Below are 140,264 nucleotides of genomic sequence, written 5' to 3'. Positions count from 1 at the left end.
ATTTGATATCAACCTTCATTTTTTGTCTTCGGTGTCGTGTGCAACTAAAACAATATTCAAATGTTTAAATCTCTATCTTTCAAATAATTCATATAAAAATAAAATTCTATTATTACGATATAAGCTTTTAAATTAAACGAATACCTCGGTGTAAGGAGGACACAAATACTTTGATGGATTTCGAGCCCTCGGTCTATCGGGTGTAACTTCTTTGCCATCAAAACCATAAGCATCATAATAATTTACATTTCCCATCATTATTAAATCATCTTCCTCCGATACCTAAATTAATAAGCAATAATCTCTAATTAAAAAATGTTTCAATCTATTAAAAAATTAAATAAATGTAAGTATAACAATCTCTTTAGCTTCATTATAATCATTTACATCAAACACATCATCATCAAATTTGTTCCTACTACAACCCGCATTCTCATTCCTCTCCTCCAACCCCTACATTATATATAATAACCTTGTCATCTTCAATATCACCAAAAACATTTTTATTTGTATTATTTTTATTCATCCTTTCACCTTCTACAACCTACATTTTCAACTATAAAATATGAAAAAAAAATTTCAAATATGTTAATAAATTTAAAAAAATGTAGCGTATAACTAACCGATTGATCAAAATTTGTTTGGAATACTGCAGGCTCCTCAAAACTGATGTTATTCCATAGATCTTCATTATTCATTTCTTCAATAAACACCTCAGTAGGTTCTCGGTTCATAAACACCTGTTGTTCTATTGCATGTAGCCGTTTCAACACCTACTTTAAGCTGGGTTTCCCACTACGCCCACCTCTACTGTGAGAGCGACCACTAGACGACATACTAGACGAAGATTCGTCTTGTCTCCTAAAATGGTCCCGTACTTGGGATGGAACTGATTTCCGTCACCATATACATATTCTTGAAATGGGTTGATGACATATTCTTGAAATGACATATAATAACAAGATGTCATCTCATCATCACTCGGTGACATTTTATTTCTTGGTCGTTGTCCCTCCTAAAAAATTGAACATATTAAAAATGCATATAAAAGTATAATAATTTATTTTATTAAAAATAATTTTTTTGTAAACCTATATCTTTGAAAAAAATATTGTTCACATCAACCCATTTCAATTTTTTTGTGTCACTCCATCGTTTCATCCGAGGCATGTCTCTATTTTTTCTCAATACAAATCCACATGCTCGAACAGCCAGAAGCATCTCATATATCCATATCTACAATTTTTACAATTATAGTAATAAAAGTTAATATTAAAATAACTAACATAACAATAAAAGCATTTAAATATAAATATTTTTTTATACCCTAAATGGAGCCGTAAATCCTGAGACGGAGTATTTTAAAGTTTGACGACGCTCACGCACTGATAAATATTTATTTATCTTGTTCCACGTATCCTCAAGGTCCTCATAGGTAAAATCCCACAAATAGCTACCCCAAGCAAAACTAACAAAACAAAAAAAAATATTAGTTATAATATACATTCACATTAATAATATGAAACTTTCAAACAAAAAATACTTGTTCCATACATCCAAATTCCCAGCAAAAAAAAAAAAAAAAAAAAAAACCAATCTTGTGGCACATGACCATTTATTTCTTTTCCCAAAAAACCTTCATACAAAACCATAAGCATCATAATAATTTACATTTCCCATCATTATTAAATCATCTTCCTCCGATACCTAAATTAATAAGCAATAATCTCTAATTAAAAAATGTTTCAATCTATTAAAAAATTAAATAAATGTAAGTATAACAATCTCTTTAGCTTCATTATAATCATTTACATCAAACACATCATCATCAAATTTGTTCCTACTACAACCCGCATTCTCATTCCTCTCCTCCAACCCCTACATTATATATAATAACCTTGTCATCTTCAATATCACCAAAAACATTTTTATTTGTATTATTTTTATTCATCCTTTCACCTTCTACAACCTACATTTTCAACTATAAAATATGAAAAAAAAATTTCAAATATGTTAATAAATTTAAAAAAATGTAGCGTATAACTAACCGATTGATCAAAATTTGTTTGGAATACTGCAGGCTCCTCAAAACTGATGTTATTCCATAGATCTTCATTATTCATTTCTTCAATAAACACCTCAGTAGGTTCTCGGTTCATAAACACCTGTTGTTCTATTGCATGTAGCCGTTTCAACACCTACTTTAAGCTGGGTTTCCCACTACGCCCACCTCTACTGTGAGAGCGACCACTAGACGACATACTAGACGAAGATTCGTCTTGTCTCCTAAAATGGTCCCGTACTTGGGATGGAACTGATTTCCGTCACCATATACATATTCTTGAAATGGGTTGATGACATATTCTTGAAATGACATATAATAACAAGATGTCATCTCATCATCACTCGGTGACATTTTATTTCTTGGTCGTTGTCCCTCCTAAAAAATTGAACATATTAAAAATGCATATAAAAGTATAATAATTTATTTTATTAAAAATAATTTTTTTGTAAACCTATATCTTTGAAAAAAATATTGTTCACATCAACCCATTTCAATTTTTTTGTGTCACTCCATCGTTTCATCCGAGGCATGTTTCTATTTTTTCTCAATACAAATCCACATGCTCGAACAGCCAGAAGCATCTCATATATCCATATCTACAATTTTTACAATTATAGTAATAAAAGTTAATATTAAAATAACTAACATAACAATAAAAGCATTTAAATATAAATATTTTTTTATACCCTAAATGGAGCCGTAAATCCTGAGACGGAGTATTTTAAAGTTTGACGACGCTCACGCACTGATAAATATTTATTTATCTTGTTCCACGTATCCTCAAGGTCCTCATAGGTAAAATCCCACAAATAGCTACCCCAAGCAAAACTAACAAAACAAAAAAAAATATTAGTTATAATATACATTCACATTAATAATATGAAACTTTCAAACAAAAAATACTTGTTCCATACATCCAAATTCCCAGCAAAAAAAAAAAAAAAAAAAAAAACCAATCTTGTGGCACATGACCATTTATTTCTTTTCCCAAAAAACCTTCATACAAAACCATAAGCATCATAATAATTTACATTTCCCATCATTATTAAATCATCTTCCTCCGATACCTAAATTAATAAGCAATAATCTCTAATTAAAAAATGTTTCAATCTATTAAAAAATTAAATAAATGTAAGTATAACAATCTCTTTAGCTTCATTATAATCATTTACATCAAACACATCATCATCAAATTTGTTCCTACTACAACCCGCATTCTCATTCCTCTCCTCCAACCCCTACATTATATATAATAACCTTGTCATCTTCAATATCACCAAAAACATTTTTATTTGTATTATTTTTATTCATCCTTTCACCTTCTACAACCTACATTTTCAACTATAAAATATGAAAAAAAAATTTCAAATATGTTAATAAATTTAAAAAAATGTAGCGTATAACTAACCGATTGATCAAAATTTGTTTGGAATACTGCAGGCTCCTCAAAACTGATGTTATTCCATAGATCTTCATTATTCATTTCTTCAATAAACACCTCAGTAGGTTCTCGGTTCATAAACACCTGTTGTTCTATTGCATGTAGCCGTTTCAACACCTACTTTAAGCTGGGTTTCCCACTACGCCCACCTCTACTGTGAGAGCGACCACTAGACGACATACTAGACGAAGATTCGTCTTGTCTCCTAAAATGGTCCCGTACTTGGGATGGAACTGATTTCCGTCACCATATACATATTCTTGAAATGGGTTGATGACATATTCTTGAAATGACATATAATAACAAGATGTCATCTCATCATCACTCGGTGACATTTTATTTCTTGGTCGTTGTCCCTCCTAAAAAATTGAACATATTAAAAATGCATATAAAAGTATAATAATTTATTTTATTAAAAATAATTTTTTTGTAAACCTATATCTTTGAAAAAAATATTGTTCACATCAACCCATTTCAATTTTTTTGTGTCACTCCATCGTTTCATCCGAGGCATGTCTCTATTTTTTCTCAATACAAATCCACATGCTCGAACAGCCAGAAGCATCTCATATATCCATATCTACAATTTTTACAATTATAGTAATAAAAGTTAATATTAAAATAACTAACATAACAATAAAAGCATTTAAATATAAATATTTTTTTATACCCTAAATGGAGCCGTAAATCCTGAGACGGAGTATTTTAAAGTTTGACGACGCTCACGCACTGATAAATATTTATTTATCTTGTTCCACGTATCCTCAAGGTCCTCATAGGTAAAATCCCACAAATAGCTACCCCAAGCAAAACTAACAAAACAAAAAAAAATATTAGTTATAATATACATTCACATTAATAATATGAAACTTTCAAACAAAAAATACTTGTTCCATACATCCAAATTCCCAGCAAAAAAAAAAAAAAAAAAAAACCAATCTTGTGGCACATGACCATTTATTTCTTTTCCCAAAAAACCTTCATACAAAACCATAAGCATCATAATAATTTACATTTCCCATCATTATTAAATCATCTTCCTCCGATACCTAAATTAATAAGCAATAATCTCTAATTAAAAAATGTTTCAATCTATTAAAAAATTAAATAAATGTAAGTATAACAATCTCTTTAGCTTCATTATAATCATTTACATCAAACACATCATCATCAAATTTGTTCCTACTACAACCCGCATTCTCATTCCTCTCCTCCAACCCCTACATTATATATAATAACCTTGTCATCTTCAATATCACCAAAAACATTTTTATTTGTATTATTTTTATTCATCCTTTCACCTTCTACAACCTACATTTTCAACTATAAAATATGAAAAAAAAATTTCAAATATGTTAATAAATTTAAAAAAATTTAGCGTATAACTAACCGATTGATCAAAATTTGTTTGGAATACTGCAGGCTCCTCAAAACTGATGTTATTCCATAGATCTTCATTATTCATTTCTTCAATAAACACCTCAGTAGGTTCTCGGTTCATAAACACCTGTTGTTCTATTGCATGTAGCCGTTTCAACACCTACTTTAAGCTGGGTTTCCCACTACGCCCACCTCTACTGTGAGAGCGACCACTAGACGACATACTAGACGAAGATTCGTCTTGTCTCCTAAAATGGTCCCGTACTTGGGATGGAACTGATTTCCGTCACCATATACATATTCTTGAAATGGGTTGATGACATATTCTTGAAATGACATATAATAACAAGATGTCATCTCATCATCACTCGGTGACATTTTATTTCTTGGTCGTTGTCCCTCCTAAAAAATTGAACATATTAAAAATGCATATAAAAGTATAATAATTTATTTTATTAAAAATAATTTTTTTGTAAACCTATATCTTTGAAAAAAATATTGTTCACATAAACCCATTTCAATTTTTTTGTGTCACTCCATCGTTTCATCCGAGGCATGTCTCTATTTTTTCTCAATACAAATCCACATGCTCGAACAGCCAGAAGCATCTCATATATCCATATCTACAATTTTTACAATTATAGTAATAAAAGTTAATATTAAAATAACTAACATAACAATAAAAGCATTTAAATATAAATATTTTTTTATACCCTAAATGGAGCCGTAAATCCTGAGACGGAGTATTTTAAAGTTTGACGACGCTCACGCACTGATAAATATTTATTTATCTTGTTCCACGTATCCTCAAGGTCCTCATAGGTAAAATCCCACAAATAGCTACCCCAAGCAAAACTAACAAAACAAAAAAAAATATTAGTTATAATATACATTCACATTAATAATATGAAACTTTCAAACAAAAAATACTTGTTCCATACATCCAAATTCCCAGCAAAAAAAAAAAAAAAAAAAAAAAACCAATCTTGTGGCACATGACCATTTATTTCTTTTCCCAAAAAACCTTCATACAAAACCATAAGCATCATAATAATTTACATTTCCCATCATTATTAAATCATCTTCCTCCGATACCTAAATTAATAAGCAATAATCTCTAATTAAAAAATGTTTCAATCTATTAAAAAATTAAATAAATGTAAGTATAACAATCTCTTTAGCTTCATTATAATCATTTACATCAAACACATCATCATCAAATTTGTTCCTACTACAACCCGCATTCTCATTCCTCTCCTCCAACCCCTACATTATATATAATAACCTTGTCATCTTCAATATCACCAAAAACATTTTTATTTGTATTATTTTTATTCATCCTTTCACCTTCTACAACCTACATTTTCAACTATAAAATATGAAAAAAAAATTTCAAATATGTTAATAAATTTAAAAAAATGTAGCGTATAACTAACCGATTGATCAAAATTTGTTTGGAATACTGCAGGCTCCTCAAAACTGATGTTATTCCATAGATCTTCATTATTCATTTCTTCAATAAACACCTCAGTAGGTTCTCGGTTCATAAACACCTGTTGTTCTATTGCATGTAGCCGTTTCAACACCTACTTTAAGCTGGGTTTCCCACTACGCCCACCTCTACTGTGAGAGCGACCACTAGACGACATACTAGACGAAGATTCGTCTTGTCTCCTAAAATGGTCCCGTACTTGGGATGGAACTGATTTCCGTCACCATATACATATTCTTGAAATGGGTTGATGACATATTCTTGAAATGACATATAATAACAAGATGTCATCTCATCATCACTCGGTGACATTTTATTTCTTGGTCGTTGTCCCTCCTAAAAAATTGAACATATTAAAAATGCATATAAAAGTATAATAATTTATTTTATTAAAAATAATTTTTTTGTAAACCTATATCTTTGAAAAAAATATTGTTCACATCAACCCATTTCAATTTTTTTGTGTCACTCCATCGTTTCATCCGAGGCATGTCTCTATTTTTTCTCAATACAAATCCACATGCTCGAACAGCCAGAAGCATCTCATATATCCATATCTACAATTTTTACAATTATAGTAATAAAAGTTAATATTAAAATAACTAACATAACAATAAAAGCATTTAAATATAAATATTTTTTTATACCCTAAATGGAGCCGTAAATCCTGAGACGGAGTATTTTAAAGTTTGACGACGCTCACGCACTGATAAATATTTATTTATCTTGTTCCACGTATCCTCAAGGTCCTCATAGGTAAAATCCCACAAATAGCTACCCCAAGCAAAACTAACAAAACAAAAAAAAATATTAGTTATAATATACATTCACATTAATAATATGAAACTTTCAAACAAAAAATACTTGTTCCATACATCCAAATTCCCAGCAAAAAAAAAAAAAAAAAAAAAAAACCAATCTTGTGGCACATGACCATTTATTTCTTTTCCCAAAAAACCTTCATACAAAACCATAAGCATCATAATAATTTACATTTCCCATCATTATTAAATCATCTTCCTCCGATACCTAAATTAATAAGCAATAATCTCTAATTAAAAAATGTTTCAATCTATTAAAAAATTAAATAAATGTAAGTATAACAATCTCTTTAGCTTCATTATAATCATTTACATCAAACACATCATCATCAAATTTGTTCCTACTACAACCCGCATTCTCATTCCTCTCCTCCAACCCCTACATTATATATAATAACCTTGTCATCTTCAATATCACCAAAAACATTTTTATTTGTATTATTTTTATTCATCCTTTCACCTTCTACAACCTACATTTTCAACTATAAAATATGAAAAAAAAATTTCAAATATGTTAATAAATTTAAAAAAATGTAGCGTATAACTAACCGATTGATCAAAATTTGTTTGGAATACTGCAGGCTCCTCAAAACTGATGTTATTCCATAGATCTTCATTATTCATTTCTTCAATAAACACCTCAGTAGGTTCTCGGTTCATAAACACCTGTTGTTCTATTGCATGTAGCCGTTTCAACACCTACTTTAAGCTGGGTTTCCCACTACGCCCACCTCTACTGTGAGAGCGACCACTAGACGACATACTAGACGAAGATTCGTCTTGTCTCCTAAAATGGTCCCGTACTTGGGATGGAACTGATTTCCGTCACCATATACATATTCTTGAAATGGGTTGATGACATATTCTTGAAATGACATATAATAACAAGATGTCATCTCATCATCACTCGGTGACATTTTATTTCTTGGTCGTTGTCCCTCCTAAAAAATTGAACATATTAAAAATGCATATAAAAGTATAATAATTTATTTTATTAAAAATAATTTTTTTGTAAACCTATATCTTTGAAAAAAATATTGTTCACATCAACCCATTTCAATTTTTTTGTGTCACTCCATCGTTTCATCCGAGGCATGTCTCTATTTTTTCTCAATACAAATCCACATGCTCGAACAGCCAGAAGCATCTCATATATCCATATCTACAATTTTTACAATTATAGTAATAAAAGTTAATATTAAAATAACTAACATAACAATAAAAGCATTTAAATATAAATATTTTTTTATACCCTAAATGGAGCCGTAAATCCTGAGACGGAGTATTTTAAAGTTTGACGACGCTCACGCACTGATAAATATTTATTTATCTTGTTCCACGTATCCTCAAGGTCCTCATAGGTAAAATCCCACAAATAGCTACCCCAAGCAAAACTAACAAAACAAAAAAAAATATTAGTTATAATATACATTCACATTAATAATATGAAACTTTCAAACAAAAAATACTTGTTCCATACATCCAAATTCCCAGCAAAAAAAAAAAAAAAAAAAAAACCAATCTTGTGGCACATGACCATTTATTTCTTTTCCCAAAAAACCTTCATACAAAACCATAAGCATCATAATAATTTACATTTCCCATCATTATTAAATCATCTTCCTCCGATACCTAAATTAATAAGCAATAATCTCTAATTAAAAAATGTTTCAATCTATTAAAAAATTAAATAAATGTAAGTATAACAATCTCTTTAGCTTCATTATAATCATTTACATCAAACACATCATCATCAAATTTGTTCCTACTACAACCCGCATTCTCATTCCTCTCCTCCAACCCCTACATTATATATAATAACCTTGTCATCTTCAATATCACCAAAAACATTTTTATTTGTATTATTTTTATTCATCCTTTCACCTTCTACAACCTACATTTTCAACTATAAAATATGAAAAAAAAATTTCAAATATGTTAATAAATTTAAAAAAATGTAGCGTATAACTAACCGATTGATCAAAATTTGTTTGGAATACTGCAGGCTCCTCAAAACTGATGTTATTCCATAGATCTTCATTATTCATTTCTTCAATAAACACCTCGGTAGGTTCTCGGTTCATAAACACCTGTTGTTCTATTGCATGTAGCCGTTTCAACACCTACTTTAAGCTGGGTTTCCCACTACGCCCACCTCTACTGTGAGAGCGACCACTAGACGACATACTAGACGAAGATTCGTCTTGTCTCCTAAAATGGTCCCGTACTTGGGATGGAACTGATTTCCGTCACCATATACATATTCTTGAAATGGGTTGATGACATATTCTTGAAATGACATATAATAACAAGATGTCATCTCATCATCACTCGGTGACATTTTATTTCTTGGTCGTTGTCCCTCCTAAAAAATTGAACATATTAAAAATGCATATAAAAGTATAATAATTTATTTTATTAAAAATAATTTTTTTGTAAACCTATATCTTTGAAAAAAATATTGTTCACATCAACCCATTTCAATTTTTTTGTGTCACTCCATCGTTTCATCCGAGGCATGTCTCTATTTTTTCTCAATACAAATCCACATGCTCGAACAGCCAGAAGCATCTCATATATCCATATCTACAATTTTTACAATTATAGTAATAAAAGTTAATATTAAAATAACTAACATAACAATAAAAGCATTTAAATATAAATATTTTTTTATACCCTAAATGGAGCCGTAAATCCTGAGACGGAGTATTTTAAAGTTTGACGACGCTCACGCACTGATAAATATTTATTTATCTTGTTCCACGTATCCTCAAGGTCCTCATAGGTAAAATCCCACAAATAGCTACCCCAAGCAAAACTAACAAAACAAAAAAAAATATTAGTTATAATATACATTCACATTAATAATATGAAACTTTCAAACAAAAAATACTTGTTCCATACATCCAAATTCCCAGCAAAAAAAAAAAAAAAAAAAAAAACCAATCTTGTGGCACATGACCATTTATTTCTTTTCCCAAAAAACCTTCATACAAAACCATAAGCATCATAATAATTTACATTTCCCATCATTATTAAATCATCTTCCTCCGATACCTAAATTAATAAGCAATAATCTCTAATTAAAAAATGTTTCAATCTATTAAAAAATTAAATAAATGTAAGTATAACAATCTCTTTAGCTTCATTATAATCATTTACATCAAACACATCATCATCAAATTTGTTCCTACTACAACCCGCATTCTCATTCCTCTCCTCCAACCCCTACATTATATATAATAACCTTGTCATCTTCAATATCACCAAAAACATTTTTATTTGTATTATTTTTATTCATCCTTTCACCTTCTACAACCTACATTTTCAACTATAAAATATGAAAAAAAAATTTCAAATATGTTAATAAATTTAAAAAAATGTAGCGTATAACTAACCGATTGATCAAAATTTGTTTGGAATACTGCAGGCTCCTCAAAACTGATGTTATTCCATAGATCTTCATTATTCATTTCTTCAATAAACACCTCAGTAGGTTCTCGGTTCATAAACACCTGTTGTTCTATTGCATGTAGCCGTTTCAACACCTACTTTAAGCTGGGTTTCCCACTACGCCCACCTCTACTGTGAGAGCGACCACTAGACGACATACTAGACGAAGATTCGTCTTGTCTCCTAAAATGGTCCCGTACTTGGGATGGAACTGATTTCCGTCACCATATACATATTCTTGAAATGGGTTGATGACATATTCTTGAAATGACATATAATAACAAGATGTCATCTCATCATCACTCGGTGACATTTTATTTCTTGGTCGTTGTCCCTCCTAAAAAATTGAACATATTAAAAATGCATATAAAAGTATAATAATTTATTTTATTAAAAATAATTTTTTTGTAAACCTATATCTTTGAAAAAAATATTGTTCACATCAACCCATTTCAATTTTTTTGTGTCACTCCATCGTTTCATCCGAGGCATGTCTCTATTTTTTCTCAATACAAATCCACATGCTCGAACAGCCAGAAGCATCTCATATATCCATATCTACAATTTTTACAATTATAGTAATAAAAGTTAATATTAAAATAACTAACATAACAATAAAAGCATTTAAATATAAATATTTTTTTATACCCTAAATGGAGCCGTAAATCCTGAGACGGAGTATTTTAAAGTTTGACGACGCTCACGCACTGATAAATATTTATTTATCTTGTTCCACGTATCCTCAAGGTCCTCATAGGTAAAATCCCACAAATAGCTACCCCAAGCAAAACTAACAAAACAAAAAAAAATATTAGTTATAATATACATTCACATTAATAATATGAAACTTTCAAACAAAAAATACTTGTTCCATACATCCAAATTCCCAGCAAAAAAAAAAAAAAAAAAAAAACCAATCTTGTGGCACATGACCATTTATTTCTTTTCCCAAAAAACCTTCATACAAAACCATAAGCATCATAATAATTTACATTTCCCATCATTATTAAATCATCTTCCTCCGATACCTAAATTAATAAGCAATAATCTCTAATTAAAAAATGTTTCAATCTATTAAAAAATTAAATAAATGTAAGTATAACAATCTCTTTAGCTTCATTATAATCATTTACATCAAACACATCATCATCAAATTTGTTCCTACTACAACCCGCATTCTCATTCCTCTCCTCCAACCCCTACATTATATATAATAACCTTGTCATCTTCAATATCACCAAAAACATTTTTATTTGTATTATTTTTATTCATCCTTTCACCTTCTACAACCTACATTTTCAACTATAAAATATGAAAAAAAAATTTCAAATATGTTAATAAATTTAAAAAAATGTAGCGTATAACTAACCGATTGATCAAAATTTGTTTGGAATACTGCAGGCTCCTCAAAACTGATGTTATTCCATAGATCTTCATTATTCATTTCTTCAATAAACACCTCAGTAGGTTCTCGGTTCATAAACACCTGTTGTTCTATTGCATGTAGCCGTTTCAACACCTACTTTAAGCTGGGTTTCCCACTACGCCCACCTCTACTGTGAGAGCGACCACTAGACGACATACTAGACGAAGATTCGTCTTGTCTCCTAAAATGGTCCCGTACTTGGGATGGAACTGATTTCCGTCACCATATACATATTCTTGAAATGGGTTGATGACATATTCTTGAAATGACATATAATAACAAGATGTCATCTCATCATCACTCGGTGACATTTTATTTCTTGGTCGTTGTCCCTCCTAAAAAATTGAACATATTAAAAATGCATATAAAAGTATAATAATTTATTTTATTAAAAATAATTTTTTTGTAAACCTATATCTTTGAAAAAAATATTGTTCACATCAACCCATTTCAATTTTTTTGTGTCACTCCATCGTTTCATCCGAGGCATGTCTCTATTTTTTCTCAATACAAATCCACATGCTCGAACAGCCAGAAGCATCTCATATATCCATATCTACAATTTTTACAATTATAGTAATAAAAGTTAATATTAAAATAACTAACATAACAATAAAAGCATTTAAATATAAATATTTTTTTATACCCTAAATGGAGCCGTAAATCCTGAGACGGAGTATTTTAAAGTTTGACGACGCTCACGCACTGATAAATATTTATTTATCTTGTTCCACGTATCCTCAAGGTCCTCATAGGTAAAATCCCACAAATAGCTACCCCAAGCAAAACTAACAAAACAAAAAAAAATATTAGTTATAATATACATTCACATTAATAATATGAAACTTTCAAACAAAAAATACTTGTTCCATACATCCAAATTCCCAGCAAAAAAAAAAAAAAAAAAAAAAACCAATCTTGTGGCACATGACCATTTATTTCTTTTCCCAAAAAACCTTCATACAAAACCATAAGCATCATAATAATTTACATTTCCCATCATTATTAAATCATCTTCCTCCGATACCTAAATTAATAAGCAATAATCTCTAATTAAAAAATGTTTCAATCTATTAAAAAATTAAATAAATGTAAGTATAACAATCTCTTTAGCTTCATTATAATCATTTACATCAAACACATCATCATCAAATTTGTTCCTACTACAACCCGCATTCTCATTCCTCTCCTCCAACCCCTACATTATATATAATAACCTTGTCATCTTCAATATCACCAAAAACATTTTTATTTGTATTATTTTTATTCATCCTTTCACCTTCTACAACCTACATTTTCAACTATAAAATATGAAAAAAAAATTTCAAATATGTTAATAAATTTAAAAAAATGTAGCGTATAACTAACCGATTGATCAAAATTTGTTTGGAATACTGCAGGCTCCTCAAAACTGATGTTATTCCATAGATCTTCATTATTCATTTCTTCAATAAACACCTCAGTAGGTTCTCGGTTCATAAACACCTGTTGTTCTATTGCATGTAGCCGTTTCAACACCTACTTTAAGCTGGGTTTCCCACTACGCCCACCTCTACTGTGAGAGCGACCACTAGACGACATACTAGACGAAGATTCGTCTTGTCTCCTAAAATGGTCCCGTACTTGGGATGGAACTGATTTCCGTCACCATATACATATTCTTGAAATGGGTTGATGACATATTCTTGAAATGACATATAATAACAAGATGTCATCTCATCATCACTCGGTGACATTTTATTTCTTGGTCGTTGTCCCTCCTAAAAAATTGAACATATTAAAAATGCATATAAAAGTATAATAATTTATTTTATTAAAAATAATTTTTTTGTAAACCTATATCTTTGAAAAAAATATTGTTCACATCAACCCATTTCAATTTTTTTGTGTCACTCCATCGTTTCATCCGAGGCATGTCTCTATTTTTTCTCAATACAAATCCACATGCTCGAACAGCCAGAAGCATCTCATATATCCATATCTACAATTTTTACAATTATAGTAATAAAAGTTAATATTAAAATAACTAACATAACAATAAAAGCATTTAAATATAAATATTTTTTTATACCCTAAATGGAGCCGTAAATCCTGAGACGGAGTATTTTAAAGTTTGACGACGCTCACGCACTGATAAATATTTATTTATCTTGTTCCACGTATCCTCAAGGTCCTCATAGGTAAAATCCCACAAATAGCTACCCCAAGCAAAACTAACAAAACAAAAAAAAAAATATTAGTTATAATATACATTCACATTAATAATATGAAACTTTCAAACAAAAAATACTTGTTCCATACATCCAAATTCCCAGCAAAAAAAAAAAAAAAAAAACCAATCTTGTGGCACATGACCATTTATTTCTTTTCCCAAAAAACCTTCATACAAAATGTATATCAAACATACTCTAACTGCATCAGTATCGCCAACTTCTAAGAATGAATGATTTAAAATAAATCTTTTCAGGTCACCGATTTTCACCGAACTATTTGTATGGTTCGGAAATAAACGTTCATGCAATAAACATCTTTTTTTACTACTAACTATTTTTTCTGACACTTTTTGCCGATCATTTTAGGATACTCGCCAAAATTCAACCCGGTTATCAAACAAAACTCTTCCGGGCCATATACCACTTTCGTATCACCCACTCTAAAATATAACCATTTTATTCCATATGGAGATAAAACAGCGTCCAACCGTATCTGATGAAGAAACATCTTGTGGAACAGCAATCCATCCCCTTGTAAACGAGGGACGTCCAACAAGTAACCCAATACTGTTTGTCTAAAAATATCACGTTTGGCACCATCTAACACATTAAATACTTCCCATATGTTACACCCCGATTCTTTTAAGTTCACAATAGCGTTAACATTGAAATTATTAGAATCATGATGCACAAAAAACAATAACATATTAGAAAACTAAACAACTATTTCATTTTAAAATATCAGAATATTAAATGCAATAATAATCGAACATTCAAATTACAAACATAAACAATGCAAAAACCAACATTTAATCAATAATTTCTATATTTACGCTGAAAAACAATAACATACTATAATAAATTTTCAACTTAAACGACTACTATATACAATTTTTCAAGTTATACGACAATTATACAAACGATATTTAACTTTCAAATTAAATAAAATAACATATTCTAACCATACTATAACAATTTTTCAACTTAAACAACAAGTATATACAAATTTTCAAGTTAGACGACAAATATACAAACGACTATTGTAAACATTATTATAACCATTTTTCAAGTTATACTACCACTTATACGATAAGTATATACAATTTTTCAAGTTATACAACAACTATACAAACGACAAATAACATATTTTAACCATGCTATATCAATTTCTCAACTTAAACTACTAACCAAACATATTGTAAACATTATTGTAACACTTTCTTTAACTTTGAACTTAAAAAAAATAACATATTCTAACCATTTTACTAAATGTACAACTAACCAATGTACATTCTACGCAGTCTATACTTGTACATTCATACAACCACTAACAAAATAGCATTAAAACTTCAAGTTTACTAACAAATAATATTAAATCTATCAAATACAACAAAATTACCCAATCACAAACAATATAATTTCATTTTTTTACACTAACTAATACAATAAATAATAAAATAATAAAAACATATACTAAATAAATGTTAATTAAAACATAAAAAGAGTTAAAAGCTAAACATATTTTTGGGATTGTTGAAAAAATCGTCCATTTTCTTCAAGAAATCGTCACAAGGAATCGCCGAGAGATAGAGAGTTTTTCTATATTGAAGAGTGAAAAATGAAGGGAAAAAAACGGTTTTATAGTATTTTGTTCGGAAAAGCGCAGGTGGAACAGGCAAATCGCAGATGGATTATTCCATCTGGGAAGATACAAGTGCCTAAAGCACAACTGTGCTTTAGGCACCTGTACCTTCGCAGATGGAAGGGCAAAATCGCAGATGGGTCATTTCCATTTGCGATTTCAGTGGTTATAATTGCAATTTTTATTTTTTTGGCTAAATTTGTAAGGTAATTAGTGTATTTGGCTAATTTTGTAATTATCTCTTAAAATAATTAAAATTTTACATTCGGTTGAGCATGAGACAACGTAAGCATACAATGTTATTATTAAACAAATTAAAATTTTACATTTTACTAATTATCTGATACGTTAACTATTTCAAATATTAAAACGATATTATGAATTCAAAATTTTACCCTTAAAAAAATTAACAAATTCTAAAGATTGTCACTACAACGTTATTATTATACATACAATGTTATCATTAAAAAAATTAAACATTAAACATTAAAATAATTAAAATTTTACATTTGGTTGAGCATGATAAAACATAAGAATACAAAGTTATTATTAAACATATTAAAATTTTACATTTTACTAACTATCTGATACGTTAACTATTTCAGGACAACGATTATTGCATTGTCTATATGGTGGAATGTAAGCATTCAATCAAACATGATACAATGTTTTTCATCTGGTAGAGCGTGCTGATTTGTGCATATTCCATATCTAAGAAACATTAGCCATTGGATGACCCTTTTGTAAATCAACCTTAACATAATGAAAACGTTAAGGAGGGTGATATTTATAATTGGATGATTTGGGAAATCTTGTGGACCACTCCAAAGTGGGCAAGACGTTGAAGATTGAGCTTACTTAAGAAATAAACAATAACACCATACTTATTAGCAATTAGAATACCACTGTTAGGCATAATCATCCAATATTTTCGAATCGTGGGTGTTCCATAGAAATTCAACGCTTCATTAACAGTATTTACGTCATTTGCAAAAACCACTCTGTAATCATCAATGTGCATCAATAACTCTCCGTATTAGTCCGTCTGAATTTGATTCCAACAATCTTCACTATAACCAAGAGCAACAACTACTGCCCGAAATCCACAATGTCCATCTCCTTCCACATTTTGTATGTTTGACACATATGGTTGAAATTCATTTGAAATATCATCCATAAGTGTATGGTCGAAGTATGATCTTTGATACGTTGGTTCCTGGTTTAACATTAAAGATTCTCCAAACAAATACGTACTCTGCCTCTCCGGTTCCGGTTCCTGGTTGAACATTGAAGATTCTCCAAACGAATATATCAGTCATGTCTTCCACCATAGGACACTCATCTTTAGTTAACCGTTTTGTCGATGCATGACCCTCCATATACATTGCACGATCATGATTATGTTCACCATTTTTAACCATCAAGGTCCAATAATCATAAGTCTTATAATCATTTCCGACCAATTCAAAGGGACATTTTTTTGTCCCTTATTTATTCCAGATGTATTTGTACCTCTATAGACACAACTCTGATCACAAACTAAAATGATTTTTGAAACATAGTTTGCATTTGTTTCCACCTTTGATTTCTTTGTAATGACCACATATCCAAGAGTTCGTGCCACATTGTCAACCCACCCCTTCAAATTTTCATGAGTGCTAAACACCTAACAAATCAAATACATACCTGGCCAGTTTGAAAATTGTCTCCCCGTATTAATATACAGAACTATAAAAAATAAACAACCTGATTAGTTTTAAAATTCGCCATATGATTCAATTGTTGTAGATGTATTGATTTAGACAAAGATATGAGATATGAAAATTTTGAATGATTTCGGTCGATAGATCGATTGTATTATGTAACATCCTGATGTCAAGGTAATTTTTATTTCAACTCTGTGTTTGAATAATATTGCATCTCAGCCCTTGGCGTTGAAAAGGATTGCAAAATGTCCCATAGTGGCAATATGGTAATTTTGCCCAAGTGTAGTATGATTAGCGTATGTTTTGTACACTAAGCATACTAGGGCGCGCCCTAGTACGCTGGGCGTACATTTCGTACACGGGGTGTACGTAAGGAATGTCCAAACCCTAATTTTTAGGGTCTGGTCCATATTTAAACCCCCATTATAGCCTCATGTCTCATTCCTTCATCAGTCTCCCTCTGTGAAAATGATCCCAAGCAAACCCTAAGTGAGAATAGTGCATTTTGGTGACCTTTGAGTGTGTTTTTTTGTGTTCAAAAAGAGGAAGAAGGTGGTGGTGAACCTTAGAAGCTAGAAGCAAGCTTGGATATGGAAGTCTTGCATCATTCTACATCTCCAGAAGGTAAAAAGTTCCACCTTGATGATTAAGTTGCTAGATCTACCTTGCATGATGATAATATGAGTTTTTATCCACAAATATGGCCTTTCTTGTGTCTTTATAATGTTTGGGCAGTCCTTTTGGACGTATTTCCATGTCTTTAGTCATAAAAATATGATCTTGGCCCCTAAGATTCTTTCATGCAAGCCATTAAGAGCTTTAGTGGTTAAGATAAGTTAGGGTTTTGTTGTTGGTCTTGATTTAGATATGTAGAACCATAAAGTTGGAAACTTTATCGTTTGGGATGCCATTTGGGACTAAGACTGGGATTTAGACGTTGTGGCTTGGGGAATTAAGTCCTCAAAATGAAGTTGTTAAGTCATTGCATACTCTGGGCGTAACTTATCGAACATCGGGCGTACGCCTAAAGGAGCCCGATCTAGATCGCAAGTACGTGGCACGTACGAGCCAAGTACGCAGGGCGTACTTCATTTGGGTTGAATTTTCTTGACCCATTGACTTTGACTATGACTTTGACCAAGGTTGACCAAGTTTGACTTAAGGTTATTTTGGGTATTTTGAGCAATAGTTGAGTCTTGGTCTTTGTCTGTTTAATAGGTGACATGTAGAGCCAGTATGTGGAGTAGTTTACCGTTCAACTTTTCATCAAACTGTGAGGTGAGTTTTCCTCACTGTACTTTCGGGTCGAAGGCACCAAGACCGACCCATTGGATTGATATCCTGGTTTACCGTATGTTGCTATTGATGGGTTTTGAGCACAACATCAACCCTATGGTGTACATGCAAACCCTAAAGCTTTGGATCTAGTTTGTCTAATGAACATGCATTAATCATCCAAGGCTCGTAAACCCTAGATCTAGCATAGAATAATCGAATTAACATATGAATAGGGTTCAGATCTTACCTTTGATTGTTATGTTGCAATAACAATCACAAAACTTCTTGATCTTGACTTTTGAAAGCTTAGTGTCTCAAATGTTGCACCTCTAATGGAGTCACAAACACCATAAGCAACAAAGATAAAAAAAAGAGAGAGGAGGCACCAAAAAATGTCCAAGATACTCCAAGGAATGCTCAACCATGTTTTTGGGGCCTTAGGGGTTCCTTTTATAGTTAGGCTTCTAGGGTTATAAACTAGGAAATCCTAATCCAGTTCCTTAGGCCTTAAGCAGCCCAAAGGATCCTTGCAGTAGCCCCTTGGACGATTTCTATATGGACCTCAATATAGAATTCGTCCATGCTTCCTTTATGGATCCTAAGCCCAACTTTGTAACTGTCTTAGAATTACAATATCAATCCCCTTTATTTAATTAATCTCTTTTGACCATAAAATTAATTCTTGATCAATACTAATTAAACAATATGATTTCTCTTTTAATATATTATTCTTATAATATATTAATAAATCATAATTAATCCTCTTTCTCCTTAATTCATCCTATCAGTTGCTATGGTGAAGGCAAACCAAAAGGATCATGCTCATAATCGGGTCAAGTACATACCAAAATAGTTATGGGCTTAGACACCTAATCCAACAGTCGCCCACTTGGATAAGTCTAATAACTATTTGGCAGGTACGACTTTAGAACCTGATTAGAAATCGTAGCTTTCAAAAGCCGTTGTCAACTCTGATCTTATCAGTAACGCATTGTTTAGATAAGGGATCATATATTCCTCCGTTCTCAAGATAACGTATAGACACGAGACATGGATTTTAATCATTTTCTCTGTCTATATGTTGTTTCCCGATTTTCGTTTTATGACGACTAACTAATTGAACAAATCAAATCAGTCCAGGCTTGGCCAAGCGCTTTGGGGTGTCATCACTAAATCATCGAGGGGCCCACATATATCGCTTTTATCCAACTTTGGGTAAAAGGAACGGATAAACTTCGACTCAAATGCTCACTTGCACTTACTCATCAAATCACACATAACAATATGTTTTATAACACCAAGCTACTGGTGCGTTTACATAGTATCAATGCGCAACCGACATGTAAATTACAACTCACATGTCTTGGTTTCAAGAATATAAGATATTATCGTCTCACTAATCACCCGTGATAAAATCCATGAAGTGACTCAAGTGATCATGGGTTTAATCCAATACTCTAATCTTTATACAGGAGCACTCATGAATTCTGCAGCAAACTTGTGTTATATCTAAACAACTTTAGACAATCTACAGACAGATTCGTGACAGTCTTGCTTCATACCTACTTCCAACGTATGACCGACTGTGGATGTTTGAATAACCTAGTTATTTTGGAAGTCAAAACATGCGAAGTGAAACACAATAATAATACTTAATCCTATATGTCCCCCAAAACTTTTGAGTATAAATAAAAAAACCTTTTATTTAATCACCATATTGATTACTCATTATTCATTGTATAATGTTTTGGATAATAAACTTATCACTTGAATTATAACAATAGTTGTCGCATGCTCCAAGCATGCACACTATGTTTACCTATGGACCATACTATGTGAAATAGATCAATTGAAGACATTTCCAATGATGCTTATTTCATAATTCCTAATCCTCATCATTAGTGTAAGAATACCAAATTCTTACCACTATTAGAATATGTTATATGTTAGATTCTAACATTTTATGCAACGATCCTTTCGTAATGTCACAGCACCAAAGTCACCAAGACTCGGCCAATGAAATTACAAAGTACTCTATCGGAGATTTCTACAAGACAATTCCATAGATATGAAGTCTCACATTCAAAGTACATTCCTTTGAATATCCTTCTTGCATAAAAGTTTCTAATCTAGACATAGATTCTTGACGTCCAACTCTCATTATGGAAACACTTCCATATTTGCCATATGATGACTCATTATAAATAGAATTTTATCTATTCATAATAATGTCAACATGGTCCATCCAATACTATACTTCCAACTACGCACAAGCGACAAATCCTTAGCGAACCTCATATCATCATTTGATAGTTGTTTAATTATTTTAGTCATTTCCGGTTCTAGTCCTTTTTCCTCCTTAATGCCCTAGGAATTTGGAAAATTTAAAATGGTCAAATATTACAGCATATGCAATCGATCCTATACCCGAAGCGTATGGGACACGATTCACAATGAAAAACGTGATACTTTACCAGTTTCTTGCTATAATATTACTATATAAAGAATTCCCTTATGTTGAATCTTTTCAACATAACATTCATATATATATATATATATATATATATATATATATATATATATATATATATATATATATCTTTTGACTAAATTTGATTAAAATTTATCGATCTAAGCTTTTAGATTTGAAATGAAGTATAATATTTTCTCCCTTAATTATAGCAAAACAACCTTTCAACCTCTGCAACTTAGCAAAGTGAAATTTTGTTTTCTATAATTAATATTGTTAACTTGCAACACTTATTATAATAATCATGCTCCTACTAACATAATGATTATTTCCTTACCAGCATAACATTTATGCTCCCACTAGCTTTGACATGTATCCAGAAATTAGCTGAACTTCTAAAAAACAATACTTATTGAATTTCTTAACCAAAGTTCATATTTCGGATACGAGATGCTTTCATAAGCCTTTATCTAAGATTCTCAAACTCATACACCTTTCCTTAGATAGCTCACATGTGTGTCTAAACTAATTAAGAACTTATATCAATAAGGTCGCGTTTGATAGTTGCTGATTGAGAAAGTGCTGACTGAGAAAGGTCTGTCTGGATAAGAAATCCTGACTGAGTAAGAAACCATGTTGTTTGATTGTACATCTGACTGAATGTGCTGAGTAATAAGAAATGACCATTTTACCCTTTAAATGTAAATTACACACAAATCCTTTATAAATTCAAATAAAATAAAAGGAATCATTGTTTCTATAAAGACATAAATAAATTCATTGTTTTTTAACAATTCAAAAAACTCATGACCAAATTCACATTCATCAATCAATTTTAAAGGATTAATAATAAGCCATTAAAGGATTGATAGCAAGCCATAACACTTGGAGCAAAAACATCAAATATTAAAAGGAAAACAAATGAAAAACTATATGAATACAAGCATATATAATCTTAATAACATTCAACCATTGTCTTTTTCCATTATTATTCCAAAAGGACCATTCAATGATCACAGAACTTGGAAAAATCTTGCATTCCTTGAAATTGAAAAGAAAAAGACCAAATTGCCCTTTAGACAAAACTGTATAACTCCACCTCTTGTAAATAATAGATCCTCTCATCCATAAAAGCCTTCAAATTTATTCCCCTCTAACTTCATTATCCGAAAACTCCAACAGGTCAAAAAATAAACTAAAAGAGTTACAAAAAGATAATTCATCAGATCAACCATTATATTTTTCAATGGGAATTCCCTTTCTTAAACAATCTGTTATTTCACTAATTCTTAAACAATCATAATTACATTAAGTATAAGTACCTCATTAACACAAGTAATTATATTACTAAATACTAACAAATTCAAAAAGTGAGAGTAGTTTCTATACGTTGTTGGAGGCATAGGAATAGGAGGAGAACCCGAATTCAAGGGACCATAAGTTGAAATGATGCCCTGAGTGAATTCTAAAGAAGAATTTGATGCGAGAATGAAGCATAACACCAAATGATGCAAGTGTCTATGTGCGAGATTCGAGAGTCGATGATGCGAAAATCAAAACATTCAGAGAAATAATCACAAAAATCGGAACTATTACAGATGTAGAAATCGATGCTTGCTGGCTGACGATGGCAGAAATCAGAACTATTATGAGATGAGGAAGGAGAAATCGATGCTTACCTGTTGATGTGAGGAAGGAACTTCGATTGGTGTTTGCTGGTTGTGAGAGAAGAAAGGATTCGTTGAAATGGAGGCGTTGCGTTAGGGAAAGGGTACCAGGGGAAACTTTTCTCCTTTTCTTCGGTCATCCGAATTTCTATTCCTTTCCCGGTCAGACGCGTATTTCCGAATTAGGTGCATAAAAGTTGTTTATCAAACACGTTTAGCTGATCGAGTCAGCCAAAAAGATCTGAGCCGACTCGATCAGACGAATATCAAACGAGACCTAAGTCCCAAATGTTCAGACTAATCACCAAATCTCACAATTCAAACTATGAAGAGGGATGCCGTATTCATAATCGAATTTGAGAATGTGATTTTCACAATTTCTATCTCCTTAAAATCTCTCTTAGTGAAAGCGTTTCCTCACAATCATTTTCATGAAATGGAGAGAAACCTTATGACACTTAGATTTTATGGTGTATGTGTTTCTATCCATGTGAATTTGTCATAACCATAATTAGAATATCAGTTCCCTTTATTTAATTAATCTCTTTTGACCACAAAATTAATTCTAAATTAATTCTTGATCAATATTAATTAAACAATATGATTTCTCTTTTAATATATTATTCTTATAATATATTAATAAATCATAATTAATCCTCTTTCTCCTTAATTCATCCTATCAGTTGCTATGGTGAAGGCAACCCAAAAGGACCATGCTTATAATTGGGTCAAGTACATACCAAAATAGTTATGGGCTTAGACACCTAATCCAACAGCTATGTTATAGTGATCTGTTAGATATGTATCCTAGTTTACTAGGAAGTTGCTCCACGGTAGTGATCTGTAGATCTGCCTGTTTTCCTGTTGACTGATTGTATGTTTATCTGTTATGTATATTTCGACATATTGTGTTGGATTGAGGTTGTACTGCTTTGTGTTGTAGCCAACAAACCCGAGAAGATTCCATATATGGGTTGAGGGTCCGAGTGGCATGCCAGACTCATACTGAGGGCTCGAGAGCATTCTAAATACGAGTTGAGGGCCCGATTGGCATGTCAGACTCGTACTGAGGGCTCGAGGGTAGTCCAGTCCGATGACTGATTGGACCCGTTGTATATTGGCATTCCAGTTTGATGACTGATTGGGACAGGGGTTATCCAGGCCGATGGCTGTAGATTCGTGCATATTCCAATCTGATGACTGATTGGACCCAACATGCTTGTTTGTATATGATATGTGTATTGTGAGGTGGTACTTTGGGGGAAACTCACTAAGCGTTGGCTTACAGTTTTTGGTTATGGTTTCAGGTACTTCCGAGGATCGTGGGAAGGCGAAGGTGTGATCGTACACATCCTAATTTTATATTGTTGATCTTGGGAGACTCTGTTTTAAATAATATTTTTAAAACAATGATTTTGTAAACACTTTTATTAGTAAATGAGTTGATTTGAAAAGTTCAAATTGATTGTGATTTTTGAGATGTTATATATTATATTATACATAATAATAGAAGAAAACAAAACATCAAACATCAAATCAATTTCTTTATTATTAAAGATAAAGTTAAAGAAATATCAAATCAAATTAATTATAATTAGATTTGTTACCATAAGTTTGTAATCAATTTAATTTTGACCAGACTAATTAAAATTATTTAATATTTATTATACATATATTAAAAGTAGGCAATAACTCAAACGTTGAAGTACTCCTGTGTGCATGGATGAATAAAAAAATGACAATAAAAAAGGGGTACGTAGAATCAAATTGAAGAAAATAAAATTTCTTTTATTAAATTACTATAATTGTTATAAATTTAATTAAATAATAATAATAAAAGACAATAAAAAAATAGGTTAAAGATAACTAAAAAACAAAGGGGGGGGGGGTAGGAATTTCAAAAATAATGGGTGCATAAAACAACACCTTTTGTAATTATATGCTCAGTAGAAAACAAATCATATTGATGGTTAATCATGGCAATCCATCTGTATACTTATGAATAAAAGTTACCCATATATAACAATTATTGTTTCTCTTTCTACCCCTTAATTTATGTGTAGATAATTAATGCTAAAAGAATATCTTAGAAAATGGAAGAAAAAACTAAATAAGAACATATTTGTAAACAAATATATGCCTATGGGAAAATACATAATTTCCTGACTTTTTTTCTGCATAAAGGGTTTGACGCAAAAATTATAATACACAAATAAATAAAAGTACACTACATTTTTTTTTTTTTTGCAAATTCACGTTTTTATTTTTTTGAGTTTAATTTTCCGTCTCTGTTGGACCTTGCACTGCGTTCAACAGTATCTGCAATAGATCCTTTGCATGAAGATGCCGCATGTTTTGTGGTTCGTGACAGTTATATACTTTCATTTCCTTTTACAACATTATACTATGAGAATAATTAATATTTTATAATTGGACATTATATGATATTCATTTTTTAGGAAACATGTTCTTAACAACAAATATAGGATCTGAATATGTCGATGGAAGTGATTAACAATGCCCTATTTATATAGGGACAATTACAAACGGATCCCCAAATATAGAGGGGGTATAATAGGAAATAATATCAGAAAATATTGACAACAATACGACATTGAAATATATAAGATTCTAAAATATAATCAACTAATATTCCCTTGCAGTTTGAGCCAGAGAAGGACAACCGCTCAAACTCCGCTCAAACTGGATCGAAACTGCTGATATAAGAAATGAGGTAGCCCTTTTGTGAAGATGCCTACATATTGCAAGGAGGCAGGAATGTGAAGAACCAGAACATAGCCAAGACGAAACTTTTCTCGCACAAAGTGTATGTCTATCTCCATATGTTTGGTGCGTTGGTGTTGGATTGGATTCCGAGACACGTAGACAATAGATATATTATCGCAATAAATGACCGTTGCCTTGTGAAGGGGAACACAAAGCTCGATAAGGAGATTTTGTAACCAAGTGGTCTCATACACTGCATTAGCAACACCACGATATTCGGCCTCGACACTGGATGAGAGATAGTGGGCTGGCGCTTTGAAGACCAGGAAACAAGATTATTGCCAAGAAAAACACAGTATCCAGAAGTAGATCGTCGTGAGTCGGGACACCCGCCCCAATCAACATCGGAGTAGGCAGTTAGCGTGTTGGACGAAGATGCAACTATCTGTAGACCATAGTAAATCGTACCCTATATATAACAAAAAATCTTCTTCATGAACTGAAAATGTGGCTCACGTGGGGCATGCATGAAGAGGCAAACTTGTTGAACAGCATATGCAATGTCTGGTCGAGTAAAAGTCACAGGAGGGCACTGATAAGAGTGCTGTAGAGAGTTCCATCAGCAAGAGTTTCACAATCAGTAGCACCAGGTTTGGTGGACGTATCCACTGGTGTAGTGCATGGTTTACAAGAGTCCATAGCAGCTCGTTGAAGGATATCACGAGTATAAGAGGCTTGTGACAGAAAAAGACCATGTTCATCGCGAGTAGTCGTAATACCCAGAAAATGGTGAACTGGACCGATATCAGTCATAGCAAATTCCTGAGACAACGAAGTGATAATACTGTGGAGAACAGCAGGGTCAGAAGCAGTCAATATTATATCATCGACATATAGTAGTAAGTAAGCACGATGAATCACAAATACTACTTCTGAAACCCCGAAATGTGATAAATGAAGCAAAACGAGTATACCATGCACACGGGGCTTGCTTAAGCCCATACAAAGATTTTCGTAAATAACAAACATGGGATACAGTCTCATGGAGATCGCCATGGAGAAATACGTTTTTGACGTCTAACTGATGTATCGGCCATGCCTGCGAGACTAAGAACGATTCGTATAGTATCCGGTTTCACGACCAGACTAAACGTCTCTAAGCAGTCAATAAAAGTTACTTCACTCGAATTAGCATCATCTTTGCCCATGACAATGACAGAGAAGGGCTTTTGATGGATAACAGTGAAACAGATTAGACAAAGCCATAGCTTTGGATGAAAGGGTAGCCGCCGAGTTTAGGGTTTATGGCTCTGATACCAAAACAGCGAATATAGGATCTGAATCTGGCGATGGAATTGATTAACAATGCCCTATTTATATAGGGATAATTACAAACGGATCCCCAAATAAGGGGGTATAATAGGAAATAATATCAGAAAATATTGACAGCAATACAGCATTGAAATATATAAGATTCTAAAATATAATCGGCTAATAGTTCTTTGTTAAAAAAATTGAGCATTCTCAAACATCTTCAAACAGGTGGTGAGACAGTTTTAGAGCCCGATGTTGTAGAAGAGTCCTTGATCACTGGTATGGAAACCTTTTCTGTTAATTACAAGGTAATTAAACACACCTTTTGGTAAGCTATTTATGTTCAATGCTATTGCTACCTATCATATGATCGTTTTTACTGCATATAATTAAAAATAATGATATAGATTCTTAGATGTTTGATATCTCTAAGTTCTGGAAACTACAGTGAGTGATAAATTTACTAATACAATAACAAGTCATGATAATCAATAGGAATCATTGACTATGTAAGATAAATATAACAAAATAACACATTTTAGTGTGAAGGTTCCATGAATTTACTATTTTGCTATGTAATAAATAATTATATTTTTCTCAGGATTATCAAGCCATGGTGGCACAGCTTGAACATCAGTTTCGACTAGGAAGACTCTCAATACAAGGATTATGGTTCTATTGTCAGGTAATTTCGTTTCTTATAAACTTAATTTTGTTTGTTTATATATTTACAAACTATGATGAGTTTCTTCTTTTTTGGTTTCAAGATTAATATTAATTGCCTTTTAATATATTTACGGCCAATGATGGGATCAATGCAAGCATTATCAACAGTAATAAGGAAGGCATCAGCAAGTAATTTTGTGGGTTCTGCAGTTCTTAACCTTTTACAAAGTCAGGTAAGTATGTCAATAAAATAAACTAAAATATGTTATATGCTGTTTATTTATTTATTTATTTATATATATTTTAAATTTAAACAGGCCAAGATAATGGCTGGTAACTATTTGGTGAGATCATTGCTTGAGAAGATGATAGAATCTGCAAATTCTGCTTATCTTGGCATAATTGAAAGGTATATATAAAGTCACAACACCCAATAATATACTCCAAAAAGTACTATTTTACCCCTTTACCAATATAGAAAGTATGTTGCTAATTCTGCAATTTTCACATAACATACTCAATATTATTGTCCATATATTGGCAATATATTCAGGTGGGTGTATGAAGGAGTTATTGATGATCCTCATGATGAGTTCTTCATTGCTGAAAACAAATCTCTCCAAAAAGTACTATTTATTTTTACCTCTCCTATAAATTTTTCCAAAAAGTACAAACATGCTAAAAAGTACGATTTTACCCCTGGTGCTATAGGAGAGTCTGACCGAAGATTATGATGCTATGTATTGGAGACAAAGATACAGTCTGAAAGATGATATCCCTTCTATCCTTGCAAATTCAGCTGAACCCATTTTAACAACAGAGAAATCTTTGAATGTCATGAGAGAATGTGGCCACACTGTTCAGGTCTTGTTTCTTTTTTCTATATCTTTCAATTAATTACAATTTTCATCCCTTTGGTTTGTTGTTTCTTACAAGTATGGTCCAATAGTTTGGTTTTTAAACTTTTGGTCCTTAAAACGTTGTTTTGTCATGCTTTAGGGACTCAGAGTTTATAAAATCAAACTAGTGGACCATATTTGTAAAATTCAACAAACCACAGGGATGAAAAACATAAATTAACCATATTATTATTGGTATTTGAGGCTTTTATATGTACTTTATAGGTGCCTGCATTGGAGAATTCAAAATTGATGAACTTTGGGTCGAATGATCACTATCTTGAATGCATTAAATCTGCTTATGATTTTGCAAGTGGCGAATTACTAAATCTCACGAAGAAGATGAAGATAAGTGTGATGCAGAAAGGAGAAGAATAGAGATTGAAAATCCCAGCGTACCTTGCTCTATGTTTATTGACATAATATATAAGAAAAAGATACAAGGGTAAAAAAGGAAATACAATTACATGACTAAACTTAGGCCTTAATTACAGGGCCTAAAATGATTAGTGACGAGGCCTAATCAATCAAATTAAATTATGTGCAACAGAATATTTTCTTAATATATATATATATATATATATATATATATATATATATATATATATATATATGTTTACACCCCCCCCCCCCTCAAGTAAGACGCCCGTAAGGAAGATGCAACTTGACAGATAAGGCGTTGAACCTAGCTTTAGGCAGTCCCTTTGTGAACAAATCTGCTAACTGGTCATCCGTTGAAATGTAGTGTAGAAATAAAAATCCGCGAGTAACCAATTCCTGTATGAAATGATAGTCTATCTCAATATGGCGGGTGCGGGCATGGAAGACGGGATTACGTGCCATCTGTAATGCCGATAGATTGTCACAAAAGAGAGACGGAGGGCGAAGAAATATATTCAACTCACAAAACAAGTAGGAGAACCACCAGAGTTCTGCGGTAGTGGTTGCAAGAGCACGGTATTCAGCTTCACTGCTCGATCGTGAAATAGTTGATTGTTTCTTCGCGGTCCAAGACACAAGATTCGGACCAATATAAATGCAAGCACCTGTTGTGGACCTACGATCATTAGGGTCCCCAGCCCAATCAGAATCTGAGTAAGCTTGAATGTCAAACGTGTAAGAAGGGTAGAAAGACAACCCCTCTTGTATTGTCCCTTTAATGAACCTTAGTATGCGTTTAGCAGCCTGCAAATGAGAGGTGCGAGGTTGGTGCATGAACTGACATACTTGATTAACTGAAAATGCGATGTCTGGTCTAGTGAGTGTGAGATATTGTAGACCACCAACCATGCTACGATACTCGGTAGCATCTGAAAGAAGATCGCCCTCGTGTAATGAGAGCCGAGAATTAGGAGCACTAGGAGTAGTGGCCGGCTTGCAACCAGTCATGTTGAACCTTTCCAAAAGATCTAGAGCATATCTAGTTTGTCGTAGCTATAGAGTATGAGCATTACGGGTGGCCTCTATACCAAGGAAGTAGTGCAAGTCACCAAGACGACGACTGTCAAAAGTCTCACATATTGCATCAATCACGGTGGTCACCACAAAAGGAGATGATCCCGTGATAACTATGTCATCCACATAGACTAAAAGAATGGTAGTAGCCTCTTTAGTGTGTCTAAGGAAGAGAGATGAATCAGATTGGCTGTTAAAGAAACCCAAACGTAAAAGAAATTTATGAAGGCGTTGAAACCATGCCCGAGGACTTTGTTTGAGACCATAGAGTGCACGGTCTAGTTTACACACATGATTTGGAAAGGATTTGGAGACGAAACCCGGTGGTTGCTTCATATAAACATCTTCATGAAGTATGCCATTAAGAAAGGCATTTTGGACATCCAATTATTTGATATCCCACCTTTGAGCACGAGCTAATGAAAGAATAGTACGAATAGTTGATGGTTTGACCACCGGGCTGAATGTCTCTGCGTAATCAAGACCTTCCTGTTGGTTGAACCCTTGGGCCACCAATCTAGCTTTGTAGCGCTCAAGAAACCCATCTGATTTGCGTTTGACTTTAAATATTCATCTACTCCAACAACATTCATTTCTTGTTGATGTGGAACTAAGTGTCATGTCTTGTTTTTGTGTAGAGCTGTAATTTCTTCTTGCTTAAAAGTTCGAGGTTCATAAAACAAGTCATCAGATTTATTCGCTATGAGACCTTGAGGCAGAGAGTGTGGTGTTGTTAGCCGATAGATATCAGCAATAGATTTAACCTTGAGAATTGGATTTAAATTATCAGGACTTTTAGGAGATGGAGTGACAGATTCTGAAAGTACTTGGGTAGCAGGTGAAGAAGCATTAGGGGTAGTGGGTGAAGAAGGAAAAACCACAGGGGTGGATGGAGAAGAATCTACTATTTCTGGTGAAGAAATCACCTGGAGAGAAAATAGTTTGATCATTTGTTGCTACTAATTGAGGTTGAGGATGCACTGGATTTTTGATGGGTCTGATAGGAGTTTGTGGAGTATGTGCCGCCATTGGGCTTGGCGTGTTTGGTGGCTGCCCTACAGTTGATCCTTGTACCTCTCCAGAATTTATGGTAACGTTTGGTTGCAAGTAGACCTCTCCAAGATTTTGGTGTACAGCATGCTCATCAATTTTCTGTGGTGATTGCCCAAGTGAGGAACCTGAACCTGTAACATTATTCTTCAAGGGAAAATCCAATTCATCAAAAACAACATGTCAAGATATGTAAACTCGACCATTCTTTAAATCCAAACATCGATAACCTTTACGTGCATTATCATAACCAAGAAAAATACAGTGAATAGATTTTGGCATAAGTTTGTGAGAATTGTATGATTGAATGTAAGGGAAGCAAGAACAACCAAAAACTTTAAGAAAACGATAGTCAGGGTCACGTAATAGAAGGTTTTGATAGGGAGAAAGATAATTGAGTTGATGCATGGGCAGTTTGTTTATGAGGTACACAACAGTGTTAAAAGCTTCGAGCCAAAACTTAAAGGGTGTATTTGATTTTGACATAAGACATAGACCCATTTGAACGATATGTCTATGTTTTCGTTCTACGACGCCGTTTTGTTGCGGTGTGTGAGGACAAGTGAGCTGGTGTTTAATTCCACATTTGGACAAAAAAATTGTAAAAAGACGACTAGTGAATTCACCACCACCACCTGTTTGGACCGTTTTAACAGAATTAACTGCTGAAATTTTCCGAGATAGTTGATTTTCAATTTGAGTTTTGAATGTGGCAAAAACATTGGTAACATCAGATTTGTGAAATAATGGGAAAAGCCATACATAACGAGAGTAATCATAAACTATAGATAAAGAAAAACGATGACCATTCATGGAATAAACCGGGGAAGGTCCCCAAACATCAAGATGAAGTATGCCAAGAGGATGTAAAGCATTAAAATTTCTAGGAACAAATGCTAATTTAGACGATTTGCCCATAGGGCATGCATGGCAACACTGTTTCTCTGAAAATTTGCCATTTATTGGTAACTTAAACTTGCTGCAGAGTACTCTAAGAATATTAGGAGAAGGATGTCCTAAGCGATCATGCCAAGTAGCAGGGGTTGACCATTCGCCTAAGAGAGCAACCGGGCTGTGAGATGTGTTTGGATTAAACGACAGTTGATAAAGACCTCCAGAGATATTGCAAGAAAGAAGAGTCTCCGATGTATGAATGTCCTTAACACGAAAACCACAAGAGTCAAGTTCAAAGAAACAATTATTATCCTTACAGAATTAGCGAATGGATAATAAAGGTTTGTGCAACTTAGGAATACACAGTTGATTGTTCATTTGGAAAGATCGATTTTTATGATGAATAGAAAATTTTCCAACTCGAGAAATAGGCAAGCTTGTATCATTACCCAAGATCACTAAATTTTTACCTGTATATGATGAATGCTTAGTTAGGTTAGAGGAGTCTGATGTCATGTGTTTTGTTGCACCAGAGTCCAAGACATACGGTTCAGATTGTGAGAAATAAGCTGCATTTTTACGTTGTGCACACACTCTGGCATCATGTCCATATCGAAGACACAGTTGACATGTAGTATTTATTAATGTGAACGGATCATCTGATCCATTAAGCCCATCTAGATAGAGTTAATCATATTGTAAATATTTAATGCATAGTCAAATTGTATAGTCAATAGTTCCTATGACTTCTCCTGTAAATGTGGATGACCACAACAGTGTAATCAGCCTATATAAGGCGTGTATTTCATTCAGCAATATACAACTTAAAATCCTTAATTAAATACCTTTATATGGTATCAGAGCATCCAATAGCTCCTCTGAGCCCTAATCGATCCAAATCCCTTCCGCTCCGATAATCCACAATGCCAATCATCGAAGTCACAGCACAAACACACTTCCCAATTAAGCTCAATGCCACAAACTTCCCAGTATGGAGAAAGCAGGTTGTGGCCACTCTAATCGGCCTAGGTCTCAACAAGCATGTCAACGGTTCAGAAGAAGCACCAACCAAAACTCTCGCTAGTGATGTCACAAAAATCAATCCAGATTACAACCCTTGGTACCGCCAAGATCAGATTCTTCTTGGTGCTCTTCTTGGAAGCTGTACTGACACGATTCAGCCTATTGTTTCCTCCGCAGAAACATCTCGTCAAGCATTCAAAAGACTCAATGACAGCTACGCAAGTGTTTCTAGATCCCGTATTATATCTCTCAAATCATGCCTTGCCAATAACCCACGAGGCTCTCGACCGGTTGTTGAATTCCTCAATGAGATGAAGACTATTTCTGATGAGCTGGCCCTAGCTCAAAGCCCAATAGAAGAAGAAGACTTAATTGTTCATATATTGGGCCAACTCGGAGAAGATTATGCCCACATTATCGCTGCCCTAAAAATCAGAGATACATCCATTACGTTCCCTGATTTATTCGACAAACTTGTGGACCATGAAAGAACCCTTAAAGATACTCAACAACCATCGGTCATCACCACAGTCAACAATACCCAGACACAACAATCTCGATTCACTCCTAGACAGAACAATGATAATCGCTTCTTTAACAGGTCAAACAATGCCTCTGGTAACAGGTTCAATCGCTATCAAGGTTCTCCTAATGGTAACAATTTTTCTTCTCGAGGTAACAAGAACTTTACCTATTGCCAATATTGCAATATTCCAGGTCATGAAACAAAGGAATGCAGAAAGTTAGCACGGTTCCTAAAAGAGAAGAACATCACTATTTCTATGAATGCACCCTCTCCAACAGTCAACATGACTACTGCTGGCACTACAGCCCCAACGCCACCTTGGATGTTTGATTCAGGGGCCTCCCACCATGTGACATCCAACCCTGCATCGTTCCACACCTTATCGGAATACGGCAGACCTGATGAGATAGTGTTAGGAAATGGTACAAGTCTCTCTATCTCTCACACTGGTCAATCCTTCCTTCCCACCCAATCACGTCCTTTAAACTTACAAAATGTCCTATTCGTTCCTAAATTACGTAGTAATCTTGTGTCCATTGCTAAACTCTGTAAAACTAACCATGTTTCTGTTGAATTTTTTCCCAATCATTTTGTTGTTAAGGATCTACGCACGGGGGCGTGCCTAATGCGGGGGGTGAACGTCAATGATGTCTATTATGCAACTCTTCGATCTCTTCAAAGTCTTCCTCAAATAAACTCGGTCTCAGCTTCATCCGCTTCATCTGGATCGCTTCTTTCTTGGCATCACAAGCTTGGCCATCCCTCCATCAAAGTCCTCCAGCTACTTCTCAAAAGCGTGAAGTTAGAATCTCCACAAATATCCAATAGTTCTTTTCATTGTGATGCATGTTCAGTTAATAAAAGTCATAAGCAGCCATTTGGTAGCAATTCTTTCACTATCTCGAAACCATTAGAACTTGTTTATTCTGATGTTTGGGGTCCTGTTCAGAAATCAAATGATGGTTATGTCTATTATGTTATTTTTGTTGATTTTTACTCTAAATACACATGGCTCTACCCAATGAAAAAGAAACCAGATGTTTCCACTCTATTCCCTCAATTCAAGACTCTTGTTGAAAAATATCATAATACACCACTCATCTCTCTATTTACTGATAATGGGGGAGAATATATTGCTCTCACAAAATATCTCCAAGATCAAGGCATATCTCACTTCACTACTCCTCCCCACACTCCGGAACAAAATGGGGTGGCAGAAAGACGCCACCGTCATATTGTCAAGACTGGCCTTTCTCTTCTTCACCATGCTCAACTTCCCCTGACCTTTTGGTCTCATGCTTTCCAAACAACAATTTATCTAATAAATTGCTTACCTACTTCAATCCTTCACCACATATCTCCCTATGAAAAACTCTACAATAACTCACCCACCTACACTAAACTAAAACCTTTTGGCTGCTTGTGTTATCCATGCTTAAGACCCTATGCTGCCACTAAACTCCATCCCCGATCAGCCAAGTGTATCTTCTTAGGATACTCTCCATCCAAATCTGCCTTCAAGTGTTATGACCCATCAACCCATAAGCTTTACCATTCCAGACACGTAGAATTTATTGAATCAATCTTTCCGTATCACTCCACCTCACCCTCCCTGTTACCTAATGCTGATAACTTCCTCGCAGATAATATCACCATGCCTCTACCATACCAACATATCTCTCAGATTCTTCCCGATGAACCTCATGCCCCTGCTCCGGAAAACTCACCTACCAGCCCTATCGCTGCAACTCCATCCACTCCTACTGAACCACCTACAACCCCATCCCCTTCCCTGTCACCTCCCTCCCCGGAACCTCAACGTTTACCTACAATTAATCTCCGCACCAGCCCTTTTCCACCACCACGAAACAGAACCCGCAACCCCAAATACTTCAATAATAACCTCATTAACACCACCACTCTCCACCTTATTCCCACTACTATTGAACCTACCACCTACACACAAGCCTTAAAAGACTCCTATTAGCGCCATGCTATGGATAATGAATTCAATGCCCTTATACAGAACCAAACTTGGGAGCTTGTTCCAGCCACCTCCAACATACCAATTGGCTGCAAGTGGGTGTTCCGAATCAAACGCAAACCCGATGGTTCTATCGAAAAATACAAGGAAAGACTTGTGGCCAAAGGCTTCCTTCAACAATATGGAAAAGATTACTTTGACACCTTTAGCCCGATCACTAAACCCGTCACCATTCGTACTATACTATCCATTGCCTTATCCAACAACTGGCCACTACGACAACTTGATGTCAATAATGCCTTTCTTCAAGGCACTCTCCATGAGGAAGTCTATATGACCCAACCACCTGGCTATATTGATCCACAATTTCCAAAACACCTATGCAAACTCAAGAAATCCATCTATGGCCTTAAACAAGCACCTAAAGCCTGGTACAATGAGCTTACATCTTATCTGCTCACCTACGGTTTCAAAAAATCATCTGCCGATGCTCACTTTTTATCTATCACTCCAACAATATCATTTGCTACTTCCTACTTTACATGGATGACATTGTCCTTACTTGCAATAATTCAGCCTTTTTATCCTCCTTTATCACAGCTCTCAGCAATAAGTTCTCTCTCAAGGATCTAAGCATGCTTCATCATTTTCTTGGTGTTGAAGTTATTCCCACCAAATCTGGTTTGTTCCTCTCCCAACATCGTCATATCCAAGATGTTCTCACCTCATTTCACATGGAGGGTGCTAAAGATGTCACAACCCCTCTAAGAACTTCAGATCCCTTAACCCTTCTTGATTCAACTCCAACGGTTGATGCTACTCCTTATCGAAAACTCGTTGGATCTCTTCAATACCTCGCTTTCACCCGTCCAGACATCTCATTTTCTATCAACAAACTCTCCCAATTCATGCATGCTCCGCGTCAATCTCATTGGCAAGCTCTTAAACATCTACTTCGTTACCTCAAAGGTACCATCCACTATGGTCTTTTCCTAAACCGTAACTCTCCTATCACTCTCACATCCTTTTCGGATTCCGATTGGGGTGGAGTGCACGATGCAGGTCGCTCTACTACTGCCTATCTTCTTTATCTCGGATCTAATATTGTCTCCTGGCACTCTACCAGACAAAAATCCGTGTCCAGATCGTCAACTGAGGCAGCCTGTAAATGTGGATGACCACAACAGTGTAATCAGCCTATATAAGGCGTGTATTTCATTCAGCAATATACAACTTAAAATCCTTAATTAAATACCTTTATAGTATTGGGGTCAAAAAAATGACTCATATGGAAGGTGTAGGTAGAATTCCCATGCCAAAGGAATTTCCTCCTCTAGATAAACCTCTTGGACGACTGTTGCCACGACCACCTCTGTTATTCCGACTGTAATTATTACTCCACTGTGGATTGCTCCAATTGCTTCTGCCTTGATTTCCACCTCTACCTGTGTTATTATAACCACAACCTCGTCCACCCCTATTTCCATTGTTGTTGTTGTTGTTGTTGGAGCGAGGAGATGGGTTAGGTTGAGAGGGGGAGGTTTTGGTGGCAGCTAGGGCTGTAGATTGCTCAATTGGAACAACAAAATTTTGTTGTAACATCTCTTCTTTAAGAAGTAACTCTGTCAATTCATCAAGATTAAGGGATTGTATGACATGAGATGAAGCCGTCGAGGTGAGAAATTCTTTGAATTCGGCACCAAGTCCACCAAGAATACGGTGAATAAGTTCTGAGTCTTCAATTGGTTTTCCTGCTGCAGTGAGAGAGTCGGATATGGTTTTGGCTTGGAGAAGATAGTCTGATACAGATAGGTCTGTTGGTTTCTTGAGGTTGTGAAGACGATCTTGTAGCTTTTCAATTTGGATTGTGGATGTGGAGCCAAATCGTTTAGCCAAGACATTCCAAGCCGTCGGGGCTGTATCACAAGAGTTCAAGTAAGGTTGAATTGCTGGGGTAACGGTTCCTTTTATCCAACAGCAAATCAAATCTGTAGCTTTCTGCCATTTCATGATCGGGATTATTTTTTCCATCAGCAAGGGTTTTAGGAGGCAGGGTAGAATCAATTACAAACAACAATTGGTGAGCACGAAGAAGAGTTTTGAACAGAGTACTCCAGTTTACATAGTTGTCTTTGGTAAGATGAGTATGAGCCATGATAGCGTTAGGGTTAAAGAAGATTGGGAGAGTATATGATTTGGTCATCGAGGATGAACCAGAATCGGTAGTCATGGAAGATTCAGAGTCCATGGTTGTGCTCTGATACCATAAAAGACTATGCAAGAAGAAGGATGAAGATAAGTGTGATGCAAAAAGGAGAAGAATAGAGATTGAAAATCCCAGCGTACCTTGCTCTATGTTTATTGACAGAATATATAAGAAAAAGATACAAGGGTAAAAAAGGAAATACAATTACATGACTAAACTTAGGCCTTAATTACAGGGCCTAAAATGATTAGTGACGAGGCCTAATCAATCCAATTAAATTATGTGCAACAAAATATTTTCCTAATATATATATATATATATATATATATATATATATATATATATATATATAGAGAGAGAGAGAGAGAGAGATCCGGTAAGAAATTTTTTTTGGTAGGAAGGTAAGAAGTTTTTTTTCTACATATTTTTTTGACGAACAAAAAAAATGAATCACTAGATGATAAATTTGTAAGATGATTCACAACAAAAAATTCCCAAAAAAACATATTTATGATTCATTTTTAAGTAAATTAAGAAAAAAAATCACTTTTATGACAATTTTAGTGAATAATAACAAAATCATTATATAAATGAATCATCGAGATGTTTTTTTGAGAATTTTTTCTTGTGAATCATCTTACAAATGAATCATCTAATGATTCATTTTGTTTGTTCGCGAAAAAAATATGTAGAAAAAAAACTTCGTACCTTCCTACCTAAAATTTCCTTCTTATTTGATCTTGATTCTCTCTCTCTCTCTCTCTCTCTCTCTCTCTCTATATATATATATATATATATATATATATATATATATATATATATATGTTTACACTTTATAGGTGCCTGCATTGGAGAATTCAAAATTGATGAACTTTGGGTCAAATGATCACTATCTTGAATGCATTAAATCTGCTTATGATTTTGCAAGTGGCGAATTACTAAATCTCACGAAGGACAAGGTGGGGCTTATTATTATTACTATTATTATTCTTTAAAATCTTATTTCTAATGGCTGTATTTTTTAGTTCTTTTAAGAATATTTAGTGACCAGTTATTATGCTGAATGTTGACAGTATGACCTGATTGGAAAGCTGCGTTCTATTAAGCATTATCTTCTTCTGGATTAGGTTAAATTTTGATTCATGCTTTTTCTAAAAGTTCTATTTTGAATGTTGACAGTATGACCTGATTGCAAAGCTGCGTTCTATTAAGCATTATCTGCTTCCGGATCAGGTTAAATTTTGATTGTTGTGTTTTTGTAGTTTAAAGTATTTGAATTGAAATTAAATTTGATAATTGATTTGATTGAGTTACAAATACAGGGTGATTTCTTGGTTCATTTTATGGATATTGCACGTGATGAACTTGATAAAACACCAAATGAGATCTCTGTTGAGAAGCTTCAGGTCTTTTTCCATTTAACTCATATTATCTAACTAAAAAAACCAGAGTATATTTTGGGAAATTATTGTTAATACACCACTGATACTTTATTCTTTCCAATTAAAGAATAATAGTTAAGACATTTTTTCCAAATTAACCGTTCTAATTCTCCAAATTAACCATTTTTGACCTATTATATCAGGTCAAAATGGTTAAATTGGAAATATGTCTGAAACTTTAATGGTTTTTTTGATTGGATAAAAAATAAAGTAGAAATGGTTAGTTAAACTGCAAAATTACCCAAAATATAATGGCATTTCTGTAATTTCCCTTATTTGTATAATCCATATGCATAGTTAGGGATAAAAGTTATCCATATATAAGAATTATCGTTTCTCACTCTCTTTTTACCTATTAACTTATATCTAAGAAAATAAATGACATTTGTAAACAGATGATTTATGGAAAAATAAAGAGTTTGATGCTATAAATATAATACACAAATAAATGAAAATGAAAGTACAATGCTATTTTTTTTTGCAAATTAACTTTATAATTTATTTGAGTTTAATTTTCAGTCTCTATTGGACCTTGCACTGTGTTCCACAGCAGCAGCAGCAGATCCTTTGCATGAAGATGTCACATGTTCTGTGGTCAGTTTCATTTATTCCTATCACAACATTCCACTTTCAGAAATAATTAATTAATTAATATTTTATTTAATATTATGCCTTTTTCAGGACACAGGTTCTTTGTTAAAGAGACTGAGCATTCTGAAAGATCTTCAAATAGGTGGTGGTGGTGGTGGTGAGTCAGTTTCAGAGGATGATGTTGTAGAAGAAGAGCCCTTGATCACTGGTATGGAAACCTTCTCTGTTAATTACAAGGTAATTATCATCATCAACATTCACACCTTTTTTTAACATTTTCTTTCATTAATTGCAAGAAATAGCAACCTACTTTCAGTTATCTAATTATCTAATTATCAATTAAATGAAAGTAAGTTGCTATTTTTGTTACAGGTTCAATGTCCATTATCTCTTGTGATATCAAGAAAAGCTCTGACAAAATATCAATTAATTTTTCGATTTCTGTTTCATTGCAAACATGTGCACAGACAGCTTTGTGCAGCTTGGCAACTACATCAAGTATGAGACTGAATATCCCTGATACAGATATTTATTAAATAATAAGAAATATAAAAGTATCTCCTTTTTTACTCTTTATATTATGTGTGATTATACTTTTCTTGTTGTTGTTGTAGGGTGCACGTGCACGTGATATGCATGGAACTACAATCTCTACATCATCAATACTATGCAGGAATATGCTTAAATTTATAAATAGCCTTCTTCATTATCTAACATTTGAGGTAAAAGTAAAACCATCTTCTTAAGTTTTTAAAATAACAATGTACTTATATTTCGTTACCAATAATAACAGTATCTAGTTATTATCAGTAAAAAAGTAAGTATGTTATGTAAAAAGTAAAGTACATTCTAAAAGTTTTATGAGTATGTTGTTATGGGTGAAGAAATATAAATATATTGCTCTTTCATTTATATTCATTACTCTGATGTTAATGTGGTTATTTATCTCTTTTTAATTCTTTTGTCAACTAACAAAGGTAGAAGTGATATACTAATATTATATTATTATGATTGAATAAGATATTGTTTTATCTTGTTTTAGGTTCTTGAACCAAATTGGCATGTTATGCATAATAAACTTGAGAATGCAAAGAGCATAGATGAGGTATATGTTGATTTCTTTATTGTAGCATCCTATTTTCATTTATTTTTTTGTATTACACAATTGTGCCTTGAAAAAACTACCCAGTTATAGCAATGTCATACAATTACAAAGCAATATTTGCTTCTTTAGTTGGGTTCATTTTTCAAAGTAAAATGTTATAATAAGAAAAAAATGGTACTATAATGCTGTAGAAGAAAAATATAAAAGTACATTGCTATATTTCACAAATAAATGAAAGTAAGTTGTTAATTTTTTTTTTTTGTGTGTGTGGTTCTAATCTTTGTATGAAAATAGGTAATCCAATATCATGACTTTTTCATGGAGAAGCGTCTCAAGGAATGTTCACTTCTTTCACCAATCCTCCTCAAGGTTTGCATCATTCCTTAATTCATAATGTGCTCTTAATTTTGCACATCTAAATTTCAAAATACAATATGAAAATTAGAGGAATAGTATAGCATGCAAATTTAATATGATTTTCATTAAGCATTATTTCTGTATAAAGTGCTATCTGGATAACTAATGTTTAAAAAATATTTGAGAAAATGATGACACTTGGGGAAAAGAAAGGTAAAAGTAAATGAGGTCAAATTCATAAAAAGTTAGGTTAAAAAGAAACATTGATATGTAAGGTACCACATTAAGGGGCTGTTTTTTTTTTTTTTTTTTTTTTTTTTGACTTGATGAGGAAATTACTCTCTCATGTTAGAAATTGATGAATATTCTGATTTTTTTTTTTCAGAATGTAAGGGTAAAATTGTCATTTGATCAGACATACATCATTATCTGTGCAATCACTTTACCCATACATGACTTAATGAGGCCCAAAGTCATGTCTCCATTAGTTAAAAAAGAAAGTCATATAATATACAAGGGTTTGTGTTCAAATAATAATAAGTTTTTTTGGGATGAATGCAGAAATTCGAGAAACTGAAACTTGTATGCCTTCAGTATTCTTCTGCAACTCAGTAGCTAATGAGCTCCATTGAAGCTCCCCATTCAAACAGTTCCATTGATGATTCACATTCATCTTCATTGGAAAATGTAACGGTTTTGAAGCTAAGAAAGTCTTCCAAAAAACCAAATTCACCCACAGATGAGTCTACAGTCATCGAATGTGTCTTGTAAGATCTTAAAACTATACCCCCATATTTCTTTCTATGTATGTATGCATATATGTATGTATGTATGTGTCACACCCCGAAAACCTAAGGCGGAAACGTTTCCAGGGCGGACTCCACGTTGAGTATCAAATCCAATGTACATAGTAAGCAAAGTAAACAACCATTACATTACATATTCGAATTTACATTTGTTCAAAAGTAAAGAGTTACAAGTGTTATACATATATCATATGAACAAAAGTAGAGACGAGTCTTCTGTACGCTCCGTCTTCTCCAACAGATTCGCTAGGTACCTGTCTAATGTCGACCTGAGAATACAAACAGTTTGAAAATCAACATAAAGCTGGTGAGTTTATAAGATGTTTGTTTTGCGAAAAATGTACGAGTTTCCTTTGATTCTTCCGAAAAGTTTGGTATCCAAGAAAATCACATATTTTCTTAAAAGAAATGTTTAGTTAACTGTTTTAGGTTACGCGGTCCTGGTTATGATTAACTATGATCCTAGGAAAATCCTATATTTTCCTAAAAGTAAGTTTAGTTATTGGATTTCGATGTAATGATTAATTACCATTTGTACTTATTGTATTAACTAGGTATTCTGATATCTTAAAGGTATTACACTGGTGTGTACCTAGATACGTGTCTTCGTATTCATATTCCTATTCTTTATCATATTCATAGTTTTTAATTTATATTTGTATTCGTAGTTATATTTGTAGTCCTGTTCATATTCGTATTCGTATCCCTACTCCTAATCCTAATAGTATTCGTATTCGTATTCGCAGTCGTGTTCCTATCCCTAATCCTACTCCTAATACTATTCGTATTCGTATTCGTATTCGTATTCATATTATTATTTTAGTATTCCTATTTGTTCCATTTCTAGTTATACTTCTGTATTCGTTCTATTCCTAGTTGTAGCTTTGTATTCGTTCTATTCCTAGTTATAGCTTCGTATTCGTTCTATTCCTAGTTATAGTTTCGTATTCGTATTCGTATTCGAATTAGTTATAATTGGAAATTAGTATAAAGTATTCGTAGATTATGAAACATAGTTTAGATTAGAACATTTTATCAAGAAATCTATGTTTAGTTTGAAAGCTAAATTCGTAATTCGAACTATTTGATAAACACAGTTATTGATATTAGAACATACAGAATGAAAACGATTAAACTGAAAACAATAAGTTTGAGTACAAGATTTCCTTGTACTTTTGCTTGTATTCCCCCCCTGAAAACAGTGAAAACAGTTGAAAAAGGGTAGGGGTATGAACTCACCGGTTGGAGAACACGTCGGTTTGGATTCTAAACGTCGGTTCTGGGTTTGCAAACGCACAAGATTCCTATGGATTATCAAATGATACACATTTGCATCTAATTAGGACTTAAATTATTTATTTGTTAGGGACATATGCTTCTAATCGCGAAAACGCTTCATTACAAGCGTTTGGGGGGACCCGGGTGGCGTTTAAGGACGTGTAACGATGTGAGGGACTTGGGAAATGAGTTTACTCCCCAAGAGTAAACTCCTTAATGGAGTTTTCAGCCTAAACACCCACTCCCCATGAGTTTACGGCCGTAAACTCATGGTGGGGTGATTTATGGTGCAAATTGGGTCACAAATGGATATGGACACTTGGAAATGCTTGGAATGATTTTACCTAAGGCTTGGAATGGATTAAAATCACCATTGGCAACACTTAAGGGAGTTTACGGCCTAAGCATGGGGTCTTTGGCCGTAAACTCTCATATCCCCTTGATTAAGTGTTTTTAAGGTCTTAAAATTAATCACATGTGATTCTAAAAATTCCCACAAGCCTAGAAATGAGTTTGGGGCACCAATGGACACTCTTTTAGGAGTTTACGGCCATGAGACATGTTCTATGGCCCTAAACTCTCAAATGTGGGGTTTTGATGTGTTTAAGGTCCTTAAACTATTTTTGGTTGGTCCTATGATTTATTCCAAGGCTTTTTGGTGGTGTTGGATGGCTTTCTAACACCTTGAAATTGAATTTACACCCATTTTTAAGGAGTTTACGGCCCAAGCACAAGCCTTGGCCGTAAACTCACACAAACCCCTCAAAAATTATGTTCAAGGTGTTCTAGGTCCATTACCAATATTCTACAGGTCATATCTAAGTCTTGTTTGTGATTTGGAAGGGTTTAAGGTCACGAAAACCCCATTTACATGAGTTTACGGCCCAAGCTTGTGCCTTGGCCGTAAACTCCTTCAAATGACTCAAAATCCAAGATTAAAATGTTACAAGTCCTTTCCATGATGCCATCTAGCCATATCTAAGGTCCAATTGTGCTTAGGAAGGGTTTTTGTGCTCCAAAACCCATGTTATGTGAGTTTACGGCCTAGGATGGTTCCATGGCCGTAAACTCATGAATATGGTCATATTTCATGCTTTGAACTCGAATTTGAAGGCTAGGGATGTTACATAACAAGCTAGGGGAAGTATCTCAAAGATTTGGAGCCTAAAATTGATGATTTGGACCTTTAAACTTGGATTTAGGAGAGAGGTTAGAGAGAGAGTAGAGAGAGGAAGAAAAAGCTTCAAATGAGTGCTTAGCTCACTTTAAATAGTGTCTAAGTTTTGGACACGGTGGAATTCTACCCGATACCGGCATTAAACGAGGCTTTTGGTCGCACCCGATTAAGTTACCGTCACCCGGCGGGAATGTTTCTAAACTTTTTGGAATAATCATTTTGGGGTTATATTTCATGAGTTCCTAAGGGGTTTGGACACTCATTCAATTATACTATAAACATATAAGTTTAATTAGTTTAACCCAAAATGAGAATGAAACGAATCGACTAACGGCGAAATCTCACGGGTAGAACAAGTTTTCGACGATGGAAAACTTCGGATTGTTACAGTATGTATGTATGTATGTATGTATGTATGTGTGTGAGTTGTGTGTGTGTATGTATGTATGTATGTATGTATGTATGTGTATGTGTGATGGAGTGGAGTGATTTTTGGCAGGAAATTTGAGAGGGAGTTCAGTAGTGAGCTGGAGAGTTTAAGACCAATATTGAGCAGCAGGGCACAGGCAGAACCATATTTGACTCATCTTGCACAGTTGATTCTTGGTGTTGGTATGGATCACCACATCTAGATTTTTGTATTTTTTTCTTCAAGTTTACAGTTTGCTTGTTGATTGTTTTGGTTTTTTGTATATATCTGTTTTGGAATGAGATTGTTTTTGCTTGCATGATGAACCACTTGTGTAGATTTCATTTCATAGTAGTAAAACATGGATCATCTGGATTTGATTTTAGCCAAACACAATTTGTTTCTTGTTATTAAAATGACATGGAGTTTTATGTGATGCTGTTTGTATTGATTGAAAGTTTATTTCATGCCTCTTGAAAACCGATCTAAATTATAATTTGGTTAGTTCAGATTGGATTTGAATTTAATTTGTATTATTCAGATTCACATCTTGAAAACCGAATTCAATCGGATAGGATCAAACCGATCCATCTAAATGAAAACCCTACAGATAATGTGTGACTCTGGATTGATATGTGAACAATTTTTAATAACTTCTATTACCCTCAGCCACCTTCAACTTTTAGCACTTGATAGGATCAGCCACTGGACTTTATTTTGTAGCCTTCAAGTTCTTTACATTAACTGCCAGTCCTTGAACTTTAGCTTTATGATCAATACAACTACTAAAAGTAAAAGCTGCATTAATTAACTTGCAGAAACCTTTCCAAGTTAATAACACAAATAAAATGGACATTTAATCATTGTTAAGATTGCATAACAAATTATATAGTACAAATCAGTTCCAATCCATCATGCAATGTATTAGATAAATGATGAATTATGAAAGAATATTAAGCACGGCTAAAAGTTGCAAAATTGGCCGATCAATTGCGATTACAAGTCAGATGGTAGCTGTAAGTTATAAGTGAGAAGACTTTTGGGATATTAAGTATAAAGTTTAAGTATCAGATTTATAAAATGTTGGGACTTTTACCCATATGTAATACTTGTGTCTTATACTTGAACAAGACAAATGTCTGGGTACAATTGGATCACAAGGGAGGAGAAAGTTTATTATTAAGCAAGAGCCAAGAGGAGGAATGATCTGACTGATACAACATATCTAATCTATATATACACCAACCAACACACTCAAATAACTAATTAATTAACACTTCATGATTTAGTTTGACAACAGTTGCTTCTTGTGGTGCTCCCCGTCTAACTGTTTCTTCATTTAGCCCCTTGCATTCATAGAACTCCAATTTTCGGATAGATGACATGTTGGTTAACCACATGGGCAGTTCTTGTATTCCGAATCCACTTATGATTAACTCGGTCAGTGAGGTGAGGTGTTGTATTTCTTCAGGTATCAACTCCCAATGATCCCAACCTTCCAAAGATAAAGAGTGAAGGTGGTTCCTTAACTTCTCGATGCCTTGGAGACTCGGGAAAGAATCCATCTCCTTTGAGAATAACTAATTAATTAACACTTTTCATTATCTAATCTGACATCATTTGCTTCTGGCGGCGCTCCCCGTCTAACTGTTTCTTTATTTAGCCCCTTGCAGTTATAGAAAATTAAATGTCGGATAGATGACATGTTGGTTAACCACATAGGCAGTTCTCGCATTCCAAAACTATATATGTGTAGTACAGTGAGTGAGGCGAGGTGTTGTATTTCTTCAGGTATCGACTCCCACTGATCCACACCGTACAACGTTAACTCATGAAGGTGGTTCCTTAACTTATCAATGCCTTGGAGACTCGGGAAAGAATCCAGCTCTTTTGAGAACGGACCAAGTTCCAACTCATTTAAGAGGGCAAAACAGTCGAACGTTTTCTGAGGCAAGGGTGTCAGGTTGGTGCAAAATCTAATAAACAAAGTCTTCAAAGAATGACACTCATTGGGCAAATTGGCTATTACCAAAAGACTTGGACAACCGCTGATTACTAAAGATTCAACAGATGTGAGGCCTTGTATGCTCATAATATACACCAGACCTGTGCAGTTCCGGATGGTTAAGGACACAAGAGGATGGGGATGGCATTCATCTAAGATAGCAATCTTTGGGCAATAAGTAATCTCCAAGCTCTGGAGGACAGGGGATATCATTTTTGAGCTGTTGGGTGCTCCATCTATCCACTTTTCCAGGCTGTACATATCATATAGTCGGAGGGATCTCAACGATGGACACAAAGGCTTCATTGATCCAGTAAAATCGGAACTCCCTAAGCATGTCAAGCTGTCCATATCCTCCAACACAAGATCCCGAAGATGTGGTAGCTGCTCAAGCGTCGGAAGAGAGAGGCAGCTCCTACACCCAGATAATCTGATTGACACGAGCTTGTCAAGGGGCGTTTCTTTCCTATCAATATTATTGACTGCCATCTTCGTTACCCATTCTGGAAAATTATCACCATAAAATCTTGTAATTGCCAATTCTTTCACATCTCTAGGGGGTTGCAAGCCTTCCAGTACTTCCTTGTCGTTTCTGTTGGCACCTTCATCATCGTCCTCACTCCATTCAAATTCAATCATGTATAAATTTTTCTTTCTAGATAAATCTGCCTTGACAGCATCCTCTTTGCTCCTAACATTTTCAAGACCGCCAATACAGAGCTTTCCACCAAGGTTATTCAACTGGGGTAGCTTTTCAATACCATGTCCTTTCCTTCTAAGCACTTTGACTGAAGACAGTTCTCGAAGACAAATCAATTGTCCCACGATATTGGCGGGAATGTTTCTGTTACCCATGAAATACCGCAGGCTTCTCAAATTTCTCATGGCTTTTGGAAACTTCTTGAGATGATTGCACCCTTGCAACTTCAGAGTTTGCAAGTGGTATAATTTACCAATTGATTCAGGAAGAACACGGATCTTATTAGATGACAAATTAAGATACCTGAGATGCACCAACCCTCCAATTGAATCGTCTAACTTCTCAATACGATCTCCCTTGAGTTTTAGAATGCGTATGCACTTTAATCGTTAAAATGAAAACTTCTTCTCGATTTCAAGTTTGATAAACAATGCATGCAAAGTTCTAGCCAATGTATTCCTTTCAATGAACATAGAAACCTCCGCTGCCGATTCATAGTTCTGTTCATGGTAAACAGCGAGATGTTTAACTTGAGGGATACGTGCAATGTCATCGTTTGTTGCATCCACCAAACATAAGCTTTCATGTTTTGAGAGTGATAATGAAAGATCATGCACCAGATCATGCATGCTACAAAGAGTGATCTGACCATACTCATCCCTTTCAACATCTTGGAACAATGAATTGCTAACCAAAATTCGAAAAATATCATTTCCCACATCCTCCACCGCCTTGTCTTTTTCCTCATCTCCTTGAACCAACCCTAAAGCCATCCAAAATTCAGACCAGTTCATCCCTTTCCATAACCTTATCTTTCTTAAAGATGGAACAATATGTGAAGCATTGCTTGGCCATAGAATTGGGAAGATTTTCAAAGCTCAGTTCCAAACTCTTTTGAACTCTCTCCCTTTCATCTTCTAGATCCCAAACTTTGCTATTTTTGATGGCCAACCACTTCTCAGGGTCACTGTAATTTTGCAACATACCTCCTATTACATTTAATAGCAAAGGCAAACCACTACACTTTTTGGCAATATCACGCCCTATCTCCTCCAATTCAGGTTGTGGTGATTGTCCTGCAGGAAAGGCCCTCTCTTTAAAGATGTTCCAACAATCATGATCAGAAAGACCTTTTAAAGAACAAGAATCCATTGACATAGCCTTCGTTCCGATGTCAAGTTTCCTGGTAGTGACAAGAACGCCACTTCCAATTTGTGACTTCACATTTATCATAACACTCCTAAAATCTTCCCAATATAATCTCTCTTCGTCCCAAACATCATCCAGGACTAGCAAGTATCTTTTTGCTCCCAACTTCTTTTCAAGATCTCCAACTAAATTGGCCATTGTTTCCGACTTAGGTTTCTCTCCTACAACAGATTCATAGATCTTTGCCAGAAGTGTGTTGATGTCAACCGTAACCGACACACACAACCACGCTTTCACATCAAAATATTGCTGGATTTTTGGATTATTGTATACAGACTTAGCCAGAGTGGTCTTCCCCATCCCGCCCATTCCCACAATATGAACAATCGTAAGTTTCTCTTCTTTTCTCGACTCGGTTAAAAGGTGTATGATGCGCTTTTCATCATCCTCCCTCCCAACAACTTTGAATTCGCCTAAATTTGGATCTGTCTCCAGGTAGGGGCGATATTGAACAACAGGACCAGGCTGTTCATTTTGTAGTCTCAACTCGTTTGCTTGTTTATTGATTTGAGACAACTTTTCGTTAATGCTTTTGATTTTATGACCCATTTCACTACAAAAGAAAAGCCTTTTCAAGCTTGGGAGAGAGGGTACCTTTATTGCCACCCGATCTCGCTTCTTTACCTCACGCCTCAACATTTCGTAGTGAACCTCATCCACCACATCATCAGCTTCAGCAACCACATCTTTTAGCTGTTTCAGCCACTCCATGACACTATGTTTTTGACCTTTCTGATTCTCGGCATCCTGTAACTTGGCACGAATCATTTTCAAGGCCCCTTCAAGTGTGTATAACTTCTCTTTGTAACCCCAAGCAAGGGCGACTTCGTTGACAGCTATGGATGCTAACTTTTTCAGGATAGCCTCGGCAGCAACAGCAACTAAAGCATCGGCCATTTTCAACTTTCAATGGTGTATGTGTGTTTGAGATACGAGAGAGAGAGAGAGTCAATGAGAGAGCGTGAAATATAAAGTCACACAATTCAAAACTCACAACCCAATAAAACGACATGGAAAACAGAAAAGATGCTTTAACATATTCAATATTAATTTTATGTTAAAGAATTCAATATAATATTTCTAATTGGGGATTTTTTATGTACCGTGATTCCCAAATGTAACCCTTTTTTTATATTTTTTTTGTTATTATTATATAATATTAAATAAATTAAAATCTTTTTTTTTTTCGTCTTTTTCCTTTTAGATTGTTTCGATCTTACATTTTTTTATCAAATTAAAAATATAATCTTTTTAACGACATTAGTATATCTTTTTGTTAATTTAGGAGTTTCATCATATGAACATATGAACGTATCAACTACAAATTAAATTTATTTTGTATTTAATAGAGAATTATAGATGATTACAAATATTAAAATAAAATTATGAATTCAAAATTTTACCCTTAAAAAAATGAACAAATTCTAAAGATTGTCACTACAACGTTATTATTAAACATACAATGTTATTATTAAACAAATTAAACATTAAGCATTAAAAGAAATTAAAATTTTACATTTGGGTGAGTGTGATACAACGTAAGCATACAATGTTATTATTAAACAAATTAAAATTTTACATTTTACTAATTATCTGATACCTTAACTATTTCAAGACGACGATTAGTTCATTGCCTATATGGTGGAACGTAAGCATTCAATCGAACATGAATTAAACAATGTTTGCCATCAAGTAAAGCATGTTGATTTGTGCATATTCCATATCTAATAAACACTAGCCATTTTGATGACCCTTTTGTAAATCAACATTAACATAATGAAAACCGTTAAGGAGGGTGATATTTATAACCGGATGATTTGGGAAATCTTGTGGACCACTCCAAAGTGGGAAAGACGTTGAAGATTCGAGCTTGCTTAAGAAATAAACAATAACACCATACTTATTAGCAATCAGAATACCACTGTTAGGCATAATCATTCAATATTTTTGAATAGCAGGTGTTCCATAGAACTTCAACGCTTCATTAACAGTATTTATGTGATTTGCAAAAACCACTATGTAATCATCAATGTGCATCAATAACTCTTCGTATAAGTCCATCCAAATTTGATGCCAATAGTCTTCATTATAACCAAGAGCATACTGCCCGGAATCCACAATATCCATCTCCTTCCACATTTTGTATGTTTGACACATATGGTTGAAATTCATTTGAAATATCATCCATAAGTGCATGGTCGAAGTATGATTTTTGATACATTGGTTCCTCGTTGAACATTGAAGATTCTCCATTTAAATTCAACTTTTAAATTTTACATTTCAAATCTAAAATTTCAAATTTAAATAAATTTTTGTTTAAACTTTCATATTTAATGTTTTGTTTTTTCCAACCCGTATAATATACGGGCCTCACAACTAGTATCTATATATACACCAACCAACACACTCAAATAACTAATTAATTAACACTCGTCATAATTTAGTTCGACATAATCTGCTTTCAGCGGCGCTCCCCGTCTTAATGTTTCTTTATTTAGTCCCTTGCAACCACAGAAGCTCAAACGTTGGATAGATGACATGTTGGTTAACCACATTGGCAGTTCTTGTATTCCGAATCCATCTATGCATAACCAAGACAGTGAGGTGAGGTGTTGTATTTCTGTAGGTATCGACTCCCAATGATCCTAACCTCTCAATTCCAATGAGTGAAGGTGGTCCCCTAACTTCTCGATACCTTGGAGACTTGGGAAAGAATCAAGCTCCTCCAAGAACGGACCAAGTACCAATAAATTTAAGAAGGCAAAACAGTCAAACATTTTCTGAGGCAAGGAAGTCATTTTGTGGCTATGCTTAATTTTCAAAGTCGTGAAAGAATAACACTGGTTGGGTAAATTGGTTATTTCTGAAAAACTAGGATAATTGCTGATCATTAAATATTCAAGAGATGTGAGGCCTTGTATGCTCTTAATGTACTCCAGACCTGTGCACTTATATATCTCTAAGGAAACAAGAGGATGGGGATGGCATTCATCTAAGACAATACTCTTTGGGCACTCACAAATGACCAAGCTCTGGAGGACAGGCGATATCATTTTTGAGGTGTTGGGTGCTCCATCTATCCACTTTTCCAGTCTTTTCATACAATCTAGTCAGAGCGTTCTCAATGATGGAGACAAAGGCTTCGTTGATCCAGTAACATCGGAACTCCTTAAGCATGTCAAACTGTCCATACCCCCAACCAAAGATCCCGAAGATGTGGCAGGTTCTCAAGCGTCGGAAGAGAGAGGCAGCTGCTACATCCATCTAATCTGATTGACATGAGCTTGTCAAGGGGCGTCTCATTCCCATCAATATTGACTGCCATCTTCATTACCCATTCCGGAAAATTATCACCTGAAAATTTGTTAATTGTCAACCTTTTCACATCTCCCGGGGGCTGCAAGCCTTCCAGTACATCCTTGTCGTTTCGGTTGGCATCTTCATCATTGTTCCAACTCCAATTGAATTCAATATTGTATAACTTTTTCTTTCTAGATAAATTTACATTGACAACATCCTCTTTGCTCCTTACATTTTCTAAATTGGAAATACAAAGCTTTCCAGTAAGGTTATTCAAGTGGCGTAGCTCTTCAATACCTTGTCCCTTCCTTCCAACCACTTTGATGGAAGACAATTTTCGAAGATAAATCAACTGTCCCAGGACATAGGTGGGAATATCTTCATCACACATGAAATGTTGCAGGCTTATCAAATTTCTCATGGCTTTTTGAAACCTCTTGAGATCATTGCAGCCTTGCAACTTCAGAGTTTGCAAGTGGTATAATTTACCAATCGATTCAGGAAGAACATGGATCTTCATATATGACAAATCCAGATACCTGAGATGCACCAGCCCTCCAATTGAATCGTCTAACTTCTCAATACTATCTCCTTTGAGTTTTAGGATGCGTATGCACTTTAATCGTTCAAATGAAAACTTCTTCCCAACTTCACCATTGATGAACAATGTATGTAAAGTTCTAGTCATTGTATTCCTTTCAATGAACATAGAAACCTTGGCTGTGAATTCATCATCCTCGTTCTCTTTTTGGTAAAAAGCGAGATGTTTAACCTGAGGGATACATGCAATGTCATCATTTGTCGCATCCACCAGACATAAGCTTTCATGTTTTGAAAGTGACAATGAAAGATCATGCACTAGATCATGCATGCTACAACGAGTGATGTGACCATACTCATCCCTTTCAACATCTTGGAACAATGAACTGCTGACCAAAATTTGAAAAATATCATTCCCCACATCCTCCATCTCCTTGTTTCTTTCCACATCCCCTTGAACCAACCCTAAAGCCATCCAAAATTGAACTAGTTCTTTCCTTTCCATGATTGTATCTTTCTTAAAGATGGAACAATATGTGAAGCATTGCTTGGCCATAGAATTGGGGAGATTATCAAAGCTCAGTTCCAAACTCTTTTGAACTCTCTCCCTTTCATCTTCTAAATCCCAAACTTTGCTATTTTTGATGGCTAACCACTTCTTAGGGTCACTGTAATTTTGCAACATACCTCCTATTACATTTAATAGCAAAGGCAAACCATGACACTTTTTGACAATATCACGCCCTATCTCCTCCAATTCAGGTTGTGGTGATTGTCCTGCTAGAAAGGCCCTCTCTTTAAAGATGTTCCAACAATCATCATAAGAAAGACCTTCTAAAGGACATGAATCCATTGTCATAGCCTTAGTTCCGATGTCAAGTTTTCGGGTAGTCACAAGAACGCCACTTCCAATTTGTGTCTTCATATTTGTCGTAACACTCCTAAAATCATCCCAATATAATCTCTCTTCGTCCCAAACATCATCCAGGACTAGCAAATATCTTTTTGCTCCCAACTCCTTTTCAAGATCTCGAACTAAATTGGTCATTATTTCCGACTTAGATTTCTCTCCTACAGCAGATTCATAGATATTTGCCAGAAGTGTGTTGATGTCAACCTTAACTGACACACACAACCAAGCTTTCACATCAAAATATTGCTGGATTTTTGGATTATTGAAGACTGACTTAGCCAGAGTGGTCTTCCCCATCCCGTCCATTCCCACAATGGGAACAATCGTAAGTTTTTCTTCTTTTCTCGACTCGGTTAAAAGGTTTATGATGCGCTCTTCATCATCCTCCCTCCCAACAATTTTGAATTCTCCTAAATTTGGATCTGTCTCCAGGTAGGGGCGATATTGAACAACAGGGCCAGGCTGTTCATTTTGTAGTCCCAACTCGTTTGCTTGTTTATTGATTTGAGACAACTTTTCGTTAATGCTTTTGATTTTATGACCCATTTCACTACAAAAGAAAAGCCTTTTCAAGCTTGGGAGAGAGGGTACCTTTATTGCCACCCGATCTCGCTTCTTTACCTCACGCCTCAACATTTCGTAGTGAACCTCATCCACCACATCATCAGCTTCAGCAACCACATCTTTTAGCTGTTTCAGCCACTCCATGACACTATGTTTTTGACCTTTCTGATTCTCGGCATCCTGTAACTTGGCACGAATCATTTTCAAGTCCCCTTCAAGTGTGTATAACTTCTCTTTGTAACCCCAAGCAAGGGCGACTTCGTTGACAGCTCTGGATGCTAACTTTTTCAGGATCGCCTCGGCAGCAACAGCAACTAAAGCATCGGCCATTTTCAAATTTCAATGGTGTGAGTCGATGAGAGAGCGTGAAATATGAAGTCACAGAATTCAAAACTCACAACCCAATAAAACGACATGGAAAACTAAAAAGATGCTTTAACTTATTCAATCTTAATTTTATCTTAAAGAATTCAATATTATTGTCATTGCTAAAAATAAATGTGCACTTTTACAATTTTACCCTTTATTTGAGTCATCTATCCTATCTTTAATATTCTAATTTTTGAGAAGGAAAATAAGAGTAAATTAGAATATTTACTTTACGAAAACAAAAGATACAGTGGCAATAAATTGGTGAACTTCAATTCCAAAAGAGAAATATATTTACGTTTTCATTACAACAAAATCAAAACACACTGAAGTGTTTTTTAGAAAAACTTTTGATAAGCAATTTTTTAATGGTTCGAAAACATTATAGCATCATCTATTAAACTCTGATCACACTCAATTTGGAGTGGCAAGTTACCTTGTCGTTCTAACCTATTTTTACCAATATGCGGTACATGATAGTTGTTGCCACCTTGAATCTTCATGATCTCTTTCATGCATGTTTGTAGAATTAAAAAAACATTGTTAAGTTGTTGCGATTGCATTCTTTAAAAAGATGTTTGAACCGCATCAACTAATTCATCAATTGTACGTAAAGCCTCTTGTTCTTGAAGTGATTGTATTGCCTGAAAAAATCCAAGGTGTAACACATTCAAATCCGGGCTATTTGGGGGCTGAAAACAAAGTCGAATATCAAACCCATCTCGAGATGCCGCTTCAAGAAACTCGCTATCATTAACATCAACATGGGGCTTTGCGTTGTCTTGTTGAATAAATATGGGACCCGTATGACCTCGCGGCCATTTAGCTCTAATATCCGGTAGAACTTTTTCTATCAACCATGACTTTGTTATCTCTTTGTTCACCGATAGAATAAGCTTTGTCTCCAATGTTCCCGCAACACGGTTTTTGCTTGAACGTTTAACGGGTTCCAATGTTGTAAATGGATAGATACCTATTTTTCCCGAAAAAACTTCGTTTCCCGATGAATCAAATCTCGGTCTTGCTACCGCTGCTAGAAACATAACCTTTGTGATAAATTTTTTGCTTTTGCATGTTCTTAACGGTTCATCCTCACCGGGGACTAGATAGTAACGTTTGGATGGTTTTGACATGTAAAACCATTTCTCATCAATATGGACAACGTTAAACATATCGTAGAATGTAGGAAGTGGACTAAATAATGATGACAACGTAATCTTTGATAAACAAAATTCTAACCTTGCTCTTTTATTCTCATGAGTTAGAGTCGGCTTGATGGCATTTGTATGAGGTCGAAGCACACCTTCCTTAATCCGTCTATGCATAGTTGATTTTGAAACATTTAAAGATTTTGCAATAGATCGTATATTGGATCGACGACGTAACGGAATTTCTGAAACTTGATTCAAATTTATTTGTATCCTTTTCCGCCCGACAACCATTGACATGTTTGAAGATAAATCAACCGGTAATCCTTGGTCAACTTGATTTTTACCTTGACGCCAAATAAGACTAACGGTTCGTTTAGAAACTGAGAATAGTGAAGCTACTTCACTTGCGGAACCTTTCTTTAATCGTCCATCAAAACTTTCTTGCAATAAGACTTGGAATATAGCTTGACGTTGTGCAATGGTAGTGTTTTTTTTAGTGAGGGGATTTGTGGAATGCTCCATATGAAACTTAAGTGTCAAATGAGAGTAAACTTGAATATGGTGTATTACGAACTGTTAGATGCAAATAAATATAGGCAAATTTATTGTTATGTACGTAGTTATGGCGGCATATTTGCCACCAAAAGAATATGAAATTTAAAAGTGGTTGAAAAAAAAATTGACAATTAAAATTCTTTCAGTTAGGATACGAATAGTCAAAAATTTAGGTGATTTTGACGTTAAAATATGGCGGCACTTTTACCTCCATTTGTTTACCAAAAGAAAACAAAATTTTTAAAATAAGATTATTACTTTTGTTTAGTAAATATTTTACCGCAAACTTTCTATTGCATATAGAGTAATTAAAAATCTAGAATTTTAAAAGAAAGTAATGTAAGATTTTTAAAAAGGGTATAAATGTCATTTTACTGATTAAAGTAATCAGTAATTATTGTTTTCTTAAAATTTGTGTTTTTTGTCTGTGGACAATAAAAATGGGACGGAAGGAGTAATATTTACCCATATATAACAATTATTGTTTCTCTTTCTACCCATTAAATTCTCTATGGATAACTAATGCTAAAAGAATATCCAAGAAAATGGAAGAAAAAAATAAATAAGGACATATTTGTAAACAAATATATGCTTATGGGAAAATGCACAATTTCCTGACTTTTTTTTCTGCATAAAGAGTTTGATGCAATAAATATAATACACAAATAAACAAAAGTACATTGCGTTTTTTTTTTTTTCAAATTTACGTTTTTATTTATTTGAGTTTAAAAAGATTGAGTATTCTCAAAAATCTTCAAACAGGTGGGGAGACAATTTCAGAGCCCGATGCTGTAGAAGAGCCCTTGATCACTGGTATGGAAACCTTTTTCTGTTAATTACAAGGTAATTAAACACACCTTTTGGTAAGCTATTTATGTTCAATGCTATTGCTGCCTATTATATGATAGTTTTTACTGAATATAATTATAAATAATGATATAGATTCTTAGATATTTGATATCGACAGTAATGCAATTTTGAACATTCTAAGTTCTGGAAACTACAGTGAGTGATAAATTTACTAATACAATAACAAGTCAAGTTATTCAATAGAAATCATTGACTATGTAAGATAAATATAACAGTATAACACATTTTAGTGTCAGGGTTGCATGAATTTACTATTTTTCTATATAATAAATAATTATTTTTCAGAGAATTATCAAGCCATGCATCAATTTCGACTAGGAAGACTCTCAATACAAGGATTATGGTTCTATTGTCAGGTAATTTCATTTCTTATAAACTTCATTTTTTGTTTATATATATATTTACAAAACTATGATGAGTGTCTTCTTTTTTGGTTTCATGATTAATATTTATTGCCTTTTAATATATTTTTGCAGCCGATGATGGGATCAATGCAAGCATTATCAACAGTAATAAGAAAGGCATCAACAAGTAATTTTGTGGGTTCAGCAGTTCTTAACCTTTTACAGAGTCAGGTATGTATGTCAATAAAGTAAACTAAAATATGTTATATGCTATTTATTTATTTATTTATTAATATATTTTAAACAAAAACAGGCCAAGATAATGGCTGGTAACTATTTGGTGAGATCATTGCTTGAGAAAATGATAGAATCTGCAAATTCTGCTTATCTTGGCATACTTGAAAGGTATATATAAAGTCACAATGCCCAATAATATACTCCAAAAAGTACTATTTTACCCCTTTCCCAATATAGAAAGTATGTTTCTATTTTCTGCAATTTTCACATAACATACTCAATATTATTGTCCATATATTGCCAATATATGCAGGTGGGTGTATGAAGGAGTTATTGATGATCCTCATGATGAGTTCTTCATTGCTGAGAACAAATCTCTCCAAAAAGTACTATTTATTTTTACCCCTCCTACAAGGTTTTCCAAAAAATACAATTTTATTTTTACACATGCTAAAGAGTACGATTTTACCCCTGGTTCTGTAGGAGAGTCTGTCCGAAGATTATGATGCTATGTATTGGAGACAAAGATACAGTCTGAAAGATGATATTCCTTCTTTCCTTGCAAATTCAGCTGAAACCATTTTAACAACAGGGAAATATTTAAATGTCATGAGGGAATGTGGCCACAGTGTTCAGGTCTTGTTTCTTTCTGTAGCTTTCAATTAATTACATTTTTTGTCCCTTTGGTTTGTTGTTTCTTACAAGTATGGTCCAATAGTTTGGTTTTTAAACTTTTGGTCCTTAAAACGTTGTTTTGTCATGCTTTAGGGACCCAGAATTTAAAAAATCAAACTAGTGGACCATATTTGTAAAATTCAACAACCCATAGGGATGAAAACTGTAAATTAATCATATTATTGTTGGTACTATTAGAGGGTTTTATATGTGTTTATAATATAGGTGCCTGCATTGGAGAATTCAAAATTGATGAACTTTGGGTCGAATGATCACTATCTTGAATGCATAAAATCTGCTTACGATTTTGCTAGTGGTGAATTACTAAATCTCATGAAGGATAAGGTGAGGTTTATTGTTATTATTATTTTAAAAAAAAAAATTATTTCTAATGGCTGTGTTTTTTAGTTCTTTTAAGAATATTTAGTGACCTGTCATTATGCTGAATGTTGACAGTATGACCTGATTGGAAAGCTGCAATCTATTAAGCATTATCTTCTTCTGGATCAGGTTAAATTTTGATTGTTGTGGTTTTGTAGTTTAAAGTTTTTGAGTTGAAATTAATAATTATATTTGATTGAGTTACAAATACAGGGTGATTTCTTGGTTCATTTTATGGATATTGCATGTGATGAACTTGATAAAACACCAAATGAGATCTCTGTTGAGAAGCTTCAGGTCTTTCTCCATTTACCTCATATTATCTTTACAGGGCTAATTACAATAATATCCACTGATACTTTACTCTTTCCATTTAAACCATTAAAGTTTCAGACATTTTTCCAAATTAACCGTTCTAATTCTCCAAATTAACCATTTTTGACCTATTATATCCGGTCAGAATGGTTAAATTGGAAAAATGTCTGAAACTTTAATGGTTTGATCTGAAAAAAATGGGAAAATGACATCAATGCCCTACAAACTTTTTAGGGTTTACCCATTTAGTCCCTAAAGTTTTTGTCGGGCTTTATGGGTCCCTAAACTAAGATATGACCTATTATTTTAGTCCCTGTCAACCTATAATAGCCGATTCAGTGACCAAAAAAAACTCACATTATTTTCATAATCACTTAAATTTGTATACAAGGAGATATAGAAGTATAATTTAATAGTAATAGTAAATATGATATACAAGAACATCCAAAAGTTCTTGATATATGAATTTCATGTACTCAGGAAGTGTATCGATGCAGCTTGCCAACCATCTATATACATTAATTAAAATGGTCAAAATGTTGTTTAATTTGAAGAATTATGGGAATTACTTATTGTACTTGTCGTTGGCTATTATAAGTAATTAATGCATATCACATACCTTTGAACAGCTTGGGTGAACATCTCAAGCTCTTTGTATGTACCATAGTCATCATACTTGTCATCCAATATGATAGCAAAATTGCATGTATTCATTAGAAAAATCCAAGCATCAGAATATTGAGGCTCAAAAAGTAGCCTTCTACCAATCTGTCGCGAACATAAGGTAGCCTGTTTTCTAAATCCAAATTCTTCCACCATCACATGAAGGTACATGGCCCCCCATGAGAAGAATTAAATGAGTAGATTAACAAAAGAGCAGGTCATACTCATATCCTATAAAGCCCGACAAAAACTTTAGGGACTAAATAGGTAAACCCTAGAATGTTTGTAGGGCATTTATGTCATTTTCCTAAAATTAAAATAAAGTAGAAGTGATTAAGCTGCAATATAATGGTGTTTCTGTAATTTGCCCTTATTTGTATGATTGTATCATCCTCATATGGTCATATGGATGGCTAATCCCATATATATATATATATATATATATATATATATATAGTAAGGAATAAAATTTCATCCATATGTTAGAATTATTGTTTCTCTTTCTACCCATTAAATTCTATCTGGATAAATAATTCCAAAAAAAATATCTGAGAAAATGTGAGGAAAAATATATGCTTATGGAAAAATACTCGATTTCCTGACTTTCTCTTTATTAATTCGTTTTGTCTGCATAAAGAGTTTGATGCTATAAATATAATACACAAATAAATGAAAATGAAAGTACAATGCTATTTTTTTTTTGCAAATTAACTTTATAATTTAATTGACTTTTAATTTTCAGTCTCTGTTGGACCTTGCACTGCGTTCCACAGCAGCAGCAGCAGCAGATCCTTTCCATGAAGATGTTACATGTTCTGTGGTCAGTTTCATTTATTCCTATCACAACATTCCACTTTCATAAATAATTAATTAATTAATATTTTATTTATTATTATGCCTTTTTCAGGACACAGGTTCTTTGTTAAAGAGACTAAGCATTTTGAAAGATCTTCAAACAGGTGGTGGTGGTGGTGAGTCAGTTTCAGAGGCTGATGTTGTAGAAGAAGAGCTCTTGATCACTGGTATGGAAACCTTCTCTGTTAATTACAAGGTAATTATCATCATCAACATTCACACCTTTTTTAACATTTTCTTTCATTAATTGCAAGAAATAGCAACCTACTTTCAGTTATCTAATTATCTAATTATCAATTAAATGAAAGTAAGTTGTTATTTTTGTTACAGGTTCAATGGCCATTTTCTCTTGTGATATCAAGAAAAGCTGTCACACCCCGAAACAGATGGCGAAAATGTTCCGGGGCGGAGGACGTCATGTAGAGTATCACAACCAATGTACATAGTAAGCTTAGCAAACACAAAACATTACATTACGTAGAATAATTACATTTGTTTGAAAGTAGAAAAGAAAAGTAATACATGTTTATAGATACATAAGTTTAAACAAAAGTTAGACGTGACTTCCACACGCTCCGTCTTCAGTAAAAGAACGCGGGATACCTGTCTAAGGAGACCTAAGAATACAAGCAGTTTAAAAATCAGCATAAAGCTGGTGAGTTCATAAACTGTTTGTTTATGTAAAAAGATCATGTTTCCTTTGGTTTTCTGAAAAGTTGTTATCCAAGAAAATCTCATATTTTCTTATAAAGGCAGTTTAATTAAACTTCTGAATTTCCGTTCGGTATAACAGTAGATAGTTTAATACGTAAAACTATATATACTGAAAAACCATAAATTGAGATCATTGGAATACCATCCAGTACGAAAGTAGGTAGTTTTAATATATAAACTATAGATTAAAGGAAGATATAAAATCCGTGAACCAAATTTATATTAATACGTATTGTGAGTTGGATAACCATGCTAATATGACACGAGACCTCCTTGATGTTCTTCAGGCGTCGGACGATATCCAAAATTTGTCACCCCAGGCGTGCCCGCCTAACTGTAGCTAGCAATTAAGGTGTGGGATTGTCAGTCCCGAATAGATCTATTCACAAATTTCATGCTCTCCCTCCAAAAGACTCTGGTTATACTTCCGGGGAGGATTTACTGATGACCCGAAGAGTTTAATGAAGATAAATCTCACAAGCTAGTATTAAATTATTCACGGTGTACTCGGTCGTTATCAAACATAATAATCGTTTTAAAACATAATACAGTAAAAAGAATTGAATACAACGAAATTATCTGGCATGATACTTTAAATTAAATAGAGATAAACTGAATCAGACATAGTTTACCTATTAACTTTGCATAAAATCTGTGCTCGTAAAACAAGAACTGAAGATCCCAAATTATTCCCATAATAATTTGATTGTTTTGATTGTTTCTTACACTGTAATTGAAATCTACTTAGTTATATTCAGTAAAACATCCCTTATGCTCCGCATGATACAGAAGGGGTAACGATATCTAAAAGTTTGCCAGATATTTATAGAATTACATTAGTTTTAGGTTTCGAAAACATTTATAGTTTGCTTGTATTCCCCCCCTAAAAACATTGAAAAATACGGAAAAAGGTGTAGGGGTATGAACTCACCGGTCGAGAAAAAGTGTCGGCTAGGATGCTAAATGACAACTCAGGGCTTGAACGCGTGCGAGGTTCCTATGTAGTATGAAGAGATACATAATTTGTATCTAATTAGACCTTAATCTAATAATTAAATAATAATAATAAACATTTCTAGATGCGAAAACACTTCAATTCAAGTGTTTGGAGTGACCCGGGTAGCATCTAAGGGTGTGTATGACTAGAATATGGAGTTTGCTCTTCAAGAGTAAACTCCTTATGGAGTTTTCGGCCCAAATGACCAAATCCCCATGATTTTACGGGCGTAAACTCATGGTGGGGGTGTTCTTAGGTGCTTAATGGTCTTATAACTCTTGTGGGGTAATGCTAGGCTTGGTTTTAAGGCATTGGAATGGAATTTGAACATCATAGGGACCATTTGAGGAGTTTATGGCAGTAAACTAGGAGTTTACGGCCGTAAACTCTTATGTACCAATTCTTAATGTGTTTTGGTGGCCCTAGGTTAATTACAATGCACAAAAGAAGGTTCTAGGGTTGATTCCATGGCTTAGGAAGTGATTAGGACTTGAATTGGCCTTGGAAAAAGAGTTTACGGTCTATGAAGGTGTTCTTGGTGATTTTACTACCTTAAACACATGAGTTTTAAACTCATGTTTGTCCATGATTCATGTGATTTGGTGGTTGAAGGTTAAGCATGATAACTTCTAGACCCATTTCTAAGCCATACAAGGTGTTAAGGGCACTTAAACACCCCTTGGAGGAGTTTAAGGTCTAATAAGGGGTGTTTACGGTCCAAGAATGTTCTTGGGCCGTAAACTCAGGTTTGACCCATTTGTGTATGTTTTGGTGCATCTCTTGATGGATTATAAGGTTCTATACTCTCATGGAAGCTTTTTGGAGGTGTATAGGGGAAAACTAACAACTTAAATGGTGTTTATGGTCCATGAATGAGGGTTTACGGTCCAAGCATGTTCTTGGGCCGTAAACTCAAGTTTACCCCCTAAATGGTAAGATTTTGGTGCTCTAATTCCATTCCTGCAAGTCCAAAAGTCTTAACTAAGCACTAGAAGTGATTTGCAGGGGTTTTAGGGCTTCAAAACCCTCTTTAAAGGAGTTTACGATTTTGGGAGGGTTCCCAAACCGTAAACACATGTTCTTAATGGTTTTGGGTAGTTTAAACACAAATTTGAATGATAAACAAGCTTAGAAACATGCTAGGATAGATTACTTACCAAATTGAAGCTTGAAAGGGGTGATTTTGGCTCAATTTCGAGTTTTAGAGAGAGGGTAGTGAGAGAAAGTTATGAGGTGGTGGTAAAAAGCTAAATTGAAGTTCACTCATCCTTTATATAAGGCTTGAGTTTGTGGCCCGGTGGAAATCTACTCGATACCGACGTTAAACGAGGCTTATGGTCGTACCTGATTAACTGTTGTAATTACGACTTAGTCGTAACTAAAAATTTTCCAAATAAATAACAAGGGTATTTTCACGCGTTTCTAATGGGTTTGGACACTTATGAGGTCAAAATAAAAGTATTAAATTAAATGACCTAATCCAAAATGTTAACGGAAAATTGAAAGATAGACGGGTTTTGCTGACGGGGATGGGTTATCATGACGGAAAAATTTTCGGGTTGTCACAAAAGCTCTGACAAAATATCAATTAATTTTTCGATTTCTGTTTCATTGCAAGCATGTGCACAGACAGCTTTGTGCAGCTTGGCAACTACATCAGGTATGAGACTAAATATCCCTGATATAAATCTTTATTTAAAAAATAAAAATATCTCCTTTTAATTTTACTATTTATATTTTTTGTGATTATACTTTTCTTGTTGCTTGTTGTAGGGTGCACGTGCACGTGATATGCATGGAACTGCAATCTCTACATCATCAGTACTATGCAGGGATATGCTTAAATTTATCAATAGCCTTCTACATTATCTAAATTTTGAGGTAAAAGTAAAACCATGTTCTTAAGTTTTTAAAATAACAATCTACTTACATTTCCTTACCAATAATAACAATATATAATTATTATCTGCAAAAAGGTAAGTATATTATAAAAAAAATAAAGTATATTGTGTAAGTTTCATGCAATAAGCCTATAAGTATGTTATTATGGGTAAAAAAATATAAATATATTGCTATTTCCTATTTATTTATTTGTTAATCCAATGTTAATGTGGTTATTTATGTCTCTGTAATTCTTCTGTCAACCAACAAAGGTAGAAGTGATATTATATTATTATAATTGAATATCGTATTCTTTTATCTTCTTTAGGTTCTTGAACCAAATTGGCATGTTATGCATAATAAACTTGAAAATGCAAAGAGCATAGATGAGGTATATGTTGATTTTTATTTATTTATTTATTTATTTTTTATTACAACATTGTGCTTTGAAAAAACTACCCAATTATAGCAATGTCATACAAATACAAAGCAATATTTACTTCTTTAGTTGGGTTGATTTTTCAAAGTAAAATGTTCTAATAAGAAAAAAAAATTGTACTACAATGCTGTAAAAGAAAAATATAAAAGTAGATTGCTATATTTCACAAATAAATGAAAGGTAGTTGTTAATTTTTTCCCTGTGTGTGGTTGTAATCTTTGTATGAAAATAGGTAATTCAATATCATGACTTTTTCATGGAGAAGTGTCTCAAGGAATGTTCACTTCTTTCACCAATCCTCCTCAAGGCTTTCATCATTCCCTATTCATAATGCTCTCAAATTTCCACATCTAAATTTCAAAATACAAAATAAGAAATTAGAGGAATAGTATGAAAAGTAACAGAAATAGAATCATATAATAAGCTTTGTTTTTGTTCTAATAGTAATAAGTTTTTGGGGTGAATGCAGAAATTTGAGAAACTGAAACTTGTATGCCTTCAATATGCTTCTGCAACTCAGTGGCTAATGAGCTCCATTGAAGCTCCGGATTCAAACACTTCCATTGATGATTTGCATTCATCTTCCTTGGAAAATGTAAAGGTTTTGAAGCTAAGAAAGTCTTTCAAAAAACCAAATTCACCCACAGATGAGTCTACAGTCATCGAATGTGTCTTGTAAGATCTTAAAACTATACCCCCATATTTCTTCTATGTATGTATGTATGTATGTATGTATGTATGTATGTGTGTGTGTTGTGTGTGTGTATGTATGTATGTATGTATGTATGTATGTATGTATGTATGTATGTGATGGAGTGGAGTGATTTTTGGCAGGAAATTTGAGAGGGAGTTCAGTAGTGAGCTGGAGAGTTTAAGACCAATATTAAGCAGCAGGGCACAAGCAGAACCATATTTGACTCATCTTGCACAGTTCATTCTTGGTGTTGGTATGGATCAGCACATCTAGATTTTTTTTTCTTGTTGGTTGTTGTTTGTAGTGGTTTTTTTTTTGTATATATATGTTTTGGAATCTGAGTGTTTTTGCTTGCATGATGAACCACTTGTGTAGATTTCATTTCATAGTAGTAAAACATGGATCATCTGGATTTGATTTTAGCCAAACACAATTTGTTTCTTGTTATTAAAATGATATGGAGTTTTTATTGATTGAAAGTATATTTCATGCCTCTTGAAAACCAAATTGTAAAAACCGATCCAGTCGAATTATAATTTGGTCGGTTCAGATTGGATTTGAATTTAATTTGTATTATTTGGATTCATGTCTTGAAAACTGAGATCAGTTGGATTCACTTGGTTCCATCTAAACGCGAAGAATATGATTCTCGATTGATATAGGAACAACTTTTAATAATAACTTCTCTTATCCTCAGCCACCTCCAACTTGTAGCACTTGATAGGATCAGCCCCTTCTGTACTTTATTCTGTAGCCCTCAAGTAGTCAAGTTCATTAGATTAACTGCCAGTCCTTGAACTTTAGCTTTATGACCAATACAACTACTAAAACTTGCAGAAACCTTTCCAAGTTAATAAGACAAATAAAATGGACATTTAATCATTGTTAAGATTGCATGACAGGGTAAGTACAGCAAATTATATAGTACAAATCAGTTGCAATGGACGAGAACCATCATGCAATGCATTAGATAAATGATGAATTATGACAGAATATTAAGCATAGCTAAAAGTTGGAAAATTGGCCTATCAATTGCGATTACAATTCAATGGTAGCTGTATTTTTAAGTGAGAAGAATTTTGGGAAATTAAGTATAAAGTGTAATAAGTATCAAATTTATAAGATGTCGGGACTTTTACCCATATTTTATACTTGTCTCTTATACTTGAACAAGACAAATGTTTGGGCAGAATTTGGATCGCAAGGGAGGAGAAAGTTTATTATTAAGCAAGAGCCAAGAGGAGGAATGATATATCTATATATACACCAACACACTCATATAACTAATTAATCAACACTTTTCATCATTTAATCTGACATAAGTAGTTGCTTCCTGTGGTGCTCCTCATCTAACTGTTTCTTTATTTAACCCCTCACATTCATCGAACCACAATTCTCGGATAGATGACATGCTGGCTAACCACATGGGCAGTTCTTGTATTCCGAATCCACTTATGTGTAACAAAGTCAGTGAGGCGAGGTGTTGTATTTCTTCAGGTATCGACTCCCAGTGATCCCAACCTTTCAAATTTAATGAGTGAAGGTGGTCCCTTAACTTCTCGATGCCTTGGAGACTTGGGAAAGAATTGAGCTCCTCCGAGAACGGACCAAGTACCATCTTATTCAAGAAGGCAAAACAGTCAAACATTTTCTGAGGCAAGGAAGTCAGTTTCCCACATTTGGTAATATGCAAAATCTTCAAAGAATGACACTGGTTGGGTAAATTGATTATTTCTGAAAGACCAGGACAATCATCGATCAGTAAATTTTCAAGAGATGTAAGGCCTTGTATGCTCTTAATGGACACCAGACCTGTGCAGTTAATAATCTCTAAGTAAACAAGAGGATGGGGATGGCATTCATCTAAGAGAATAATCTTTTGGCAATTCTCAATGGACAACTTCTGAAGGATAGGTGATATCATTTTTGAGCTATTGGTTGCTCCATCTATCCACTTTTCCAGTATTTTCATATTATATAGCCAGAGCAATCTCAAGGAAGGAGACAAAGGCTTCGTTGATCTAGTAACATCGGAACTCCTTAAGCATGTCAAGCTGTCCATATTGTGCAAACAAAGATGTCGAAGATGTGGTAGGTGCTCAAGTGTCGGAAGAGAGAGGCAGCTTCTACAGTTAGATAATGTGATATCCATCAGCTTATCAAGGGACATCCATTTCCCTTTGATATCGATTGCCATCTTCATTACCCATTCTGGAAAATTATCACCATCAAATCTTCTGATTGCCAATTCTTTTACATCTCTAGGGGGTTGCAAGCCTTCCAATACATCCTTGTCAACTCTGTCGGAGCCTTGATAGTCCTCACTCCAACTGAATTCAATCTCGTCTAAATTTTTCTTTCTAGATAAATCTGCCTTGACAGCATCCTCTTTGCTACGGACATTCTCTAGATGTGAAATAGAGAGGCTTCCAGTAAGGTTATTCAAATGGCGTAGCTCTTAAATACCATGTCCCTTCCTTCCGACCACTTTGACGAAAGATAGTTTTCGAAGATAAATCAACTGTCCCAGGACATAGGTGGGAAGATCTTCATCACACATGAAATACCGCAGGCTTATCAAATTTCTCATGGCTTTTGGAAACTTCTCGAGATAAATGCAACCTTGCAACTTCAGAGTTTGCAAGTGGTATAATTTACCAATCAATTCAGGAAGAACACGGATCTTCGTATATCTCAAATCCAGATACCTGAGATGCACCAACCCTCCAATTGAATCGTCTAACTTCTCACTTTTATAACCTTTGAGTTTTAGGATGCGTATGCACTTTAATCGTCGAAATGAAAACTTCTCCTCAACTTCACCTTTGATGAAGAATGTATGCAAAGTTCTAGCCATTGTATTTAATGGAATAGGGCCAATGTCATCGTTTGTCACATCCACCAGACATAAGCTTTCATGTTTCGAAAGTGATAATGAAAGATCATGCATGCTACAATGAGTGATGTGACCATACTCATCCCTTCTAACATCTTGGAACAACGAATTGTTGACCAAAATTTGGAAAATATCATTCCCCACATCCTCCATCTCCTTGTTTCTTTCCTCGTCTGCTTGAATCAAACCTAAAGCCATCCAAAGTTGGACTAGTTCTTCCCTTTCCATGACCGTATCTTTCTTAAAGACGGAACAATATGCAAAGCATTGCTTGGCCATAGAATTGGGGAGATTATCAAAGCTCAGTTCCAAACTCTTTTGAACTCATTCCCTTTCATCTTCTAAATCCCAAACTTTGCTATTTTTGATGGCTAACCACTTCTCAGGGTCACTGTAATTTTGCAACATACCTCCTATTACATTTAATAGCAACGGCAAACCACAACACTTTTTGACAATATCACGCCCTATCTCCTCCAATTCATGTTGTGGTGATTGTCCTGCTAGAAAGGCCCTCTCTTTAAAGATGTTCCAACAATCATCATCAGAAAGACCTTCTAAAGAACATGAATCCATCGACATAGCCTTAGTTCCGATGTCAAGTTTCCTGGTAGTGACAAGAATGCTACTTCCAATTTGTGACTTCACATTTATCATAACACTCCTAAAATCTTCCCAATATAATCTCTCTTCGTCCCAAACATCATCCAGGACTAGAAAATATCTTTTTGATCCCAACTTCTGTTCAAGATCTTGAACTAAATTGACCATAGTATCCGACTTAGGTTTCTCTTGTCACACCCCAAAAACCAAAGGCGGAAACATTTCCGGGGTTGACTCCACGTTGAGTATCAAATCCAATGTACATAGTAAGTAAAGTGAAACAAACATTACATTACATATTAAGAGTTTTACAATTTGTTTCAAAAGACACAGTTTATACAGTTGTGATACATATTATAGATATAAACAAAACGAACGAGCCTTGCACGCACACGATCCTGAACTAAGTAAGTCTTCGGGTACCTGTACTATCGTTGACCTGAGAACACAAGCAGTTTAAAAATCAACATAATGCTGGTGAGTTCATAAGCAGTTTTTGTTTTGTGAAAATGTTTATGTTTCCTTTCTATTTCTGAAAATGTAACACACGCCATGAAAATCCCATTTCATTATTCTATTTCTTTTATGTACCTGTATAATCCCAGGAAAGTCCTATACTTTCCTGAATTGTTAGTTAATGTAAAAGATGTAATGTTATACAGTTGGTTACACTTTACTGGTTATGTATATGTTACCCAGGAATGCCCCATGCTTTCCTGTATGTTAGTTTTCAATGTGAAAGATGTATACTGTTAAACGTGGTTATGTACAAAGTTTTCCACAGGAAGGTCCCATACCTTCCTGAATGTTGGTTATCATATGTAAAAGATGTAAACTGAATCCTGGTTTTCTGTAAAATGTAGTATGTGGTTCATTATTACTATAAGTAAATCTCTGTTATCCTAGTTGCGAGTTCCATAACCATACTAAAGACTGAACCTGTGGCAATAAGTAGTCCACAGCCTTGCGGCAATAAGTAGTCCACAATTCTTATGACTTTCGTCACCCTTGAACCATTTTGGTTCGGCTGTAGCTAGCAGCCAGGTGTGGGGTAGTCAGCCCCGTATAGATCTATACACTCAAGTCACGCTCTCTAAATTCCAGAGATTCTGGTTACGGGTGTAGTCCTCCACTCGCGTATCTCTGTGGAGTGTTTGCCGAGGACGTGTCTCCAATCATACGGAATAACAAATTTACTAGTAATAATAGGATAATCCTCCATTCACGTATTTCTGTGGAATGTTACCGAGGACAAGACAGTGTACGAATATATTATTCATGTGTTATAAGTCATTCTTTTAACTGATAAAATATGGAAACCATTTGTGAAATATATAAAACATAACAGTTTATAAAACTCATTTCACAAATAAATGTTTAAGTAATATGTGTATTCAACTCGTTATTAGTTATGTAATCAATATTAAAAGCATATGAAATGTGAAGTACACACATGAAAATAAGTTTTGAGTACAAGAAAACCCTTGTACTTTGCTTGTGTTCCCCCCCTGAAAACAGTGAAAAACAGTGAAAAAGGGTAGGGGTATGAACTCACCGGACTCGGGAATGTGTCGGTTTTGGATACTAGACGTTGATTCGGGGATTGTTTACTCGCGATGACCCTATGTAAAATGAAATAATGTCCATATATATACAATTAGGGATACATTCACTAATCATATGGAACATTACACTCCAACGAGGTTAAACACCTCAAAATGAGCGTTTGGAGTGACCCGGGTGATATCTTCGGACTTGTAATGGCACTAGGGACTTGGGACTTGAGCTTACTCTCCATAAGTAAACATTTTAAAGAGTTTACAGCCATATAACACACACATACATGAGTTTACGGCCGTAAACTCATGTAGGTGTGATTTTGGGTGTTTTAATGGCTTAAATGGACATGGGGATTGTTGGAATGGATTTCTAAAATGCCTTGGAATGGATTGTATGAAATTTTAACACTTAATTGGGAGTTTACGGCCACCCCATAAGAGTTTACGGCCGTAAACTCACCTATGGCCAAGGAAAATTGATTTGAGCTTCAAAGGACAATCACATGTGATTCTAGTTAATTTTCCAAGCCTTGTTATGAATTTAGAACATCATTTAACACACTTTTTGGAGTTTACGGCCTAGAGGTATGTTCTAAGGCCGTAAACTCTCTTATACCCATGAAAAAGTTAGTTTTTGATGCTTAAAACAATCACATGTGATTCTAGAAATTTATACAAGCCATATGAGTGTATTTGATGCATCATTAACATGATTTTATGAGTTTACGGCCAAGGGTGTGTTCCTAGGCCGTAAACTCCTATAAATGACATTTTTGATATGTTTCAAACCTTTAAACTATTTTTAGATGCATCTAGATTTTACCACAAGGCCATTGGTTGAGTTTGAAAGCATTTTGACATGTTTTAAGGCACTAAATCCCCATTTAAGAGGAGTTTACGGCCCAAGAACATACCTTGGCCGTAAACTCTCTTTTGTCCCTCATAAATCATGTTTTAATTGTTTTAAGTCTAGATTTGCAAGCCTTATAGTCATATCTAAGTCCCAACTTTGATTTGGAAGGGTAATTTGGCTTAAAAACCCCATTTAATGGAGTTTACGGCCCAAGCTTGCTCCTTGGCCGTAAACTCATGTTCTTGGTCCCAAAACTCAATTAATTCATCACTTTGAAGGCTAAAGATGTTGAATAACATGCTAGGGAGGTTACCTTAAAGATTTGAAGCCTTAAACTTGAGATTTGGACCTTAATTCTAGCTTGAGGAGAGAGGTTGTGAGAGTTTAGTGAGAAATTGGCCAAAGGCTTCAAATGAAGTCTTAAAACACTTTATATAGTGTTCGGGAATTGGACACGACGGAATTCTACCCGATACCGACGTTAAACGAGGCTTTTGGTCATACCCGACCAAATTGTCGTGACTCGATATGGCCGATTCTATAATTATTCCGATCACTAAAGTGGGGTGTTAAAATGATTTCTAAACGTATTAAGACACCCATTAATTCATTTTAGGTCAATATAAACTAATGACTTAATAAAATGGCGAAATTGGAAACGAAATTGAAAATGACGTCTGGTTGATCGGATTGGATTACAAGTTGTGGTACAAGAAGTGACATGAAATTTCGGGTTGTTACATTATCCCCCCGTTAGAGAGAATTTCGTCCCGAAATTCAAGACAAGAAATAAGATAAAAATTACAAATCATGGACCTAGAAAGAGTTGTGGATATTTTTGTTTCATCGAGTCTTCTCGCTCCCAACTGAACTCCGGTCCAACATCCCAATTCGTTTATGTTCGTTCTTATTAGTTTCTTTTATTCTCAATTATATTTGATTACATAAGTATATTGTATATTTGTTTATGTTTATATATGTTGAATTATATTTGTTTATAATATACTTGAATTAGTATCAAATAACAAGATATCTTCATTTTCTTAACAGGGTATAGTAACGAGATATCCTCATTTTTTTAACAAAAGGGTATAGTGCATAAAACTAGCTGCAGACACATGCCTGCATACATCTTTAAAATGTCCATGGTGGCTTTTACGTTAATGACTTCATATTTGTTTGAAAGAGTCATCTAGTCGCATAAGATATAGCAGAAATTAATTCTAAATAGTATTGGTATATAAAGCATTCATGATGACTTTTTAAACTGGAAAATTTCTTTAAGAAATCAACCAATCAATATGTTAATTCCAGTCTTAGTTTTTTACTTTGAAAAATCTTTTTGACCAGACCAGACTTTTCAGAACTCTTCGTGGGCATACTGCTTCAGTTCAAAGCCTTGCATCTATCACAACCTAATGGCAATTTGGTAATTTTTTCTTTTTCTCAATAATCTTTAATGATTTACATTTTTGCCATTATCTCACCTCTCTCCTCCATTACAGATATGTTCAGGCTCTTGGGATTGCAGAATCAACGTGTGGCAAACAGAGTGTAATGAAGCAACTATTGTATCAGTAAAGAAAAGGAAAAAAGGGAACAAGGAAGAAGAATCTCAATCAAAGGTATATTTTTATATTTTAATTTATATTTTCATTAAGTTTATTGATAATTTGGTTAAAAAATAAATATAGGGGGAGGCTGTATCTACACTTGTGGGCCATACTCAATGTGTATCTTCAGTTGTTTGGCCTGAATATCGAACAATTTATTCAGCATCATGGGATCGGAGCACATCCCATTATGGTACATGAGATGTTGATGGTTTATTTAGATGTTTTTTTTTTCAATATAATCCAAGGTTTTTTCCCCTTAGTTATGGGTTACCTAAGAACATCCATGATAAGATGGTAGACTTCTTTTGTTGAGCTTTTTCGTGACGCATCTCATCAATTTAAAAAGCTCAAAATGCCTCCACATTTGGAATTTTTTTAATCAAATAATGGGACCTATAAGTCCTGTTTTTGTTGTTTTATTGTTGTTTGTAGAAGTTTTTGTTTATATTTGGTTGAAAAAACATATATATAGAACATACTATATTTATTAAAGAAGCTCGTGATATGAACTATTTAAAAAATGTATTTGATTGGATAAGTTTGTCATATTTGTTTTCCTTACATTCAAAAGTTTTTTTTTTTTTTTTTTTTTTTTTTGAAACGGATTCAAAAGTTATTTGATCTCATAAACAATTAAAATACTTATATCGTGGACATGTTCTGTTATTTATAATATATATCTTTACTACTTTGACCTGTAATAGGTAAATTGATTATTTCTCTAGAACATGAAACAAAGTGGTTATCTAATTAAGTGAATCCAATAAAAATAAAATAATCAATTATAATTGTGTCAGGTCGGGTTGTAGACCTTAAAACCGGACTGAATAATTTAACTGGTTAAACCGAAAACCTATCAGGTCACCAATATTGATTCAAAAACTTAAACAAATTGGTTGCAATTATACAGAAGAAACTGTGTGGTTTAGTTCAAAACTGGCTAAACCAAGAGCATATACAGGTAAAAAATTTTACTATATTTTATCAATTTAAAGTTAGGCACAATGAACATGTATAAACTATATATATAATTTAAAATTACAATTTCATAGCACACCTGTGTTATATACTTCATCTGAATCTACGCAGTTGACAAAGATTGCACACTTGCATTTGCATACAAATTTCTATAAACCCCGAAAAGAAAATCCATCCCAGATGTTTACATCTATAAACATATTAGATGGATTCTCTTTCATCAACCCTCATAACACTATTTACAAGATTATAATAATAACTAAAAATTTATAAAATTTAATATAATTTGGTTGGTTCAGATTGGATTTGAATATAATCTGTATTAATTATTTGGATTCACACCTTGAAAACCGAAATCAATAGGATTCACTTGGTTGGATTGGATTGCAGACTGATCCATCTAAACGAAGAATATGTGACTGTGGATTGATATGGGAACAACTTTTAATAACTTCTGATATCCTCAGCCACCTCCAACTTTTAGCACTTGTCAGCATCAGCCCCTTTGCTTTATTCTGTGACCCTCAAATTCTTTAGATTAGCAGGCCAAGAGCTTAAACTTTAGCTTAATGACCAATAGAACTACTAAAAGTAAAACCTGCATTAATCAACTTGCAGAAACCTTTCCAAGTTAATAACACAAATAAAATGGACATTTAATCATTGTTAAGATTGCATGATAGGGTAAGTACAGCAAATTATATAGTACAAATCAGTTACAATGGAAGAGAGCCATCAGCAAATTAAGCACAGCTAAAAGTTGCAAAATTGGCTGATCAATTGGGATTACAAGTCAGATTGTAGCTGTATGTTATAAGTGAGAAGAATTTTGGGAAATTAAGTATAAAGTGTTATAAGTATCAAATTTATAAGATGTTGGGACTTTTACCCATATTTTATACTTGTCTCTTATACTTGAACAAGACAAATGTTTGGGCAGAATTTGGATCGCAAGGGAGGAGAAAGTTTATTATTAAGCAAGAGCCAAGAGGAGGAATGATCTGACTGATACAACATATCTAATCTATATATACACCAACCAACACGCTCAAATAACTAATTAATTAACACTCTTCCATAATTTAGTCTAACATCAGTTGCTTCCCGTGGCGCTCCCCGTCTAACCGTTTCTTTATTTAGTCCCTTGCATTCACTGAACATCAAGTCTCGGATAGATATGTTGGTTAACCACATGGGCAGTTCTTGTATTCCGAATCCATCTATGCGTAACCAAGACAGTGAGGTGAGGTGTTGTATTTCTTCAGGTATCGACTCCCAATGATCCCAACCATTTAACGCTAACAAGTGAAGGTGGTCCCTTAACTTCTCGATGCCTTGGAGACTTGGGAAAGAATCCAGCTCCTTTGAGAAGTGACCAAGTACCAAATGGTTTAAGCAGGCAAAACAGTCAAACATTTTCTGAGGCAAGGAAGTCAGTTTCCCGCATTTGGTAATATGCAAAGTATTCAAAGAATGACACTGGTTGGGCAGATTGGTTATTTCTGAAAGACCAGGACAATCATCGATCAGTAAATTTTCAAGAGATGTGAGGCCTTGTATGCTCTTAATGGACGCCAGACCACTGCAATTATATATACATAAGTAAACAAGAGGATGGGGATGGCATTCATCTAAGAGAATAATGTTTGGGCAATCATAAATCTCCAAACTCTGGAGGACATGGGATATCATTTTTGAGAAGTTGGGTGCTCCATCTATCCACTTTTCCAGTCTTTTCATATCTAAAATTGCAAGCGATCTCAATGATGGAGACAAAGGCTCCGTTGATCCAGTAACACCACAACTCCTTAAGCATGTCAAGCTGTCCATTCCCCATAACACAAGATCTTGAAGATGTGGTAGGTGCTCAAGCGTCGGAAGAGAGAGGCATATCCTGCAGTCAGATAGTCTGATTGACACGAGCTTGTCAAGGGGCGTCCCTTTCCCATCAATATTGATTGCCATCTTCATTACCCATTCCGGAAAATTATCACCTGTAAAATTGTTAATTTTCAACTTTTTCACGTCTCCTGGGGGCTGCAAGCCTTCCAGTACATCCTTGTCGTTCCGGTTGGCATCTTCATCATCGTTCCCACTCCAATTGAATTCAATCTCGTATAAATTTTTCTTTCTAGATAAATCTGCCTTGACCGCATCCTCTTTGCTACGGACATTCTCTAGATGTGAAATATAGAGGCCTCCAGTAAGGTTATTCAAATGGCGTAGCTCTTCAATACCTTGTCCCTTCCTTCCAACCACTTTGATGGAAGACAGTTTTCGAAGATAAATCAACTGTCCCAGGACATAGGTGGGAATATCTCCATCACACATGAAATACCGCAGGCTTATCAAATTTCTCATGGCTTTTGGAAGCTTCTTGAGATGACAGCAACCTTGCAACTTCAGAGTTTGCAAGTGGTATAATTTACCAATCGATTCACGAAGAATACGGATCCTTGTATATGACAAATTAAGATACCTGAGATGCACCAACCCTCCAATTGAATCATCTAAATTCTCAATACTATATCCGTGGAGTTTTAGGATGCGTATGCACTTTAATCGTTGAGATGAAAACTTCTTCTCAACTTCACCGTTGATGAACAATGTATGCAAAGTTCTAGCCACTGTATTCCTTTCAATGAACATAGAAACCTTGGCTTTGAATTTATCATCCTCGTTCTGTTGGTAAAAAGCGAGATGTTTAACCAGAGGGATACGTGCAATGTCATCATTTGTTGCATCCACCAGACATAAGCTTTCATGTTTTGAAAGTGATAATGAAAGATCATGCACCAGATCATGCATGCTACAACGACCGATGTGACCATACTCATCCCTTTCAACATCTTGGAGCAACGAATTGCTGACCAAAATTTGAAAAATATCATTCCCAACATCCTCCATCTCCTTGTTCTTTTCCTCATCTGCTTGAACCAATCCTAAAGCCATCCAAAGTTGGACCAGTTCTTCCTTTTCAAAGACTGTATCTTTCTTAAAGATGGAACAATATGAAAAGCATTGCTTGACAATAGAATTGGGGAGATTATCAAAGCTCAGTTCCAAACTCTTTTGAACTCTATCCCTTTCTTCTTCTAGATCCCAAACATTGCTATTTTTTATGGCCAACCACTTCTCTGTGTCATTGTAATGTGCCAACATGCCACCTATTACATTTAATAGCAACGGTAAACCACCACATTTTTGAACAATGTTGCGGCCTATTTTCACCAGGGGATGCTGAAGTGCCTGCCACAAACGCTTTTTCTCTGAAGATGTCCCAACAATGATCGTTAGAAAGACCTTTTAAAGGACAGGAATCCATGTGCATATCATGAGTTCCGATTTCAAGTTTACGTGTAGTGACAAGAATGCCACTTCCATTTTGTGAGCATACATTTAACATACAACTCCTAAACTCTTCCCAGTATGGCCTCTCTTCGACCCAAACGTCATCCAAGACGAGCAAATATCTTTTTGATGCCAATTGCTCTTTAAGACTTTCAATTAAATTGGCCCTTAAGTCCGATGTAGGTTTCTTTTTGGCAAGAGATTCGTAGATCTTTGCAAGAAGTGTATTGATGTCAACCTTAACTGACACACACAACCATGCTTTAACATCAAAATGTTGCTCGATCTTTTGATCATTGTACACGGACTTAGCCAAAGCGGTCTTCCCAATCCCGCCCATTCCCACAATGGGAACAATGCTAAGTTTTTCTTCTTTTCTTGATTGGGTTAAAAGTTCAATGATATGGAGTTTATCATCATCCCTCCCAACAATTTTAAATTGTTCTTGATTTGGAACAGTCTCTCTCCAATAGAGACGATCTAGAACAGGGCCAACAGGGTGTTCATTTTGTAGTCCTAAACTGTTTGCTTCTGTATTGATCTTAAGTAACTTTTCATTGATGTTTTGGATTTTATGACCTATTTTATAACGAAAGGAAAACCTTTTCAAGCTTGGAAGGCACACTACCTTTTTTGCCATTCGATATTGTTTCTTTATTTGATGCCTCAGCATTTCGTAATCAACCTCATCCAACACATCATCAGCTTCACCCACAACATCTTTTAGCTGCTTCAGCCATACCATCACAACCTCTGATTCCTTTTTTCGCTCCGCATCACGTAACTTGGCACGAATCAGGTCCAATGTTCTGTGAAGGCTGGTCAGCTTTTCTTTGTAACCCCAGGCAATGGCGAGTTCACCCGCAGCAATAGACAACACCTTTTTCAATATCCCCTCAGCAGCAATAGTGACTAATGCTTCAGCCATTTTCACTGTTTATAAGAGAGAGGAAGAGGGGATGAATGGTGAAGAAAGATAGAAAACGATAAGAATCTATGAGATAGTGGAACAAAGAGAGACCCAAAAAATTAATAGAAATGGAAATTCATTTGTTGGCGTGTGTAGTGGAAAATGGTATCGAATCAGAATTGAAGGTGTCTACTAAGTACTAATTAAGTTATACCTTTCTTAAGTTACAAGTTTAGAACATACACTTTGCTAATTTTCTTTTCATTTCTTTTGTTTTTTTCCTTTTGTCATTATTACTTATCTAAAATATTAATATATCATTATATTTTATGTTTTAATAGTTAATATAAAATGTTTCATTTATAAACTAGAATTGATCTTTGTAACTGGTTTATTTTCATTTACCTTTTGTCCTTTTGATATACCTCTATATTGTAATACGATATGTAAATATATCTTTCCATTTTAATCCCTACATTTCTTTATACGGGTGGAATACTTTTTTTCTTATATGGAACATGGAAATTTTTGTAATAATTGTGACAATGAGAATATAACTAAGATAAAATTACATAAATGGTCCGTATGAAATCCAAAATTCACATATATCATCCCTAACTTTTTTGCTTGATAAGGATGACCTATGTCGTTATAATTTCTTATGTAGTTGGTCTGTTTCATTTTATTACAAGTTTGATCCAAAATTATTGTTTTACCCCTTTTTATTGGTTTTGATTTTTTATGGACCATACAAGCATTTCTTTTGGATTTGTTTATCAGTTCGAATATCTCTTCCCTCCACAAATAAATGGTGGGTTTGTATTTCACATTGTGTTGGTGTGTAGTTTGTTTTTTCTTTGTGTTTATATTCATTGATCTTGTGACGTAATGGATGAAACTTGGTTGCCTCTGAGATCTGGACTCAAATTTTGAAGGTGGTGTGTTTAATAGTGTTGTGATCGGAAATAAATAGAAGAAAATTATAATAAATATTCAAAAGGGTAAAGTAGTCATTTTATAGTAAGAAATTGAAACCACATGGACCATCTTCTTCAATATATCATTTTATAGCAGCCTACTTGCTTTTTATGTAGTCTTATATCTACTATTGCTTCAAATAGAAAGCAAGTTGCTATAAATTGACTAAAATATTCTGCTTTTCTCATTTTATAGCACTGTACCCTTCGTTTGTGTCAATTTATAACACTGTGCTTTCTATTTATGTCTTCTTATAGCTAGTATGACTTTAAGCAGAAATTAGGTTCCTATATATAAATTGAGTAAAATTTTATTTATGTTATTAAATAGCAATGTACTATTCATTTATGTCATTTTATAGCCTCCTATTTTCCATATAGGCCATCTTATAACTATTGTGCCTTTAAATAGATAGTAGGTTGCTATAAGTAGATAGTATGTTGCTATAAATTGTGCCTTTAATGTCTTAAATCTTGTTTTACCATGGTTATCTGTTACATTATATTTCTAACAATCACAAAAATATCAAGAAAACAAAAATATCAAATGCAAATTTCAAACATGGTTATCTGTTACATTATATTTCTAACAATCACAAAAATATCAAATGCAAATTTCAAACATGATTTACAGAAAAGAAAACAAAAATATCAAATGCAAATTTCAAACATGGTTATCTGTTACATTATATTTCTAACAATCACAAAAATATCAAATGCAAATTTCAAACATGATTTACAGAAAAGAAAACAAAAATATCAAATGCAAATTTCAAACATGGTTATCTGTTACATTATATTTCTAACAATCACAAAAATATCAAATGCAAATTTCAAACATGATTTACAGAAAAGAAAACAAAAATATCAAATGCAAATTTCAAACATGGTTATCTGTTACATTATATTTCTAAAAGTTGGCGTATTTATGCAAAAGTTAGCGCATAATGGGAAGATCTCATTTCTCTATTAAAAAAGGAACATCCATATATAGCTTACTCCTCATTAAGTCCATTAAGTCAAAAAACAACAACTCGTTTCTTATAAACTGCTGGCAGACTAAAAGCATACCTTATCTGTTAAAAAGGTAAAAAAAATCTAATAAATGAGAAACAATTTCAAAGATGAATTCATCAAAGATACAAAGTGAATTCAAATCTGTGATTTTTGGTAAATAAATAAATATTTGGTGAGGACCTGACAGGTCAATAAGAAAATTGATATGTAGGATAATCACATTGGGGCTTACCTTATCTTAAGGAATCATAGTTGAAAATAGCCATAGAAATTTAAAGGCTAATTTCTTGCAATTAACCTTGTTCTTGTAATTATATACCAAGAAATGAAAGTAGTTCAATATACCAAAATTTCCCAACTTTTGGTCACACAAATGATAATATATTAAGGACAAAAACATAGCTTTAGTTTCACAATTTTCAAACAGGATAATCAACAGTTTTGACAAATTAATTACTAAGAAATAAAATAAAAACGAAGTTTACAATTGATGAAATACATGTTACATAGTTGAAATATGTAAGATGATAAGTCCATAAGGGGAGTTCATCGTTGTAACATTAAAAAGATTTAATGAATATTGATCAGTATAACTAACTTCATCAGGAAATTCCTTCATGTGGTCTTGTGGTTGGGTTTCTCTAAGCCAGCCAAAAAAAGCTACACAAAAACAATTATTTCAGACTGACAATTAATTACTTAAAAAAACAAAAGTACACATGATCATGTTAAGGTGCCCTAAAACACTTGATAAATTTATCAATGAAAAGATGTTACAAATCACAATTATATTTTTCTCCCCCAAGAGTTAGAATGCAACTCGAATAATGTGTGAAATCATGCATGGATCAGATTTGAATTGGCTCCCAAATCAGTGTAAAATAATGTGCTAGATATAGTAAAATCCAAATAGTTTAGAAACACATATTTATCATGTATGTATCTTTGGGTATATGTATTTGTATGTATATGGATATAGTAAACTTATAGAGGCTAAGACTTTGTATGAAAAGTGATCTATTTATCACAATGATCCTGATGAACACCAAATGAAAAATAATATAATGATACAGAGAAGGACACTGAAGGCAACGATGTTTAAGGAAAATTCAAAGGATACGTAATATAATGAACACAATAAGGGGAACATAGAATCTGTGGAGGTCTTTTCATTGAGGAATTTTATCAAACACTTGGTGTTCATAAAAAGAGGAGTTCAACTGTGATCAATTTGTTATTGGAAAGCATTACCACAACCAAGAAAAGAATAAAGCAGGTTAAAATGTCACAAGAAAGAAAACCAAATTTACATAAATGAATAAACTACAGTTTAGAAGGTCGCCTGATAAGATCACCATCACCAGTGAAGAAAGAAAGATCCCGGTGGCTCATTGCTGGAGAGTAAAGCTGAAAAAAAAAAAAAAAAAAAAAAAAAGATGAGTTAGCCGTATTTCAATAACTCAGTTAGTTGGTCATCAGAGAGTTAATCCAGTCAATTTCATATGTGAGGAGGCAGCGATGGGGAGTTGAAAACGAAGAGGGGCTCAGGGGCAACTCAAGAAACAGTGTCATATCATCCCGATTTCAAAATGTCCACAAAGTATCATAGCATCCCCATTTTGATTTCAAATACTAGTTGTATCATGATTCATGGGCTCCCTAGTTTTGTATCCACGCAAAACAGCCATGACAATCTTTTATTTCGACGATTAGTTTCTCTAAGATTCCGTACATCCAAATAGTTTAGATTCTATTTTTATATTTTAGACAATTTCAACAGAATTATGTAAAACCAATATGTGTATATCATACTTTTTATCCAACAAACTAAACAGGTTAAAAAAATTAATGAAAAAGTGCATGAAAACAAAATTTCCAAAAAAAAATCATTAAGAAATGTGTTTAAATCAATCCTATCACTAGTTCATTAAGAACTTATTGGTTCTAGAATTAATGTCAATATGTCATATGTAGAAGATTTTATGTTATGGGCATTAACATTACATACTGTCAGGCATATCTGGGGTGCCCGACCTACCCTTCGGTCCTAACAACCGAAGTTGGGGACTATTCCCCTCCTACTACCACTATCACATATAACATATCATGCTAGCATATAAACATACCAGATAGTAGCGAACCAGAAAATTATCACAAAGACAATCATCTCAACTATAATCAACTACTAGTGGGTCGGCCTTGGTGCCTTAGACCCACTTCTACTGTAAGGTAACTCACCTCGTAAAACTGCATATCGAATCTCGCGGAAAGTAGTCTCTAGCAGCTGCTCTGATGACTCCCGGCTATCATAATCACATTAACAATCAATTAGAGTCTATAACACTACTTAGGGTAAAATGACCATTTTACCCCTTGGTCTAATTGGAACATTCATAAGATCCAATTCTAACTTATTAAACCCAGCCCTCCTATGGCCCATCAAAGACTCCCTAAGGGCCCACTAATTGCCCAATTTCTGAATTGGGCCTTATCCCCCAAATGGGCCCATTACAAGTCCAAAAAGTTCCAAGTCCAAATATAATAATTCCAAAGGGTCCAATCATGGCCCAATAGGCCCAATACTCTAGTTCCAGATTCCCAAGTCCAAAATTATACTTCACAATAGTCCACGAGGCCCAATAGTCCAGGCCCAGTCCCTTAAGGCCCAAAAGCCCAGCATATCCACTCTGCATGCGTACGCACGGCGTACCTGGCACGTTCACCCAGCGTACACTGGCCTTGACCAAAATGGGGAGTTGACCCAGTACATACAAATATCATTATCTGTTCGGTCACCTTACCCATACAAGGTAAGTACTCTCATGTTAGAAATTGATGAATATTCTGATTTTTTTTTTGGAGTGCAAGGGTAAAATGGTCATTTAGACAGATAGATATCATTATCTATTCGGTCACTATACCCATACATGACTTGATGGGACCTGAAGTCATGTCTCCATTAAGTGAAAATGAAATGGTCATAATTTATATACAAGGTTTGTGTTTGTGAATTTGTTCTAATAGTAATGTTTTAGGGCTGAATGCAGAAATTTGAGAAACTGAAACTTGTATGCCTTCAGTATGCTTCTGCAACTCAATGGCTAATTAGCTCCATTGAAGCTCCCGATTCAAACAGTTCCTTTGATGATTTGGATTCATCTTCCTTGGAAAATGTAAAGGTTTTGAAGCTATGAAAGTCTTCCAAAAAACCAAATTCACCCACAGATGAGTCTACAGTCATCGAATGTGTCCTCTAAGATCTTAAAACTATACCCCCATATTTCTTTCTATGTATGTATGTATGTATGTATGTATATATGTATGTATATATATACTATATATGTATGTGTATGTATATGTGTGATGGAGTGGAGTGATTTTTGGCAGGAAATTTGAAAGGGAGTTTAGTAGTGAGCTGGAGAGTTTAAGGCCGATATTGAGTAGCAGGGCACAAGCAGAACCATATTTGACTCATCTTGCACAGTTGATTCTTGGTGTTGGTATGGATCACCACATCTAGATTTTTTTTCTTCAGGTTTACAGTTTGCGTGTTGATTGTATTGGGTTTTTTTTTTTTTTTTTTTTTTTTTTTTTGTATATATCTATTTTGGAATTAGACTGTTTTTGGGAAATTTTATTGAATGAATGATTAACGACTTGTGTAGATTTTATAGGTTAAATGGCACAAAAAACACTCTTTTTACATAGAAATTCGATTTTGACACCGTGTTTTTTTTTGTGTCAATTTTGACACTGTGTTTTCCAATTTGTTACAATTCTGACCACTTGACCGGTTAACCAGGTTGCATGCTGACGTGAAATGATGACGTGTCAGTTTTGATGACGTGACATGTTGATATAATATGCTGATGTGTCAAAATTGAATTTTTTTTCTCACAAAAAACAGTAAGTTTTCATTTTTTTTTTTTTCGATTTTGACACTAAGTTTAATTTTTTCTTTCAACTTTGACACTATGTTGTTTTGTTCCGGTGAACCCCTTCCTAGTCAGTAGGTAAAGTCAATTGTTAAAGTCTTCCCTCAATTGAGACGGTACATGACTTACAATAACCCTAAATTCAATAGCGATGGCCATGAAATCAATGAAGGCTCCATCTGTTTCTCATTTTGTATGAATTACATCACAACAAATCGAAGGTTTAAATCAAAAAATATAGCAACGGTGTCTCTTCCGATTTCAATCAACATTCTTCACTCTGTTCTTTATCTTCTTTGTTATTGAACGAGTAACCTAATCATGAACATCAAATCTGATCGACGACGGTGTGTGTGTGTGTGTGTGTGCCCGTCTCAGTTGAATAATTGTTACCCAGAAACCAATCGCCACCCTCATTTTCCTTTGTTCACAACCAATTTGATTAGGTATCAGATTGAATAATCGTCTTCATGAGATCACTAATATATACAAAATGAGGGGCCTTCGTCTTAATTAGATTGGGAAGGGAAATTGATGTGGACGGAAACAGGAAACGATGGGGTGATTGTTTGTGGCTGATCAGCGAGCATCGGTCGAGGAAGGAAGACGAAAGTAGTAGGCGGTTGCAATCTGTCTCCGTCTTTAACGATTAGGTAACGAATGTACAGTCGAAGTCGCTAGGGAACTCTGACGTTGGCTGGTGATTTCAAGAAGGGGAGGGCGTCAATCTTCGGCGATGGTTGGGAGGTCATGAGGAGGGGCGTCGGCACTCCAGGGCTACTCCGGTGATTTTCTTCTTCTTCTGGTCCGATCGACTGCAACATAGGAGGGGACAAAAGGTTCATCGGAAATTGAACAACAACAATTGAGGGATGATTGTGAGGAGCTCGATCGAGCAAGGTGTGCTTAGATTAATCCCCAAAGTTGCTGACGAGGCAGAAGTCTACTAAGGTCCAAGTATTGCTGACGAGGCTACATGTCATCATTTTCTAACCTATTTGGCATATCTAACCGATTATAATGGGTTGTTTTACCCAAATTGGCCGGTAAAATACAAGTTGATGCCCTTAGAAAGCAAAAAAAATAAGATGAGGGATCTTTTAAACCAAAACCCGTAAGTTTGTTGGGCTACAGTGAAATTTACCCAAAAATATATTTATAAGGTTTCAAATGGAAAATAGACAAAATTGAACAAAATTTGATAAATGATGCTCGATTGGAACAAAAAAACATAGTGTCAAAATTGAAATAAAAAATTAAACTTAGTGTCAAAATCGAAAAAAGTGAAAACTTAGTGTTTTTTGTGGGAAAAAAATCAATTTTGACACGCCAGCATGTCATGTCAGCATGCCACGTCATCAAAGCTGTCACGTCAGCATGTAACCTGGTTAACCGGTCAAGTGGTCATAATTGTAACAAATTGGAAAATACAGTTTCAAAATTGAGACAAAAAAACACGGTGTCAAAATCAAATTTCTATGTAAAAAAAGTGTTTTTTGTGTCATTTACCCGATTTTATAGTAGTAAAACATGGATCATCCAGATTTGATTTAGCCAAACACAATTTGTTTCTTGTTATTAAAATGATATGGAGATTTATGTGATGCTCTTTTAAATGTCATGCCTTTTGAAAACAAACTGAACCGACCCAACCAAATTATAATTTAGTTGGTTCAAACTGGATTTGAATTTAATTTGTATTATTCGGATTCATGTCTTGAAAACCGAAATCAATTGGATTCACCATCGAAACAAAAACCAAAATATGACTTGATTGATATGGGAACTATTAATAACTTATGTTACCCTCAGCCACCTCCAACTTTTAGCACACGATAGGATCAGCCCCTGCACTTTATTCTGTAGCCCTCAAGTTCTTTAGATTAACTGCCTGTCCTTGAACTTTAGCTTTATGACCAATACAACCACTAAAAGTAAAAGCTGCATTAATTAACTTGCAGAAACCTTTCCAAGTTAATAACACAAATAAAATGGACATTTAATCATTGTTAAGATTGCATGATAGGGTAAGACAGCAAATTATATAGTACAAATCAGTTGCAATGGACGAGAGCCATCTTGCAATGAATTAGATAAATGATGAATTATGACAGAATATTAAGCACAACTAAAATTTGCAAAATCTGTTGATCAATTGCGATTCAAAGTCAACGGTAGCTGTAAGTTATAAATGAGAAGAATTTTGGGATATTAAGTATCAAATTGTAAAATGTTTGGATTTCAGTTCTAGACATCTTTTGTACTTGTGGCTTATACTTATACAAGAAAGTGAGAAGAGAGTATATTATTGAGCAAGCGGAGGAATGAGCGATCCAACATATATGTATGCACCAACACATCAAATAACTAATTAATTAACATTCTCCATAATTTAGTGTGACATGAGTTGCTTCCCGTGATCTTCCCCGTCTAATTGTTTCTTTATTTAGCCCTTTGCAACCTCAAATGTCGGATAGATGACCACATGGGCAGTTCTCGCATTCCAAATCCACTTATGGTGAACACTGTCAGTGAAGTGAGTGAAGTGAGGTGTTGTATTTCTTCTGGCATTGAGTCCCAATGATCCCAACCTCTCAATTCCAATGAGTGAAGGTGGTTTCTTAACTTCTCGACGCCTTGGAGACTCGGGAAAGAATCCAGCTCCTTCGAGAACGGACCAAGTGTCAAACCACTTAAGAACGCAAAACAGTCAAACATTTCATGAGGTAGGGAAGTAAGTTTGTAGCAATCGGTAATTTGCAAAGTCTTCAAAGAATGACACTGGTTGGGCAAATTGGATATTTCTAAAAGACTCTGGCAGTAGGAAATTTCTAATGATTCAAGAGATGTGAGGCCTTGTATGCTGTTAATGGAGACCAGACCATTGCAGCCCAATATCTCTAAGGAAACAAGAGGGTGGGGATGGCATTCATCTAAGAGAATAATCTTTGGGCAATGACGAATGACGAAGCTCTGGAGGACAGGGGATATCATTTTTGAGCTGTTGGGTGCTCCATCTATCCACTTTTCCAGTCTTTTCATATTATATAGTCGGAGCGATCGCAACGATGGAGACAAAGGCTTTGTTGATCCAGTAACATTGGAACTCCTTAAACATGTCAAGCTGTCCATGTTCTCCAACTTAAGATCCCAAAGATGTGGTAGGTGCTCAAACGTCGGAAGAGAGAGGCAGCTCCAACATCCAGATAATGTGATCTCCACCAGCTTGTCAAGGGGCGTCTCTTTCCCTTGGATATTGATTGCCATCTTCATTACCCATTCCGGAAAATTATCACCAGAAAATCTTCTAATTCTCAATATTTTCACACCTCCAGGGGTTTGCAAGCCTCCCAATACTTCCTTGTCGTTTCTGTGGTCAACTCCATAATTTGTACTCCAATTAAATTCAATCTCGTTCAATTTTTTTTTTCCAGATAAATCTGCCATGACTGCATCCTGTTTGCTACTAATATTTTCTAGATTGGAAATACAGAGCTTTCCACTGAGGTGTTTTAACCGGCTTAGCTCTTTAATACCGTGTCCATCATTTCTAAGCATGCCCAAGGAATTAGGCATTAATGTTCGAAGAGAAGTCAATTGCCCCACGATATTGTTGGGAATGCTTTCTTCAGATTTACAAAATCTTAGGCTTATCAAATTTTTCATGGATTCTGGAAACTTGTTAAGATGATAGCAATTTTGCAACTTCAGAGTTTGCAAGTGGTATAATTTACCAATCGATTCAGGAAGAACACGGATAGGCGTAGATGACAATTTAAGATACCTGAGATGCACCAACCCTCCAATTGAATCGTCTAACTTCTTAATACCATATCCGTTGAGTTTTAGGATGCGTATGCACTTTAATCGTTGAAATGAAAACTTCTTCTCAACTTCACCATTGATGAACAATGTATGCAAACTTCTAGCCATTGTATTCCTTTCAATGAACATAGAAACCCTGGCGTTGAATTCATCATCCTCGTTCTCTTCTTCGTAAAAAGCAAGATGTTTAACCTGAGGGATACATGCAATGTCATCATTTGTTGCATCCACCAGACATAAGTTTTCATGTTTTGAAAGTGATAGTGAAAGATCATGCACCAGATCATGCATGCTACAATAAGAGATGATGTGACCATACTCATCCCTTTTAACATCTTGGAACAACGAATTGGTTACCAAAATTTGAATAATATCATTCCCCACATCTTCCATCTCCTTGTTTCTTTCTTCATCCGATTGAATCAACCCTAAAGCCATCCAAAGTTGAACCAGTTCTTCCCTTTCCATGAGTGTGTCTTTCTCAAAGATGGAACAATATGTGAAGCATTGCTTGGCCATAGAATTGGGAAGATTATCAAAGCTCAGTTCCAAACTTTTTTGAACTCTCTCCCTTTCATCTTCTAGATCCCAAACTTTGCTATTTTTGATGGCCAACCACTTCTCAGGGTCACTGTAATTTTGCAACATACCTCCTATTACATTTAATAGCAAAGGCAAACCACAACACTTTTTGACAATATCACGCCCTATCTCCTCCAATTCAGGTTGTGGTGATTGTCCTTCTAGAAAGGCTCTCTCTTTAAAGATGTACCAACAATGATTATTAGAAAGACCTTTTAAAGGACATGAATCCATCGCCATAGCCTTAGTTCCGATGTCAAGTTTCCTGGTAGTGACAAGAATGCTACTTCCAATTTGTGACTTCACATTTATCATAACACTCCTAAAATCTTCCCAATATAATCTCTCTTCATCCCAAACGTCATCCAGGACTAGTAAATATCTTTTTGCTTCCAACTTCTTTTCAAGATCTCGAACTAAATTGGCCATTGTTTCCGACTTAGGTTTCTCTCCTACAACAGATTCATAGATCTTTGCCAGAAGTGTGTTGATGTCAACCTTAACAGACACACACAACCAAGATTTCACATCAAAATGTTGCTGGATTTTTGGATTATTGAAGACGGACTTAGCCAAAGTGGTCTTCCCTATCCCGCCCATTCCCACAACAGGAACAATCGTAAGTTTATCTTCTTTTCTTGACTCGGTTAAAAGGTGTATGATGCGCTCTTCATCCTCTTCCCTCCAAAAATTTTGATTTCGCCTAAATTTGGAATTGTCTCCGGGTATGGACGATAATGAACAACAGGGCCAGGCTGTTCATTTTGTAGTCCCAACTCGTTTGCTTGTTTATTGATTTGAGACAAATTTTCATTAATGTTTTTGATTTTATGACCCATTTCGCTACGAAAGAAAAGATTTTTCAAGCTTGGGAGTGAGGGTACCTTTGTTCCCACCCGATCTCGCTTCTTTACCTCACGCCTAAGCATTTCGTAGTGAAACTCATCCAACACATCATCAGCTTCAGCAACCACATCTTTTAGCTGTTTCAGCCACTCCATGACACTATGTTTTTGACCTTTCTCATTCTCGGCATCCTGTAACTTGGCACGAATCATTTTCAAGGTCCCTTCAAGTGTGTACAACTTCTCTTTGTAACCCCAAGCAAGGGCAATTTCGTTGGCAGCTATGGAAGCTACCTTTTTCAGGATCGCCTCGGCAGCAACAGTAACTAAAGCATCGGCCATTTTCAAATTTCAATGGTGTGTGTATGTGTGTTTGAGAGATGAGAGATAGAAAGAGAGAGGGTGAGAGTGAAATATAAGGTCACAGAAATCAGGGGAATCCTATATGTATGGTTAGGAATAAAAGTTATCCATATATAAGAATTATTGTTTCTCTTTCTAGCCATTAAATTCTCTATGAATAACTAAAAGAATATCTGATAAAAAAGAAGGAAAAAAATAAATGAGGGCATATTTTGTTATCCATCCACAGATTTTTATAGTTAGTTAACAATTACACCCTTAGCTTAAATTTAGAGAGAGAGAGAGAGAGAGAGAGAGAGAGAGAGAGAGAGAGACCCAAGGATATACTTCCAAACTCACTACGCTCCTTCTTCCTTAGTAGCGCCGCGACAATCCTTCTACGGAGCTGCCTAACGAGTCTGTCATGTCAAATAAATCTCATTCGCTAATCCATCATTCATGTCACAAGGAATGCCACATGTATATGTCTATAATACACAACAAAATTGTGTCATAATACAAGATTGAGGAAGGCAGACGCCCTCACTCTTCTAATTCCAACATTCCAATTTTCTAATTCCAACATTCAAATTTGTTTATGTTCGATCATATTAGTTTCTTTTATGTTTATATATGATTAATTATATTTGATTACATAAGTATATTATATGTTTATATTATATGTTTGTTTATGTTTATATGTGTTCAATTATATTTGTTTATATATGATCATTTTTTTAACAAAAGGGTATATAGTAACAAGATATCTTCATTCTTTTAACAAAAGGGTATATAGTAACGAGATATCTTCATTTTTTTTAACAAAAGGGTATAGTGCATAATACTAGCTGCAGACACACGCCTCAATAGATCTTTCAAATGTCCATGGTGGCTTTTACGTTATACTTCATATTTGTTTGCAAGAGTCATCTAGTCGTATAAGATATAACAGAAATTAATTCTAAATAGTATTGGTATCTAAAGCTTTCATGATGACTATTTAAACTGGAAATTTTCTTTAAGAAATCAACCAATCAATATGTTAATTCCAGTCTTAGTTTTTTACTTTGAAAAATCATTTTGACCAGACCAGACATTTTAGGCCACATGCACCTCTGGTTCTAGGGTGGGGCCAAGTCGGCCATATGGCGATGATGTAGCAATGCCATAACAATAGTAGAGGAAGAGATTAAAGTATGATGTCTATCGTGCTTAGTTTCTACAAATATAATTCCAATTAAACACAAACATCGACCAAAGTTCAATCAATTCTACCATCACAACAATACTAAAAAGATCAAACAAGGGTTGTTAACAATGCAATACTGGCTTTATACATAATACCAAACCAAATCCTACACCCTTTCTTCCATTAATTACTGCACCAAAATAAACCAAAAATTAGTTTTAAAGTCAACTTAACTCCATATTTTACTTGAAAAAGAAAAATTGTTTCTAATTTCAGAAATTGTATTTCTAATTTAACATCAATCATACCATTTACAGCTAGCTCATTCAGCATTATGGGATTGATCATGCTCGATGAAATCCAAGGCCTCTTCCATGGTGACAACATTTACACCACTAACACGGTGGTTTTTATGCGTGACACCCAACAATGGAGGTGGAACGGTTATCTAGGGCTTCTGAGGATGAGAGAGTGTTTTATGGAGGCTAGGGTGAGAGCCATTATGTTCCTTATATAAGGGCTGACCTTAAATTTAGGGTTTCTGGAAGATAGACGTACGTTGGGCGTACGTCGAGAGACCCCGCGTTCCTTTCCTGCATTACGCTGGGCGTACCCAGCCAAAATCATACATGCATGCTTGGCATGCATCAGACTCCTTTGCTAAACTTCCCCCTTAGGGACCCTTGCTGCCAATATCTTTAATTTGCAACATTTCCTCCATCAAAAGTCCGTTCTCGTCAATTCTTTATCCACATTAAGGACCGAAACGCCCTTACTTTTGATCTCGGGAACCCATAAATAGATATTTCAAGAACGGGGCGTTACAGTATGTATGTATGTATGTGTATGTGTGATGGAGTGGAGTGATTTTTGGCAGGAAATTTGAGAGGGAGTTTAGTAGTGAGCTGGAGAATTTAAGGCCAATATTGAGCAGCAGGGCACAAGCTGAACCATATTTGACTCATCTTGCACAGTTGATTCTTGGTGTTGGTATGGATCACCAGATGTAGATTTTTTTAGTATTTACTTTTTCAACTTTACATTTTGCTTGTTGATTGTTGATTGTATTGGTTTTTTTGTATATATATGTTTTGGAATGAGAGTGTTTTTGCTTGCATGATTAACCACATGTGTAGATTTCATGCCTCGTGAAAACCGAATTGTAAAAACCGATCCAACCGAATTATAATTTGGTTGGTTCATATTGGATTTGAATATAATTTGTATTATTTGGATTCACGCCTTGAAAACTGAAATCAGTTGGATTCACTTGTTTGGATTGGATCAAAGTGATCCATTTAAAGGAAGAATATGTGACTCTGGATTGATATGGAAACTTTTAATAACTTCTGATATCCTCAGCCACCTTCAACTTTTAGCACTTGACACCATCAGCCCCTCTGCTTTATTCTGTGGCCCTCAATTTCTTTAGATTAATAGGCCAAGAGCTTAAACTATTGCTTTATGACCAATTCAACTACTAAAAGTAAAACCTGCATTAGTTAACTTGCAGAAACCTTTCCATGTTAATAACACAAATAAAATGGACATTTACACATTGTTAAGATTGCATGACAGGGTAAGTACAACAAATTATATATTACAAATCAGTTACAATGGGAGAGAGCCATCAGCAAATTAAGCACAGCTAAAAGTTGCAAAATTGGCTGATCAATTGGGATTACAAGTCAGATGGTAGCTGTATGTTATAAGGGAGGAAGGAGTCGTTTCCCTCCTCCCGCCGAAACTGCTAAACCCTAGGTGGAGGGTATCGAACCCATCCAACCCCAAAACCACCGACCCCATCTTCTCCAACTTTCCTTCTTTGAGTTGTCTCTCCAGCGGGTTCCTGAAACCGCTAAACCCGCTATGACTCCTTCCACCCTAAGTGAGAAGAATTTTGGGATATTAAGTATAAAGTGTAAGTATCAAATTTATAAAATATTTGGACTTTTACCCATCTTTTGTACTTGTCTCTATACTTGAACAAGACAAATGTCGGGTACAATTTGGATCGTAAGGGAGGAGAAAATTTATTATAAAGCAAGAGGAGGAATGATCTGACTGATACAACATATCTATATATACACAAACACACTCAAATAACTAATTAATTAACACTCTTCCATGATTTAGTATAACATCAGTTGCTTCCCGTGGCGCTCCCCGTCTAACTGTTTCTTTATTTATCCCCTTGCATTTAAAGAACCACAATTTTCGGATAGATGACATGCTGGCTAACCACATGGGCAGTTCTTGTATTCCGAATCCATCTATGCGTAACCAAGACAGTGAGGCGAGGTGTTGTATTTCTTCAGGTATGGACTCCCACTGATCCCAACCTCTCAATTCTAACGAGTGAAGGTGGTCCCTTAACTTCTCGATGCCTTGGAGACTTGGGAAAGAATCAAGCTCTTTTGAGAACGGACCAAGTATCAACCTATTCAAGAAGGCAAAACAGTCAAACATTTTCTGAGGCAAGGAAGTCAGTTTGTCACAATGGATAATCTCCAAAGTCTTCAAAGAATGACACTGGTTGGGTAAATTGGTTATTGCTAAAAGACTAGGACAATTACCGATCATTAAATTTTTAAGAGATGTGAGGCCTTGTATGCTCTTAATGGACACCAGACCTGTGCAGGCTCCAATCTCTAAAGAAACAAGAGGATGCGGATGGCATTCATCTAAGAGAATAATCTTTGGGCAACCCATAATCACCAACTTCTTGAGGACAGGCGATATTATTTTTGAGCTGTTGGGTGCTCCATCTATCCACTTTTCGAGTCTTTCCATACCAAATAGCACAAGTGATCTCAAGGATGGAGACAAAGGCTTCGTTGATCCATTAACATCAGAGCTTCTTAAGCATGTCAAGCTCCCCATTTCTCTTAATAGAAGATCCCGAAGATGTGGTAGGCGCTCAAGCGTCGGAAGAGAGAGGCAGCTTCTACATCCAACTAATGTGATTGACACGAGCTTGTCAAGGGGTGTCCATTTCCCATCAATATCGATTGCCATCTTCATTACCCATTCTGGAAAATTAGCACCTAAAAATTTGTTAATTGTCAACTTTTTCACATCTTCCGGGGGCTGCAAGCCTTCCAGTACATCCTTGTTGTTTCGGTTGGCATCTTCATCATCGTTCCCTCTCCAATTGAATTGTATATTGTATAAGTTTTTCTTTCTTGATAAATTTGCATTGACAGCATCCTCTTTGCTCCTAACATTTTCTAAATTGAAAATATAGAGGCTTCCAGTAAGGTTATTCAAATGGCGGAGCTCTTCAATACCATGTCCCTTCCTTCCAACCACTTTGACGGAAGACAATTTGCGAAGATAAATCAAATGTCCCAGGACATAGGTGGGAATATCTTTATAACACATGAAATACCGCAGGCTTATCAAATTTCTCATGGTTTCTGGAAAATGCTCAATGTCTTTAGGCAACTTCAGAGTTTGCAAGTGGTATAATTTACCAATTGATTCAGGAAGAACACGGACCCTTGTATATGACAAATTAAGATACCTGAGATGCACCAACCCTCCAATCGAATCATCTAACTTCTCAATACTAAATCCTTCGAGTTTTAGGATGCGTATGCACTTTAATCGTTGAAATGTAAACTTCTTCTCAACTTTGACTTTGATGAACAATGTATGCAAAGTTCTAGCCATTGTATTCCTTTCAATGAACATAGAAACCTTGGCTTCAAATTCATCATCCTTCTTCTCTACTTCGTAAAAAGCGAGATGTTTAACCTGAGGGATACATGCAATGTCATCATTTGTCGCATCCACCAGACATAAGCTTTCATGTTTCGAAAGTGATAATGAAAGATCATGCACTAGATCATGCAATCTACAATGAGTGATGTGACCATACAACTCATCCCTTTCAACATCTTGGAACAACGAATTGCTGACCAAATTTTGAAAAATATCATTTCCCACATCCTCCATCTCCTTGTTTCTTTCCTCATCCGCTTGAACCAACCCTAAAGCCATCCAAAGTCCGACCAATTCTTCCCTTTCCATGAGTGTATCTTTCTCTAAGATGGAACAATATGTGAAGCATTGCTTGGCCAAAGAATTGGGGAGATTATCAAAGCTCAGTTCCAAACTCTTTTGAACTCTCTCCCTTTCATCTTCTAGATACCAAACGTCACTATTTTTGATGGCCAACCACTTCTCAGGGTCACCGTAATTTTGCAACATACCTCCTATTACATTTAACAGCAACGGCAAACCACCACACTTTTTGACAATATCACGCCCTATCTCCTCCAATTCAGGTTGTGGTGATTGTCCTGCTAGAAAGGCCCTCTCTTTAAAGATGTACCAACAATCATCATCGGAAAGACCTTTTAAAGAACAAGAATCCATTGACATAGCCTTAGTTCCGATGTCAAGTTTCCGGCTAGTGACAAGAATGCTACTTCCATTTTGGGACTTCACATTTATCATAACACTCCTAAAATCTTCCCAATATAATCTCTCTTCGTCCCAAACGTCATCCAGGACTAGGAAATACCTTTTTGAGCCCAACTTCTCTTCAAGACTTTCAATTAAATTGGCCTTTGTTTCCGACTTAGGTTTCTCTCGTGCAACAGATTCATAGATCTTTGCCAGAAGTGTGTTGATGTCAACCTTAACTGACACACACAACCAAGCTTTCACATCAAAATGTTGCTGGATTTTTGGATTATTGTATACGGACTTAGCCAGAGTGGTCTTCCCCATCCCTCCCATTCCCACAATGGGAACAATCGTAAGTTTTTCTTCTTTTCTTGACTCGGTTAAAAGGTGTATGATGCGCTTTTCATCATCCTCCCTCCCAAAAACTTTGAATTCGCCTAAATTTGGATCTGTCTCCGGGTAGGGACGATATTGAACAACAGGACCAGGCTGTTCATTTTGTAGTCCCAACTCGTTTGCTTGTTTATTGATTTGAGACAACTTTTCGTTAATGTTTTTGATTTTATGACCCATTTCACTACGAAATTTAAGCTTTTTCAAGCTTGGGAGAGAGGGTACCTTTATTGCCACCCGATCTCGACTCTTTACCTCACGCCTCAACATTTCGTAGTGAGCCTCATCCACCACATCATCAGCTTCAGCAACCACATCTTTTAGCTGTTTCAGCCACTCCATCACACTATGTTTTTGACCTTTCTGATTCTCGGCATCCTGTAACTTGGCACGAATCATTTTCAAGGTCCCTTCAAGTGTGTACAACTTCTCTTTGTAACCCCAAGCAAGGGCGACTTCGTTGGCAGCTATGGATGCTAACTTTTTCAGGATCGCCTCGGCAGCAACAGTAGCTAAAGCGTTGGCCATTTTCAAATTTCAATGGTGTGTGTATGTGTGTTTGAGAGAGGAGAGATAGAAAGAGAGAGAGAGGGTGAAATATAAGCTCACAGAAATCAGGCAATCCTATATGTATGGTTATGAATAAAAGTTATCCATATATAAGAGTTATTGTTTCTCTTTCTAGCCATTAAATTCTTTATGGATAACTAAAAGAATATCTGAGAAAATGGAAAAAGTAAATGAGGACATATTTTGTTATCCATCCACCGAATGTTATAGTTAGTTGACAATTATGCCCTTAGTTTTAATTAAGAGATATTGGAGAGAGAGAAACCGCAGGATTTACTTCCAAACTCACGACGCTCCTTCTTCCTCAGTAGGCGCCGCGGCAATCCTTCTACGGAGCTGCCTAAATAATCTACCATGTCAAATAAATCTCATTCGCTAATCCATCATTCATGTCACAAGGAATGCCACATGTATATGTCGATAATACACAACAAAATTGTTTCATAATACAAGATTGAGGAACACAAAGAGACGTCCTCACTCTGCTACTCTTCTAGTTCCAACATCCCAATTCGTTTATTTTCGTTCATATTAGTTTCTTTTATCTTCAATTATATTTAATTACATAAGTATATTATCTGTTTGTTTATGTTTATAGATGTTCAATTATTTGTTTATAATATGCTTGAATTAGTATCGAATAACAAGATATCTTCATTTTTTTAACAAAAGGGTATAGTGCATAAAACTAGCTGCAGACACAGGCCTGCATACATCTTTAAAATGTCCATGGTGGCTTTTACGTTAATGACTTCATATTTCTTTCCAAGAGTCATCTAGTCGTATAAGATGTAACAGAAATTAATTCTAAATAGTATTGGTATCTAAAGCATTCATGATGACTTTTTAAACTGGAAAATTTCTTTAAGAAATCAACCAATCAATATCATGTTAATTCCAGTCTTAGTTTTTTACTTTGAAAAATCTTTTTGACCAGACCAGACTTTTTAGGCCACATGCACCTCTGGTTCTAGGGTGGTGCCAAGTCGGCCATATGGCGATGATGTGGCAATGCCATTACAATACAACCTGAGCAAATAACAATAGTAGAGGAAGAGATTAACGTATGATGTCTATTGTGCTTAGTTTGTACAAATATAGTTCCAATTAAACACAAACATCGACCAGAGTTTAATCAATTCTACCATCACAACAATACTAAAAAGATCAAATAAGGGTTGTTAACAATGCAATACTCGCTTTATACATAATACCAAACCAAATCCTACACCCTTTCTTCCATTACTGCACCAAAATAAACCAAAAATTAGTTTTAAAGTCAACTTAACTCCATATTTTACTTGAAAAAGAAAAATTGTTTCTAATTTCAGAAATTGTATTTCTAATTTAACATTCATATATACCATTTACAACTCATTCAGCATTATGGGATTGATCATGCTCGATGAAATCCAAACGCCTCTTCCATGGTGACAACATTGACACGACTAACACGGTTTTTATGTGTGACACCTTAAATCTTGTCAGCAACTTTCACCAATTCAGACCTAAACGTTGTTGTAATAAACTGCGTGTTTGCCATATCAGCCAAACGCCGAACCATACTTACAAACAAACAAACAAATCGTCAACTCCCTAAACAATATACTATGTATATTCGCAAAAAAAATTATATCTTGTCTGAGAAAAACGACGTAAATGCCCTCAATTTGAAGTATGAGAGAAGGATAGGATTATTACTTCGGACTGCTGTCCGGTATTGAGGGTCAAGTGCAGCATCGATTTCATCAAAGAGGTAAAAAGGAGCAGGATCGCATCGTTGTATGGCAAATATGAGAGCCAATGCTACTACAGTTTTTTGGCCTCCAGATAACTGCTTCATGGACTGTGTGTCACCTTGTCTAGTGAAAGAAACCTGAAATATCAAATATTATATTAGTAGGAAATGGAATGGAATTCAATCACATTCCTATAATAAAAAAGCATACATACCTTCACTTTCACTCCAATGTATTTTTCAACGCGTCCCTCTCTATCAGGTAGAGGTCTATCATCATCATAGTCATTATCAACAGGATCACCATCTTGCTTTGATAAAATAGATAAAAAAAATCAACAAGTTCAATATAAAAAAAATGGCAGAAGTTGTTTAACAAAAAACATATAATAAAACGCAAAGCAACCTTCTTCTTCATCATGATCAAAATCCCATGACCACCTTGGACAAGTTCAGAAAATACTTCTCGAAAATGTTTAGCCACACCTTTAAATGTCCGCTCTATAGATTCGTCCTTACGTTGATCCAACACTGATATAAGTTCTTTGATTTTCTGATACACAAAATGTTGAAATAATTGAAAGTTCAAGGGTTTTTTTCTACATTTCTATTAGTATTAAGTAGTTTTCTCATTGAATAAATCAAATACCACGTGTGAAGATGATTCTGTGGTCTTTAGCATGTAGCTAGTTAATTCCTATATTTTTGCTAAGTTTCTAGTTTAAATAGCAAGGCATATGTACATTGTGTTTGTATCTCAGCTTGCTTTCTTATATTCTTCAATGAATAAGAAGTACTTTGCCTCAAACTATCTTCTGTGCCTTTAATTGTCATCTGTGCTTCTCTGTTCACTGTGCAGCTAGCTGTCTTTAAAGCTGTTTATTCCAGTTTTACCCTTCCCTGTCATTTAGCACTTGTTTTGTCCTCTATACAGTTTTGCTTTCCTGTGCCCTGTTTCCTGTTCTGGTAAAAAGTCTTTGTTACCCCTGCAAAAGAACAACATCTGGTATCAGAGCTTTCAAGTGCATGCCCAAGTACCAGTCTCGAGAAGAAATGACCAGAAACAGTGGATATGGCGACAAGGAAAGTCGTATCACTCTTCATTACCCAATGCTCTCCGGGAGTAATTATAGTGCATGGGCTATAAAGATGAGGGTCTTCATGCAAGCTCAAGGAGTTTGGGAAGCAGTGGAGCCCAGAACTCGGAACACGCTTGTAGAAGTAAAGAAAGATAAGATGGCATTGGCAGCCATCTATAAGGGCATTCCTGAAGACCTGTTACTCTCATTGGCAGAGAAGAAGACAGCCAAAGAGGCATGTGATGCCTTGAAAACCATGTTTATGGGATCAGATAGGGTGAAAACAGCTAGAATACAGACATTGAAGACAGAGTTTGAGGCCATGACAATGAAGCAGACAGAAGGGGTGGATGACTTTGCTGCGAAAGTATGAAACATTGTGAGCACCATGCACACTCTTGGGGACACTATAGAGGAGTCATATATTGTAAAGAAGCTGTTGAGGGCAGTACCATCCAAGTTCCTCCAAATTGCTTCAACAATTGAGCAATTTGAAGATATAAATTCCATGTCAGTTGAAGAAGTAATAGGAAGACTTAAAGCCTATGAAGAACGGATGAAATGTCATGCCGAGGCAGAAGATAGAAAACTCCTCATGACCTATCAACAATGGTCATAGAAGAACAAGAATAAAAGTGATGTTGACTCAAAAACAAAGTCAAACCGAGGTGGCTTCGGTGGCTCACGTGGAAGAGGAAAAGGCAAGGAAGAGGTCGTGGTGGTCGTGGCAGATGTGGTCACCATAATCAAGGAGGCCAAGGTACTTCTAGCAGTCAAGATAAAATGGTGTACAATGCTACAATTGCCAGGAGTTCAGGCACTATGCAGCTGAGTGCAAGAACCCAAAGAAAGAAATTAGGAGAGCTATCTAGTCCAGGATGACAATGAACCAACTTTGTTGTTGTCATCCTTTGTGGCAAAAGAAGAGATAGGGGAAGTATTCTTAAAGGTAGAAAAAGTTAAGTCAGAAGTAAAACCAAATGGTGGAGTCTTGAATCAGTAAAAAATGTGGTATCTAGATACTGGGGCTAGTAACCACATGACTGGGGACAAAGAAAAGTTTCAAACACTGGACAGAAAAATTCATGGAGTTGTGAAATTTGGAAATGAATCCAAAGTAAGAATTGAAGGAAAAGGATCAATCCTACTCAAATGCAAGAATGGAGAATAAAGAAGGCTGAAGGATGTGTACTACATACCTGATCTTTGTAGCAATATAATCAGCCTTGGGCAACTTTTTGAACGAGGTGATGAGATCAGAATCAAGGAACCTTTCCTGTGGGTTCATGATGATACTGGAAGGCTGATAATGAAGGTGAAGAAGTCTCCAAACCGGCTCTACAAAATCCAACTAGAAGAGGTAACACAAAGGTGCTTAATGGCTAATCTAAGTGACCCAACATGGTTGTGGCACACAAGGTTAGGTCATGTGAATTTCACCACTTTGAAGTCCATGTCTGAAAAGGGATTAATTGATGGGATCCCCAAGATGGTGATACCATCAGAACCTTGTGAGGGGTGTCTAAAAAGGAAGCAATCAAGAAATTTGTTCCCAGCAAGCACAAGGTTCGGGGATAAGAAGAAATTGGAACTGGTCCATGGCGATCTTTGTGGACCAGTTTCACCTTCAGCACCTGCAGGAAACATATACTTTATGCTGTTAGTTGATGATTACAACAAAGTTATGTGGGTGTTCTTAATAAAAACAAAAGATGAAGCCTTTCGTACCTTCAAGAATTTTAGAAGCAAAGTAGAGAATGAAACCGGTGAGAAGCTAAAAGTATTGAGAACCGTTTGTGGAGGTGAGTTCCTGTCGAAGCAATTTGATGAGTATTGTAGGGAAATTGGATTGGAACGTCACTATACTGCACCCTACTCCCCACAGTAGAATGGGGTAGTAGATAGGCGAAACCGGACAGAGCTAGAGATGGCTTGGAGTTGTTTGAAGGCGATGGCGGTACCCGATGTACTGTGGGGCGAGGAGGTGAGTCACGTAGTCTATGTATTAAATTGCCTAAGAACCAAAGCTCTAGATGGGACTACACTGTATGAATTATGGACGGGAAGAATGCCACACGTTGGTCATCTAAGAAACTTTGGCTGTGTAGCTCACATGAAAGTAGCGAAGGGGCACCTTAAGAAATTAGACGATCGAAGCAAGAGACTGGTGTATCTTGGAACAGAGAAAGGCAGAAAGGCTCACAGGCTTCTATACCCTAATTCAGGTTTGATGTATGTAAGCAGCGATGTAATCTTTGAAGAAAATCGGAGATAGGTATGGGAGTGTAACATCCTGTGTATTAAATAAATACATAGATAAAATTGACGAACGAATAGTCGCTCTAAATCCATATTATTTAGTGGAGTGTTGGTTTTAGGAAGCCAAATGTTATAAATTGGATTATTCGGGGGTTAAAAGTTAATTATGGGATTTATTTGGGAAGTATTAGACTTAATTTGTAAAGGATTTCAGGGGGGCTGGGTTAAAAAGGTAAATATCAGACTTATAATGAAAAGAATTGGGGGAGCAGGGGTATAAAGAGTAAATTTTGGGCCTTGGCTGCAACAATATTTATGGCGAAGGAACTGTTCTGCCATTATGGCAAGATGTTTCATGGTGTGTTGGGTATATAAGCTCTAAGAAACCCTAAACCTTAAGGAAGTAATCAGTCGCCAACCCCCCCCCCCCCCCACCACCTTGTCTCTCTCGTTTGCGGTCGGAAACCGCACGATACCCCATCACCAGTGATCACTTCTTTGCCTGTTGAAGCTGGAAAACCATCGAGATGCCACCACGAATCTGCTGCTGCCACTATCTCCGGTTCTACGACACCTCAAGCCGCCGCCGGAGGAGACGAGGCAGCTGAAGTCCGATGTCGAGCAGGTGTTGCTGCCTTTCCCAGCCGTCAACGGTGTCACTAGCTTGAGCTGTCTGCCGCCAGCATCCTCGTCGCAGTCTCTTTCTCTCTCTCTCTCGCTCTCTCTCTCTCTCTCTCTCTCTCTATTTTCCGTCGTTCCTCTTGTTGTTGGACGTTGTGAACGTCATTGCCGCTGACGGAGGCTATTGTGCTGCTATGGTTATTGTTTTCAGGGTGGATTTCCACCATTTCCCCACCGCAAACTCCCCTCCATCTCTGTTTGCGGTCATGTATGAAGACTACCGCCGCTACTGCCGTTGTTATGCCGCTGTCACCGTCGTCTTGCGCCACCAGGAGGGGTGGATGGACTCGTTCACGGCCAGATGTTAGTTGTGGTGTTTGTGTTTGATTGTGGTGATGGTGTCAGGCTGCTAGAATGACTTTTTGGCTGGAGATCCGAAGGGAAAACCCCACTGCCACCACCGTGTGGTGGTGGCTGCCACCACTCGCCACCGCCAGCCACTACAAAGTGGTTTTGTGTGTGTGTGTTTAGCTTAGCCGTGTGGGTGTTATTTTGGGACTGTAACCTTGTAAATGTAATATAAAGTGAGATAATGAAAAAAAGGAACCCTAACCACCACCGTGAGGTGGTGGCTGCCATCTCCTGCCGCCACCAACCACCGTGTTAGGTGGCAGTGTGATTTATTGTGTGGACTCGTATGGGGTGTTGGACATTGTGGTCTTAAAGGAGAAGTGGGCCCAATGATTCCCTAATGGGCCTAAGGACTTAACTTTGGGCCTAGTCGGATTGTATCGGGTTTGGAAAGCCCTAAATGCCATGAAGCCCTAATTTTGGGGATTGATCGGGACCCGCTTTAGAATTGATTAATAAACTTAAAATATTAATTAACAACATTGGCAAATTAACCTAAAGGCAATATTGGACTTGATGGATTATGTCCTGAATGGGTTAAGTAGGAACACTTAACCCTAATCGACATTTTATGTGAAAAACCCTAATTGGAATTGGGTTCTTATTGGACAACTTATTGGATTAAGCTGTTGTGGGCCTTGATGGGCCAATTGGGAACATGTTATGGATTAAGGAAATCATTGGGCCTTAGGATAGGACCTATTAGAGAGGCTTGGGCCTAATTTGGAAAATTCGGCCATAAGTGGGCCACAACTGGGCATTGAGGATTATGAGAGGTTGGGCCATGGGAATGCCTAATGTTTGGACTAGAATAATTGGTTAGCCCTTAAAATAAGTCCATATAGAGGTTTGGTCCCAATTTGGAAAATTGAGCCATATGTTGGGCTTAAGCCCATTACTTGGCTTTTAGGCCTTTGGGGTGTGATTTGGACCTTGGGCTTGGAACCGAATTATTAATTAGGTATTGTTTGATGTTGGCAGTTCGGGAACCTGTCAACCAACAGCTGGAGTTGCAACCGCGGGACTTCAGCAGTGGCAGGTGAGTCTCCTCACCATACCAATGGGTCTAAGGCACCAAGGCCAGCCCATTTTATGATATGTGGTACACTAGCTATAGTAGAGATATGTGATACGATAACTAACCTTATGTTAGGTGGTATGCTAGTGGTTATGTGATAATTGCATGGAAGACCTCGGGGGTTTCCCGAGGTAGTAGATTAAGACCATGTGGGGGTTCCCATGGCAATCTAGTTACATGTATTAGGTGGTATTCTAGCTATTATGTGATATGTGGTATGCTAGATATTTCTGTGATATGCGATATGCTAGTTGACCCTATGTTGCTTGCATGGAAGGCATCGGGAGGATCCCGAGGAAGTCAGATATAAGATCATGGAGGGTTTCCATGGCACCTTTATATGTTGTATGTATGGCTTATAGGGTTTGTATTCATGTGTACTGTTAATTGATTTTGGTGATATGTTTATATGATATTGATATGGAAGACCTAGGGGGGGTTCCCGAGGCAGTTGGATATAAGACCATGTGGGGGTTCCCATGGCAGTGGATTAAGACCATGTGGGGGTTCCAGTGGCACCCGATGTAAGACCTTGGAGGGTTTCCATGGCTTCCCTATATGTTTATATGCATGGCTTGTGTAGTTGATATGATTTATGTGAGTATGTGAATAAGACCTTGGAGGGTTTCCATGGTATCTTTATATGTGTATCTACATGCTTATGTGATTGTTATTGTTTATGGAGTGTTTATAGCTATTATGGATTATGTGGTTATGTTGATCGTGTGGGGTATGCTCTGGGGAAGTCACTAAGCTTCGTGCTTACAGTTTTGTTTATGGTTTCAAGTATCGTCATTTTGGAAAAGAAGGGCTCAGCTTGATCGCAGCGCGCACACCCATGTTTTTCCCGCAATCAATGATTTTGGGATGAACTATGATAAATGTTTTAATTAACAATGGTTTGGAATGTTTGGAACAAATGGCCTCTATGTTTGGGTTATATAAAAATGAAATTTTTACCCATGATTTTTGGGTCGTTACAAGTTGGTATCAGAGCCTTGGTTTGAGGGATTCAGACATACTTTCGGATGCGTCTGAACTCAAACTGAGGATCTGTTAAGTTTTCAAAAAAAATTGTTTTAAGGAAAGAATTTATAAGGCAAGGAAGGGTGTGGTGCATGCAATCAACCAAGCTCAAGTAAGTTTCCCAGTAGACCCATATATGTTATATGTTATGATATGATTTATGAATCTGAGAATCGTATGCTAGTTAGGGCTAGGAGAGATACCTTTATGAGTTAGTAGACTTGCATGCTAGTGCTGATTATTCAGCGATAGAGTGGCCTGATATGTGATGCTTGTAGCCCTGGGAATAATGGATGCCATGCTAGAAGGAGAATGCTTATTGGTATTGATAACTGCTAAGTGTATGTTCTAGAAATTGTATACGGTTAGGACCTTATAGTCTTGGTTTGGCTCGTTTCCTATTATGTGTATAATTTGCTTGCATAAGGCAGCCGATAGTGAAAATGGATGGAAGTGGATACCACGAGTTAGGATAAGTGGGTTGAATGTTCTATGGCAATTCTTTGGATCAGAGTGCTACTGCACGAATGCTGCTTGCTTTTTGCTTTGTGGAACTCTTGAGTGATGGGAGTGAGCTACTAAGTGGATATGACGATATCCAGGAGGTGGATGGCTAGCATCAAGGGGAGTTCTTCAGCAGTTGATGGTAGGGCGATGTTGGGAACCTAGGAAAGCATAGGATATGCTCCAGTGAGTTAGTGGGGCGGTTCAGTGAGGTTGGGAGCCTAGGGGAGCCTAGGAGGTTCTTCGGTGGATATTGTGTTCCTATTTAGCGGATATTTGGTGCATCAATGAGGTAGGTGACTTAGAGGATTCAGGAGGATTGCTGAGGAAAGTATGGATAGGTGTGGAAGGTGGTATGGGCCCGTACTATTGAAAGCACATGATCCATACTCGAATCAGTGAGAGTCTTGAAGAATATAAGAAGCTGATAGGAAGGGGATTTCTTGGTTATGTTCTGATAGTGGGGATAGTTGCGTTGCCAGATGAGGATGAGCACACATGAGGGAGGACCAGGGTTTGGTCTCGGCTCCGGTGGTGAGCCAGATAGCGGGAGGACTGTCAAGATTTTGAGATCGTCGTGGATCTTTCGTATCGGACGGCACAGATTGATTGTGCATTCTATTTCACTTTCGGGATTGAAGACTATGACTTAGGGATGGTTAGTAGCCCGGTATAGAGCAGAGGTTGCTCCAACTATTGCAGTTCAGCCGTTAACGATTGAGTTGGTGAGTATGCCAGGGTGCGAGACCCTGAATGATGTGATTTCTAGGGCTCGAAAGCAGGGATGGATTTGTAGCACATTGGGAAGATGGGATCATATTGGGTGCCTATCTTGGAGGGTCTCGGGAAGAGATACAAGAGTCCGAGTCAGTCTGGAGAGGCCGACAGGGCCGATTTTAGTACGGTACTTGCGGGAAACTGCGCGAGGGAGTTTTCGTTTCGAGGGTTGTAGTAAGCATATCTCTGGGTTTGTTGCCCTTTTTGTGTTTGGACCATCCATTAAATCATTATCATATTTCATTCTCATTCTGAGTGTTTCGGGATGGTTAGTGAAAACTTGTTTCCCTCCTTGCTGGTTTGGAGCTTTCAACGTGATCCGGGTCTATGGTCGAGATTGGTTCGGAGACGCGATGCGGAGGGTCTACGGTCAGGATTGGTGACTCAGCCATTATGCTTGGGTCGGCTGCTAGAAGCGCCAAGGGAAGTGGTTTACTGTTGAGAATTTGGCATGGACATCGGTCAATTAGATTTTAAGATATACGTGCAACGTCATTTTAAAGGCGACTGAGATCTCTAGTCTCGCTAGGCTTCGGGAAGTGTTTGTCTGATCTTTAGGAGTTGCATGACCCTTAGGGATTTGGCTCTGTAACAGAACCCTTGCACGGACAAGAAACAAGCTGTCAGTAGTTGGTTATTAACGAGTAAGAAGGATCGGGAATCCTTAAAATCCCATGTATTGCGAAGACTTAGTCGAATCTAAGTGGGGGGAGAATCACGCACGTATTCAGGACAAGGACATGTGTGAGACCAAGATGGACTTCTCGAGGAAAAATGTGGCCCAATTGGCTATTTGGTTTGAGGGTTGTGCGAGTTTGGAGTTCGGTAGAACTCCCCAGCGTGTGAACCGCGTCTTCTTCGGGCTTGATAGCAGAATTTGGAAGTAGGATGGGGCTCCTGTCATGAATGGAGTTCAGTTCGGGTGTGTGGTGGAGTGCATGCTCGATTATGTATGCGTTTTGAGTCAATAGGTTAAGGGTAAGGAATTGGGCTACGGTTGTGTTAGAATGAGGGTGTTGTAAGACTACGGGGGAGCCGTAGCATTCACTAATGGTCAGTTTGTATGGAAGTGTTGTAAGAGTACGGGGGAGCCATAGCATTTACTAATGGACCCAAACATCTCTGGTATCGCCTCTCGAATAGTTGCGGCTACCTCCTCATGGATGATCCTGCGGATCTCCTCGTCACTAGTCCCACTGCTCTCAGGGTTGTGGTGCGTACCCACCATGATGTCTCTGAAACACAACACAAAATCATCAGAGACTCGCTCCAACATACTCACAATCGATTCCTGCCCCTATATGTTCCTTAGTACCCCAAGGATTATTACTTGGGCTGCATATAGATCCGGTGCTTTCAGTAGTACGGGCCCAATACTACCTTTCACAACAGCTCGTAGTCACCCCAAGTCCTCCTCCTAGGATCCAAATTCACAAGTACTATATTTCTCACAGATATTAGGCTACTCTCTTAGTAGACTCCTCATATACTCATCTAGATATCTATCTTAGATTAACTAGCCTATCCTCTAGCATGCATCCCTAACATCTCATAAATATCTCATAACACAAATAAGTAAGGGTATTTGGGGAAATCACCGTTCGGGCTCTGGCTGATTGTACGCACTGCTCCATCTCGTTTTTCAATTAAGCTCTTTCTCATTTTTTTGAAAAATCATTTCTTTTGAAATTTTTTCTCAAATCCTCAGTTTGAGTGCAAACACACCCGAAGGTATATCCGAATCCCTCAAACCAAGGCTCTGATACCAACTTGTAACACCATAAATTTTCAAACAAAATTTTCATTTTAAAAATCACATAATTCTCATTAGCACAAACACCAAAAATCCCCACAATATTAATTTATCAAAAACACATGTTCAAAAATTATTTATAACACAATCTAGGATCCTCCAAACATATTTCTAACTCGTGTGTGTGTACAATCAAGCCGGTGCCTTCCCGTGATCTTGAGAAGTACCTGAAACACATAACAAATAACATGGTAAGAACGAAGCTTAGTGACTTCCCCAAAATACCATACATATCTCATTATCCTCTCATGCCTATGCTCGAATAAGACCCTTCGGTCAATGTGTCACACCCCCAAACCAGAATGGCGGAAACATTCAGGGGTGGATGACTTGACGTAGTATCACAACCATTGAATATTGTAAAGAAAGTAACACAACCATCACATATATAATGAAAACGTATGTTGTTGCGTTATACATAATAGCAAAAGAATATTACAATGAGATGATAAATGTTCAAAAATAAAACATCTTTAGTGTTCCTTCTCCAAAAGCTGGTGGTTACCTGTATTACTAATTCCCTGAGAAATACAAGTGGTTTCGAAAAAGTGTCAACAATTAAGTTGGTGAGTTCATAAGTGTTTTGCATTGAAAAGTATGTGCTTTCTTTTGATAGTAAATCGATGAAAGAGGTTTTCAGAAAATCCAATATTTTCTATAAATGAATGTAAAAGTTCCCTGTGTTGGAGTGTGTTTGTGTTTTCCATACTTGAATAACAGTGATAAAATTTGTGTTAACGATAAAATGGAAAACTGAAATGCATATATGAATCTCGTAAATCAAGCTTGTTTTTATACTTTTATGTGAGTTTTATAACCATGCTATTGACATTGATGGCCTGTAACAACGTTCTTCAGGCATTGGAATTGTTATGACATTTGTCACCCCAGGCCTGCCGGCCTAACTGTAGCTAACAGCTTAAGTGTGGGATTGTCAATCCCTTATAGATCTATACACAAGTATCACGCTCCCCCTACAAGGGATTATGGTATATAATACAGGACTTAATAATGCATACTCGAACGTACGTGAAGCTGTCTCACATTACTTGGTATAAACAGATTTACGATAATAAAGACTTTACTTCTTTTGAAAGCATTTCATTTGTCGAGATGTATATGTAAAATGTATGAATCACTTGAATACTACACTCATTATAGTTTCTCAAAAGTATTTCCCATTTGGTAATAACAACTTGGTGATATAATATAGCCCTTTAAACATAAGGTTATTTTTGTATCAAAACTTTATAAGAACGATATTATAAAAATGATACTTTGATTTGTAATGTACTTGTATTCCCCCCCCCCCCCCCTAAAACATGAAAAAAAATTGAAAAGTAGGGGTATGAACTCACTCGTTTCGAAGAGAGAGGCTAGGGTTGAGCAGAATTTCGTCCGCGGATGGTTGCGTCGTCGGGCTCTTCGGGGATCTCTGCAGCGTAAATCTTTCGTCGGGGCACGAGTGCGGAAACCGAGGTGAGGGAATGGTCTCTGGTGCTTGGAAGGGTGTGAGAGTGACTGAAGAATTGAGAAAGGTGTGCAAAGACTCGAGCTCATGCCTTCTATTTATAGGGCTGGAAACCCTCGTACGCGGCGCGTACTTCCGGAGTACGCGGGGCGTAACATGGCGTCATGGCTTACGACTCGGGTCTAGCTAGCGTAGCTTGGGCGGGTCGATGGGACTACTGGGTCTAGCCGGGTGTAGCTTGGGCGGGTCGATGAGACTCGACTCTGGGTCTAGTACGCGGGGCGTACTCCCAGAGTACGCGGGGCGTAATCCCTGTTTCCGACTTCTAAATTCCGTAACTTTCGCGTACGAGCTCCGTTTTTCGCGTTCTTTATATCCACGCGTAGGTGAGATTATGCTCTACAACTTTCATTTAGACTCCGTTGGCTAGTTTTGAGTTTATTTTTAATGATATATTTTTAATAGGCCAGGCCTCCTAAAGTTCGTTAAAAATTCATAGGTTCTTTATTCGACGTCGGTTTTCGTTTGTCTTTTTATCGTTTTATTACTACTGTGGAGATCTTCAACTTCCGTTTAGGTGGCGATAGCTAAATAACACTCGATCTTCAATCCGAGTTTTTAGTCCTCTACTACTGTTTACGAAACTTTGAAAATTCGTAACTTCTTCATACGAGGTCCAATTTGGGCGATCTTTTTATGTATGCTCACCTGTCAATGAGATCTACGACTTTTGTTTAGATACTTAAGGCTAAAATGCATTTTATTGAGATTCTACTTTTTACGTCAAATAATGTTTTAACGTCGTGTCGTAAATATACAAGTGGTTATAATTTCTTCAATATAACCCGGTTTTGAGCGTTCTTTATGTTTTTGAAAACCTTGGCATGATATCTAATATTCGATGCAGCCCAACCTTGATACTTGAACGCTTTATTTTCGAGGTTAATTTTCGTTGTACTTAGTTTTCGAGTGTTACAATGCTTTTGTAAAATATAGGGTTGTCACATCATCCCCCTGTTAAGGAAATTTCGTCCCGAAATTTAATCTAAGATAGTGTTTACAGTTTTAAGAAAAAGATGCGGGTACTTTTGTTTCATCTGATCCTCGCGTTCCTAGGTGTATTCAGGTCCTCGCTTGGCATTCCAGCGGACCTTTACAATGGGTATGCGGCTTTGTTTAGTCCTTTTGATTTCTCGATCCATGATCTATACTGGTTCCTCCACAAATTGAAGGTTTTCATTTATTGCAATTTCGTCTAGAGGAACGACAAGGGTCTCGTCGGATAAGCACTTCTTCAGATTCGATACGTGAAAGGTAGGGTGTACGTTGTGGAGTTCCTGAGGTAGTCTAAGTTTATAGGCCACCGGACCGATCCTGGCAAGGATCTCGAATGGTCCGATGTATCTAGGGTTCAGTTTTCCATGTTTTCCGAAGCGTATTAAACCTTTCCAAGGTGAGACTTTGAGTAGGACATGGTCTCCAACTTGGAATTCTAAGGGTTTTCATCTCTTATCTGCGTAACTCTTTTGTCTATCCCTTGATGCTTTTAGACGTTCTCGGATTTGAACAATCTTCTCCGTAGTCTCCCTTATGATTTCTGGTCCAGTGAGCGTGTTGTCAGTTGCTTGTCCTTTTGCTAGTTGCGTGTCCCCCACTTCGGCCCAGCACAAAGGTGACCTGCATTTGCGGCCATAGAGGGCTTCGAACGGGGCAGCTTTGATACTGGTGTGGTAGCTATTGTTGTACGAGAACTTGACCAAAGGTAGATGTGTGTCCCATGCTTTGCCAAAATCGATTACACAAGCTCTCAGCATGTCTTCTAGGGTTTGTATAGTTCTCTCGCTCTGGCCGTCGGTTTGTGGGTGATAAGCTGTACTCATGTCTAGCCTTGTCCCCAAAGCTTTTTGTAGCGACTGCCAGAACCTTGAGGTGAATCTACTATCTCGGTCCGAGATAATGGATATGGGCACACCATGCAGTCGTACAATTTCTCTGAGGTATGTCCTTGTTAACTTCTCCAATTTATCCGTCTCTTTGATGGGCAGGAAATGTGCTGACTTAGTTAACCTGTCGACAATTACCCAAATGGTGTCGAGTCCGCTTGCTATTTTGGGTAATTTTGTTATGAAATCCATGGTTATCCGCTCCCACTTCCATTCGGGTATTTCTGGTTGTTGTAATAAACCCGAGGGTTTCTGATATTCCACCTTGACTTTGGCACATGTCAGGCATTTGCTCACGTAGGTAGCAATTTCGGCTTTCATGTTTTGCCACCAGTACAACTTCTTGAGATCGAGATACATCTTATCGGAGCCGGGATGTACGGAGTATCGTGTTTTATGGGCTTCATCCATAACGATTTCTCTGAATCCACCAAACTTCGGTATCCAAATTCGATCCATGAAATAACGAATTCCGTTGTTCTTGGTCTCAAGGTTTTTATCCATTCCCCTTAGGGCTTCTCCTGTCACGTTTTCGGATTTCAAGGCTTCTATTTGGGCTTCCTTGATTTGCGTGGACAGGTGTGAATGGATCGTCATAGTTAGGGATTTTACTCGGCGACCTGAGTACTCCTTCTGACTGAGTGCATCAGCCACTACATTAGCCTTTCCAGGGTGATACCGAATTTCGCACTCGTAATCACTTAGTAGTTCTACCCATCGTCTCTGTCTCATGTTGAGTTCCTTCTGATTAAGGATATGTTGGAGGCTTTTATGATCAGTGAAGATGGTACATTTTGTGCCGTAGAGATAGTGTCTCCATATCTTCAGAGCGAAGACGACTGCTCCTAGCTCAAGATCATGCGTTGTGTAGTTCACTTCGTGCGTCTTTAGTTGCCTTGAGGCGTAGGCGATGACCTTCCCCCTTTGCATTAAGACACACCCAAGTCCTTGGTTTGATGCATCACAATAGACTACGAAGTCCTCCGTTCCTTCTGGCAAGGTTAGGATGGGCGCACTACATAAGGCTTGCTTTAGTGTCTGAAATGCGCTGTCTTGTTTTTCTCCCCAGTCGAAGGTCACATTCTTCTGGGTTAGGGTGGTAAGTGGCTTGGCAATCTTTGAAAAATTCGGTATGAATCTTCGGTAATACCCGGCGAGTCCCAAAAATTGCCGGATTTCTGTAGGGGTTCTTGGAGTAGTCCAATTATCTATTGCCTTTATTTTGGAAGGGTCCACGTGTATTCCTTCTTTGCTTACAACATGTCCTAGGAAATCCACTTCCCGAATCCAAAATTCGCATTTGGAAAATTTTGCGTAAAGTTTCTCTGCCCTTAATGTTTCCAGTACTTGGCGGAGATGTCTGCTGTGTTCTTCCTAGCTTCTTGAATAGATGAGTATATCATCTATGAAGACGATCACGAATTTATCCAGGAAGGGTCGACATACTCGATTCATCAAGTCCATGAACACTGCTGGAGCATTCGTCAATCCGAAGGGCATTACTACAAATTCGTAGTGACCATAACGTGTTCGGAAAGCCGTTTTGGGGATGTCTCCCTCCAGTACTCGCAGTTGGTGATAACCAGATCTTAGATCGATCTTTGAGAAGTAGCTTGCTCCCTGCAATTGGTCGAATAGATCGTCTATGCGTGGTAAGGGATATCGGTTCTTGATCGTCAGTTTGTTTAATTCCCGATAATCGATGCACATGCGAAAGGATCCGTCCTTCTTTTTCACGAATAGGACCGGCGCTCCCCATGGAGAGAAGCTCGGTCTGATGAATCCCTTGCTCAGCAGCTCGTTTAATTGACTGGATAGTTCCTGCATCTCGGCTGGGGCTAAACGGTAAGGTGACTTTGCTACAGGGGTAGCTCCGGGGATTAAGTCGATTCTGAACTCGACTTGACGTTCCGGTGGGATTCCTGGAAGATCTTCTGGAAAAATATCCGGGAAGTTGCAGACTTCCGGGATGTCTTTAATGTTTTTCGATTCTCGCTTCTTGTCTACTACGTGGGCTAGAAAGGCATGATATTCCTTACGAAGATACTTTTGTGCTTTAATACAGGAAATGATTTGTAAATTTGAACTAGGTTTGTCGCCATAAATAACAAGAGTTTCGCCGTCTGGCAGATTTAGGCGTACAGCCCTTTCGTGGCAAAGGATATCGGCATGGTGAAGGCTCAACCAGTCCATACCGATGATGACATCAAAACTTCTTATGGAAATAGGCATAAGATCGACTCGAAACAAACGCTCCTTTAAACTTAGTGTGCACCCTACGTACAAATCGTTTGCGTGTTCTGTTTTACCGTTTGCCATTTCTACAGTGAATATTTTATCGAGTAGTTGGGGTTTTTGATTAAGTAGGCGTTTGAATTTATGACTCACAAAACTTCTCTCCGCACCGCAGTCAAAAAGTATGCATGCATAAGTGTTGTTGAGTAGAAACGTACCCGTAACCACCGTGGGGTCCGCTATTGCTTCTCTCTGTCCTACTGCTAGCACTCTCCCTACACCGCCAATATTCCTTTCCTTGGGACAATCCCTCCTAAAGTGTCCAGTTTCTCCGCATCCATAACACGCCCGGCTTACCCCAGTGCCAGAAACTTGAGTGATTGGTCGTGCCGGTGCTTTACAGAAACGGGCTGTATGCCCTTTCCTGTCACGGTTCCTGCAGTGCATCTCGCGACAAATACCATGGTGATGGTAGTTGCACTTACTGCACTTGGGCAGATTTCCTGCATATGGTTTTGTTGATGCAGAGGTAGCAGGAGTCGTGGTGGGGGTAGTAGCAGCATGAACCGCAACCATTTGCTTCTTTGAAGGTTCTTGCAAAGTTTGTCCCTTCCTTTTGTTCCAAAGTTTCTTCTTGTTGTTGTTGTTGGCATTGATTTCATTGTTGCTATTCCCTTTGGTTGGTTCAGCCATGATAGCCGCGACTCCTTGACAGACACCATGATCAACAAGAGATTGCGCTAGTTCCTTGGCGCTGGCAAAAGTCAAGGGTCTGGAAGCTAGCACACTTCCTCGAAGTTGGGGTGATAGTCCCCAGATGTATCGCTCGACCTTTTGGCTCTCCAGGGTTAACATTCCTGGGCAAAGTGTTACTAAGTCACTGAACCTGTTGGTGTAACCAGCTATGTCCGATCCTACCATCGAGAGATTCCACAGTTCCTGTTCAAGCTTCTGAATCTCGCCTCTTGGGCAGTATTCTCGAAGGAGCATTCTTTTCAGGTTTTCCCAACCCATGGAGTTTGCCAGCACCAGGGTTAGTGTTTGGACGTGGTCGTTCCACCATGTCAGGGCGCGTTCAGAGAAAGTAAAAGCGGCGAACTTTACTTTGCTTTCTTCAGGACATGCACAGATTACGAATACAGCTTCTGTTTTCTCTATCCATTGGGATAGAGCCAATACTCCCCCAGTCCCGTAAAAGGGAATAGGTTTTCCGTTGGTGAAGTCTTTGTAAGTGCATACCCCTGAACGGCTTTGACCTTGGCCATTTGTGAAACTGTTTGTTCCTCCTCCCGATCCGTTGTTGCTTATTTGAGCCATTGCTGCAGTTACAGCAGCGGTTACAGCAGTCTGGAACATAACGGTGTCCATAATTTGAGGAGGTGGTGGAGGTGGTGTTGAAGTTGAGTTTCTGCGTGTTGATCTACGAGGAGGCATGTTCTGGTAGAGAAAAATAAGAATGAATACTATAAGTTTCTAATGTTTTGACAATTGTGTGTTAGTTGTATCTTTGTAATTTGTTTTGACTTTAGTTTATGGTTTCAAGGTAGGCATAGAAATTTAAAACTCGAAATTTTGAGAGGTATATAAGAAATACTTCATATTCATATATATAGGTCACACCTGAGGTGTGTTACATTACATATCTTGTTCGGGAAAATTTGACCCTCCTAGAGGTCTCCGATTGTAGATACAAAAGGAAAATAAGGGAAAAACTTTTATCCGAAATCCTAATCTATAACAAAATTGTTGGGCATCGAACAAGCTCTACTTGCGGCGTTTGGAGCTAGACTCGGCATCTGACCGTTTGACTCCCATTAGTTGCCTCTCGAGATCTGCTTGTTGTTCCTTCATTCCCCTTATCTCTGCCAGAGCCACTATCATTTGGTTCTGAAGTGTTCCCGTGTAGATTTGGGTATTCTCATGTAGTCCTTCCAAACGGCGGATGTCAGCGGCGTTACCTTGGGTAGCAGCATTGATCTCTCGAACTCTGGCTGCTTGTTGGTCCGCCTGGTAGTTCTGGTTAGCTATAGCATTCACGACGACAGGAAGTGCTCGATCAGCTGAGCCTCCCCCACTGACGTCGTAAAAATCCCGACACATGCCGAATGGAGGGCGTACACCTTGCTGGCGGCTCCAGTAATAGAGGTGGCTTCCCCAGATGGGGATGGGTCCCGGTTGATCTGGTCTGATTACGGGAGGATGAGGGATGGGAGGGTCGTACACTTCGGGCTCGGAGTCTGTCCCGCTAGAAATCTCCACGATCTCTTCGTCGATTTCGAACTCCTCTCCGACTTCGACTTCGAATTCTTCCTCGACCTCTTCTTCGATTTCCTCTGGGTCTTCCTCCGGGTCTTCTTCTATCCAACCGCCGTTGCCTTGGTTTGGGTAGTAAGGATCTCCTGGAAAATGGAATCCGGCCATTTGTCTGTACTAGGATAGACGTACGAGAACGTTATAAGAAAAGAAATTTCCATCTAGTGACTTATTAATTTTAACTATAATTTTTTTTTTATTTTACAACTATTCTTAATAATACTTCTATATTATTTTAACTTGACGAAACTAAAATAATTTTGTATTTGGTAAGTTTTCGGCTTGTTGTCCACTACGACTATTCCTCGACGTACGTTGGTCAAATCCAGGATAAATATAGTTTATCAGGCTATATTTATTCTCGACATGATTACATACCCCGGGGCTCAATCGTAATGTCGTAACTTGCCTTAATACTTTTTAGTAAAACTTGTTATGATACGAGATTAATGCATGCTTGTAAAAATGTATATCTTTAAAAGAAAGTATTTTGTTCAAGAAAATGTTTTGTCAGAGGGTTTTTGGTCCCCTTTGCATTTATAGTTTGTATATCGTATGTGGTTCGATATACTTAGTTCACTATAAACAATGCTCTGATACCAATCTGTCACACCCCCAAACCAGAATGGCGGAAACATTCAGGGGTGGATGACTTCACGTAGTATCACAACCATTGAATATTGTAAAGAAAGTAACACAACCATCACATATATAATGAAAACGTATGTTGTTGCGTTATACATAATAGCAAAAGAATATTACAATGAGATGATAAATGTTCAAAAATAAAACATCTTTAGTGTTCCTTCTCCAAAAGCTGGTGGTTACCTGTATTACTGATTCCCTGAGAAATACAAGTGGTTTCGAAAAAGTGTCAACAATTAAGTTGGTGAGTTCATAAGTGTTTTGCATTGAAAAGTATGTGCTTTCTTTTGATAGTAAATCGATGAAAGAGGTTTTCAGAAAATCCAATATTTTCTATAAATGAATGTAAAAGTTCCCTGTGTTGGAGTGTGTTTGTGTTTTCCATACTTGAATAACAGTGATAAAATTTGTGTTAACGATAAAATAGAAAACTGAAATGCATATATGAATCTCGTAAATCAAGCTTGTTTTTATACTTTTATGTGAGTTTTATAACCATGCTATTGACATTGATGGCCTGTAACAACGTTCTTCAGGCATTGGAATTGTTATGACATTTGTCACCCCAGGCCTGCCGGCCTAACTGTAGCTAACAGCTTAGGTGTGGGATTGTCAATCCCTTATAGATCTATACACAAGTATCACGCTCCCCCTACAAGGGATTATGGTATATAATACAGGACTTAATAATGCATACTCGAACGTACGTGAAGCTGTCTCACATTACTTGGTATAAACAGATTTACGATAATAAAGACTTTACTTCTTTTGAAAGCATTTCATTTGTCGAGATGTATATGTAAAATGTATGAATCACTTGAATACTACACTCATTATAGTTTCTCAAAAGTATTTCCCATTTGGTAATAACAACTTGGTGATATAATATAGCCCTTTAAACATAAGGTTATTTTTGTATCAAAACTTTATAAGAACGATATTATAAAAATGATACTTTGATTTGTAATGTACTTGTATTCCCCCCCCCCTAAAACATGAAAAGAATTGAAAAGTAGGGGTATGAACTCACTCGTTTCGAAGAGAGAGGCTAGGGTTGAGCAGAATTTCGTCCGCGGATGGTTGCGTCGTCGGGCTCTTCGGGGATCTCTGCAGCGTAAATCTTTCGTCGGGGCTCGAGTGCGGAAACCGAGGTGAGGGAATGGTCTCTGGTGCTTGGAAGGGTGTGAGAGTGACTGAAGAATTGAGAAAGGTGTGCAAAGACTCGAGCTCATGCCTTCTATTTATAGGGCTGGAAACCCTCGTACGCGGCGCGTACTTCCGGAGTACGCGGGGCGTAACATGGCGTCATGGCTTACGACTCGGGTCTAGCTAGCGTAGCTTGGGCGGGTCGATGGGACTACTGGGTCTAGCCGGGTGTAGCTTGGGCGGGTCGATGAGACTCGACTCTGGGTCTAGTACGCGGGGCGTACTCCCAGAGTACGTGGGGCGTAATCCCTGTTTCCGACTTCTAAATTCCGTAACTTTCGCGTACGAGCTCCGTTTTTCGCGTTCTTTATATCCACGCGTAGGTGAGATTATGCTCTACAACTTTCATTTAGACTCCGTTGGCTAGTTTTGACTTTATTTTTAATGATATATTTTTAATAGGCCAGGCCTCCTAAAGTTCGTTAAAAATTCATAGGTTCTTTATTCGACGTCGGTTTTCGTTTGTCTTTTTATCGTTTTATTACTACTGTGGAGATCTTCAACTTCCGTTTAGGTGGCGATAGCTAAATAACACTCGATCTTCAATCCGAGTTTTTAGTCCTCTACTACTGTTTACGAAACTTTGAAAATTCGTAACTTCTTCATACGAGGTCCAATTTGGGCGATCTTTTTATGTATGCTCACCTGTCAATGAGATCTACGACTTTTGTTTAGATACTTAAGGCTAAAATGCATTTTATTGAGATTCTACTTTTTACGTCAAATAATGTTTTAACGTCGTGTCGTAAATATACAAGTGGTTATAATTTCTTCAATATAACCTGGTTTTGAGCGTTCTTTATGTTTTTGAAAACCTTGGCATGATATCTAATATTCGATGCAGCCCAACCTTGATACTTGAACGCTTTATTTTCGAGGTTAATTTTCGTTGTACTTAGTTTTCGAGTGTTACAATGCTTTTGTAAAATATAGGGTTGTCACATCATCCCCCTGTTAAGGAAATTTCGTCCCGAGATTTAATCTAAGATAGTGTTTACAGTTTTAAGAAAAAGATGCGGGTACTTTTGTTTCATCTGATCCTCGCGTTCCTAGGTGTATTCAGGTCCTCGCTTGGCATTCCAGCGGACCTTTACAATGGGTATGCGGCTTTGTTTCGTCCTTTTGATTTCTCGATCCATGATCTATACTGGTTCCTCCACAAATTGAAGGTTTTCATTTATTGCAATTTCGTCTAGAGGAACGACAAGGGTCTCGTCGGATAAGCACTTCTTCAGATTCGATACGTGAAAGGTAGGGTGTACGTTGTGGAGTTCCTGAGGTAGTCTAAGTTTATAGGCCACCGGACCGATCCTCGCAAGGATCTCGAATGGTCCGATGTATCTAGGGTTCAGTTTTCCATGTTTTCCGAAGCGTATTAAACCTTTCCAAGGTGAGACTTTGAGTAGGACATGGTCTCCAACTTGGAATTCTAAGGGTTTTCATCTCTTATCTGCGTAACTCTTTTGTCTATCCCTTGATGCTTTTAGACGTTCTCGGATTTGAACAATCTTCTCCGTAGTCTCCCTTATGATTTCTGGTCCAGTGAGCGTGTTGTCAGTTGCTTGTCCTTTTGCTAGTTGCGTGTCCCCCACTTCGGCCCAGCACAAAGGTGACCTGCATTTGCGGCCATAGAGGGCTTCGAACGGGGCAGCTTTGATACTGGTGTGGTAGCTATTGTTGTACGAGAACTCGACCAAAGGTAGATGTGTGTCCCATGCTTTGCCAAAATCGATTACACAAGCTCTCAGCATGTCTTCTAGGGTTTGTATAGTTCTCTCGCTCTGGCCGTCGGTTTGTGGGTGATAAGCTGTACTCATGTCTAGCCTTGTCCCCAAAGCTTTTTGTAGCGACTGCCAGAACCTTGAGGTGAATCTACTATCTCGGTCCGAGATAATGGATATGGGCACACCATGCAGTCGTACAATTTCTCTGAGGTATGTCCTTGTTAACTTCTCCAATTTATCCGTCTCTTTGATGGGCAGGAAATGTGCTGACTTAGTTAACCTGTCGACAATTACCCAAATGGTGTCGAGTCCGCTTGCTATTTTGGGTAATTTTGTTATGAAATCCATGGTTATCCGCTCCCACTTCCATTCGGGTATTTCTGGTTGTTGTAATAAACCCGAGGGTTTCTGATATTCCACCTTGACTTTGGCACATGTCAGGCATTTGCTCACGTAGGTAGCAATTTCGGCTTTCATGTTTTGCCACCAGTACAACTTCTTGAGATCGAGATACATCTTATCGGAGCCGGGATGTACGGAGTATCGTGTTTTATGGGCTTCATCCATAACGATTTCTCTGAATCCACCAAACTTCGGTATCCAAATTCGATCCATGAAATAACGAATTCCGTTGTTCTTGGTCTCAAGGTTTTTATCCATTCCCCTTAAGGCTTCTCCTGTCACGTTTTCGGATTTCAAGGCTTCTATTTGGGCTTCCTTGATTTGCGTGGACAGGTGTGAATGGATCGTGATAGTTAGGGATTTTACTCGGCGACCTGAGTACTCCTTCTGACTGAGTGCATCAGCCACTACATTAGCCTTTCCAGGGTGATACCGAATTTCGCACTCGTAATCACTTAGTAGTTCTACCCATCGTCTCTGTCTCATGTTGAGTTCCTTCTGATTAAGGATATGTTGGAGGCTTTTATGATCAGTGAAGATGGTACATTTTGTGCCGTAGAGATAGTGTCTCCATATCTTCAGAGCGAAGACGACTGCTCCTAGCTCAAGATCATGCGTTGTGTAGTTCACTTCGTGCGTCTTTAGTTGCCTTGAGGCGTAGGCGATGACCTTCCCCCTTTGCATTAAGACACACCCAAGTCCTTGGTTTGATGCATCACAATAGACTACGAAGTCCTCCGTTCCTTCTGGCAAGGTTAGGATGGGCGCACTACATAAGGCTTGCTTTAGTGTCTGAAATGCGCTGTCTTGTTTTTCTCCCCAGTCGAAGGTCACATTCTTCTGGGTTAGGGTGGTAAGTGGCTTGGCAATCTTTGAAAAATTCGGTATGAATCTTCGGTAATACCCGGCGAGTCCCAAAAATTGCCGGATTTCTGTAGGGGTTCTTGGAGTAGTCCAATTATCTATTGCCTTTATTTTGGAAGGGTCCACGTGTATTCCTTCTTTGCTTACAACATGTCCTAGGAAATCCACTTCCCGAATCCAAAATTCGCATTTGGAAAATTTTGCGTAAAGTTTCTCTGCCCTTAATGTTTCCAGTACTTGGCGGAGATGTCTGCTGTGTTCTTCCTAGCTTCTTGAATAGATGAGTATATCATCTATGAAGACGATCACGAATTTATCCAGGAAGGGCCGACATACTCGATTCATCAAGTCCATGAACACTGCTGGAGCATTCGTCAATCCGAAGGGCATTACTACAAATTCGTAGTGACCATAACGTGTTCGGAAAGCCGTTTTGGGGATGTCTCCCTCCAGTACTCGCAGTTGGTGATAACCAGATCTTAGATCGATCTTTGAGAAGTAGCTTGCTCCCTGCAATTGGTCGAATAGATCGTCTATGCGTGGTAAGGGATATCGGTTCTTGATCGTCAGTTTGTTTAATTCCCGATAATCGATGCACATGCGAAAGGATCCGTCCTTCTTTTTCACGAATAGGACCGGCACTCCCCATGGAGAGAAGCTCGGTCTGATGAATCCCTTGCTCAGCAGCTCGTTTAATTGACTGGATAGTTCCTGCATCTCGGCTGGGGCTAAACGGTAAGGTGACTTTGCTACAGGGGTAGCTCCGGGGATTAAGTCGATTCTGAACTCGACTTGACGTTCCGGTGGGATTCCTGGAAGATCTTCTGGAAAAATATCCGGGAAGTTGCAGACTTCCGGGATGTCTTTAATGTTTTTCGATTCTCGCTTCTTGTCTACTACGTGGGCTAGAAAGGCATGATATTCCTTACGAAGATACTTTTGTGCTTTAATACAGGAAATGATTTGTAAATTTGAACTAGGTTTGTCGCCATAAATAACAAGAGTTTCGCCGTCTGGCAGATTTAGGCGTACAGCCCTTTCGTGGCAAAGGATATCGGCATGGTGAAGGCTCAACCAGTCCATACCGATGATGACATCAAAACTTCTTATGGAAATAGGCATAAGATCGACTCGAAACAAACGCTCCTTTAAACTTAGTGTGCACCCTACGTACAAATCGTTTGCGTGTTCTGTTTTACCGTTTGCCATTTCTACAGTGAATATTTTATCGAGTAGTTGGGGTTTTTGATTAAGTAGGCGTTTGAATTTATGACTCACAAAACTTCTCTCCGCACCGCAGTCAAAAAGTATGCATGCATAAGTGTTGTTGAGTAGAAACGTACCCGTAACCACCGTGGGGTCCGCTATTGCTTCTCTCTGTCCTTGGGACAATCCCTCCTGAAGTGTCCAGTTTCTCCGCATCCATAACACGCCCGGCTTACCCCAGTGCCAGAAACTTGAGTGATTGGTCGTGCCGGTGCTTTACAGAAACGGGCTGTATGCCCTTTCCTGTCACGGTTCCTGCAGTGCATCTCGCGACAAATACCATGGTGATGGTAGTTGCACTTACTGCACTTGGGCAGATTTCCTGCATATGGTTTTGTTGATGCAGAGGTAGCAGGAGTCGTGGTGGGGGTAGTAGCAGCATGAACCGCAACCATTTGCTTCTTTGAAGGTTCTTGCAAGTTTGTCCCTTCCTTTTTGTTCCAAAGTTTCTTCTTGTTGTTGTTGTTGGCATTGATTTCATTGTTGCTATTCCCTTTGGTTGGTTCAGCCATGATAGCCGCGACTCCTTGACAGACACCATGATCAACAAGAGATTGCGCTAGTTCCTTGGCGCTGGCGAAAGTCAAGGGTCTGGAAGCTAGCACACTTCCTCGAAGTTATGGTGATAGTCCCCAGATGTATCGCTCGACCTTTTGGCTCTCCAGGGTTAACATTCCTGGGCAAAGTGTTACTAAGTCACTGAACCTGTTGGTGTAACCAGCTATGTCCGATCCTACCATCGAGAGATTCCACAGTTCCTGTTCAAGCTTCTGAATCTCGCCTCTTGGGCAGTATTCTCGAAGGAGCATTCTTTTCAGGTTTTCCCAACCCATGGAGTTTGCCAGCACCAGGGTTAGTGTTTGGACGTGGTCGTTCCACCATGTCAGGGCGCGTTCAGAGAAAGTAAAAGCGGCGAACTTTACTTTGCTTTCTTCAGGACATGCACAGATTACGAATACAGCTTCTGTTTTCTCTATCCATTGGGATAGAGCCAATACTCCCCCAGTCCCGTAAAAGGGAATAGGTTTTCCGTTGGTGAAGTCTTTGTAAGTGCATACCCCTGAACGGCTTTGACCTTGGCCATTTGTGAAACTGTTTGTTCCTCCTCCCGATCCGTTGTTGCTTATTTGAGCCATTGCTGCAGTTACAGCAGCGGTTACAGCAGTCTGGAACATAATGGTGTCCATAATTTGAGGAGGTGGTGGAGGTGGTGTTGAAGTTGAGTTTCTGCGTGTTGATCTACGAGGAGGCATGTTCTGGTAGAGAAAAATAAGAATGAATACTATAAGTTTCTAATGTTTTGACAATTGTGTGTTAGTTGTATCTTTGTAATTTGTTTTGACTTTAGTTTATGGTTTCAAGGTAGGCATAGAAATTTAAAACTCGAAATTTTGAGAGGTATATAAGAAATACTTCATATTCATATATATAGGTCACACCTGAGGTGTGTTACATTACATATCTTGTTCGGGAAAATTTGACCCTCCTAGAGGTCTCCGATTGTAGATACAAAAGGAAAATAAGGGAAAAACTTTTATCCGAAATCCTAATCTATAACAAAATTGTTGGGCATCGAACAAGCTCTACTTGCGGCGTTTGGAGCTAGACTCGGCATCTGACCGTTTGACTCCCATTAGTCGCCTCTCGAGATCTGCTTGTTGTTCCTTCATCCCCCTTATCTCTGCCAGAGCCACTATCATTTGGTTCTGAAGTGTTCCCGTGTAGATTTGGGTATTCTCATGTAGTCCTTCCAAACGGCGGATGTCAGCGGCGTTACCTTGGGTAGCAGCATTGATCTCTCGAACTCTGGCTGCTTGTTGGTCCGCCTGGTAGTTCTGGTTAGCTATAGCATTCACGACGACAGGAAGTGCTCGATCAGCTGAGCCTCCCCCACTGACGTTGTAAAAATCCCGACACATGCCGAATGGAGGGCGTACACCTTGCTGGCGGCTCCAATAATAGAGGTGGCTTCCCCAGATGGGGATGGGTCCCGGTTGATCTGGTCTGATTACGGGAGGATGAGGGATGGGAGGGTCGTACACTTCGGGCTCGGAGTCTGTCCCGCTAGAAATCTCCACGATCTCTTCGTCGATTTCGAACTCCTCTCCGACTTCGACTTCGAATTCTTCCTCGACCTCTTCTTCGATTTCCTCTGGGTCTTCCTCCGGGTCTTCTTCTATCCAACCGCCGTTGCCTTGGTTTGGGTAGTAAGGATCTCCTGGCAAATGGAATCCGGCCATTTGTCTGTACTAGGATAGACGTACGAGAACGTTATAAGAAAAGAAATTTCCATCTAGTGACTTATTAATTTTAACTATAATTTTTTTTTTATTTTACAACTATTCTTAATAATACTTCTATATTATTTTAACTTGACGAAACTAAAATAATTTTGTATTTGGTAAGTTTTCGGCTTGTTGTCCACTACGACTATTCCTCGACGTACGTTGGTCAAATCCAGGATAAATATAGTTTATCAGGCTATATTTATTCTCGACATGATTACATACCCCGGGGCTCAATCGTAATGTCGTAACTTGCCTTAATACTTTTTAGTAAAACTTGTTATGATACGAGATTAATGCATGCTTGTAAAAATGTATATCTTTAAAAGAAAGTATTTTGTTCAAGAAAATGTTTTGTCAGAGGGTTTTTGGTCCCCTTTGCATTTATAGTTTGTATATCGTATGTGGTTCGATATACTTAGTTCACTATAAACAATGCTCTGATACCAATCTGTCACACCCCCAAACCAGAATGGCGGAAACATTCAGGGGTGGATGACTTCACGTAGTATCACAACCATTGAATATTCTAAAGAAAGTAACACAACCATCACATATATAATGAAAACGTATGTTGTTGCGTTATACATAATAGCAAAAGAATGTTACAATGAGATGATAAATGTTCAAAAATAAAACATCTTTAGTGTTCCTTCTCCAAAAGCCGGTGGTTACCTGTATTACTGATTCCCTGAGAAATACAAGTGGTTTCGAAAAAGTGTCAACAATTAAGTTGGTGAGTTCATAAGTGTTTTGCATTGAAAAGTATGTGCTTTCTTTTGATAGTAAATCGATGAAAGAGGTTTTCAGAAAATCCAATATTTTCTATAAATGAATGTAAAAGTTCCCTGTGTTGGAGTGTGTTTGTGTTTTCCATACTTGAATAACAGTGATAAAATTTGTGTTAACGATAAAATGGAAAACTGAAATGCATATATGAATCTCGTAAATCAAGCTTGTTTTTATACTTTTATGTGAGTTTTATAACCATGCTATTGACATTGATGGCCTGTAACAACGTTCTTCAGGCGTTGGAATTGTTATGACATTTGTCACCCCAGGCCTGCCGGCCTAACTGTAGCTAACAGCTTAGGTGTGGGATTGTCAATCCCTTATAGATCTATACACAAGTATCACGCTCCCCCTACAAGGGATTATGGTATATAATACAGGACTTAATAATGCATACTCGAACGTACGTGAAGCTGTCTCACATTACTTGGTATAAACAGATTTACGATAATAAAGACTTTACTTCTTTTGAAAGCATTTCATTTGTCGAGATGTATATGTAAAATGTATGAATCACTTGAATACTACACTCATTATAGTTTCTCAAAAGTATTTCCCATTTGGTAATAACAACTTGGTGATATAATAGCCCTTTAAACATAAGGTTATTTTTGTATCAAAACTTTATAAGAACGATATTATAAAAATGATACTTTGATTTGTAATGTACTTGTATTCCCCCCCCCCCTAAAACATGAAAAGAATTGAAAAGTAGGGGTATGAACTCACTCGTTTCCAAGAGAGAGGCTAGGGTTGAGCAGAATTTCGTCCGCGGATGGTTGCGTCGTCGGGCTCTTCGGGGATCTCTGCAGCGTAAATCTTTCGTCGGGGCTCGAGTCCGGAAACCAAGGTGAGGGAATGGTCTCTGGTGCTTGGAAGGGTGTGAGAGTGACTGAAGAATTGAGAAAGGTGTGCAAAGACTCGAGCTCATGCCTTCTATTTATAGGGCTGGAAACCCTCGTACGCGGCGCGTACTTCCGGAGTACGCGGGGCGTAACATGGCGTCATGGCTTACGACTCGGGTCTAGCTAGCGTAGCTTGGGCGGGTCGATGGGACTACTGGGTCTAGCCGGGTGTAGCTTGGGCGGGTCGATGAGACTCGACTCTGGGTCTAGTATGCGGGGAGTAATCCCTGTTTCCGACTTCTAAATTCCGTAACTTTCGCGTACGAACTCCGTTTTTCGCGTTCTTTATATCCACGCGTAGGTGAGATTATGCTCTACAACTTTCATTTAGACTCCGTTGGCTAGTTTTGACTTTATTTTTAATGATATATTTTTAATAGGCCAGGCCTCCTAAAGTTCGTTAAAAATTCATAGGTTCTTTATTCGACGTCGGTTTTCGTTTGTCTTTTTATCGTTTTATTACTACTGTGGAGATCTTCAACTTCCGTTTAGGTGGCGATAGCTAAATAACACTCGATCTTCAATCCGAGTTTTTAGTCCTCTACTACTGTTTACGAAACTTTGAAAATTCGTAACTTTTTCATACGAGGTCCAATTTGGGCGATCTTTTTATGTATGCTCACCTGTCAATGAGATCTACGACTTTTGTTTAGATACTTAAGGCTAAAATGCATTTTATTGAGATTTTACTTTTTACGTCAAATAATGTTTTAACGTCGTGTCGTAAATATACAAGTGGTTATAATTTCTTCAATATAACCCGGTTTTGAGCGTTCTTTATGTTTTTGAAAACCTTGGCATGATATCTAATATTCGATGCAGCCCAACCTTGATACTTGAACGCTTTATTTTCGAGGTTAATTTTCGTTGTACTTAGTTTTCGAGTGTTACAATGCTTTTGTAAAATATAGGGTTGTCACACAATGTGTCTTAGTGGGACCCTCCGGTCCCACAACTCGGGTGGACCCTCCGGTCCTAACTCAATAAACTCAGTATAATACACATCATAAATCACAAAGACATATTTCAGGATGGATTAAATGATGTGACTTGCTCGAATCTGGGATGTCGCCAAATGATGCGACTTCGGCTCCGACCACCTGCTCTGAGGAAGTACTTCTACGCTGGAGACGGATCTGCGAGGCCACAATACAAGCCCGTTAGAGCCTCCCCAGGGACTGTGCCCCGAGAGTGGACTCTGATGATCAAGTTAGATCAGCTGATAGATCTGAGATGGTTCTCCATAGCTGGAGAGAATCATCTTGGTGCTGGTGGTGGTGTATGGTGGCTGACGGCTAAGCCACCCGACCGGAGTATAGTGTGGAGGTTGATCCCTGGGGAAGAGTCCCCCTTCATGGAGGAGGCACTATTCTATTTATAGTGGACAATTAGGTCAAGGGGAATTAGGTGAGGCCTTGGGCCAGCCCAATTCAAGACCAGCTAGCAAGGAGCTATGCAAGGCCGCCCGGAGGTGCCGGGAAAGGCTGGCGGGCGCGCACCAGGAGAGGCCGAAAAGGGAGCGCTAGGCCAGGCTGGCGGAAGATTCCCCAACAAGGCTGGCAAGGGAATGCCATGTAGGGCTGGCAGGAGCGTGCCAAGCCAGGCTGACTTGCTATAGCAGTCGAGGCCATGCTAGTGGACCATATATGATCAAGTCCCCACAGTCTGATGTTAGTGGTACGCGGCCAATGACATCGGACTGGACTTAGTCATATAAATTGTGCGTCGTCACAGGATATCACAATACTCAATATAAGCACATAAGACCCTCCGGTCACACATAGATTACCATTCAAGGTAAGTATAGTGAGAAGACTCACCTCGTAAGCAAGCAAGGAAACTGAATACCCGTCGAACAATCTAATCCCCGCCTACATGTAATAAGCATTTCTAATTAACACTTAAATATCACAAGTCTAAATAAACTCATGATAGACCCTATTTGACTCTTAGGATGGGTAAAAGACCATTTTACCCCTCCATGACCTCTATCCCCCAAGTTTAACCAGACCCTAAAGTCAATAGAAGTCAACATTCGAGTCAACAGTCCATGTTGACCTGACTCACCGAGTGCATCAGTGTGACTCGCTAAGTCTCCTTGTTTCCTCTGAGATGTCGTGAAAAACCAACTTAACTCCTCGAGTTGTATCTTCAACTCACCGAGCTACCCATGTCCAGACTCATCGGGGGGGCCTAGCCGACTCGGCGAGTCCATTCAGTCTGTATTCCCATTCAGACGTTTTAAGGCAGATCCACCACTCCAAACTCTAGATCTAGTCTCCCAAGGCTTGAATGTCACGTAAAGCTTTGATCTTTACATTCATGCATGACAAACGATCCATAATGCCAATACAAGCTCCAACAAGGGTTTGGTGCTCATAGGCTTGCCTCTAACTCCACAAAGCTTGGGTCTTTGGACTCCCAAGACCTCCTACAATCCAGATCTGAGGTTTCAACCTCAAGATATGTTCAAGGGACTCAATAACACAAGAAAGATGGGGAAAAGCCCATATCTCATAAGAAAAATGATCAAGATAGCATCTTTTTACCTCAAACAGAAGCTATCTACTGAGAACCTCTAGATCCAAATGTCCCTCCTTGCTCCAAGCCTTAATACTTTCCTCTTCTTCTCTCAAGGTGCACCAAAATACTCAAGATAGCCTCTCCTTCTCACAAAATAAACTAAAACTCGATTAGGGTTCTTCACAGTGCTCAAGGTTGATGAAGGAGGCGGAAATGAGGGCTTAAGGCCCTTTAAATAGGACACAAACCCAGAGATTTAGGGTTTCCTCACACAACGCCAACTCGGCAAGTCGGCTCTCTGACTCGTCGAGTTGATTACTAAACCCATGTGGCCAATTCAACTCTACTCGACGAGTTGGGGCACCCACTCGTCGAGTCGCTCGGTTAAGTTGAAAATAAATATGTATAAATATTATACCTGGAAGTCGGGATGTTACAATTTTTACTTGATAGCAAGTAAAACATGTTTTGGGGAGTTTGAGTTCCACCTCCGGTGATATTTCTGGTGAACTCAAGCTCCGACGACATCTCTGGTCATCTTCTCCGGCCTCACCACCACCCTCTTCTCCAAAACCTCCCGCTATCTTCTCCGGTGTTCCTTACTTTTCAAGAGTTTCAACGATTTTAGTGGTTATTGTGAGCTTGTCTCCACTCATCTTCTCCGTTGTCCATTAGCAACCTTGAAAACCTCCAATATTTAATCTTGAAACATTGAATTTGCCACCATATCCTCACCCTCACCACCTCCGACAACCATCAAAATCGATTCAACCCAAAATCATCATCAATCAACCAAATTACCAGAACAAACAAGTTGTTCATCTTCGTTTAATATATGCGATCGAAAACCAGGTTCAATTTTTCAACATCAATTTAACAATGAAATCGAGTTCATCGACGAATTTACATCGAATAGAATTAATCATTTAATCCATTTTCATCTCCTTCATTTCCGTCAATGATTTCCATTTGATTTAGCACAAATAAATTTGTTTCAATCATCATCTCCATTTCAAGAGCTTGAAATCGATAACACTGAAGAACACTTGAGAACCCATATTCACTAAACGAAGCAACCACAAGAATCAACAACCATTTTTAGATCATAAATCGAGATTAAAATAATTTAAACAAACTCAGATGATCAACTCTAGTAAATAAGGAACATGATGGAGTGGAATAAGAACCCTAAAATTCCACTGTCATCGAAAATGGAAAACCATTGTTCTGAGCCTTGAGTTGCATGAGAAAAAAAAAGGGTTCTTGTTGATTATTTGTCCATATCCACGATGAGATTTACAAATTTGGCTGTAATAAGAAAGGAATCATGAATAAGAACATTCTGATTCATATACTAAATACACTTCCAATGGAAATGAACTTTTCAATTGAAAAACTGTAGATAGCAAATAAGAGTTCAAAGATCTAATTAGTCAAACAGATTATCCAACTAACAAATGCTAAAAAAACAATCAAACAAACCTAGAATCGTTAACCAAATCAAATCAATGATCCAGTCATACCCATCATGCTTGACACACAAAGTGAAATCGATTTATAAAACAATCAACGAACTCGAGTTAAACCCATATGCAACTTCCAGAAAAGAAATGATTTTTTTGCACCTGGAAGCTTAAGAGTTGGAATCACCATGATCTTCAGAGCATCCATCCCACCATCTGAAGAAGTGAGTGAGAAATTCTAAGCAAAGACACCAATGAAAGTCTACCCAAAACAACATATAGAACATATGTGAAGAAAAATGTAAGAGATTAGGAATTTTCAATGTGAATTTCTTTAGTGATTCGAAATTTGAAATAATTAACATATATGGAGACAAATAAAATAAAAATTTGCTTTAAAAGAACCCAGAATCGATGGTATGAATAAACTTAATTAAACAGATGAATGAATAACTTCAAAGAGGGTTCGAAAACAAATGAGTGAGTAAATTCAATTAAACAGGTACTCACCAGTTTCAAGCAATGATTAGAGATGTCGCCGGAGCTTGCATCGCCCGAAAAATTATCGGAGGCGGAACTCAAACCTCCCAAAATAGGTTTTACCTGCTATTGCAGGTAACAATGATCTATTTTAAACAAAAAAACAAGTTTAAAGGTACCATATGGTTAGGGATGTTTTGGTCGAAATATTTAAGCATGCCAGGGTTTCCGCCAAGAAAGAGGCTCCTGTTAATTTCCTGACTCACCCAACAGAAAGAAGGTCAACCCTTAGACCGGTACATTAAAAAATGATATGTTTTAAACAAAAAAAAACAAGTTTAAAGGTTATCGGTACATAAAAAAATGACTAAATATGTATAAAAGTTGTAGTATGTTATTATCCCTAAATCATATTTCAATCTAAAAATCATTATTTAATTCGGATTTCATTGTCAATTTATCACATTTCATAAATTCTACTATTAATTAAAAAAAGAAAAAACAATAAGTTTTTTCAAATGCCACCCTCTCCTCTCACACTCACATTTCTACAAATTTGAAAATCAGAATCCTAAGGCTTTGGGGAGTGGACACACCCACCCCACCGGAAAAGTACTGTCACATGTGCGCCATGTCAGCTTCACACCCAACCCACCATCAACCCACTAGACATAGGAAATGGTCACCACTCCACAAATTCCTTTTTTTATTTTTTATTTTTTTTAACATTATATTAAATAAAAAACAAAATACAAACCATAATATAAAATAAAACCATAATTTAAATGTTGAGATTGAGATGGTTGAAATTGTTGAGGTGTAAAAGAAGTTTGTTGAAATTGTTGAGAAGGTTGTTGTTGAAAGGGTTGGAATTGAGGTTGATTGAATTGTTGTGGTTGATGTTGGTAGAAGTTTTGGGGGTATGAATTGGTGAATAGAGGTTGTTGTTGGATTGGGGAGGTTAACAATTGCATGTATCTAACATTTTCATTTCGAGTGTTTGGGGTGTTTAGATTTGAATCCATGTAAAGAAAAAAAAATGAGAGATGAGGTTTTTTGTAGAAGGTAATAAAATGTAGAGAGTGTTTTTTGAAGTGTAAATTGTAAATAGAATAGTGAATAATTTATAGGTGTAGATGGTTATGTTTAAATTGTAAAAAGTAATTTTTTTATGTTTAAACGGTTATATATATCAGTTTCCTCAAAAACTCCGAACGTTAGAAAATGAAGCAATTCCATTGGCCATCTCGTCCCGTCTTCGGAGCCACGTCACACGCACCCACCGGGCTTGGGGGCGGTGTTCACGCATGGGAGATGCTTCCACCTCAGCCAAGACACGTGAATTGCCTCCTATAGATGCAGTATCATCTTTTTCCTCTACTTGCTTCACCATTCTCCATAGATGCAGTATCGTCTCCACGCCTTTCTACCCCTCAATGGAACTACGACAGACCTTTCGTCACCGACCAATTTTACCAGGTTTCTCTTCTTTCTGTATATATATTTACATATATGTATGAATGCTCAGATACATATTTATCCCAATAATGTTATACCGAACCGTCTACCCTTTTGTGAATGTAGCTTATTTTGTTCAAATTTTGATTTTGTTGGAAACTGGTGTATAAATTTATGCTTGTTCGATGCAAGAGTCAAAGGGACATTCAGTGGATATAGGGTAATTTTACCTTTTCTCTGGAATAATATTGAGTTTATCCATGATGCTATGTGTGTCACTGCTTTTATTAAATGGAATTGCTTATCCTTTTACACTTTCTTTGTATAGTTTGGAATCCGAGAAGCCGATAGGTTGCTACAATGCTTCTTTGTAGGTACAACTACAATTGTTTTTATGCTTTCTTGTGCAATACATATGTTATCTTTTCATTCATAATGTCAAACCAGTGTCAATTTTGAAACCTAGAAACAAGTTAATCTGGAATATCATTTTAAAGTAAGTATAAATGAAGATTTTGTGGTGATGTTTCAACACATGCAGGAACTTATTGTAATAGATGATTTTCTATCTGCTTTAGTTAGGATTGAGAGGCGATATATTTCTATCAATAAAGTTGGAGGGAATGATGATTCTTTTATCTTCAATGTTGATGGATCTTTGGATTTGGCACTCCAGGTTAAGAATCTTCACATATACAGTTATACATACATAGATGCATATATGCATCTATCTTAACTTCATGGAACTCTTTTCACTTTTAGGATAAATATTGAAAGAAAATGCAGGAATCATCGAAAAGAATATTCCCTTTTATGCAAAAGCTATTTGATTATTAATTAGTTTGTGGAATCAAGATCACAGTTCAAGTCTGGATTAGTTAATCATGCCTTTGTTGCAGCATTAAGAGCCCTCCTTTTGGTAAGTTATTTATGCTTAATGTTGCCTATTAGATGATGGTTTTTACTGCATATAGTTATAAATAATGTTATTCAATAGGAATTATTGACTATGTAAGACCAATATTTCAATATAACACATTTTAGTCATTTAGTGTCATGGTTGCATGAATTTGCTATTTAGCTATTATAATAAATAATTATATTTTTCTCAGGATTATCAAGCCATGGTGGCACAACTTGAACATCAATTTTGACTTGGAAGACTCTCAATAAAAGGATTATGGTTCTATTTGTAACACCCTGTTCTGAAAGTATTCATTTATGGATTTCAAAGGCCAAGGCTAGGGGCGTTTTGGTCTTTCAAGAGTTCAGAGTTTCATTCGATAAGTTTTGGGCCGGGGTGTGTCGCTAGAAACGTAGGGTTTCTTGCCACTTTCTCGTGGATATAAAGTTCGTCGGAAACGAACTCAGAATGAATGAGTTATAGCACTTTGAAGTTATTTACGGAAATGGCCCCTTGTGGAAATAAATGACTAGAGGAACCATGCATGCGTGGTAGTAAACGCGCGTGTACACCCAGCATACGGATAGGGTACGCCCAACGTTTAAGGGTAAAAGGATCGCGAGTGCTAAAGGCGTACGCCCAGCATACAGGAAGTACGCCCAGTGTCCAGAAACCCTAATTTTAGGTCCAAGCCACTATATAAAGAACATAACACCCAGGTTGATAGCCTCCATCTCATCCTTAGGCAGTCTCCATGAAACCCTAACCCTCCTTGAGTGAGTATTTGGGTGTTATAAAGCCATTTCAAAACAAGAGAAGAGAGTAGTAAGGTGGTGGATCGAAAGGGTAGCTGTAGATCTGAGATTTTGGTTCCCTTTCGGACAATTGTGGGGTATCAAGTCACAAACTTGCCTTAAATATGCTTAGATCTATGTTAATGGAAGTTTTGGGTCTTTTTGGTTCCAAGATTTGAACTTTATGTCACAACTCGCCTTCTAGGTCTAGGGTTGCCACCTTTAGTGTCATATGAGTCCCATAAGCAGTAAAGTTTCAACCTTTAGGACTCATTTGTGTCTTTGCATGAGATCTAGCCCTTGGAATGAAAGCATGTTGTCACCTTTTGAGTTTGGGCTTGTTTGGTGGATTGCAAGTCACCAAGTTAGTGACTTTATGGTTTAAGACATCAGTAAGGACCTAGATCTGAGTTGGTAGCCTCTAGAGTGGAGTATCAAGCACTTAATGAAAAAGTGTCTTAACAAGAGGATTACATTGAGCTTACGTAAGTGTACGCCTAGCGTACTCATTAGCAGGCCAGTACGCTTAGCGTATATTAGAGTACGCCCAACGTACTCAGCAGAGTTGGGCTTTGTGCATATTGGGCCTCGGTGTGGGCTGAGTTTTGGATTTTGGGCCTTTAGGCCATAGTAGGCCATCAGGATTCAGTTATATGGACTAAGGAATATATAATCGGGCTTAGGGTAAGGCTCATTAAGGGATTGGGCCCAACGTAGCAAATTGGGTCATTAGTGGGTCACTAGTGGGCTTGGGAAACTTACCTAGTGTTCGACTTTGAATATCTATCAAGCTGGACTAGGAGGGGTAGAATGGTCATTCTACCCTATGAGGGATTATTGTATTGGGCTAAGTTTATTGTGGTATTGATAGTTCTGGGAGCTAGAGGAGCAGCAGTGCGGGGATTGTCAGATAACAGCTAGAAGTGTACCAGCACAGCGAGATGAGTTTCCTCACTATGTGAATGGGTCTACAGCCACAATGCTAGACCATGTAGTCTATGAGTAGGAAGACCCAGGGGGTTAGCCCTAGGCACTGCATGCTAGAATATGATTCCAGATCAAGGTCTGATGTCAGGTGGGTGCCCGAGGAGTGTTTGCATGATAGTTTATACTTGTTGTCTATGTGATACTTGTATGTGCCTGGTAGGGAGGTGAGTGTGGTCGAGGTCCCGTATCTCACCATTTGCCGAGTATGGATGGGGTTTCGTATCTCGTTAGTAGTAGAGCAGGGGGAGGCCCGAGATAGGAGAGAGGTAAGTGTGGGCGAGGGCCCGTATCTCACTAACAGTAGGAGTGTGGATGGGGTTCCAAGACTCATTAGTAGCAGGCCAGGGGCGAGCCCTAGTTAGGTGATGCCTTAGATCAAGAGTATTGTAGAGTGTGATAGCTGCTTGTTGTGTGTTATTTTATATGTTGTATGTATTCAGCGGGCGAGGCCCAGAGACATGCGGGGCCTAAGAGAAACATATATGTGTACCAAGCGGGGCTCGATGCCAGGCGGGGCCCGATGTCAGAGTTAGTCCAATGTCGGGCAAGTCCCGATGCAGCGGGTGGGGGCCCAGTATGTGGATGTATGTGGTATGTGGTAGGATGGGGAACTCACTAAGCTTCGTGCTTATGGTTTTCAGTTTTGGTTTCAGGTACTTATAGTAGCTGAGGGAAGAGCTCGAGGACATCACATGGCACACACACCATAGGAATTTTGGACTGGGATGTTTACTCTGATAAAATAAAATAATGTTTTACACATGATACTTTGATTAGATATGTTTTGAATGAATGGTTGACAATTGTGGTTTATTTATTAAATTAAAAACAAAATTTTTGGTTAGGATTTTTGGGTCGTTACAAGTTGGTATCAGAGCCTTGGTTTGAGGCATTCAGATACACTCTCGGGTGTGTCTGAACTCAAACTGAGCACTTGGTATTAAAATTTTCAACAAAAATCATTTATATAAAAAGGAACTTTGAGAAAAAGATAAGAATTTTGGTAAAAGAAGAAAAGAGTGTGGTGCATGAAATCAGTCGAGCTCAAGTAAGTTCTCCCAAATTACCCATACATGTTTGTTTAGATATGATATGCTTATGAGAACCGCATGCTAGTTAGGGCTAGGGGAGATGCCTTCATATGCTGTATGAGCTGGTAGACTTGCATGATAGTGCTGAGTATTCAGCGATAGGTAGGCCTGATGTGTGGTACGTGTAGCCATGATGATATTGGATGTCATCCTGGAATGAGAATGATAATTGTTATTTGTAACTGGAATGTGTATGATTTGAAAATTATATACGGTTAGGATCTTATAGCCTTAGAATAATTGATTTGACCTAATTTTCTGTGAACTTAGGGTAGAGTCTATTATTAGACAGTCTATTAGATCCTGTTCAATGTATAATTTACATGCATAAGGTAGTCGGCAGTGAGGGTGGATGTAGACAACATGGGTTGTGATATATGGGCTAAATGTTCTATGATAGTTTGTGGGTCGGAGATTTCCCTAAGGTAAGCCTAGGATGAGGTTAGCGATAGGTGTTACCTGCTTGCGGGATGTATGTGTGGTTAGATTTTCCTTTTGTCTAAATGCTACTTGCTTTGTGCTTTGTGGGATTCTGAGTGATGGGAGTTAGCCATTAGGTGAATGCGTCAAGTCACATGTGACCAGGGTTGAATAATCTCAGATTGTTGGATTTAGCCCTATTGCGCAACTCTTGTCTGAGTCTAACCGTTGTAGGGGCGAGTCCTTTACTCAAAGGATTATCTGAGCCTCGTCACATGTGATGGTATTCAGGTAGTGGCTAACTGGCATTATAAAGATACCTTCAGTAGCTGAGGACTGGGTGCGGGTTGGAGGTTACCCTAGGGAAAGCCTAGGATGAGAGTAGTGATGGGAGCAGTATTAGTAGAAAGGGACTTGGTGGAGTCAAGGCCATCCTTAAGGAAAGTACGGATAGATGTGGAAGGTAGTAGGGGCCCATACTACTAAAAGTAGAGGATCTGTACTCGATTCAAGAAGGTATGAGATAAAACCAAGGAACTTGTAGCGTGTGTGATCCCTCGGTAGTGATGCGTATTCTGATGATTGTTATGTTATGTTTTCAGCATGGTGAGATTGTGCGAGAGGCCAGTGGGCGGATCAAGCGCCGGGGAGGGATCAAGATCAGGATCAGGAGCCGAGCAACTCAAGGAGCGGATGAGGGAGTTGATATCAGCTGAGGTTACGCGCAGTATTCTAGACCAGACTCTTGTGATCTTCGGGTCGGTCAAGGAGGGTATTTTAGAGCTTCTAGATGAGAAGCTGGGAGCTTTCCGCACTGAGATGATGGCTTTGGTGGGGGAGCGTACACTGACATTCAGAGAATTCCGAGCTTGTGGAGCTCCAGATTACCACGGGGCCAGGGACCCCATTGCTAGCAGCAGGTGGTTGGCCAATGTTTCCAACACTTTCCGTACGAGCCGGTGTCCCAAGGGGGGACAATGTCCGACTGGCCTCCCGTCATCTGAAGGACCGAGCACGGGACTGGTGGGAGGAGGTTGGACATACTATTGGAGATGATGCCGCATTAGACGCGATGGCATGGGCTGATTTCTCGGCTAGGTTCAGGGCCAAGTTTGCACGAGTTATTGAGGTGCAGCAGTTAGCACGGGAGTTTCAGGATCTGCAGTAGACTACAGAGATAGTGGTGGAAATCACCGCCAAGTTCAGGGAGAGGGCTCTTCTAATTCCGTAGTATGTCGCGGACGAGGAAATGAAGAAGTCCCGATATCACGAGATGCTGAGGAGTGACATCAGGGAGTTTGTGAGCAGGTCCAGCTGCAAGACGCTGGAGGATATGATTGCTCGGGCCAGGGAAAGGGAGATCGATCTAGAACACATTAGAAAGAGGAAGCCGGGGGAGGTGCAGGTAGTCGCAGGTTCAGGCAAGAGACCCAAGGGGTCGGATGTGAGATCGAGGGAGTATCAGGGCCGCAGTCGTTGTGGAAAGTGTGGCAGGACGCATGAGGGTGCGTGCAAGAGAGGTAGTGGGGGTGATTCTGGCTGCTTCAAGTGCGGCTGGATTGGTCATTTCAGCAGGGAATGTACTATTGCCACCACTCAAGGATCAGACCTTATATGTTTTCATTGCAGACAGAGGGGACACAAGAAGGCCCAGTGTCCGAGTTTGTTTCCAGCAAGACAGGTGATGACACCTGCCCCTATAACCATGAGGATCACCGACGGCCGTTAGGGCCGAGCGGAGGCGCCTGCAGTGGGGAGCAGGGCTTTTCAGTTGTCTACAGTGGAGGCTCGAGTAGCATCGGACGTGGCAGGTATGTATCTTTTGTTTTCCTGTCAGTTTTATTTATGATCATATTGGTATGGTACTGCATCTATGTTAGCAAATGTATGTTAGAATTTCTATTTCTGTTTGTGTTCGGATCATACGCCATCTGCATACCATGGGTTTTCGGCAGTAGTTCTTAGCAATACCCCCCTTCCTTCTTGGTTTGGTTTCCGGGACGTAGTCGACATAGCAGGTGAGAGTGGGACTCGGGGAGTGTCTTGTTAGTCTGCATGAGTGGTTCGGGTTGGGTATTGTTTAGTTTTGGAGCTCCAGCAATGGTAGGTGTGGCTGGCAGCAGATCGACCTTGCGATGGAGAAAAGGATTGGGGATCCTTTCCAAGCCAGAACCGGTAGGGATCTAGTTGAACCGAAGTGGGGGAGAACCTTCCAAGTATTTAGGAGCAGTAGCATGCAAAACCTGGAGGAGTTAGTGACCTTCGAGAAGAAAAAGGGAGAGCAGTCCGAGGGGCTGCGTGGGTTAGGGAGTGCATAGATTGGGAGTTTGAGCAACCTCCCCAACGATGAGTTTGTATATTTTGATAGCTGAAGGCTAGTTTGAGAAACCAGGTTGGAGGATCGAACACAGGACTCAAGTAAGTCGGGATGTAGATCATGCGAACGACCGACACGGGATGCTTTCAGATTGTAGTTAATTGCAGAATCAGCATGGAGAGTACGGTAGGACTGAGGGATATCCGCAACATTCGTTAGTAGCCAGTTAGAGGAGGGTGGGTGTGTGCTCGTATCTCCTAATTAGCGGAGTTCAGGTGAGGCCCGTGTCTCCTAGTTAATATGTCGGAGATCGATAAAGGGTAGTCGTTGAGTTTCAGGAAGGTTTTAGACCGTGTAGTTCTAGATGGGTGAGACCCGAGGGCGTGGTCGCTCAGTAGTATGGATTGGGTGGGACCCCGTGGGCGAGATCCGTATGTTAGTAGCGGTACAGGTGGGATCTGCTAGAGACCTTAGGGTCAAGATAGGGGATCGAGGATCCCAAGACTTGTAGAGCCAGTATGGCAGGTTAGATAGAGCAGTTTCCTTCGGAAATCGCTGGGAGAGACTGAGTGTTTGAGCTTGGTTGTTGTAACCGGTAGGAGTTCGGTAACCCAGATTATGGAAGATTAGTTGGGACCAGGGTAGTCTCGGTTCATCCAGACAGCGGACAGGAGATAGCAGGACCTTCGGACGGGGAGCACCAAAAGGGGATTGTCGGTAGGGTAAGAGTCGTGCTCTCAGGATTGTTGGTGATTAGAAGTGCTTTCGAGGTTCTTATCTTTTTCGATTATTTTCGTAAGGTCAAGGGAAGAGGTTTTTTGGGGATCGGACCCGACAAGTGATGTGTGCATAGGACAGGAATGTTGTAGGCAGATTGCGGGATAGTTGGTCGTAGCAAACTTTCAGGACGAAGTCTAGTTTAAGTGGGGGAGAGTTGTAACACCCTGTTCTGAAAGTATTCATTTATGGATTTCAAAGGACAAGGCTAGGGGCGTTTTGGTCTTTCAAGGGTTCGGAGTTTCATTCGAGAAGTTTTGGGCCGGGGTGTGTCGCTAGAAGCGTAGGGTTTCTCGCCACCTTCTCATGGATATAAAGTTCGTCGGAAACGGCCTCAGAATGAAGGAGTTATTTCACTTTGAAGTTATTGACGGAAATGGCCCCTAATGGAAATAAATAACAAGAGGAACCATGCATGCAGGGTGGTAAACGCGCGTGTACGCCCAGTGTAAGGCTGGGGTATGCCCAACGTTTAAGGGTAAAAGGATCGCAGGTGCTTAAGGCGTACGCCCAGTGTCCAGAAACCCTAATTTTAGGGCCAAGCCACTATATAAAGAACATAACACCCAGGTTGATAGCCTCCATCTCATCCTTAGGCAGTCTACGTGAAACCCTAACCCTCCTTGAATGTTTTTCAAGCTTTGGTGGCCAATAATGTGAGTATTTGGTTGTTGTAAAGCCATTTCAAAACAAGAGAAGATATTAGCAAGGTGGCGGATCGAAAGGGAAGCTGTAGATCTGATATTTTGGTTCCATTTCGGGCCATTGTGAGGTATCAAGTCTGAAACTTTCCTTAAGTATGCTTAGATTTATGTTAATGGAAGTTTTGGGTCTTTTTGGTTCCAAGATTTGACCTTTATGTCACAACCCGCCTTCTAGGTCCAGGGTTGCCACCCTTAGTGTCATATGAGTCGCATAAGCAGTAAAGTTTCAACCTTTAGGACTGATTTGTGTCCATGCATGAGATCTAGCCCTTGGAATGAAAGCATGTTGTCACCTTTTGAGTTTGGGCTTGTTTGGTGGATTGCAAGTCACCAAGTTAGTGACTTTATGGTTTAAGACATCAGTAAGGACATGGATCTGAGTTGGTAGAATAGTCATTCTACCCTATGAGGGATTATTGTATTGGGCTAAGTATTATTGTGGTATTGATAGTTCAGGGAGCTAGAGGAGCAGTAGTACGGGGATTGTCAGATAGCAGCCAGAAGTGTACCAGCAGAGTTTCAGCAGTGCGAAATGAGTTTCCTCACTGTGTGAATGGGTCTACGGCCACAATACCGGCCCATGTAGTCTATGAGTAGGAAGATCTTGGGGTTAGCCCTAGGCACTGCATGCTAGAATATGATTCAAGATCAAGGTCTGATGCCGGGCGGGTGCCCGAGGAATGTTTGCTTGATAGTTTATACTTGTTGTCTGTGTGATACTTGTATGTGCCTAGTAGGGAGGTGAATGTGGGCGAGGTCCCGTATCTCACCATTTGCCGAGTATGGACGGGGTTCCGT

The 140,264-nt window shown here is 37.0% G+C and overlaps 9 protein-coding genes and 3 pseudogenes across 9 annotated transcripts; 3 read left to right on the top strand and 9 right to left on the bottom strand.

Moving 5' to 3' along the window:
• Positions 1–27,575: 27,575 nt before the first annotated feature.
• On the top strand, positions 27,576–29,038 carry LOC145089309 (gamma-tubulin complex component 2-like). The gene is made up of 5 exons (XM_079027761.1): positions 27,576–27,994; positions 28,079–28,170; positions 28,315–28,387; positions 28,473–28,625; positions 28,886–29,038. Exons 1-5 carry the CDS (start codon positions 27,833–27,835, stop codon positions 29,036–29,038), a joined length of 633 nt encoding a protein of 210 aa, XP_078883887.1. The 5' UTR covers positions 27,576–27,832.
• A 9,626-nt stretch (positions 29,039–38,664) lies between these two features.
• Positions 38,665–41,332, top strand: LOC145089308 (gamma-tubulin complex component 2-like). The gene is made up of 9 exons (XM_079027760.1): positions 38,665–38,757; positions 38,978–39,031; positions 39,121–39,204; positions 39,760–39,834; positions 39,922–40,068; positions 40,204–40,329; positions 40,446–40,553; positions 40,874–40,936; positions 41,231–41,332. The coding sequence occupies exons 1-9, from the start codon at positions 38,665–38,667 to the stop codon at positions 41,321–41,323; spliced, it is 843 nt and encodes a 280-aa protein (XP_078883886.1). The 3' UTR covers positions 41,324–41,332.
• Positions 41,333–46,551: 5,219 nt separating this feature from the next.
• LOC145089307 (putative disease resistance protein RGA1) lies at positions 46,552–47,853 on the bottom strand. Its single transcript, XM_079027759.1, has one exon. It carries the CDS (start codon positions 47,851–47,853, stop codon positions 46,552–46,554), a length of 1,302 nt encoding a protein of 433 aa, XP_078883885.1.
• A 204-nt stretch (positions 47,854–48,057) lies between these two features.
• LOC145086348 (putative disease resistance protein RGA3) lies at positions 48,058–49,827 on the bottom strand (annotated as a pseudogene).
• A 2,228-nt stretch (positions 49,828–52,055) lies between these two features.
• On the bottom strand, positions 52,056–54,524 carry LOC145089306 (putative disease resistance protein RGA3). Its single transcript, XM_079027758.1, has one exon. It carries the CDS (start codon positions 54,522–54,524, stop codon positions 52,056–52,058), a length of 2,469 nt encoding a protein of 822 aa, XP_078883884.1.
• A 605-nt stretch (positions 54,525–55,129) lies between these two features.
• On the bottom strand, positions 55,130–56,236 carry LOC145089305 (uncharacterized). Its single transcript, XM_079027756.1, has one exon. The coding sequence runs from the start codon at positions 56,234–56,236 to the stop codon at positions 55,130–55,132; it is 1,107 nt and encodes a 368-aa protein (XP_078883882.1).
• Positions 56,237–56,272: 36 nt separating this feature from the next.
• LOC145089304 (gamma-tubulin complex component 2-like) lies at positions 56,273–65,610 on the top strand. Its single transcript, XM_079027755.1, is given in 18 exon segments — positions 56,273–56,289; positions 57,003–57,082; positions 57,425–57,495; positions 57,616–57,714; positions 57,797–57,888; positions 58,034–58,106; positions 58,204–58,356; positions 58,621–58,740; positions 58,852–58,905; positions 58,990–59,073; positions 60,497–60,805; positions 60,940–60,971; positions 63,887–63,980; positions 64,094–64,201; positions 64,530–64,592; positions 64,873–64,947; positions 65,110–65,315; positions 65,475–65,610. Coding segments are annotated over 18 exon segments (1,863 nt in total). The 3' UTR covers positions 65,608–65,610.
• A 1,069-nt stretch (positions 65,611–66,679) lies between these two features.
• On the bottom strand, positions 66,680–69,001 carry LOC145089303 (putative disease resistance protein RGA4; annotated as a pseudogene).
• Positions 69,002–74,781: 5,780 nt separating this feature from the next.
• On the bottom strand, positions 74,782–78,178 carry LOC145086347 (putative disease resistance protein RGA1; annotated as a pseudogene).
• An 8,210-nt stretch (positions 78,179–86,388) lies between these two features.
• Positions 86,389–89,685, bottom strand: LOC145086349 (putative disease resistance protein RGA3). The gene has a single exon (XM_079024099.1). It carries the CDS (start codon positions 89,034–89,036, stop codon positions 86,472–86,474), a length of 2,565 nt encoding a protein of 854 aa, XP_078880225.1. The 5' UTR covers positions 89,037–89,685; the 3' UTR covers positions 86,389–86,471.
• Positions 89,084–89,623, bottom strand: LOC145089301 (uncharacterized). The gene has a single exon (XM_079027754.1). The coding sequence runs from the start codon at positions 89,621–89,623 to the stop codon at positions 89,084–89,086; it is 540 nt and encodes a 179-aa protein (XP_078883880.1).
• A 3,432-nt stretch (positions 89,686–93,117) lies between the features above and the next one.
• Positions 93,118–96,229, bottom strand: LOC145086346 (putative disease resistance protein RGA3). The gene is made up of 2 exons (XM_079024098.1): positions 93,389–96,229; positions 93,118–93,252 (listed from the first exon to the last, which is right to left on the bottom strand). The coding sequence occupies exons 1-2, from the start codon at positions 96,147–96,149 to the stop codon at positions 93,248–93,250; spliced, it is 2,766 nt and encodes a 921-aa protein (XP_078880224.1). The 5' UTR covers positions 96,150–96,229; the 3' UTR covers positions 93,118–93,247.
• Positions 96,230–140,264: the final 44,035 nt, after the last annotated feature.

Source organism: Lactuca serriola, chromosome 2 (assembly GCF_051521515.1).
Source record: "Lactuca serriola cultivar US96UC23 chromosome 2, Lser_US96UC23_V15, whole genome shotgun sequence".
NCBI classification, from domain to species: domain Eukaryota; kingdom Viridiplantae; phylum Streptophyta; class Magnoliopsida; order Asterales; family Asteraceae; genus Lactuca; species Lactuca serriola.
This window is presented reverse-complemented; position numbering and strand designations above follow the sequence as displayed.

What these genes read in the sequence shown, in the direction of transcription:
- LOC145089309 (XM_079027761.1), top strand. Translation starts at nt 27,833, where the DNA reads ATGATGAGTTTCTTCTTTTTTGGTTTCAAGATTAATATTAATTGCCTT. An exon ending in TTAACCTTTTACAAAGTCAG is followed by an intron (nt 27,995 to 28,078) that starts GTAAGTATGTCA and finishes AAATTTAAACAG; the next exon opens with GCCAAGATAATGGCTGGTAA. An exon ending in AAAACAAATCTCTCCAAAAA is followed by an intron (nt 28,388 to 28,472) that starts GTACTATTTATT and finishes CTGGTGCTATAG; the next exon opens with GAGAGTCTGACCGAAGATTA.
- LOC145089306 (XM_079027758.1), bottom strand. Translation starts at nt 54,524, where the DNA reads ATGGCCGATGCTTTAGTTGCTGTTGCTGCCGAGGCGATCCTGAAAAAG.
- LOC145086349 (XM_079024099.1), bottom strand. Translation starts at nt 89,036, where the DNA reads ATGGGCGGGATAGGGAAGACCACTTTGGCTAAGTCCGTCTTCAATAAT.
- LOC145089305 (XM_079027756.1), bottom strand. Translation starts at nt 56,236, where the DNA reads ATGGAGCATTCCACAAATCCCCTCACTAAAAAAAACACTACCATTGCA.
- LOC145089307 (XM_079027759.1), bottom strand. Translation starts at nt 47,853, where the DNA reads ATGAGAAATTTGAGAAGCCTGCGGTATTTCATGGGTAACAGAAACATT.
- LOC145086346 (XM_079024098.1), bottom strand. Translation starts at nt 96,149, where the DNA reads ATGGCCAACGCTTTAGCTACTGTTGCTGCCGAGGCGATCCTGAAAAAG.
- LOC145089308 (XM_079027760.1), top strand. Translation starts at nt 38,665, where the DNA reads ATGAACTTTGGGTCAAATGATCACTATCTTGAATGCATTAAATCTGCT. An exon ending in TAAATCTCACGAAGGACAAG is followed by an intron (nt 38,758 to 38,977) that starts GTGGGGCTTATT and finishes GAATGTTGACAG; the next exon opens with TATGACCTGATTGCAAAGCT. An exon ending in TCTCTGTTGAGAAGCTTCAG is followed by an intron (nt 39,205 to 39,759) that starts GTCTTTTTCCAT and finishes TTTAATTTTCAG; the next exon opens with TCTCTATTGGACCTTGCACT.
- LOC145089301 (XM_079027754.1), bottom strand. Translation starts at nt 89,623, where the DNA reads ATGGCCGATGCTTTAGTTACTGTTGCTGCCGAGGCGATCCTGAAAAAG.